A 144,179-nucleotide genomic window follows, 5' to 3' on the forward strand; every position below is an offset into this window, starting at 1 on the left:
TCAGTTGCAATATGACGCAAGCAACTTGCTGTATGGTGACTTGCCAGACAAGTCGGTTTGGAACAAAGCCAGTAAGCGGTGGACTAGAAGACAAAAGGGGAATACCATTGGTCAGATGTACAATATTTCCCCCTCAGCTGGTGAGCTCTACTTCATGCGTATGCTTCTTAATGTGTGCACGGGATGCAAGTCCTTTGATGACCTACGTACTTTTGACAGTCAAGTGTACCCTACTTTCAAGGCAGCATGCATAGCACGTGGATTGTTGGAGAGTGATGATGAATGGTTTGTGTGTATGTAAGAGGCTGTGTTTTATCAAAATAGTGCACAACTGAGACACCTATTTGTCACAATATTGGTTTTTTGTGAGCCAACGTCTCCTCGACTTTTATGGGAAAAATTTTCCCCTGAGCTTTCGGATGATTTTTTTAATATATTGGAATCAATATATATGGGGAATTTAATTGGTCATTGTGAACTAGTGATAAAGAAGGCTGTATTGCACTTGGTGCACATTCTTCAACAACATGGGCGAAGGTTGGCTGAGTTTGACGGAATGCCTGTTGTAGATAGAACATATTTGTCAGAAGCTGGAAATGGCTTATTGCAAGAAGAAAGAATATTTGATTGTGTGAAAGAAGCACCGACTGCCCAGCAAATGGAAATGTCCTTGAATCACTATCAACGTGCTACATTCGATCAGATTTTGGCAAGGGTCTATGGAGATGGTGGTGAGGTCTTTTTTCTCAATGGTATAGGAGGGTCTGGAAAGACCTTTCTCTACAATTGCTTGCTCTCTCGATTGCGTGGGGAGGGGCTCATCGCTTTGGCATGTGCATCTTTTGGGATTGCTGCATTGCTACTAGCCAATGGATCATGGCACACTCACGATTCAAGATACCGTTGGAGCTGGATGGTACTAGCAGTTGCAATATTAAGGTTAATAGTCAACTCGCAGATGTTTTGAAGATGGCTAGGCTGATAATATGGGATGAGGCACCCATGACTCACCGATTTGCTTTCGAGGCACTACAGAACATTGCGAGATATCATGTCCAATGAGCAACTTTTTGGTGGGAAGGTGGTATTGTTGGGTGGGGGATTTTAGGCAAGTCTTGCCAGTTCTTCCAAAGGCAGGATGAGAGGACATTGTCAATGCTGCCTTATGCCACTCAAGGATTTGGGGTCGCACTACAGTATTGAAGTTGATGCAAAATATGCGGGTCCTTCGGAATGGTGATAATTGTGCTGAGCAAGAGTTCATGCAATGGGTTATGGACATTGGCAATGGGATAAATAGATGTACAAAAGAAGATACTGTTGTGATTCCATCGCAGATGCTTTTAGAGACAAAGTTCATGGAAGGCCTCATTGGATGGGTGTATCGAGGGCTTGCAACTGTTTTGGACTGTGCACCATACTTTCAAGAGCGCGCTATTCTTGCACCTTGAGACATCGAGGTTGATGCAATTAATGCTACGGCATTGAAGGCAATGCTCGGTGAGGAATGGGAGTACCTAAGTGCAGACTCAATGGACAACTTAGGGGGAGATTCCTTTTTGTTTGCAGTCGAGTATTTGAACAGTCTTGATCTTGGTGGTGGATATCCCCCGCATCGGTTGGTTTTGAAAGGAATGCTCCTATAATTTTGTTGCACAATTTGAATCCTCACCAAGGTTTGTGCAATGGGACATGGTTGATATGCAAAGAGTTTCACACAAAAGTGTTAGAAGCTGAAATCATTACTGGTAACAATGCTAGTGATAGAACGTTTATTCCAAGGATAACATTCATTCCGACCAACCTTAAACTTCCATTCGACATGAGGAGACGGTAATTTCCTATTCGATTCGCATTTGGCATGACAATCAATAAGTCACAGGGCCAAACATTGTCAGTTTTGGGACTGTACTTGGCGACACCGGTATTCAATCATGGCCAAATATATGTGGCATTTTCACGTATCCGAGCATCAAACACTGTTAAGGTTTTCATTTCGCAGAGTGCGTCTGATACCAGGGGCTAGGAGATGGATAATACTTCTACCACAAATGTTGTGTACAAGGAAGTTTTGCAATTGGCAACAGCAAGAGCCTAGGAGGATGACATTGCTCTTTCAAGCCCTCCTCGGACTTTCTTGGGTGGAAAATCTTCATTTCGTTAATCTCTGTATAGCTTTTTTTAAGTTCTTTCAATATTCCAACTATCATAGGTCTTCGGGAATGTTGGCTATTTATACAAAGATGAAGTGAGACGTAATATTTCATGACTTTGTCCTTGATAATGTTTGGATTTCATTTTTCATTTGAGTTATGGGTTTGCAATACAGTACAGGCTGTTTTCTCTTCAAAGCCTATTGATTTTTTCCAGTATATGTAGATTGACACGTGCATTCTTTTTTTGCAATGTGATAGGATGTCTAGGCAGTTCACGTTTGTCACCGAAACAAGAGCACAGGTGCAAGGTACATAGTTGCTTGACAACCACGTTTTATGTTGACACGTTTAATAGTATAGTCACTCACTTTTAGAAAATTGTAGATCCTATGGGCCGGGGATCTCTGGAGAGCACGCAACTGTTGTTGGATTTGCTTGAGCTGGAGAGCTACCTTGGGTGAGAACTATGTACATTATTTGTTGCTTTATTTTTGTTAAAACAAAAGTTTTTTTGGATTATATTTGAGTGGGAAAACATGCTATTGTTTGTCTTTTAGGACTGTTCCTGATTCAAGGTTTCTAATGAATCTCCATGTCCACAATCCTTTGGATGGATGAGTCCATTTGGGATATTACACTGTCCTGGCTTGCCGGCTTCATAGGGATGATGGACCACAGACCATCATTGTTCACTGGCTGGGATACTATGAATGTGTGCGGACACGAATTTTCTATCGAGGGAAAAATGGGGACTACACGTACACCGTTGTCAGCGTTGTTGACAGCCCTTTGTGTCTGAGTAAGTACTCTAAAGAATGAGTTGGGTTTTACCAACATACATGTATAAAAGTTTTATGGCTCAATAATTATAGTTCCTAAATTATCTTTCTATGTGATGCTGGTCCAGATACGATTGTTGGTACTCTGTTGTATGTTCATAGCCGCGGTGGACGCGGTGGACGTGGTGGACGTGGAGTGAATGGCCGCCGCAGACTTTTCCCTTAGGGATGTTTGTGTTTTGCGGCTGTGTATTTGGATATATCAATCAGTTCTTTGATGTAGCTATTGCATGTTCAGTCATGTGACTGCACTTTTGGATGTGATATTTTTGAAGTACTCTGTCATAGAGAATTTTTTTTTTGGACGTGGCGGATGTGGGGTACCGGCACAGGCTTTTCCCTATAGTACATGGTCGCAAACTTTTCCCTTTAGGGATGTTTGTGTGTCTATTATAGATTTTGTATGTTCAGTTATGACTTTGTTTGCGGATGTGTATTTGGAAAGAGTTTCACATGAAAGTGTTAGAAGCTGAAATCGTTATTGGTACCAATGCTGGTGATAGCACGTTTATTCGAAGGATAACATTCATTCCGACCAACCTTGAACTTCCATTCGACATGAGGAGACGGCAATTTCCTATCCGATTGGCATTTGGCATGACAATCAATAAGTCACAGGGCCAAACATTGTCTGTTTTGGGGCTGTACTTGGTGACACTGGTATTCAGTCATGGCCATCAATGCATGGCATTTTAACGTATCCGAGCATCAAACATTGGGGATCTCTGGAGAGCGCGCAACTGTTGTTGGATTTGCTTGAGCTGGAGAGCTACCTTGGGTAAGAACCGTGTACATTGTTTGTTGCTTTATTTTTGTTAAAACAAAAGTTTTTATTTGAGTGGGAAAACATGCTAGTGTTTGTAATGAATCTCCACAATGGACGAGTCCATTTGGGATATTACACTATCCTAGATTGCCGGCTCAATAATTATAGTTCCCAAATTATCTTTCTGTGTGATGCTGGTCCAGATACGATTGTTGGTACCCCATTGTATTTTCATAGCCGCGGTGGATGTGGCGGACGTCGCAGGCTTTTCCCTACAGTACATGGCCGCAAACTTTTCCCTTAGGGTGTTTGTGTGTCTATTGTAGATTTTGTATGTTCAGTTATGACTTTATTTGCAGCTGTGTATTTGGATATATCAATCAGTTCTTTGATGTAGCTATTGCATGTTCAGACATGTGACTGCACTTTTGGATGGGATATTTTAAAGTACTCTGTCATAGAAAATTTTTTTTTGGACATGGCGGATGTGGAGTACATGGTCGGCATAGGATTTTCCCTATAGTACATGACCAGACTTTTCCCTTTAGGGATGTTTGTGTGTCTATTGTAGATTTTGTACGTTCAGTTATGACTTTGTTTGCGGATGTGTATTTGGAAAGAGTTTCACACGAAAGTGTTAGAAGCTCAAATCATTACTGGTACCAATGTTGGTGATAGAACGTTTATTCGAAGGATAACATTCATTTCGACCAACCTTAAACTTCCATTCAACATGAGGAGATGGCAATTTCCTATCCGATTGGCATTTGGCATGATAATCAATAAGTCACAGGGCCAAACATTGTTTGTTTTGGGGCTGTACTTAGCGACACTGATATCCAATCATGGCCAACTATACGTGGCATTTTCACATATCCGAGCATTAGACACTGTTAAGGTTTTCATTTTGTAGAGTGCCTCTGATGCCAAGGGCTTGGAGATGGATAATACTTCTACCACAAATGTTATGTACAAGGAAGTTTTGCAATTGGCAACAGCAAGAGCCTAGGAGTATGACATTGCTCTTTCAAGCCCTCTTGAGACTTTCTTGGGTGGCAAATCTTCATTTTAGTAATCTTTGTATAGCTTTTTTTAAAGTTCTTTCAATATTCCAACTATCATAGGTCTTCGAGAATGTTGGCTATTTACAGAAATATGAACTGAGACATAATATTTCATGACTTTGTCCTTGATAATGTTTGGATTTCATTTTTCATTTGAGTCATGGGTTTGTAATATACTACAGCCTATTTTCTCTTCAAGCCTATTGTTTTTTTCCAGTATATGTAGATTGACATGTGTGTTCTTTTTTTGCAATGCGATAGGATGTCTAGGCACTTCACGTTTGTCATCGAAACAGGAGCGCAGGTGTAAGGTACATAGTTGCTTAACAACCACATTTTATGTTGACATGTTTAATAGTATAGTCACTCACTTTTAGAAAATTGTAGATCCTGCGGGCTGGGGATCTCTGGAGAGCACGCAACTGTTATTGGATTTGCTTGAGCTGGAGAGCTACCTTGGGTAAGAACCATGTACATTGTTTGTTGCTTTATTTTTTTGTTAAAACAAAAGGTTTTTTTTGGATTATATGTGAGTGGAAAAACATGCTATTATTTGTCTTTTAGGACTATTCCTGATTCAAGGTTTCTAATGAATCTCCACATCCATAATCCTTTGGATGGATGAGTCCATTTGGGATATTACACTATCCTAGCTTGCTGGCTTCATAGGGATGATGGACCACAGACCATCACTATTCGATGGCTGGGATACTATGAATGTGTGGGGACACGAATTTTCTATCGAGGGCAAAATGGGGACTACACATACACCTATGTGAGCATTGTTGATAGCCCTTTGCGTCTGAGTAAGTACTCTAAAGAATGAGTTGGGTTTTACCAACATACATGAATAAAAGTTTTATGGCTCAATAATTATAGTTCCTAAATTATCTTTCTATGTGATGCTGGTCCAGATATGATTGTTGGTACTCCGTTGTATGTTCGTAGCCGTGGTGGATGCGGTAGACATGGTGGATGTGGAGTGAATGGCTATCGCAAGCTTTTTCATGCAGTACATGGCCGCAGACTTTTCCCTTAGGGATGTTTGTGTGTATATTGTAGATTTTGTATGTTCAGTTATGACTTTATTTATGGCTGTGTATTTGGATATATCAATCAGTTCTTTGATGTAGCTATTGCATGTTCAGACATGTGACTGCACTTTTGGATGTGATATTTTGAAGTACTCTGTCATACAGAATTTTTTTTTGGACATGGCAGATGTGGAGTACATGGCTGGCGCAAGCTTTTCCCTATAGTACATGGCCGCAGACTTTTCCCTTTAGGGATGTTTGTGTGTCTATTGTAGATTTTGTATGTTCAGTTATGACTTTGTATGCGGATGTGTATTTGGACATATCAATGAGTTCTCTGGCTTCACTTTCGGATGTAATATTTTGAAGTACTATGTCATAGACTTTTTTTTTGGTTGGAATATGTTACTGGTTTCAGACATTTTAGCATCTTGAGACCCGGCGGAGCGGGCCACTAGCCCATCGTAGACGGGTCAGGTTACTTGTGCTTTTGAAAGAGTGTGTGTCTTTGAGGAACAACTCTCCCCTCTCTTCCCATTCGATTGGAATCTCCATCACCTCTTCCCTTTCATCTTACCCATAGCTTCAAATCATTTGACGCCTTCTTCCAAAACCATTTTTTCTTTGTCAAGATTGCCCGATATGTATCTCACCAACTTCGAGGCACATGTCCCTTGTGACAATTGGCCACTTTCAACTCACGCTTGTCCCCTCCTAGAGAGTATGCGCGAACAAGAAAGGGACATCCACACTTTCCACTTGACTTAGGATGTGTATTGTGATGCGTGGAATCTAACCCTTTGCCTTGCCAGACAAAGCCCCCACGAAACATAGAAGAGAGTGTAAAAGTGTGGGAAAGAGTAGGGCAATGTGCAAAGAATGTAGAAATGCCCAAAAGAATGTGAAAATACGAAAGAGGGGGTAGAGATGTGGAAATATTCCCAACAATAAAAAATAATGTGGAAATGCAAAAAAGAATGTGGAAATGCGGGAAGAGTGTAAAAATGCAGACATGCGAAAAAAATGTGAAAAAGAATGATGAAATACATAAATGTGAAAAAGAATGCAAAAATATAGGAGAGTGCAGAAATACAAAAAGAATGCAAAAATACGGAAAGAATGCAAAAAATGCAAAAAGAGTGTAGAAATGTAGGAAAGGGTGCGAAAGAAGAATGAAGAAGGGAGGAAAAGACAGTAAAAAGTGTGGAAAAGAGTACTAGAAGAAAGAAGAACAGAGAAAGAGAGAGGAAAAGAGAGGAAAAAAGTGCAGGAAAGAGTACTAGAAGAAAGAAGAAGAGAGGAAAAGAGAGAAAAAAGAGAAAGAGAGGAAAAGAGAGGAAAGAGAGGAAAAGAGTATGAGAAAGAGAGAAAAGAGTAGGAGAAAATGAGAAAAGAGTAGGAAGAGTAGGAAAGAGAGGAAGAGAGTAGGAGAAAGAGAGAAAACAGAGGAAGAGAAGAAAAGAGAAGAAAAGAGAGGAGAAAGAGAAAAGAGAGGAAAAGAGTAGAAGAAAAAGAGAGAAGAGATAAAAGAGTAGGGTAAAGAGAGAAAAGAGTAGGAAAAGAGTAGGAGAAAGAGAGGAAGAACTATAGGATAGAAGAAGAAAGGAAGAGAACTAGAAGAAAGAAAAAGAGAGAAAGAGAACTAGAAGAAAGAAGAAGAGAGGGAAAGAGATGAAGAAGGAACTAGAGAAGAGGAGAGGAAAGAGAGAAAGAGAACTAGAGAAGAATAAGAGAACTAGAAGAAAGAAGAAGAAAGGAAGAGAGAAAAGAGAGGAAGAGAGTAGGAGATGCAAAGAGAGGAAGAGAAAGGACAAGAAAAGAGAGGAAGAAAGAAAAGAGAGGACGGGAGTAGAAAAAACAGAGAAAAGAGAGGAAGGGAGTAGGAGAAAGAGAGAAAAGAGAGGAAGAGGAAAGAGAGGAAAAGAGAGGGAGTAGGAGAAAGAGTAGGAGAAGGGAGACTTGGGAAAAGAGAGGAAGAGAGAAAAAGAGAAAACAAGAGAAAAGAGTAGGAGAAAGAGAGAAAGAGAGAAAAGAGAGGAAGGGAGTAGAAGAAGGAGAGAAAATAGAGGAAAGGAGTAGGAGAAAGAGAGAAAAGAGAGGAAGAGAGAAAAGAGAGAAAGGGAGTAGAAGAAAGAGAGAAAAGAGAGGAAAGAGAGTAGGAGAAATAGAGGAAGAGAGAAAGAGAGGAAATGAGTAAGAGAAAAAAAGGAAGAGAGTAGGAGAAAGAGAGGGAGTAGGAGAGAAAGAGAGAAAAGAGAGGAAAGACAGTAGGAGAAAGAGAGGAAGAGAGAAAGAGGGGAAAAGAGAGAAAAGAGAGGAAAAGAGTAGAAGAAAGGGAGGAAGAGGGAGTAGGAAAAAGAGAGAAAAGAGAGGAAAAAGAGTAGGAGAAAGAGAGGAAGAGAGTAGGAGAAATGGAGAAAAGAGAGGAAAGAGGGTAGGAGAAAGAGAGGGTAGGAGAAAGAGAGGAAGAGAGAAAGAGAGGAAAAGAGTGGGAGAAAGAGAGAGAACTTGGGAAAATAGAGGAAGAGGAAAGAGAGAAAAGAGAGGAAGGGAATAGGAGAAAGAGAGAAAAGAGAGGAAGAGGAAAGAGTGGAAGAGAGAAAAGACAGGAAAAGAGAGAAAGGGAGGAAAAAGAGAGAAAAGAGAGGAAAGAGAGAAGAACTAGGTTGCGGTAGGCAGCCTTTTCATCATGGCCCCAACTCCAAATTGAACATGAATCCTCACTATTATCCAATTAGAGTTTCAGTGAGCTTTGTCCAACAATTACTCAAACAACTTATGGCAAGAAACAAAACATGCAATTATCTCCCTTCTTATATAATAGATTTGTAGGAAGAATGAGTACAAAAGTATGCTTTTGGGTCAATTTTGGAAGGAGTGTTTTCCTTTAGATCAATCTAAAATCAAGTTCCTAAAATTGTACATGCAGCTTAAGGAAAGCTCACAAAAGTTTTGCTTTTCTAAAAAACACTTTTCAAACCCTTGGATCTTCATAAAGATCAATGCCTTTAATCATGGCACATGGCTTAACGAGGGCTTAGAAGAGGAAAACTTCCCTCTAGGCTGCCTACCATAAGGAGAGGAAGAGAGAAAGAGACAAAAAGAGAGGAAAATAGAAAGAGAGGAAAGAGAGGAAAGAGAGAGCAAAGAGAGGAAGGGAGTAGGAGAAAAAGAGAAAAGAGATGTGGGATGCTATGCATCCTATGCCTAGGGGGGTGAGACTGTTATACGAGAAATATTTACTAAAGAAAATGGTATAAATACATGAGTGTGTAAATGTGTGTGGAATTAGTAGAATAAAATATAGTGTGCTAAGGACCCAAGGTTGGGGTCATAGGGCAAGTCCCCCTTCCATGTAAGAGGACCCATAAGTGTGTTGTACATAGTCCATGGCAAAAATAATATAGCATGGTGAGTTGGTAGGGTATCCCCATGTGCCACCCCTTCACCTAGGCGGTCCCATGCAAGCATTAAGTGAGATAAGGCCGAAGTCAATGGGATATATAGTATAAAATTGGTGGAGATGGCAAAGAATCTTTGACTTACTCCTCCATATGTTCCCATGTGGGGTGGTTGTGTATAGTCCAAAACATAATATTTCTATAAGAAAAGAGTAGGATGAGGTGGCAAGCATCTTTGTGCCAACCCTCCACTTGTCCTCGTAGGTATTATAAAATTGAGAAGGAGCCATGGGGCATCTTAGACTTAGAATAAGAAGGTTTGGTTTTCGAGCAAAAGAATTATTGCATGCTATTGAGAACGCATACCCCCTTGCTCACATGGAAGATGCCTCCACACACCATCCATGTGGGAGGATGTATTTATTAGGGGAGCTCCCTCCCTTTGGTTTTATAAAAGGAGGGGCTATTCCTTGATGTGACATGTTCATTCTTGTTATAACCACCACTTGTATTTTGATTTCCTATCCTCCCACGCTTTCATTAAAGTATGCCCCTCCATCCTTGATGTCTCCATCTCTTCATTCCCTCTGTTATGTATATTTCCCTCATCTCCCTTTCCCTTGCCCCTTGTGCCATACCTCCCATGTTCATCCCCATCTTACCCCTTCTCATTTCCTCACCCACGCTCTCACTTTCTCTCTCTCCTTCCCTCTTCCCCATGGCTATAGAGCATTGGCATGCTTTGCACTTGATGACATGTGGTGGTTTGTTTTCCTCGTGACAATACACATTGCCAACTACAACAATCTTACAAAGAGACATTGACCACCAAAGATGCCAAGATTTGAGCATATGAGAACAAGAGATAATCAAATGTTTTCTCACGTTTTAGATACCAAGTCCTATTCCTAGATCTCCTTCATGACACCATAAAAACTTGAAAGATATAATGGCAAGGGTTGACACATGGCACCTTCCTTAGTTAATATTCACATGTGATCACTACAGATAAGGTATCAAGCACAAAGTGGTGAGTTATCAACAAAATAGGAATGATTGCAAAACAATTCAATAAAAATGCACATGGAGAGATTGTCCAATTGAATGTGCAGCAATGTTTCATGTCAGACTACAACAATTCTTATCAAGATATATTGTATTTGTTACGAGAAAGTATTTCTCAAAGCCTTTGTTCGAAATGACGTAAAGTATTTATAGGATTGCACCATGGCTGGGGTTCTATTTAATACTTTGGTTTTTAGTCAGGGATGCCTAACTAAACGTGTGCCATTAATATGTATCATGGGTGATGCCATTTAGAAATACTCACATTAATGGATCGTCGTTTGTAAAGACCATTACTTAGCATGATTGGCTAATCATTTGATGTATATCATTGCGCTAAGTATTTGACTAATGGTGGATTGGTTTATTGAGTATAGAAAATGACATGGACGGATGGTAGTAAACAAGCTCTAGGGAATAAAGGCTAAATGCCATGGGCTTATGCTAAGCGCTATGTCATGTATTAAATGGCCAAGGGTCATTACATTTTTTATAAGGGAGAGTGCTTAAAAGCCTTCCACTTTTGACATGTAATTTTGGATGAGTACGCGAAAAAAGGAGTGACAAAGAGAAAAGTAAGGTAAAAGGATGCTCAAGAGAGAAGTATGGAAAAGGAATGTTCAAGAGATGAATACGTGACTTTGTATCAATGGCTCATGCTCTTATTGAAATATTATAAATACTCTTGGTGTGGGATCACGAGCCACACTCCTCGAGGGCAGAGATTTTACCCAGTGATTCATGAGTTTCCATGCATATTCGATTTTTGGTGCTAGTGTATGTGTTAGAATTGTTATTCATGCTTTAGTGGTATTAGAGCAAGGCTATGCTCTAGGATTGAGGACTATGTCAAAAATTGAGAAGGGGACTTACCAAAGGGCTTGCAAAAGGCATTATCTATCAAGTCTTCAGAGAGAGTGGAAAGACTATGGATTTCTTGAAGTCATACTCTTCTCTACTCCCAGCCGCCAGCTATCCTATGAGTGTTGGAATATGGAAAAAGAACTAGAACTAGAAACTGGAAATGGAAATGAGATGACAAGACTGAAAGATAAGAAATACCTTGAGAAGAGTGTAGACAAGACACAAGCTAGACAGATGAATTAGAATGATGTGACCCATTGAATATATGGGCCAAAGTACAAGACATAATGCAAGAGTGTTTATGGGATAATTGTAGAAGTGCCACATGGCACACACTCAAGACATAAAGACTAGACTTAGACTTAGACTAGGAAATAGTACACTTAGTGTGCACTTATCTCCAACACCCTCCTTAAGTGGACACTAGGAGTAAGACAGAAAGACAAGACTAGAGGACAGACATAAAGACTGATAGACTGGATAGAAGACATGACAGACAAAAGATCCTGAGACACCCCTCCTCAAGTGATATCCTCATATGGGTCCACAAGGGTAGGGACAAGATGGATCTAAAACATAATCAGACAAATAGACAGACAGACAAGACTAGATAGACAGAAGACTGACTGTAGACAAATAGAAAGACCAAGACACTAGAACCCCTTGACCTACATCATCGGTGGTCAAGGTGGTAGACAAAACATAGAAGTAATCAGAAAGCCCACTTTTCATCATGTAAGGAAGGAACAGCAGGATCAGCTGATGGAGATGTTGCAGCAACATGGGCTGAGGTAGATGCAGGAGCTGATGTAGAGGTTTTGGAGTAGCAGTCCCTCTCCCGGTGATTATCACGGCCACAAATGGTGCATGGATGAGCCTTGAAACAGTCCTTCTCCACATGATTAGTCTTGCCACAATGGTTGCAAGGCTTTCTTACCTTAGAACTGCCTTTCTTTGCTAAAAATGCAGTGTCAGTTACCTTGCGTTGTTGAGTTCTTTCTTCCTCTTGGAGAGCATTGATTATACCCTCAAGAGAAGGATTATTATGATACTTGAAGGTAGTGACAAGAGTAGTATAGGAGTCAGGTAAGCTTTTGAGAAGCACAGCAATAGCAATATCTTCGGAGATGGGAGACTTGACTGACGCAAGCTGAACCATAAGACTGCGAAGATAATTAACATGAGAGGCTATAGTAGCTCCTTCCTGCATATGTAGATCAAAGAATGAGATCATAAGTGCAATTTTAGAGTTTTTAGATCGGGCTCCAAAAAGAGTATCCAGAGTGATCCATGCTTGAGGAGCAGACTGTATGTCGGAGATGTGATGAATGTAATCATCTCCAAGGCCAAGCAATATGATAGCATAGGCTTTGTCGTTCTTGGCAGTAACAACTTGCTCAGATGGACCTTCGGGGGCATCACGGTGAACAATGTCCCAAAGGCCTTCTTTCATAAGATGGCACTTGATTTTGATCTGCCAAGTATGAAAGTTGGACCCATTGAATTTGTCAATAGACATGAGAGAATGAGAGGAGGATGCCATGTGGGAAGGTCTTACCTCTTGCTAGGATGCAAGGGCAGTGTCTATTCCCTTACAATATTGTAGAAATAAATGAGAGGAAGGGATCCTAGAAGCCAGTTCTCTCACCACTTTGTCAGGGCCATAGCATATGATAGCCCATCGAAGCAGGAGGAACCAGCAGTTTGCAGATATGAGGATTAACAAAGACTGCTCAGCAAACTGAAAGAGACAATGTACAGTACCTTAGCAAGAACTGAATGCAGAACTGAATGCAGGTTGGGCAGAGATAAAAAAAAAACTTCAGCTCCTCCTTTATTTCGAACAGAAAAGGTACGGGCAGCAGCTTCAGAAAGTCGTGGGCAGCTCCTTCAGCTCACGAAATCAGGGCAAAAATGGCAGACAGATCTGCAGCAGTAGAGGCCACCTGAACTGGGACAACGGGTGCAGGTACAGATTCCGTACAGTCGTACGGACTGTACGGACGCTGACGAAGACGGCATACGGTGGCGTACGGCGGTCGTACGGAGAGCAGAGCTGGTAGAGAGTGGAACTGCGCAACAGATCTGGCGCGCAGATCTACAGCGCAATGATGCGCAGATCTGCAGCGCAATGGTGCGCAGATCTGGAAGAGGGATGGCGAGCAGATCTACAGCGGCAGCAGGGTCAGCAGCGTGGAGAAGAGGGGCGGTGCACAGATCTGTCGATGACAGCAGGTTCTGCGCAGATCTGGCGCTCAGATCTGGCAGAAATGATGCGCAGATCTGGAGCGCAGATCTGGCGCAGATCTGGAGCAGAAACACACAGATCTGAGAAAAGGCAGACTGCAGCGGGGGAGAGTTCTGAGAGAAGGCAGACTTGAGGGGAGAGAAGAGGGAGAAGAGGGATCAACCTAGCTCTGATACCATGTTGGAATATGGAAAAAGAACTAGAACTAGAAACTGGAAATGGAAATGAGATGACAAGACTGAAAGATAAGAAATACCTTGAGAAGAGTGTAGACAAGACACAAGCTAGACAGATGAATTAGAATGATGTGACCCATTGAATATATGGGCCAAAGTACAAGACATAATGCAAGAGTGTTTATGGGATAATTGTAGAAGTGCCACATGGCACACACTCAAGACATAAAGACTAGACTTAGACTTAGACTAGGAAATAGTACACTTAGTGTGCACTTATCTCCAACAATGAGGCCCTCTAGATTCGCATACACCATTTGGAGGCCTTCAATCCGTTAATGCTTTGCGCACTGCTGCCCCAACTGCCCATTAAGCACTTGAGTAGTGCTATGTCTATGCAACCTAAGCCTATCCTCCTGATGAGCAGCCCCTTTAATTTTCATCCCAATCACAGTGCTCTCTGCTCGTTGCAATCTTCACTTGTCTTCGCATTTATGACCCTCTTCAGACCCGTTCACTAAAATGGCACACTAAAAGCTAATCAGCTCTACATCTGGAGTCTCCCTCTCTAACTCTGTGTGTCTGTCTACATCCTGGGAGTCTCTCTTTTTGCATGCCCATCTGCAGACTCTGCATAGTGCATACTTCTTTGCACTCTAGTCTAGTGACCAGCCTTCTCTACAGACTATTCGCACATGCACTCTTAGACCCTGGGGCAGCTTTTGCGAATTTGTGACCATCTATAGACTTGGCCACCATGCCTTGCCTCTCGATCCATGCATAGTAGCAGCCATCACGTGCACCGTGTGTAGATGACAGACTCCAGAGTGCCCTTGGGACTTGCCCCATTAAAGTAGCTCCACTGTCCTCAGGCCACGATCGTCGACAATTTCCATGCGTGCGGATTCCAAAACCCAAAACTTCAGAAGGACACTAGGGAGTCGGCTCATTGAAAATTGAGCATCACTGAATCAGCAACCATCAAAGGTCCAGACCCAAGAGTGCCGTCACACCATCTCGCATACACTGTGGATTGTATTTTGAAAGTTCCAAGGCCGTGCCACCACGACACTGTGCCCATAGGAGCTTCCCATTAGCCATCGTGTAGCTAGAAGCCGACCATCTCGCATACACTTTGGATTGTATTTTGAAAGTTCGAAGGTTGTGCCACTGCGACACCGTGCCCATAAGAGCTTCCCATTAGCTGCCGTGTAGTCAAAAGCTGTAAAGCTCTATCACTAAGCATGAAGAAGGTTCTCTCACATATTGATAGCATCATAAAATTGGTATTGCGGATCTTGGGGAAGACGATTGGCAATGCTAGTGGATGCTCTCAACTTAGGTGGCAAGCGCACAAGAGATAGGTACATGATTAAATTTTGTTTTATTGAGTGTGAGAGAGTTTATTTGCTTTCACAAAATGGCACAGCATCTCCCACCATCTCCAACGATTCAAGAGCAAATTAATGCACTTCAGCTTCAACTTTTGCAAGAGAGAGATCAACGAGAGAAGTTAGAGAAAGAGCTTAAGAGATCTAAGAACAAGAAAAGGAAGAGACATGCAAGAGATGAGAGTTCATCAGGATCTAATTCTGAGGGAGTGATTCGTAGAGCTATTAAATCTACATTGAGAGAAAAGAAGGAAAATAAAATTAGTGGAAAATCTTTTACTTTTCAAAAATATGATGGGAAGAAAGATGCAAAAATTATCTTAGCATGGATTAGTTAGCATGATGATTCTTTCTAGGGTGAAAGGTTTCTTGAAAAAGACAAAATTAAATGTGTTGTTAACCATCTTATTGACAATGCAGCACTATGGTGGAATGTGGCCAAAAATAGTAAAAGACGACCAACTACTTGTTTTCTTTCGACACAATTCAAGTCAAAAGTCCGTCAACAATGGATAGTTTTCATCAATTAGAAAAAGAGATTGTTGCTTTGTATGTTAAGAGATTTTGGCAATCTCTCATTCAACTTCAAACCATAGATAGGATTTCTGAGAAAGAAAAAAAGAGGAACTTTGTATCTGGTCTTAGGGCTAAAGTAAAAGCCGAGATCAACATGTTTCATCCTCACTCCTTGAGTTCGGCTATATCACTTGCTACAAATTATGAAAGAAAGAACGAGATACCCAAGGATGAAGAAAAGAATAAACCTTTTGTTCCTTTTCAAAAGAGGGACAAGAAGTTTAAGTTCAAACCATTTTCTCGCTTTACGCCATCGACTACATCTTCGAAGGATAGCAATAAATCGAAAGAAGAAAAGAAGACCGACTTGAAGAAGGGAACTTGTTTCAACTGTCACAAAGAGGGACATTATGTAAATAATTGTCCGAAAAAGAAGATAGTTAAATCCCTACTACTTCAGTTACCAGACTTTTCATAAACTTTCTTTGTTGTCATAACTGATGCAAGTGGAACTGGGATTGGAGCTATGCTTATGCAAGACAATCATCCTATCACATTTGAAAGTAGAAAGCTTAAGCCAGTAGAATTCAATTATAGTACCATGACAAAGAATTGATAGCAGTGGTACATGCCCTAAGGATTTGGAAGTATTATTTAATGGGCTCAGAATTCTTGATCAAGACTGAAAAATCATATCAAACTAGATTGATGCATACATCTCCTACATGAATGCTTTAGGTAGATGTCTTAAGGATTCAATGCAAAAGAGCTTCAATATATGTTCAAAAGAACACAAATCCATACATGTAGGCCATCATGAAATCTATTTGACTCAATCACTCCACAAAAAATTTCCATCTTTAGACCACATCAAGATATCATCCTATATCAACTGGGATATTATTACTCTTATGGCAAGAACATATGAGTATTAAAAAAAGAACCAAAATAGGTCTATCATACTATCTTTTAAAGTACACAAAAACTAATACCTTGGGACACGTGAACTTGACCCTTGGTGATGTAAGGTTTCTTGGATTAGACACTCTAGTAAAATTGAAAATGATATTTGTACACATTGTTTTAAAGCCAACATCACCAACAGAGGCAAAATTGTCATGCTCACAAATCTCCACCATTCAAAGAAGTGAGCCTATGCATTTCATTGAATCCTCTCCATCATCAATGCACCACATATATATTTGTGATCATTGCAGTTCAATGAGATTTCATTAATGCATCCAATATGTACATATTATAGCTGCCCATGTGTTATGAAGAGCTTGATCTTCTACTAATTATGGAAAAAGTACACCATCCAAAAGTCAAGGAGAAAAGACTCACCAAAAAAATGATCATATATTCTTTTAATAATTTTTGTATCCCACAACGATGTCATGCCCTCACTAAAGTACGAGATTGAAAATATTCCACTTGACCAATTCTCTTTGCACACCCATGGATGAATTCAAAATTTAGAACTTAAAAATCATATTCAAAATACAACAAAATTCAAAGTTCAAATCATGGTTAGAGGAGGAGCAGAGGCAGAGGCAGAGGCAGAGGTGAAGCTATCATGGGAGAGTGAAGAGGAGAGAGGCAGGAGCTATTGCTGGAGGCTTGGAAACATCGCTGGGAGAGAAGAATCTGGATGGGTGCATAGCAGGTGTGCTTTGCTAATAAGCTCTTGCTATAAGCTCATGTGAGAGAGAAGATCAAAGGACAACAACGACAAAGATAGAGAAAGAGCATGCAACAAACTGAAGACAAGTACAAACTAGGTGCTTTTTGATTCATTATTGTTGGTAGTGTGTGTTGAAGTGATCGAATGACAAGTTGGAGTTCTTCCCCACTTTCTAATGCCCTTTCTCTATTGTGGCCTGCTGTTTTCTCTTGAAAAATTTTCCCATGGCTCTTCTATTAGATATCAATGCTCCACTCTCATGTAACTACGCAGGAACCAATTAACTCTACTTGTAAGCCCCCCCATATGAGGAGAAGGCATTTGAGTAGCTTGGTTATTTGGTAGGTCCTGGTTTGGACACCAGATGGGGGCCATGTGTGGCCTGATGACTGGACGGCTTCAGATAGAGTTGGCACACTGTCAACTAGGCTACATGCAAGTGCAGGAAGGCATCCCATGATTGACCGCATTGAGGGTAGACGGAGCATTTCCCGGGGCAGCCCACTCTCAAGTTGCGAGGCCTATTTGGAGTCCCAGATGATCCCAGATGGCTCTGGGCTGAATGGATAGGGCTGAATGGATACCATAGGTTAGTTGCTCTATTTTGTGCCACAATTCTATTGTGTGGTCGGTGGCCTATTTCAAGACCGACCTCCAGTCGGCTGGTTTGGGTGGATCACCCAATTGGGTCTAACCGACTACGAGTGGTGGCTATATAAGAGCAAGCTCGTGAAGCTCATTATCATCACTGGCTATAGCAACCCTGATTCCTTAGCATCCAACCTCTGTCCTCTACTGTTTCCAGCATGCCATCGAAGCTTCTCTCACAGGAGCGCATGACTGGGAGGCAGCGCCATCTATTGTATCAGTTCTATAGTAATCAAAATTTTAATTCTCCATACTATATGTTTTCTCTGTTGCATACGAGATCCTGTTATCTATTGAGCACAGATGTTGTATTGTTTTCTTACATCTTCTTGGCCTACATCAACCACCGCTTACTCTACATCATCACTCTCCTTGCAGTTGGCACTGTCTCTCTCTCTCTGTCTCTCTCTCTCTTCACCCTCTTCCAAAACAAAACAAAATAGTATGTTTGTTGAAGCTAGTATTTCCAAATACGAACCTGTACTTAAGACTTTACTCTTGTTTGCTCCCATTCAAAGTTCATGGAGTAGAAGCATATCATTTCCTACTCTGCAACAACAAAGGCAAACTTGTTTGTCTAGGTCTTCGACTAAGCTCTTTGGAGAACGTGGTATGAAGATGTGACTAGAGATCAACAAAATGGAGGTGGGAGTTGTGCGAGAAGAAGCAACATATCAGAGTATTTGACCGAAATGATAGTTAGGTGGAAGCTCCTTCCAAACACACTAGGAATCTACATTTTTGGAGGTTCGGGGTCCTCTTAATGAGATGCTTGATTTTTTGTTGTGTCTTCTGTTATGTCAAAGATGTGTCTCTGATCTTACAAGACGAGTTTTGGGGAAAAGTATTGTGTCATCTGGGGAACTCTGTTTTCTTCATCAATGTTGCAATTTTTCAAAATTCAAAATGGCAAATGTTCTCTCTCTCTCTCTCTCTCTCTCTCTCTCTCTCTCACACACACACACACTTTTTTTTAGTGAAAGTTCTCTCTCTCTCTCTCTCTCTCTCTCTCTCTCTCTCTCTCTCTCTCTCTCTCTCTCTCTCACACACACACACACACACACATACATCTTTAATCGATTCTATAATGCCTTGAAATCTCTCTCTCTCTCTCTCTCCTTGTAGAACTCTCATAATTAATAACTTCTCTAAATTTCAAAGGAAGCAATAAATTAACTTATTGAAAGTAGAAGTTTTCATCATTTAGTTTTATTTTTCAACCCCATGAAATAGATCTAAATTCAAATTTGAAAATTTGGAGACTTGGTAATTTAGTACATGTTAAAATAATATTTTAAATTTAGAACATTGATAATGTTTAATTTGTATTAATAGATTGTTGCCTTCATGCAAACTTAGCTATACAAAAAAGAAAGCTCTAAGGCTTTGCTTTGGTTCACAACTTCTATTCTCATAGACTTCAAATTGATCATGTGATCGCTTTAAAAGGGTTCGAAGCCATGGTAGAGGTGCATGTATCTTCAATTTGACATGAGTACTGCTATAAGCTTTCCATAGAGGTGCAATGTGTCTCAAATTGGTCACGTGATCAATTTCAAACCTTAAGGGCACACATTCTAGTGCATGGTCTCTTTTATCTTCGTTAGCATCAAATCAACCACATGGTTAGTTTGAATGGGAAAGATAAGAACATTGATGGTGTACATATGAGTGCAAGATACCTTTATATGCATAAGCTATGAAAAAAGAATAGAGATGCATGTGTATCAAATTAAGCATGCATTTTTTATCACTTGGTCAAATCCTTCCATGCTATGTTTGGTCTCACATGAGGTATAGCCTATCTAGATTTGGCCAAGCAACCAAATCTCTCAACACATGTCAAGTAAGGTAATGTTCAGTGAATAAGACCAACATAGAGCTATGAGATAATGGATAGTAGGACATTGCCTCTCCAAGGTTTGGCCTAGTTGCCTATGCAGATACGGCCATGTAGCCAAATCCCTCTACACCATGGTTCACAAAGACCTATGAGACCAAGATTTGGCTGCACCGCCAAACCTATTTAGACCTTGGTGCTTTGAAGAAAGTAATAAATCAAGATCTTGCCACATTGCCAAATCTTTTACTACAGTATGCCCCCGTTATAGATTTGGCCACTTGGTCAAACCTTGCATACTTAAGCTTGGCCTCTTATGATGTATGGCCTACGTAGATCTAGCCATGTATGCACCATGGCATTGTGAAAAAAGTTATGAGATTAAGATATGGCCATGCTCTCTAGCCTCTATGCTTTGAAATAAAGCTAAGAGATCAAGATTTGGCCTCATGGCCGAATCTCTCACTATGGTAGGGCCACGTGGTACATTTTGGCCACTTGGCCAAATCCTTGCACTTCTATGTCTAGTGTCTTCTGAGTTATGGCCTACAGGGATCTGGACAATGGTGCTATCACATGAAAAGAGTATGATATCAATATTTGGCCATACGGCCAAATCTCTCTAGAGCTTGGTGCTTTAAAGAAAGCTAAGAGATCAAGATTTGGTCACATGGCCAAGTCTCGTATGGCCAAACCTCTCCAGAGCTTGGTGCTTTAAAGAAAGCTAAGAGATCAAGATTTGGTCGCATGGCTAAGTCTCTCACTATAGTATTCCCAAGTCCTTGCAAACTTGAGGCAAACCTATCTCTTGTGAGGTATGGCCTATGTAGATTTGGTGACTTGGTGAGGGCATTTTGTACCTATGTTATGTCTAATATGAGGTAACTGCATGTCAATGCTTTCACACCTAAGCTAGGGCATGGTGCTCTGACACAAACATACAATGATGTGATAAAAGGTGATCTCTCACTATGGTTTGCCTTCTTTACCGAACCTTGTCTTGCACATGTGGATAGCCATGGGTCCATCCAAATTATTTCTTCATGGTTGGAGTGAGGTTCTTGCACAAATACAATGGCTTGGATTGCAGTGCCTAAGCATGACACTAGTGGGACATTGTAAAAGTTGGCTACTCGGCCAAAACTTCATGGTGACCTTATAAGTCATTTTCATCCTAACTCACACCATCATAGGGCAACATTAAACTACAACAAATGCTTTGTGTGCACGTGTCACATTAGAACTGGGAGTTAAAGTCAATATACTTGTGGGGGAATGTGGCAACAGGTGTTTGCATGGATGAAAGTGAACTTCTAATATTTTCCACAATGGATACATTCTTAGTCTATACGCTTTGGGTAGTGTTGTTTGTTCGACACAATGGTCAATGAGTTGTGTTGGCAATGTCGATGGAGCTATAAAACCAGTGAATGATATAACATTGGATACCATTGAGGTCAAAGTGCTGAGTGAATATGATGAGTTTGTTGAAGAAGTGAAAGGAAAGCATGAAGTTGAACATGAAACAAGAGAATGAATATAGAATGAAGAAGGGTGAGGTCCATATGTAGGCACCTCTACATGAGCCACCAAGCTCCATAATCATCTCCTCAATCAGCTCCTAGAATCTCTCAATCATCCTATGTGGCATCTACCACCACCTAACAGAGCTTATGGGCACCTAACTGTGCCTCTAGCACACACACATAGAACCCAAGGTGTGCCTGGGGCATACACCTTGAGATATCCCATCAGAGTTTACCATTCAAGAAACATGAAAGGACCAAAAAAAATTAAAATGGTATGAGCAAAACACGACTTGCATTGCTTAGGGTATTGTTTTGTATGTGTACCCATATGAACCTATAAATTTTCAAGATAATCTTGGTGTGGGCAAATATTCAAAAGTACCATAGTGACACCTCATTCATTAATGCCATCAACTAAATTAAATGTTCCATTGTACAAATAACATTAATAGATGGAAATACATTAAGAAACAATGACTTTTCCAAGTGGATCTAGGCAAAAACATATCGAACATGAGGACCCAAATCATGAATCGACAAAAAAGAGGTATTATTACATGATCAATATGAAAGCCAAGAAATATGGCATGTCGTTAGCACTAGACTCATAGGGGATGCAATCACGAAAGTATCTAATATCAGTTGTAGTAAATGGAAGTGTTCTCAAATTTTTGACATAAATGCTATCCAACTTGTGCCCAAAGTATTGGGGCCAAATTTTGTAGGCCTATATGATTTATGTATAAGACACTCTTGGGGTTAACACATTCCCAACATGGAGGATCAATTTTATTACTTATATGATAAATAAATAGATAGCTAGGAGGTTGAATAAAAGTGATCCACATGTAGAGCGAGAGGGGAAAAGAAAGGTGGCAATGGATCAAGGGAGGAAGCAAAGGTATCAAGGATATCCTTACATCTATAAAAAGATCAAAAGGGCAAAGAAACAAATGGCATGCACCTTGACCAAGCTCCCCTTCCAACAATTGGCAAGGTCCACGTGCGAACACTACAATTTGGGAATGCAACGGCAAAGGTTTGCTCTTGATAATTAGTGTTGGACAAATAATTGTTCCTAGGTAGCCTATGAAATTCTTCAAGCCTTGACCAATGCCTAACACATGGTTAGAGAGGTGCCAAAGGTACATGGCTAGGCTAGAAGAGCATTGGCACACTGAGCTCAGCCAGAAGAACACTTTGCAATGGGACGGAAGCAATTGACAAAATCCAGCCTTGGAAGCATAACCTCTCAAAGATGGTGTCCTTGAAGGGAATCAACTCAACCAACAAGGTGAAGATATTGACCATTGCATGCAAGCAACTTCATCTAGTTTGTCTGATAGAATGGATTTCAGCTCCACAATTGTTTTACCTTACAAGCCTCTTTAATTAAATGCTTGAAAATATTTTTTAAGGTATGCCATCTTTTTCTCTTTATCTTTTTTGCAAAACATTCCTTTGTGATTGCAAGCTCTACACACTCAGCCAAATATTAAGGATTGGCATTGGTTTATTATTCTTGAATCAAGATGAATATTCCAAATGGAATTGCAACTAAACTATAGAAATCATGTTTCTAAACACCACCTATTTTTGGGAAGGGACAAAAACTTGTTGGTTGAGACCTTAACTTAAACTTGTCTTTTGTGATTGTTGGTCGAGACCTTAACTTATACTTATTTTTTGTGATTGATGGAAAACGCACATTTGTGAGTTTTGGATGCAAAACAAAATTCAAGAAAAAATCAATTGAGTACACTCGATGCACAACATAATTGCGACTCCTAAAAAAATCCCTAATATTAGGGATTGGAGTTGGTTTCTTATTTTTCAAGTTAGATGAATCTTCTAAATGTAGTTGCAACTAAAGTACAAAAATGATGATTCTCAACTCCACCTTTTTGTGATAAAGGATAGGAACATGTTGGTCATAACCAAACATATGATCATTTTTGTTGGATAAATTGATGTTTAGGGGACACACTTATGGACATGGTCATGTGGTGTGTGTGTGTGTGTGCCAGTGTGCTAGTGCTTGTGTAGGACATGGTGTGAGTGCTAGTGAGCACCATGGTAGGTGTGTCAAGTGACTCATCAGTTAGGTGTCACCTATGCTGGTGTGATTGAGATAAGTTAGGGACTTGGTGGCCAGTTTGATGGAGGACTTGGGGGTATTACTGATGGAGACAATCAGGGAGATAATCATGGATTTGGAGCCACCTACTTAGGGCATTCCACTATATGTAACTCTACTCATGAATGAAATCATAACTTGTCATTGCTCTCATTTGCTCACTTGCTCTTGCTCATGCTTCATTTCTAACATGTGGTATCAGAGCACGGGTAATTGCCTTGAGACCTTGTTACATTCATGCTCATGAAGTTCGTCTACTACTCTTGTGGTTGCTGCCTTGCACTCAAAGGAGGGTAACTAGATCTGCATCCTTTTTTTGGCTACCACAACTAATTTTATTATCACACTGCATTCATGGGTTGGCCATCCCATTGACAATACCAGCACTATTTGGCAAAACCATGTGCATCTTTGATCACCATTAGCCATCATAATCTGGCCTTAAAAATGTTATTTGTCATAATCTCTTATGAAAAGTGACCACCGGATACACCTAGATGGGCCACTGTCAAGACAGCCCTCTGTTCATGATCTAGTACACATCGTTGAACAACTTGATCAATACCAAGTCGGTATAGCATCCCTGCAATTTTGAGAAACGGCTCACTCCTCAATACAATCCGCTTTCTCTAATCCAAAGGCATGTCCACCATGAAGAATGCTAGGATCTTTAGAGATGACTTGATTGATTCTTGCCTTTGTCACCTTTGATACATTTGAAAGGAACATGACTCACATGTGTCCACTTATCGACGTGAGATTTGTTGCTGCAGTATCTCTAATGTTCTTGCATGCATGCACAGCAATAACTTGATAACCATCTTGTTGCATGATCATGCTCCCCTTTCCCATGACCTAAGCTAAATAAATTCCAAGTCATTTTTAGGCTTGTAAGGCCATAGTATAGAGAAACAAAGTAGAAGGGCCTCATTGCCTTGGAGTGAGATGCAACAACATTTGACTAAACATAGTTCTTTTGAGATTTACATCTTGATCCCTTAACCAATGATTGTGCAATGTAAAGCAATGTTGTACAAAAAGTGTATCATGGTTGTTGTCATCATAGACATAGAAGTGGGTCTCTTTATTGTTGACATTAGTACATCAAGATGTCTAGAGGGGTCTAATTCATCTTCATGTTGAATGGTGGAAGTTGATACTGGATGGGATTTGGATAGGGACCTGGATGTCCCACACTACCTTGTGAGAGGACAGAGGGTTTCGGCTACACTAGCAAATTTTCGTATGAATTGCCTATACAAACTAAGGAACCCCACAAATGACTACACATGCTTGATATTATTTGGCCCTTTCACATTTTATATGGCATTGATTTTTTATTTATGTGTCACAATGCTTTCACCTAACATCATGTGTCCTTGAAAGCATCTTGAAAACACAGCAAACACACATTTTTGCTTTGTACTATAGATAGATAAATTATTCCAGAATAATTCTAGAAATTTCTCAATGTAATAGGCACCATAAATTGTTGGAACATGGCTTAAGAATTCAACTCGAAAGGCATGACCTTGCTTGAGTATGCTCCCCATTTGATGATGGTTATTTTCTCTTGGTCTTCTTTGGCCATCATGATTTCATTGTACTCATCATAGACAGCGAGAATAGGTCTTTGATCATCTATTCATTGAGCTGCCAAATAGTTTCTAGCACAATTATGATTGGGAACAAAAAATAATTACTTTGATCCTTGTTTGGACTTCCTCAAATATGATGTTTACTTTGGAATTTCCATCAATGAGCACTCCCCTCACTGTATGGTTCCCAATTTTAACATCAATCATGGGAACTTCTTCATCCTGAATTATTGTTTTAGCCATTCTCCCCTTATGGAAAATGGTCTGCAAGTAGGTAGTTCACTGATTCCAAGAGCAAGTTCCAATAGTTGGCTGATGGAAATCGTCACATTCAATTCGCTCTTGCATCCGTTGTTTTCATCATTCACTACAAGTTCATTTCCCATCACTGGCTCCTACAATGCAAACCACACTCCATTCCTTTGCAATATCGTCAAGATATTATGCACGAATCATGGTGTGACATTCAAGTGCTTTGTGTCATCCCTATATTGAGCCTTTGCATTCATTCTGAGTGTGCGAGGCCGAGAGCCTTTTTTGGATGACCAGACGATAGTTGTTTATAGTGTAACAAAATGTCCAAGCAAGGGGTAATGCTTTACTTAGAAACAAAAGGAAAGCATGGAAAGCAATAATGCACAACAAATTGGAAGTTGTATTACTTTATCCTCTCGGTTAGGAAGGAAATATACAAATGGCTCTTCAGCCACTCTATTATGCACAAGAGTTGCTCTCACACTAAGGCGGCCCAAGTTTATGAATTCTATGACCTTTTATACAAGGCCACTAACCCTATGGGGTGATACTACACACCTTCATTTGCAAACATTCGCACTTAGCCATTACAAGGTGCCATTCCTCTAGTGTCAAAGCATCCCTGACACTCTTGGCATGGCCACCAAATCTAAGATGATAGTTGTGGTCCCACCATTTCCCTTTTCATTTTCCAACAATGGCTATCAAGGGTTGTCAGCTCTATGAAGATAATGTTGACTTGCATGAAGAGGTAAACCTCCCACTTCAGCTTGCCTTTTGCTGTGTACTTCAACCAAATTATTCCTTTTCTCTTTGACCCTCTATTCATCCTTTTTGCCTTTGGACTTTAGAGAGAGAGAGAGAGAGAGAGATCTATCCTCTCCCACATTCTCCACTCTCTTAATATTGACAAGTGGCATCAAAATACGAGGAAGCCCTTGGGGTCTCCCTCCTTGTTATGGTTTGGTAGATCCAACTTTTCAAAGTCATGTGATAGTTATGCTCTCTTCGCATGTATTGGGGTTGCATAGTAGGTATGACAGGTCTTCATGACATTGATCTTGTAAATTCGTCAGCAAGTCCTGCTCTACGCTTTAGACCTCATCACCTCAGTATTAGTCTCTTGGATCAATAGTTACTTGGAGTCCTTGAACTTCTTCATTCGTAATCTCTTTGGCTAGTTCCTTTACTGGAGGATATGGGTCTTCATGGAAATGCTCTTGTTGATCATAGAGTCATACAATTAACTAAGGCAATTGGTTTTTTCGCTACTTAGGTCTAGATCTGCAAATGTCAAGTCTTAGTATACCAATAAAGCTCATGCATAAAGGTCTTATAAATGGTACAAAGAGTAGTCTCCAAAGAGTGCAAATGATGCATATAATAGCTTCTTTGGATGAATGGTTTACAAAGTATGCAAATAGTGAATCTTGTATTAGTCTCTCTAGACTTGGATTGGAATCTTATATTAGTCTATCTTTACAAAGTATGCAAAGAGTGAAATATTAGACTAGCCTATTTAGAAGTCTTTATTTTTATTTTTGGTGATTTTGTAGCCGTAGAATGCTTCAAGCTAGTTCATTGCATCAGTACCAAATTCAGGTACAAATCAAGAGTTCAAATGATGGCATGAAAATCAAAAATCAATGGTAATGGTAACGATAACAGTATTGGTAATGGTAATGTGATATTATAGAGCATAAGTGCCAATAGTTTCACATTCTAGTGTATGCATAAAATGGAGTGTGCATATGTGATTGATGATGAGCCTTAACATTCATTCTTGTATTACACTAAGCATGGGAGGGGTCCAATTGCCTAATATGTTGTAAACAAGTTGTTTATGACAAAGTATGAGAATAGGACAAGTGGGTGCTTGATTACCTTTTTACGTAAAAATATTCGCAAGAGAATGAGAAAGGCCTATTCACACATATCTCCATCTAATTATTATGCCCTTGTTGTTCTCTTTGCTTTCATTTAGCTAGAGTTAGTTGTATTTTCCAAAAGCATCACTTACACCAGGGCACCATTCCCACAACTCTCTTAACATCACCACATCATCACTTTCACCAATGGCACAACCCCACTACTCTTATAATGGCACCACTAAGGTAGTGTAACCAATAAGTAAAAGAGGGTCAGCAAGCTCTTAGTCAGCTCTTGATTTGTCCTACACACCTTTCTAACCCACTCTTAACGTGCCCTACCCCATGAACATGAGAAAGAGAGGATTAGCCTCTAGGATTTAGCCTTGCACTTTTCTTAAATGCTAATGGCACCACCCTACTACTCTCATAATGGCACCAATCAAGTAGTGCAACCAATAATTGTAAAGGAAGTAAGAGAGGGTCAACAAGTTCTCAGTCAGCTCTTGATTTGTCCTACAAAAGAGTGATGGATTGGGGACTCAATACTCATTGTAAGCAATCTTCTTTCTTTAAAGCCTAATATATTCCTTTCACATATAATGCTGGGTGAGGCACTATTACAACAACTTTGTTTCCATCCTTATAAAGTCATAGGTGGAATTTCTTCCATGTTGTCATCCCTACGCCACTTTGAGAAAATCACATCAACAAATGTTTACATGAAAACACCAATTTCAAATATATGCACAAACATCAACTTCATGATAGATAAAGATAGATTAACACCCTAGCCTAAAACACGTTGTGGCATCAGGCGTAAGTATTGAAAAATGTATAGATGTCCAATCTTACTCATGTAATGAATTAAGAGGACATGATGACTTGAATTTTTTCTCCCCCGTTCATATGTGCCTTAACAATACCCAAGTTCTACCAAAAACAAAAGAAAATTTTACACAAGCATGTTTTTAACTATCAAGTGTATATATAGAGTGAGTAGGTTTACACTAAGTAGAGTGGCTAGGAATTCCCTCCTTAGAATGATCAAGAAAAAGTAATACAATTGCTTGCATGTAAGATATGGTTTTACAGTACTCAAAATTTGGACAATTGTTGCAAGAATTTCTCTCCATTATCACTTCATATCGTGAAATCATTTCTCTAGGCTTCCCGTTGTTTGTAAAAAGAAATTATTCCTTCTTCCACTTCCAGTGCCTTTGTAATGACAACATGCAATGAAAGAGCCTTGGTAATCTTTATGTGTACCGCCTTTGCCACTATATGGCTATCATGAAAGCACATATCCAAGATATCATCACGTTGGCTGCAACTACAAATGTGTAGCACCTCCTGCGAGCTTCCCCTCCCCCCCTCGCCGTTAGCCCCTACCTCCCCTTCGCTCCCCCCCCCTCGCCGCGTCCACCTCCACCCCTCCTGTCCGCCCTCGACCCCCGTCCCCTCTCCTCCCCCCCCCGCCGGCACCCCGCTACCCCTTCGCCTCACCTCCGCTCCAGCCGCCCCTCGCTCCATCCCGCCCCCTCGCTCCATCCCGCCCCTTCCTCCGCTCCATCCCGCTTCCTCGCTCCAACCCGCCCCTCGCCCCCGCTCCAACCCCCCCCCCTCGCCGCCGCTCCAGCCGCCCCCTCCGCTCCATCCCGCCTCGCCTCGCCTCGTCCCCCCCCCCCCTCTTTCTCTCCAGCCCGCCTCGCCCTCGCCCCGCCTCCGCTCCACTCCGCCCCTCGCTGCTCCCTCGCCATCCCCCCGCTCCAACCCGCCCCCTCGCTGCTCCTTCACCCCCTCGCTTCACCCGCCCCGCCTCATTCCGCTCCCCCCGCCCCCCCGCTTCACCCCTCCACCCCCGCCATTCCAACTGCACCCCCCCCCCCCCCCCGTCCTCCCCGCCCCTTCCGTACTCCCCGCATCCCGCAGCCTCCGCCCCGCCCTCCGCTTCGACCCCTCCGACCCTTCATTTCGCCTCGCCCGCCTCACCCCCAGGCTCCACCGCCGCTTCATCTCTTCTTGGGTGGCAGCCTGTTTTTCTTCATCGGAAGCTTGCAGTTAGTCTTGGCGGTATGGCGGCCCCCAGCCCGGATCCGGAGGCCCAGTCGGACCCTCCCTCTCTAGATGCCTACCGCGTTATCCTGACAGAGCAACAATCATCTCGTGTTCAGGAGGTAGCCAGTGACTTTGCTCGTACCTCTGTTTACGGTAGAGTCATTGGACACTCCCCCTCCAGGTCTACCATCAGGGACTGGCTCCAGTCCACTCTCTTGCTAGAGGATGGCCATATCGAGGAGGTGGCCCTTATGGGAAGGGGCATCTTCTGGCTCAAACTCTCCAGTGAGAAAGCTGCGAGCAATCTGATTGCCGGTTCCCCCACATCGGTGGATGGGAAGATCATCATGATAGTCCCGTGGTACCGAGGTTTCAGCGCAGCGGATTTCGATACTCGGTTCCGTATACCTCGCCACCCAGTGACACTAGTTTTTCCAGGGCTTGCTACTGAGCTGCGGCCGATTGTCAGGGACTTGGGCTCCCATTTTGGCTGGGTTATGCACGACACCTTTGCCGACGCGGTGACCACGGCAGGAGCTCCCCGAGTCCGTGTGGCTGTGGCGGATCCTGCGACTCTCCCTGCAGTGATCGAGATCGTTACAGGTGCCGGCAGTATCACCCAGAGCATGATAGTCACCGGACAGCCAGGTCAGTGCCTGCGGTGCCATGGCTTTGGGCACTTGGCGGCTGCTTGTCCACGCTTTGCCAGCTCGTCTCGACCCTCCCCGCCCCCGCCCCCTCCGCCCCCACCTCCCCCCCCCGGACAGCCACGTCAGGAGGAGCCGAGGCAGTCGGAGCCTGGGCCAGAGGTAGTGGGCGGTTGGACCGAGGTTCGAAGGAAAAGAGGAAAGTATAAGAAGATTTCGGATAAAGGCAAGGAGGCAGAGGTCACCATTCCTGCAGCAGCACTCCACAGACCTGACAGGCAGATGCCCCAGGGACCTGGGAGAGCCTCTTCTTCGACGGCAGCCCGCCCTCCACAGCCTCAGATCCTCCTCTCTCCCACCCCCCCGCCTTCTCCCCAGTTTCCCCAGTTTCCCCCCCCTTCGCCCGCCCCGCAGTTTCAGCCCCCGCCTCCTTTTCCTCAGTCCCCTCCCCCTCCCCCTCCCTCTCAGCCCCAGTTCCAGATGCATCCCCATCCCCCTCCCCCCCCTGCTCCCCTCGCCCCTCCTACAGAGTTAGCTGCACCGTCGCCTTCCCAGCCGAGTGCAGCCTCCGCTCCACCTCCTCCACCTTCTCCGCCAGTCGCCTCCGTGGAGCCCGAGTCGCCTATCCCGCAGCCTCCTCCCCCTCCTCCCCCGCTTGCAGGACACCCGGTGTCTGTACCACCAGTGGAGCAGGTTTCCCTTCCCGCTAGCCCCTCAGTGGCAGACTCAGCTGGGTCTCAGCTCCAGGAGAGAGAGCTCCCTCGAGACTTTTACAGATCTGGCCCCTGGGACTACCTGGATGTGGCCGACCTTGGGACCTTCCCGGCTTGTCTCGACATTAGTATCTTCATGCTCCGCAAAGGGGCGGATGGGAGGATTGGTGCCTTGGCTCCCAGGGATGGCCCTAGCTTCGCCTTCACGTTCCTCAGCGATGGCACCGAGACCTGGACAGACGACTCGGTGTGGGAGGCTCTTAGAGAGCAGACACACGCCCAGATTTGCTCCTGGATAGGCCCGTCCGGTGGGCAGCTCCTCGAGACTCAGTGGTCCGAGGGCGATGTGCGCTTGCGGTGGCGTTGCGCTGCCAAACGTTTCCGATTGATCGTGATCCTCAGACCCCCCCTGGCATGGCCTCTTCCCCAGGATGTCAGAGCTTGGTCCCAACAGAAACTCCGAACCTTCTACGGGATGACCGCTTCAGAGATCTCGAGCTGGCTCGAGAAAGCATTTGTTCATGGCACTAGAGGCCTCTCGCCTTTGCTGAAGGTGTTGAAGAACGGGCAGGACGACCCCGTCTCCCCTTCCAAACCTTCTCACAAGCGGCAGCGCCTCCACTCCGATCTGTCTGATTCTTCTTCGACTTCTTCTGCGAGCAGACAGCTGTTCGCAGCCCCCCATCCCTCTCCATGAGCCTACACCTCGTATCCTGGAATGTGAACGGGTTTCACTCTTCGAGTACCCGTGGTCCCAGGAAGCTCATTTTGCGTCAGGAACTTCAGCCTGCAGTGATTGGTCGATTGGATGTACTGCTGCTCCAGGAGCACAAGCTTTCTGCGGCTCATGCCCGTAGCTGCGGGAAGGTTCTCCCTGGACGCTCCTACACTTATTGGGAGCCTTCGATCGGCGCACAGGGGAGGAGCGGGGGGGTCTGTACCTCCGTGTGCGAGCAGTTAGCTCAGTCAGTTTTCGGTCACGGCACGATCCCAGGCCGAGCCCTTTGGGTAGGCCTGAATTTGGAGGGATCCAAGATAGGAATCCTCAACATTTATGCTCCCACAGACCTCAGATGCAGAGCCACCTTCTGGAGGACACTTACAGGGATTCTTCCAGACATGGATTCCTGGATTGTTGGAGGAGACTTCAACAACCTGGAGACCTTGGAGGACCAGCAGGGTAGAGATCCGGAGTTCACAGGTATGGCTCAGGCAGAGCAGTCAGCTTGGGACTCTTTCATCTTCGCGACAGGAGGGAGGGACAGTTGGAGAGACCCGTCCTTCCGGCGTTGGCACGGGAGCCTGGACTTCTCTTGGGGCTTCCGCAGGGAAGGAGGCAGACTCCTGGAGCGGCTTGATAGGTTTTATGTCAGTGATTGGGCCATCAGCAGAGGTGGCCAGGCGGGCATTGTTCCAGGGACGACACTATCCGACCATGCGCCTGTGCTCCTCTCATTAGATTCGGCAGCCCAGACTCTCCCCCCCCGATCATGCAGGATTCCCGATTCCATCTTCTCGAGGGTGGACGTCCGTAGCAGCATTTGCAGTCTTTGGGACAGAGACTGGGGGGAGGGCATGGATCTGGTAGACTCGGTAGCGCAGGCTCTGCAGGAGTCCAGCCAGATCTGCCAGCTCGCAGCCCTACAGGTTCGACAGGATTGGTGGGGCAGAGAGAGAGCTCTTCGGAGGGACCTCGCCTCCATTCAGCGACTTCAGCAGTCTTCCCCGGGCTCGGAGGAGCTTCGGATCCAGGCCCTTCGAGCCAGAGCCCTCTTGGAGGAGACCCTCCAGCGTCGCTCCGAGTTCTCCTATCACGCCTCTCTCTCCTTCTGGGCCCGGAAGGGTGACCGGATGTGCAGGGAGTTCTTCAGGACACACGGCCAGAGAGCTGCAGGTGATCAGCTACGGAGTCTCAGGACAGCGGATGGTCACTTTGTTACGGACCCGGGGGAGGTCCTGGGGTTGGCCACTGACTTCTACAGGACCCTCTTCCAGCAGGAGCCACTTGCCCCTCGTGCTAGTCGTGACCGTGAGGAGGTGTGGAGGCACATTCCATCCCTGGTCCAGCCCAGCATGCAGGCGACGTTGTTGGCGCCGTTCACCGCGGATGAGATGTTGGAGGCCTTGATGGCTATTGATGGGCAGAAATGCCCAGGTGAGGATGGGCTATCCCGAGCTTTCTTCACCTCCTTCTGGGACCAGATCCATCAGCCCCTCCTTGCAGCTCTGCAGGGGATTTTCAGCAGCGGTCAGATGCCAGAGAGCCTTTCCTCGGGACTGATTTGCCTCATCCCGAAGGGAGGAGATAGACAGGAGATCCGCCAGTGGCGTCCGATCACTCTCCTTACCACTGCCTACAAAATCCTCGCCAAGATGATCAGTGCCAGAGTTCGACCTCTACTCCCAGACCTCGTCCATGACACTCAGACAGGCTTTGTCCAGGATCGCAGTATCCTGGATAATGTCTTCACCTTTTCAGAGGCGGCGGAGTGGGCTCAGTACAGCGGTTCACACCTTGCCATTTTACTTCTCGACTTCGAGAAGGCCTACGATCGCGTGGATTGGTCCTTTTTGGAGGGGACTCTGGAGCGGCTAGGTTTCCCGGCAGGCTGGATTCAGGGTATCTCAGCTTTGTACAGGACAGCGTCTAGCAGAGTCATCATTGGAGGCAGGATGGGTGAGCGTTTCAGCTTGGAGAGATCAGTACGTCAGGGCTGTCCCCTGGCTCCTTATCTGTTTCTCTTCTTCGCCGAGGCCATGACTTACTACCTTCGGGCGAGGTCCACAGGGCTCAGGGGTGTTCGCCTTCCACTCCGGGAGGACACGGAGCTTCTGGACTCAGAGTACGCAGATGATACAGCCCTTTATGTCCAGGACGATGAGAGGATGCTAGAGAGGGTGCGGATGGCCCTGGAGGTTTTCTGCTCGGCCGCTGGTGCGAAAATCAACTGGAACAAATCAGTTGGTTTTCTCATAGACCCGGGGGCGTGTTCTCAGTGGGGGCGATTCCTGGGCTTCAGATGGATTCCACGTGGACAGACAGCTAGATACCTTGGCTTCCAGGTTGGCCTAGACATTACGCCAGCTCAGCAGTTTCTCCCGGTGCTAGATTCCATCCGACGGAAGCTGGCTTTCTGGAGCACTGCTAAGCTGTCCCTTGCAGGTCGTGCTTTAGTAGTTAACCAGGTCCTTCTAGCCACGGCTTGGTATGTGGCTTCCTGTTGGTGCTTCTCGAGATCCAGCGTGGCACAGCTCAGGAGGTTGGTTCGGAACTTTCTTTGGTCTGGGGAGGATGGGCAGAGAGATACCAGAGCCAGGGTTGCTTGGCAGACAGTCATTCTTCCGCAGGCGGAGGGGGGTCTGGGGGTCATTGATCCAGAGCTTCAGAGTCAGGCCTTGTTAGGCAAGCTTATCATCCGCGGTTTGACCCCAGGGGGGCAGACGTGGAAGATGTTACTTCAGCAGGGAGTCGGCTCTTGTGTCCCGCGCCGAGGTGGAGAGTGGCTACCGTCCTTCAGGTGGATCTTCACTTCCGCCCCGCTCACTCAGCCCCGCTCCCCACTCGTTCGTAGCCTCCTCATGGTTTGGAGGCGGCTCCGTCTCAGTCTCATTCAGTCCCAGCCCAGCTGTCAGGAGGAGATCGATCGCCAGCCGCTCGTCTGGAATGGGCAGGTCAGAGACGCCGAGGGCCTTCAGTTGGGGGAGAGATCACATATCAGGTGGGACGGCTGGATGAGGGGGCCAGCCCGGTCCCTTCGAGTTTGGAGGGATACGTACAGACATCTGGAGATGGCCGATCTTGCAGACGCAGCGGGAGGTGCACGCGGAGTCCAGGCGAGACGCACGGAGATCGACGGTGCGATCCCAGCCGCTTGGTTGGCCCCACCTGAGCCTCAGGTCCTCATGCCTGGAGACACCCACTGGCTGGGACAGTTCACCCCCCGTGGCATCCCACTGGTGGTCGCAGGACGTTTGGATGACTCCTCTATCGCCTTCTTCGCGGTTTCAGGGGACGGACGACTCAGGAGAGAGGATGCGCTCATCGACCCCCTACTCCCGTGGCAGAGGGTTAGGGTCGTAGGCCTTCTGGGGAAGGTCTGGCATACCGACCCCAGTATCGAGCAGGACCAGTTGCAGCTTTGGCGTCTTTGGCTCTGGGAGGGGCGGGCCTTGTCAGAGCTTGAGTGGGACCCAGGAGAGTGGTGGTGGCCAGAGATTGTGACAGGACAGGGGCCGACTTCCTTCTTCGCTTACAGCACGACTCTGGGCAGGCGAGTTCTCGGGAGGATGCAGAGCCGCCCCCCCACCCAGCGTCCTAGCTGGTACGCACAGGGTATTTCCAGGTTCTTTTTGCAGGCTTTCTGGAAGGCCTTGTGGGAGAGCTGGCGGCCGCGGAAGATCTCATACTTCCTGTGGCTTCTTACCCACAAAGGTCTTCCAGTGGGGAGCTGGTTGAGGCAGATAGGCCAGGACGGTTGCTGTCAGATTTGCCATGCGGATGAGGAGTCACCAAAACACTGCCTGTGGAGCTGCACGCGCGCCCAGGAAGTGTGGAGGTGGACTTTCGGGCTTCTTACTCGTGCAGCACCAGAGCTAGGAGTGATCACTTGGGGCGCGTTCTGTTGGTGCAGCACCGCACCTGGTCTTCATCACTTGTTCGAGGCATGCCAGCAGGACCCCACAGCACCTAGCAGAGGCTGATACAGGAGTTCGGGAGAGGCAGCCAGTCTGGGAGATTATCAGCAGCATTACAGGATGGCACATCTGGACCTCGCGCTGCGCGCAGATCCTCGGTGGCACCTCCTTATCGACTGCCCAGATCATGGCGGAGATTTGGAGTGAGATTATTCATACCCTCAGAGGCCAGTGGGACCAGATTCAGGGAGACTCCCGGGCTGGTCAGGAGAAGCGGAGACGCTTCCTCCAGGCTTGGGATACACAGAGCCTCTTCTTCGAGCAGACTACGCAGGGCCTTCGGTGGCACTACTCACCACCCCGATGGCTGTTCATTCACACTCAGCATATTCCTCCGTGAGAGTATGATTTATTATGCTACCTTTTGGGCTGCGTCCGGTTTGTGAACGCAGCCCGTCAGCTATAAGCTGACCTCTTGTATCTTGTTCTCGAAGTAATATAATTAGAACTGTTTTTTCGGCAAAAAAAAAAAATCACGTTGGCTGCATGTGCTTCCTTCAACAGCTCAATGCCCACCCCGAGGTCAAACCTAGTTTTGTATCTCAACCGCTATAAGATATTCTCCCTCTATGACTCAAGATGGAAAAGTAGTGTCTAAGGCCCTCATCTCAAGATGGATCAAAAATGCATAATAAAACCTTGGCCATCACATCGTAATGGCTTAGTTGTTTAGTTCCACCTGATTTCCCACCTTAAATATAACTATGATGAAATTCTTTGTTTAGAATTAAAGAAAGCTGTAGCAACGTTGATGAATAGAAATTTGCAATGGACGAGACGAAGGCAAGAGACCCATTGAGGTAATCCACTCCATTGAATCCACCTCCATGGGGGATCTTCAAGGTCATGTGACGTAGCCAATTTTCATTGCAGGCCTATCCTCAAAGTGAGACATGAAAGCATGAACATCAATTTTATAAAAAAAACACACGAGTTAAATTTGTGTGAATAAAGAATGAACCATACACTGTCTAGGTGAGTGACACAACCTCTCTCGTTAAAATTATTTGGTAGAGGTCTAGAAAATAAGACAGTCTTAAACTTCTCCAGACTGCCTACCACTTCAGGAATGTCTAGCTTGGAGTTCTCTTTTTAACTCTGGCTACTTATGTGCAACAATTTATAACATGGGTAAAAATAACGCTTCAGCATGCTGAGCCATCGGTCCCATTGCCACATAGGTCTACAAACATATATGAACACAGCCCACAACTTACAATGACAATGGTGTCTGTCATCCATGCAGATGATCGTACTTGCAGTCATCACTCGTAACACTTTCTGGGGAAAAAAACATTTTGTAACACCTGTAGGAGTTGATGTCAAACACATTGGTGTTGCACAGGTATAAGCCTGCCATCTTTGCTTTATGTTTGTGCTTCTACTACATATGTGCATACAGCACATAAATATGTAGATCAAGCCATAGCAGTAAGTGGTTCATGTGCTTATAAGAATGCATATGAAATCCGGCTTGCCATTAGCTTCTTAGTAAAAAGTGACTTTCAAATGCATTATAACCACACATTCCTAGACTAAAAGGAGATCCTCTTTATTCAATGGTATTATAAACAGCAATTCATGCATTGCAGTGCAGAGTAAGATCAAGTCTACACTGGATATTTACATCTGAGCTCAATACAACATAGATGTTGCAAAAGGAAGGTGTCAAATTTCTTGTGAAGACCATATCGGTATTTTGATCACATGCATATTCATGTAATTGATGAATTGTTCATGTGTCCACTTCTTAATGAGAGGTATCAGCAAGAAAATAAACCTGGAGTCTCTCACAGATGCCTCGACGGAAAGGCACCCTTAAAACCCATGATCGTCCTATATGCAACTACCTGGTCATGTGACAAATCATATTCACATCCAGGCAAGCAGATAACGTAACTGGTATTTTACTCTGGGAGCCACAGGAGGACACCTCAAAGCTTTGTAACGATGGCCAAAGTCTGAGAAAATTGTCTGTTTAAAGTACTTAAATAATACAATAATGCCCAACATTAAGTATGAATAACTTCCTTCCGTATGATCAGCAAAAAACATAACATTCTTCCAGATTCTGTAACTCAACATGGCCATTCACGGAGTCACAATGGATCGTTGATAAACACACATTGGACGGAGTTCATCCAAGGAATTAATATCCTTAAAGCCACCGACCTCCCGTAGGCCAAGCCACCCTCTTCGCCATAGGAACTCGTGAAATTCAGCTTCTGTGTAAAATGTCTTCTCCTCAGTGGCATCTGTCAAACGGCCACTTTCATCATGCATACACAACTTGATGGTTAAACCTGCATATACAAACACCATTTCAATACATTTTGATTACTCTGTTACCCCACAAGCTCGCAACATTGATTTCACCCACAAAATTCTAGCTATGGAGGTAAAGATTCTCAAAAATAGGCAGGAAGTTACAGGTCTCTTCACATGTGATTGGTATACGTTTTATAGCCATAATACATGCTATGAAATCAAGAAGGTGGTTGTAGATATTCCTTTGCTAGTGCAGGTGGCACACAAAAGCAGACCATCCAAAGAATCTACTAGTTTCTCAAAGAAAGGGATTGGGACACAACTTCACACAAAAGACCTTATCCTACAGTTCGTTAGCGTTTAATTTTTCACAACGAAATGTGAAGACTTTTTCACCATACAAGCTCTCAATGCTATTCAGACACTAGACTTTATCAATAAGTTTCATCTGCTCTAATAAATAGCTCACGTACCTTCATCTAAATGAAGCATATAAGCTCCTGCAGGCATATCACGATCTAGGCTTCGGACAACTCCGTTTTCATCCTCCAACCAGAATGCCCTTTTTGTACGCAGTCCAAAACCAGACTTGATTGCTTCTTTTATAGCTTCAGCTGTCCCATCAATGCCAATTCTTCGGATTATATCACCACACTTTACAATTATGACCTTCCCCTCGTAAGACATGAGGCGATCACTACCTGCAATAAACTTCTCTGATTATCAATGCCAATTCTTCGCATTCTATCACTACACTTCACAATTATGACCTTCCCCTTATAAGACATAAGGTAATCACTACCTGCACTAAACTTTTCTTAGAGACACCTCTGCACAGAGAGTCATCCTAGAAGTTCTAACCACAACTTGTTGGACGCCATTTGAATGACACAATGTCATTGCTGACGAAATAAACATGGGAAAAAACCTCCAAGCCTCTCAAAATTGTAAGAGCACCTGACATCCATTATTAACTTACAACAATATAGCCTTTGAACTGACCATAAACAACAATTTTAACGTTTGCATGGACCACTGTGACCTAGATTTAGACAACTTGTCTTTTAAATATACTTCAGGCTTTTGATTTTGATCAGGAACACTCAAAACAGAAAAGCAAATTTTCACAAAGGCCATGTTTTAATGATTATCAAACAAAATAATATATAGTCACATTAAATCCTCCTAATAATAAAAAGTATAAAAAGTGAAATATACAGTAAAGTAACTCTTGTAAGTTAAATAAACCATTTAAGTTTAAGGGATAAACCCAAACATCTGAAACTTCGGATTTTACAATGGTATTACCATTAGCCATAGGATCTGTCCAACCTGAACGCTGTAGCCCATTTTCAACAGCAGTACCAGTTGATGGCAGGGCCGGTGGTTGCCTTTCCTGATCCAATCTATGGTCAAGGTTAGGTGCAGACCTAATAGGTCCTGCAAAACACAATCAATCTCAGACCCTCTGCCAGTGTATCAGTCAAGTAGATTGTTCTGGATTAGAATTCAAGGACCAAGAGGTGCATGACTAAAGCAAACAGACAACAAATATGGCACAACACCAATACAATATTGAAAACATGCATGATTCGTGCGGCCTCCCTCCCCCCTCCCCCCCCAAAAAAATGAATTATCCGCTACATTGCTTTATTATTTAAGATGATTGCAACTTTCCATGTCACCATCATAACTGCTGCAGATGCAGGACTCAGCTTCATTCGTGTAGATAATGCACTCGCCTAGAGAGTATCACATTGTACGAAAAAACTGTCCAAAAGAGTTATTGAGGCTGCTCGCCCCTTCCCTCACTTCCATGCTCCTTCCTTGCAGGTTGCTGTCTCAACCCTAAGACTACCCTAACTATACCAAGGGTATCTCATGTCCTAACTTGTCCCATGGTTAGGTGACATGACCCTGGGCTAACTTGACCTCCATCACACTAGCCACATTATGCCCAAACGTGGACATAACATTCTTGCCCCTTATTCAAAGAAGGACTGAGACATAAACTCTAGGAATTGGCTCCAAAGAGAATCATTACTTTCCCAAGTACTATCCTCAGTTAAGCAATCCTTTCATTAACCTTCAGCTCTGGACATCCTATTCCTAAGCTGTCCGTCCCTATAATTGAGAAGATATTTTGGTTCATGAGGCACATAAGTGCATAGACCCTCAAGTCGTACGAGTCCATTCTCTCAGACCAAATTATCCCTTGCACCCAACTTCTCCTTCAATTTACTGACATAAAAGACTTTGATGTACCTAAACACCATCAGGTAAACACAAGTCGTAGGCCACATCATTGATCTTTTTAAGAATCAAGAATCGATCATAAAAGCATGAAGATACGGTATATACCTAGCCAGTTCGCATTACTTGAGAATCTTTACGATTTTCACATAAACTCACTAGCCCTCTAAGAGAACCTGAGGTGAGTGCTTCTACTTAGCATAAAATTGCACTCTATCCTAAGCACTTTTATGATTTCCCTTGCGAGCTGCAACATACCTTGTTGGTGTTGCAACCAATCAACAACATATCGTGTCGTTGTTGCAATCGACAGCAGCCACATCAACCTTAAGATCAGACCAAAAGAAGGTTCTTTTGACTAGATCCAAACTTCTTTGTACCATTGGGTGTCCAACACCGAACTGTCATGCCATTCACACAAGATACAACGTCTTGTATCCCTTTAGATGAATACACACACCTTACCTTTCAAAAAACTAAACCATTCCAAATGGAGTACTCTCTAATTTTGCTACCAAGAGGGGCATTATCAACTTGTACTTCATCCCAAACACCCTTTATCAAATCATCTTCAAGATGATGGACCATTAGAGAGTTGGAGGGAGAGAGAAAGGTAATACACCATACAAGGGGCCAGAAATAAGGGCTGGCCCCTCCCGAAGATCTTTATTGCAATAGAAAATAACTTTGTACAACTGGCTCTAAGAAGAGCACCACCTCGAATGAAACTAGGAGCTCTGAGGCCCCTTCTTTTATTGCTAAAAAAAGGGGCCCACCTCGAATGAATCTAGGAGCTCTAAGGCCCCTTCTTTTATAGCTAAAAGAAGGGGCCCACCTCAAACGAATCTAGGATCTCTGAGGTCCCTTCTTTTATAGACTTGGCCTAGCTAAAAGCTAGACCTGCTTTTCTAAAGCTAAACTAACCCTTCCTGCTTTTGCCCGCTTTGGGGCAGCATTTGGATTCTTTTTAGAAACCCGTGGGGCCTTCTTTAATGGCACCATCTGTCCTGATGCTTTTTGCCTTGTAGGACCCGCTTTTTACCACTTGCTCCATCATTTTTTAGCCTTTTAGCACTCTTCTAAGTCCTACACAAATACCAACACTTTCACCCATTAAAAGTTAGTGAAATGCATGCATTCCTAGTTCTTGGACTAATCCTAGTCCCTTGTGGGCATCCCCACAGTTCTCTTTTACCAATGCAAAGCAAAAGTAAAACATTAAAACGTATCCTTAGTTAATCAAAGTCAACATTTTTTGACCGAAGTCAATTTTAATAAAGATTATACTTTATTTATTGAGAGAAGTACCAAATGTAGCAGCCCCTAGGCTTCTAATCAGTTGCCCTCAACTGAAAAGCTTCTTGACACAACTACAAAACTTGAGGATATTCTGAAAAGAAGTCCTCATCTACCCAGTTGGCATCAAGTGTCAAATAGTTATATATATATATACCTTTGTAACACTAGAATATGTCCAATCATACAAATAGTTCTTAAACTTGACAAGGTATCTACAGATGACATTGCCTTTGGGTCCTTTCTTTTCTTTGTGATATACAATCTGGTCTCATTGGAGGATCTCCTTCATCTCTGGTGGCTCTTTTTCAACTGGTTTTGTGGGCTCTGGTCCTTGGTATTTCTTGAGAAGACTCACATGAAAAGCATTGCGAATCTTCCAAGTCTCGGGTAACTCAATACTCTCCAATGGTCCCTATCGTATAGGCAATGGCAAGAGAAGTCCTAGGGTCTTGTGTTCACGTGAGACATTTCGTCACAAACGTGTGCATATCCTTTCGCATTCTTGGCCAAAAGAAATATCTTTCAATGGATTGTGTAGTAGAAGAAATACCCCGATGAACTGCATAAAGAGGAGCATGACATTCTTCAAAGACTTTTACTCGCATAACTTGAGTCAAACAAAGGTGATCATCCTTCATGAGTAAAGTATCTTTCAATGAATTTTGACTAGATGATTGCCCCTACTGCTGAATATTCCTCATAATCTCTTTGAAATCTGGATCTTGAAAGTAAAGTTCTTTCATGGCCTCTTGGTCCCTGTGATGAGCTATGGTAACATTGTTCACATGGGGCCTTCTCTCCCTCTTGTAGATATTCTCTCATGTAGACTCTTAAGTCCATCTCTCTCTAGTTTATTCTCTCTCTATGAGTAGTCTTGGAGCTTCCGCTCCCTCTTGTATGTATGAAACCTCTTCTTCTCCCTTGTGTTTGTAGTGTTGGAGTGGATTCTCACTCTATTTGTAATGAAGGTCACTGGTTGTCAAAACACAGTACCTGTGACATGGGATATGCCAGTTTCATAGTGACACATGGCAGCTTATTGTTCAGATTAAAGCATCTGCTACCTTGTTCCAGGCTCCTCGAGTATAGAAAATCTAGAAATGAAACATGGACAAGAAGTTTGCCCATTTCATCTACTTTTTGGAGATCTTTGTCTGTGTCAATAAATACCTGAGGCTCTGATAATCGGTCTTGACTATAAGTCAGCTCCAAGAGGATAATGCATCCAGATGGTTAGAGCATGAATAATAGCCAACATTTCTTTTTCGTATCTGTCTTTGGCTCTCGTAAGCTATCACCAAGTTGGTGTCGGTTGTTAACTTTTCTTTGAGAGTGTTGAAACTTGAAAATTGTCCTTTGCCGTTCTCCACATCTGAAGACTATAGCTTTCTTGGTTAAATCATGTAACGAGGATACTATATCAGCAAAGTGTCTAATGAAGCTCTTGGAAAGTAGAGGATAGACTCACTCACTCCTCACACTCCCGATCACAGCTCAAACAACTATCAAAGAGAGAGAGAGAGAGAGATAGCAAAACTCAGATATATTCTTTCACAATGTGTGGGCTGACAAAAGCTCAAAGGTAAGCAGTGAAACCAGCAAAGGGATGCTGTACAAAATGGCTGAGCACTCTCCTCTCTTCCTAGCACGCTTGCCGGGTGCAAGGCGGTCATTGCTGCTGATGAAGAATAAAGTGGGGTGAGGGGGGTTTATATAGGTGGGCAGCAAGCCCACAGACTGGCCGACTTGGCCAGTCGGTATCAGCAAGCTGCACCAACCCCTAAAGGGGCCAAATGGCCAACCCCCTGGTCGGTTTTTGGGCCAGCCTCTTGGCCTATATACACCTTCGTCGATGAGTTCACGAACAAAGTGGTAGTGGAACTCGATGTGCTTCGTCGGGCGTGAAACACGGGGTTGTTGGCAATTGCTATGCAAGTCTGGTTGTCGCACATAATCATCGTCGCATCTTCTTGGGCCACATTCATGTCCTCCAAGATCCACCTGAGCTACAATGCTTTGTATGCCGCTATACAAGCAGGCATGTACTCTGTCTCTGTAGATGAAAGGGCGATAGTAGGTTGTTTCTTACTCAGCCATGACACAGCTCCTTATGAGAGTAAGAAACATTATCTAGAAGTCGATCTCCAAGTGTCACTATCACCTGCCCAATCACTATCGTAGAAACCTCCCAACTCAATGCCTCTCGTATAAGTGATGCCATCACAGTTAGGGGAAACAGAAACGGGGAAACGAGGAACGGAAACGGAAACTTTTCAGGATTTCTGGGAGGGTTGAAACAGGGAAACTCCACGTCAGCAAGGGGGTTTTGAGATGAGAACACACACATTTAGAATGCTATAGCCTACAGCTTGAAAGAGAGCCAAGGGTTGAAAGAGAGGGCTGAAACTTGAAAGTGGGGCCTAAAAGAGGAGGGAACAGAAGGCTGAAAGAGAGGGCTGAAAGAGGGGGCTGAAGGAGGGGGCTGGAGGGGAGTAGATGATGATGGAGGGCTAAAGCAACTTGCAGGAGAGAAAGGAGAGGAAAGGAGTGAATGGGGCTCAAGGAGGGCTGGAAAACCTTGAGGATGGAGAGAGTATGAGGCTGAAGGAGTGGAAGGAGGCCAAAATCGGTGGATTTCGCGTCATTTTGGAGACCTAGCAGCCTGTGTTGTCTGAAACGGCCCGTTTCAAGGCTCTGAAACGCACTTCAGACTGGCTGGCACACTTCAGACTGGCTGGAACGTTTCAGCCAGCCATTTCAGGGTCCTGAAACGTTTCAAACCTTGAAACACGTTTCAGGAAACAGGGCTTCTCTGAAACGGCATTTCAGGCCTGGCTGGGCTCTGAAACGCGTTTCAACGTAACTGTGGATGCCATAGGTGCAAGTACCTTTCAAGTACCTCAGCACCCTCATACCTACGTCCCAATGGGCCTTCTTGGGTGTGGCCAAGAACTGACAGAGCAATCCAACTGAGAAAGAAATATCCGGTCTGGTATTGGTGAGGTAAAGCAAACTCCCAACCATGTGTCGATACAGTGATGAATCAACCGGCTAAGATGGACCATGCACAGACAGGGTTCCATGGGAGTCACTGCTATTTTGCAATCTTCCATCTGAAAGCGTTTGAGCAGGTCCCTGTAATATTTTTCCTGTGAGATGAAGATACAGGTCTTTCCCTGCTTCACCTCAATCCCAAGAGAGTAATGAAGTATGCCTTAGTCAGTCATCTCGAACTCCTTCATGAGAAGTGTCTTGACCTAAGCAATCTTCTTCGTATGATCTCCTGTAATGATGAGTTCCTCCATATATAGAATCAATACTAGCCGCAAATCCCCCTCTGTGTCAAGATAAAGATTTGCTTCTGATGGACTCCACTGAAGCCCATCTTCTGAAAGAAAACATCTATCCGCTGGTACCAAGCTTTGGAGGCCTGTTTCAATTCGTATAAGGCCTTCTTCAGTTTGCAAGCTTTTGATGGGGATCCTGGAATCTGAAATCCTGGTGGTTGTGCCACATATACCTCCTTCTCCAAGGTTCCATTCAAAAATGCAGACTTGACCTCCATCTGAAAAATAGGCCAACTGTGATGTGCAGCCAAGGCAATGACTGTTCGAATGGTCACCATCCTGGCTGCGGGGACGAAGGTCTCGTCAAAGTCAAGTCCTTCTAACTATGCATAGCCTTTCACCACCAATCTCGCTTTGTACTTGTCCAAGCTCCCATTTGACTTGAACTTAAGCTTGTATACCCATTTAGTCCCAATTACCTTCCGCGTTGGTTTGGGCACTAAATCCCAAGTGTCATTTTTCAAAATGGCATCCATCTCTACCTGCATGGCTTCCTGTCATTCTGGAATATCCTTCGCTTACTCCAAGGAACGGGGCTTCTCAAGCTGAGCCACCATAGCGTAGTTCACGGAGGGAGTCGTCATGTTGCGTTGAGACGGCCGCACTTTGAAACTACTCTCAGCAATGTCCATGACCCATGAGTCTGCTAAAGTCATCAAATACCACTGAGGTAGCTTCTTCCCTGATGGAGGTGCCTTTGCTGGAGTTGCCTTGGAAGCCGGTTCTAGAACAGCATGTACGTCGAGACCATCTCCCGTTCGAAAGCTCCCTAACAATACAGCAGCCCAACTGTCAAGCATCATTTCACACGGCCTTCCTCTCTATCACCCTATGAACTTCTTGCCTTGGAAGCCGGTTCTAGAATAGCATGTACGGTCGAGACCATCTCCCATTCGAAAGCTCCCTAACAATACAGCAGCCCAATTGTCAAGCATCATTCCAGACGGCCTTCCTCTCTATCACCCTGCGAACTTCCATTGCTTCCTTCTTACTCACCAAGCTCCCTTCTAGTCTCAGCTCTTGTGTTCTCTTTTGGGATCTCCACCCTCCCAACTCCTCGACCTCTGCTCCTCCCTTGCGCAACCCCTATTTACTTCTTCTCCCCAACAAGCCCCTTCCCCTTAGCTTCCATCAACCTTCCCTATATCACGTAACACCTCCAAGAGCATGCTTCCCACCAGCCGCAATCAACCTTCCTTTTTCTCTGCCAAGGCCTCCCTCATTCACGTATGTTTTCGGCCTCCCTTACGATCCCCTTCGAGCCACCCAAGCTCGCACAGTCGTCTCCTCGCTGAGCGTAGACTTTCTGCCTTCACACATTAATCGCAGCCTTGCAGCTTCTCTTCTGCATTATAGAACTCTCGCTTCTGTCCCTCAACCTCTTCTCAGCCTGCACCATCAACTACACAGCCACGACTCCTAGCCTATGTGCTTGCACGCGCCATCAGCTCGCCACTGATAGTTGGCTCCTCCCTCAGCTCGCAGTTCTCCTCAAGCTCTTCGACCTCTGTCCTCTCCCGGAGCCCTCCTCGTGCAGCGTAGCCCTTCAGCCAGCTCGCAGTTGCGCTCCTTCAGCTGCCCTCTCCTTTTTATTTAAAGTCCTGTGGCTCCTGTAGTAGCAATGTCTCCCCGTGCACATTGACTCACGAAAATATAAAAAAACCCTTCATGACTTGTCTTTACATGACCCCAAAAACATTTCACTTGACCACACATTGGACACCCTTGCTCCGGTATTCTGGTACCACCACATTGCTTTTCATCATCTCCCAGAAGCCCATGTAGAAGTTTCTGCCATCTATACATCAGTGTAGAGTCTTTTATGGGAGTGTCCAGAACTCAAAGCTACCTCCAACTAGCTATATACATAGCTATGCACGTACCCATCAGCATGCAAGTAAAAAACATATTTACATTTTTGTCCACACATCTCTAGCAACCCGTTTCTTCTGTTGTGACATTCATGTCCAACAGTGGGTTAAAAAGAGATGAAAGATCCAAATTTTCTTCTTCACTTTGCACCGACTTCCATCGGTTATGCCATAGCTCAACATCTTCATGATCCTCCTCTTTCAGTGCTACCATCAGCCGTGCAAAGTATTTCTTCAACCGGACACCATTGACCCTCTTCTTATGTTTCTTACCATCTAAATCAATCAATTGATAAGTTCCATTTTCAAATTTCTTCTCCACTCTGTATGGACCTTCCCACTTGGTCTGAAAAGCAGTATGAAAAGTGCTATCCAGTTTGCTATTATATCTGCGAACTGAGTCTCCATCTTCGATTTCTTTTTTCTTGATTTTTGCATTTTTCAATTCTTGCCTCCGCATTTGCACTCTGGCATAATGTTCAAAAGCTAAATCCCTATCTAATTGCATCATGTGCAGTGCCAGTAATCTCTCCCTATACTGTCTACAGGCTCATATCCTTCTTCAACCAAAAATTTCAAAGCTAGAATCTCTACATCCAATGGCATAATTGCTTCTTTCCCATATACCAAATGAAATGGAGAGAATTGAGTGATGTGCTTCACCGCTACCCTGTATGCCCACAAAACTTGATTCAACTCCAAATCCCAGTTTTTGGTGTGGCTTCCCGTCATCTTAGTCATCATCAATTTAAAATTTCCATTAAAATTCTCATTCAACCCATTGCACTGAGGATAGTATGGGGTGATGTACTTATGATTTTGTCATGTGCATGGTGTACCTAGGGTTGGATAGCAGGTTAACGTGGGTTATGGGATAGCATAGGGATGGATGGCTATTTTTAGCCAGGATTGCTATATATAGAGATTGATTCATATATAGTACTCGCTTTATATGGAGGGAGCTATTCATAGCATTGTGCTATCTATAGCGGGCTTCCTTCTCTATAGAGAGAGGGCCAGTGCTATTGTGTAGATCAGTTGTGTCATGTGCACGGATTGGTATCCAACGTGTACTGGGTACACAAGACTAGCTCAGGTAGCCTGGGGAGACTTAGAGCTAGGCAGGCTCGATGCTCGGATTGAGTGGCAAGGGTATGAATCAATTAGAGGTCTTCGCTATTTTTGGCACTTTGGGCCCGAGTTTATATAAGGGACACAGAGGTTCAGTTCTCAGAGAGCCGATGGGAGCAAGTTTCGTTCCCAGGTGCTAGGTCTGATCCTGGATTGAGTCGCGGACGTGCGCCTGCATCATAGCGTAGCCCAAGGCCTAGCAGCAGATCCCAGGCTTCACAGCGCCACCTGGTGATATGGGACACTTGGCTGGTTGATCTGGTTGGGAGTTCGTGCCAGTAGCTCAGCTCGTGGCTCGGAGAGGACATCTCCTAATTCAGGATCACATCTCATAGATGTCATGGTTCGATGGTGAGCAGCCTGCTCAGTTTTCTCACATTGGTGTGTTCTTGTGTTTGCTTGCAGATCAGAGGTTTCAGGAGTGCTGGGATTGTGTCACTTGGTATCAGAGCCAACTCCTGAGGTAGGAACTTCTGTTGCGAAAACTTTGGATGATTCTTTCTCCAAGTATGCCCTAATTTCGAAATTCGTGCTTAAACCCTGCAAGTGTTTGCTGGTTCATCGCTTGAGGGAAGTGGTTTTAGTTTGGGATAGAAGGAAGAAGAGAGAGAGAGAGTGCAAGGTGATTTTGTTGCAAGAAGTGATAGGTTGAGAGAGAGGTGTAGTTAGGAGGAAGTAGTGGGGACCGGGTAGAGGCGTTAGAAGGGAGTCACGAGAGAGCGTAAAGTTGGGGCGAACCCAAGGGGATCCCGCATGTTCGGCTGGCTGCTCAAGGGTTGTGATGGTAGGTAGAAGGGGAGCGTAGGAAGGTGCGCAACAGGATAGGGATAGATCGCAATCTAGGCCAGTTGCTTTTCGGGGGGGCCTGGGGGATTAAAAAAGCGCTACCCCTCCATTTTTGGAGGGTGAGCTTTTGGAAAGCAGGGCTTTACAAAAAGCCTGCTCTCCCGCTATAAGTTCGGCCAAATTGCCTTCTCCCATAGCCTGTAGATTGCGCAGAATTCCAGCCCCTCTACACCCTCACGCCCGGGAGCCAAAACACTTGTACGGCCTGCTACAGTCCTTCGTACGGACAGCCAGGAGCGGAGTCCCAGGTTCCAAAATCTGAGGTGCATCGTCAGCTCAGCTCAGCCAGCTTACCTTCTTCATCGACCAGCTTTCCCTTCTTCCATCCGCCTCCTTCTTGGCCAGCTTTCACTTCGTTTTGATGGAAAGTTTGAGCAGGTTAACACGAATCAAACGGGGTTGACACAACTCCAAGGGATTCAAACTACACTCACACTTTTGACTAGCACTGTTCAGGCGCTCACGCATGTGGATGCCATGGCTTCAGTGTTAGGTCCGAACATCACTCCAAATCCTTTTCCCGGAGATCAGAAGTCTCGTACCAAGGAGGTTGTTGACACTTGGTTGCACAAGTGGCAAGTACACTTCCAGTTTCACCCTTATCCAGATGACAAGAGAATACAGCTTATAGCCGGGTTTATGTCAGGAAAGGGTTTATTGTGGTGGAAGGAACTCCAACCCAAGCCTGCAACATGGAACAAATTCGAAGGGCTCTTCAGGAAAGAGTTTCTAAAGAAGAAGGAAGATTACTATATCGTAGGCAAGCTCAAAGCCCTCGATATGTCCAAGCTGAATTTGACTTTTGAGGTTTATCTTCAGAGGTTTCAGGATTTGCGGACCAGAGCTACAAAGATGGATCCAGTGACCTTGTTAGGTTTCTTTGTGGATGGTTTGCCTGATTCCTACAAGTTACAGATCAAGAACAAGTGTACCACGTTGCAAGAGGCCATGAATTACGCGTGTATTTATGATGATACCAAGGCCAGTGCAAAGGGAACCACAGTTGCCGACACGGGTGGAAAGAACAAGCAGAAGTTCTTCCAGTCTACCACTGGTACCAGGGAGTCGAAGTCTATAGACAACGCCCCCAAGAAACATTTGACTCAGGCGGAGAATGGTCGTGTCCGTTTCCTTCGTACCTTGAAGCTAAAGAAGGAAGGACGTTGCTTCTTCTGCGAGGAGCGGGGCCACACTAAGAATGATTGTCCTAAGCGCAAGAACCAGAAGCAAGCACTGGGACCGAAGCTCCAGGCGGGTCCGGGTACCAAAGCTAAGGGAGCTAATCAGGTTTCGATACAGGTATTCCTATAAATGTCATTACCTACCCACTTTCTTGTAATTGCACTTTTAATACTTCGTTATTTGGTTCCCATGATCTTTTCCGAGCTTATGGAGAAGTTAGGGACCAAAGAGTTCACATTCTCTTTGACCCGGGCAGCTCTCACAACTTTGTTAATTACAAACTTGTGCAGAAGATGGGGCTGTCCACGATACCTAGCGATCACACCTATGAGGTCCAGCTGGGAAGCAATTTTGGGATCGCAAGATTGAAGCACTTTCTATCCGGATTCAAGAATACACAGCGGCTCTTACGTGCTATGTCATGCACTTGGAGCATGTGGACTTGTTAATCAGAATAGAGTGGCTTAAAACCCATGATATTCGGATTGGATGGAAGGAACATACTCTTTCTTTTTTGGATAAGGACACCCAATTTTGTATTCAGTGTAATAATATTCCCTCTTCTCAAGGACCTATTGTATCTGCGATGCAGCTTCGGAATATATTAAACACTTCTCATTATGATGTCTATCAGTGTGTTTTGATTCCGCTTTCTTCATTTGTTGTCTCTGTTAATAACAAGAATGATTTAAGTGTGTTTGAACACCGTGAATTGAGAACGTTGTTAGATGATTTCATGGATGTATTCCCTGCTCAACTGCTAGAAGGTTTACCTCCAGAACGGGCAGTAGATCATCGCATAGACTTAGTACCTGGGGCTCAACATATTAGTGTTCCACCTTATAGGATGAGCCAGCTTGAGGAGGATGAGTTAGCTTCACAGCTACAGGATTATTTGAATATTGGCTATATTCGCCCAAGTAAATCACCTTGGGGAGCACCTGTCCTCTTAAGAAAGAAAAAAGATTCTACATGGAGAAGGTGTATAGATTATAAACGATTGAATAAAGTGACAATTCAGAATCGATACCCTCTACCTCGTTCCGATGATCTAATAGACCGTTTGGCCAGAGTGAAGTATTTCACTAAGATTGATTTGCAAACGGGTTATCACCAAATCTGTATCTATGCTAAACACATAGATAGAACCGCATTCCGAACTAGGTATGGCCACTACGAGTTTCTTGTATTACCTTTTGGTCTGACCAATGCTCCTACCACCTTCCAGCAAATGATGAACGATTTGTTCCGAGATTTTCTAGGCAAATTCGTTGTAGTGTTCTTGGATGACATCTTGGTATATAGCCGAACGCTAGAAGATCACATAGGACACCTCCAGATTGTCTTAGTTATTCTAAGACAGCATATGCTCTATGCCAAGATGAGTAAATGTGACTTCTTTATGAAGGAGATCATTTATTTAGAACACAAGATTTCTTCTGAAGGTATTAGCATTGATCTGGATCGTATCCAGAAGGTTTTAGAATGGCCTATCCCTCAGACTATGAAACAACTTCGTTCTTTCCTAGGATTTACAGTATTTCTACGAAAGTCTGTGCGTGATTATTCACACGTCACGGCACCCTTGACAAACATATTGAAAGGTCGTGGACGCAGGTCTACTCAACCGATCTCTTGGAATGACGAATTGAACAAGGCTTTTGAAACCTTGAAGTTAACTATCAAGGAAGCACCCGTTCTTGCATTACCCGATCCTACCCGGCCTTATGTTTTAGAGGCCGATGCGAGTGATTTTCCAATTGGGGCAGCTTTATTCCAAGAGGGCCGACCTGTAGCTTTTGAGACTAAGAAGCTAGACGACACCCAATATCGTTGGCCCACACTAGAAAAAGAACTCTATGCAGTCGTGTATGCACTGAAGGTTTGGAGACACTACTTGTATGGTTCGAAGTTTCTTGTATTAACCGATCATCAGTCAATCAAGTATGTGTGTGATGGGTTTGAATTGGGACCGAAAGCTAGATGGGCAGAATTAATGCAAGATTTTGATTTTGAAATACATTATCGCAAGGGTTCGTTGAATAGTGTGGCAGATGCCTTAAGTCGAGTCAAGTTTGTAAATGCTATGTCATTTACGAAAATATCCTCGACCTATTTTAATCCTTGAGAGGGCTTTGCGCAACTGATAGTCATTTCAGTTCTTATTGGCAGAAGTCCAAGATGGGCACTCCATGGTTGACCAGGACTCAAGGATTGTGCCTCCTACGGTACACGCGGCGAGAGGTCAGTGGATGATTAGGAACGGCTTGCTGTTCCAGAATGGAAAGATTTGTGTGCCAGATGTTCTGGAACTTCGATCCAAGATTCTCTGGGAGTGTCATGATGCTCCTAGTACTGGACATCCAGGTATACATCGGACTCTGTCTCTTGTGAAGCATACCTTTTATTGACCTAAGATGCGTGCATTTATTGAAAACTATGTGGTAGGTTGCCGGGTTTGTCAGGTTACTAAGGCAGAACGCCTTAGAGGCGCGGGTTTATTACAGCGATTGCAGATTCCAAGTAATAAATGGGAAAGTATTTCCATGGATTTTATTACTGGTTTGCCACGAACGCGCAAGGGTCATGACTCCATTTGGGTCATAGTCGACCATCTGACAAAAATGGCTAGATTCTTACCTACTAGAACAACTATTTCAGCTGTTCAGCTGGCTCACGAGTTTGTGGACCACTTGTTTAAGCTGTATGGTTTGCCCTCTAACATAGTCAGTGACAGGGACTCAAAGTTTACAAGTAACTTTTGGACAGTTGTTTTTGAGAAGTTAGAAACTACTCTAGTATGAGTTCCTCAAATCATGCACAATCCGATGGCAGTACAGAGAAGGTCAACCAATTGGTTGAAGATATGCTTCGGGCATATGTTTCTAAGAGACAGTCTTCATGGGAAGATTATCTACCTATGATAGAATTTGCTTATAACAGTGCAAAGCATTCGAGTACTGGTTACAGTCCTTTTATGCTTATGTACGGGTTTCAACCTAAGTCACCAATTATGATTGGGTTAAAAGGAATCCAAAATGATGCTGCAAAGACCTTTTTGCTAGACATGTAGGAAATGTTGCAATTCACCAAGGAGTCTATTAGAAGTGCCCAAGATCGGGACAGATTTTATGCTAATAGACATCGTTCACCTAGAGAGTTCTCTGAAGGAACCATGGTATATTTGGGAATTCCCAAGGAATCCAAGAGCCTAAGTACTAGTTTGGTTCCGAGTTATCCCCCAGATACTGTGGTCCGATCAAGGTTATTAAAAGAATTGGACCAGTTGCATATCAACTAGAATTGCCTCCTGATCCATACATCCCAAAAAATCAATTCAAGACTTCAAACTCGATGCTCCTATTTGAAGTCTTTTTTCAGTGGACTTGGGTGTGGGACCATATTGAGAATAAGCCTTTTTGCAACTAATGTACTTCTAATATCTAATATGCAACAAAATGTGTACGAGTAAACAACTTTATTGTACAATTATTGCTTGACTTGGAGAACTTATCATTAACGCAACCCTAGCATCTCAATAACAAAAACGTTTCGTTGCAAGGGCCTACAGTGCCCTTTGGTGGCTAGTTTCATTGCACTTTGGCTAAAATTGCATTCCTTATGAGGAGGATGCAACATGGGAGACATTACACAACCTCCAGAGGACATTCCCGAGTTTTTTAGCGAACTCAGGAGTGAGTTCTTAGAGGAGGGGAAGTATGTCATGTGCACGGATTGGTATCCGACGTGTACTGGATACACAAGACTAGCTCAGGTAGCCTGGGGAGGCTTAGAGCTAGGCACGAACCAATTAGAGGTCTTCGTTGTTTTGGCGCTTTGGGCCCGAGTCTATATAAGGGGCCCAGAGGTTCAGTTCTCAGAGAGCCGATGGGAGCAAGTTTCGTTCCCAGGTGCTAGGTCTGATCCTGGATTGAGTCGCGGATGCGCGCCTGCATCATAGCGTAGCCCAAGGCCCAGCAGTAGATCCCAGGCTTCACAGTGCCACCTGGTGGTATGGGACACCAGGCTGGTTAAGATCTAGTTGGCAGTTCGTGCCAGTAGCTCAGCTCGTGGCTCAGAGGGGGCATCTCCTGATTCGAGATCACATCTCATAGATGTCATGGTTGGGTGGTGAGCAGCCTGGTCAGTTTCCTCATGTTGGTGTGTTCATGTGTTTGCTTGCAGATCAGAGGTTTCAGGAGTGCTGGAATTGTGTCAAGTTGAGTGCTCCTCAACTGATGGATGGGACTCGGACCCACGCCGGGACTCTGGCCATCTACATGGCGGATCATAGGTGGTGTATCGAAGGTCCTCTGGACGCGGGCTCAGGTGGTATGGGACGCCTGGGTTAGATACGGGCCTATGGATGAGTCGAGTTGTAGCCCACGTGCTCGGGGGTGGTCAGGAGGATCGAGGCACCTGCGCTATGATTCTGGTTGTATTGAGGACGAGATTCTAGGTCAATGATAGGATCAAATCCTGCGGGGTCATATCATCTGGTATCAGAGCCGTCCTATCACGATTGAATTCAACGTGAGGTATGCAGAAAAGATGTCTTTCAGATACGTTTTTTGAGATTGCTCTTGCAAATCTGAATTTCCACTCATGTATGGGCTGAATCGTTGGCTGATGATGTGCGCTCATGATTGGGAGAGTTATGGAAGAAATAGAAGTCCATAGGCTGTGTGCTCTCTCTCGGTTGCTACGTGTTTGGAAATCGTGATTCCCTGAGAAGGGTAGGCGATGAGAAGACTTGATGCTTTCAGCAAGAGATATGAGGATGGATCGTTTCTGACCTATAACTTCCCATGCTTGGGTTGTTGATGTGATTGGCTGTGTGGGGACGCGTGAGAGTGGGCTAAAAAGGGAAAGAATTCGCTCTAGGTTCTCAAGGATGAGATTCCTACCCTAGAGACCTAGATTTGCTGCACTTGAGAAGTAGGAGGAAAGAGGGGGCGTTCATAAGCCTAGAAAGCGGCTTGTCTAGGAGATTCGGGCATCAGAGACACGGGCGATATGATTGGGGCAGGCGCTTGGCTTTGGGAAGGAGCGTATGGCCTGATTTTAGCACGTTTTGGCTATTTTTGGCTGGCTGGAGAAAAGCGGGACAGGATCTATTAAAAGCGAGACTGTTTTTTTGGTTAAAAAGCAGGTTGCTTTTTTGTTTTTCTCTAGCAAGGAAAGCACTTTCTCTAAATCAAGCACCCACCCTAAATTCGCTTAGCTTTTGATGGCCCTTCCTGGCTATTTATATACCCGGGATTTCTCTCTCTTTCTCACTTCAGCACTTCAGCGCATGAAGGCGAATTCCCCACCCTCTTTCTGTCTGAGATCAGCCTCTCAGATTCCGCCATCTTTCTTGCTGTCCTCTACCCGCCTTCTTCCTTGATTCCACGCAGCACCAGATTCTCTTTGCTAGTGTGAAGAGCACGTGTTTGGACGCAGCTGTTTTTCTTCTAGTCCCTCCCCCGTGCGAGATATTTTCCAGCCATGGAACGCGTGCGAGATATTTTCCAGCCATGGAACGACATCAAAGTAATGAGACACCTACGTTGGATTACTGTTTTATTGAGATGGAGGACGAGGCTACATCCGAGGTTATTCCTCGTAGACCTCATGACCTGTTATGAGAGATGGATTCCTTGATGGATGAACTCTGGGCAGCTCTTCACTACTATAAAACCCCTCAGTACCAAAAATATATTGAAGAAAGCTCATGCTGTTCTAAATGTAGACAGCTTTTTTTAGAGTCTTTGTACCACTTCCGAGTTATTGAGAAGCGATGAAGAAGTTGAAATCCTCAGTTTTGACCGACACCTAATTATTTTTTGCTCGACTGGATCTTTTGAACCACTCTTGGTTCAAGAATCTCCCCAATTTTGTATGAATTATGTTCTAAATTGTCTTGTTATCAAATTGACCAGCTTTTGGTTAATTTGGTTTTGATTTGTAACTAGGTGGCATTTATAATTTGATTGGTTTTTACAAATTATATAATGTGTACTTTTGTTCCATATATCTTGAAGTTTTTTTTAGGTATATGGTACATTGAGGATGCCTCAGACTTTGTTACATCTTAAACTGGACTTAACTAAGACGATTGGATTTCCCTTTCTCGAATCTTGGTGCGTAAATTCTTGTTTGGTTTCTATTTGAAGATTTGATCTCGGTGTGATTGTGAGTTATGACATTTCTTCGAGTTACAGTTTGGACATATGAAGGTTCTTATTGATTAGACCAGGATGAGTCTTGTTGGATACCTTCTTTGAATCATGTCCAAAGGCGGGGTCATTCTGATTCTCACTCTTTTAGCTCGAGGTCATGGATAGTCAGGATTCAAGAGTTGTTAGGGATACTACCTACTGGGTTTTATTCTTTGACCTATTGGTTGGGGTATTGTAACACAAGGGGGTGATATAATCACATTAAGAAAAGGATTGAAAATGGATTTGCCTCCCTGAATCAATCTGGGATCATCTGAGTTGAAGAGGGATTGGCTACCTGATGTACTCATATTGTCCACTGAGTTTTTTATTTGCAGTATACTTTGGTGGTATGGGACACTAAGGTATGTTACATGTGGTGGTATAATCCAGCGTGAAATAATACCCAAGGACCTCTGGGGTGAAGTACAAGTAGGCTGAATTGAATTGGGGGCAACCTGATTAGATTTTTTTTTTTTATGAGGGCTGACTAAGATTCTTTACTCTGAGAGAAGCCATGTATTTTTTGGGTTCAACCCTGGAGCTCCATAGTCTAGACTCAATCTCAGGGACGGTTACCGCATATCTTATGATGATGGTATGTCAGTGCCTTGTTTGAAACTTGATGTTCCTAGATAAGAGATCCTAAGAACTGGATGATCCTGTGATAGGAGCGGTTTATTGTGCACAAGTTTATAGAGGATATCCGATAGTGGATCTTATTTTAGAGATTTCGGATTGTATATTTCCGTAGTCTTTGGATCACATAGGATGCTATTCCTATGATGGTTGACTATATACATGTCTAGAACAGTACCATTGACTGGATATAGCCAACTGAATTTTTACTGATTATCCTCATGTAGGGGCATTTCGAGGATAGATGAAGGGGACCATATCTTTGGTCAGGATTTCGCCCATTGATACTTCCATGAAGATTCTTCCATCATGAGTTATGAACGGACACCTAATTGTTCTGCGATGGAAAGTCTGTCATGTATTTCAACCCAAGAATTTGAATTACAAGGGTATTCCGTTGAGGGATTTTCTAAATACTAAGTAATTCAAGAATCAGGGTTGATAGAAATTGCAACCCAAAAATTGGCCTTGAGGGGTTCAATTGATGGGGTTGTTCGAAGTTCGAACAATGATTCCTCGACCTCAACCTAAGATTTTGAGTTCAAGGATACTCAAAAGATAAGGTTGATAGAATCATTTACCTTCAGGTACGGATTTTACCATGCTTGGGTACGGATATGTCAACGGAATTAACTCTGTGGATTCAAGCGTTATTGGATTTCTCGAGGAGAATACTCGACGATACGTAACCTTGTTTAGATTGAGAGATTTACTTTCCTTGGGTTAGTTATCAAAGATTGTGGCTTTGGCCTTAGATTTACTTTGATTTGAATCTCATGGAAAGTATAGCACACTCAAACTGATAGTCAGAGTATAGTTATTGGCATTGACTCATCTTCACAGAGAGTTTTTGGGCTTTCTAGTGAACTCAGGAGTGAGTTCTTAAAGGAAGGGGAGCATGTCATGTGCATGGTGTACCTAGGGTTGGATAGCAGGTTAACATGGGTTACGGGATAGCATAGGGCTGGATGGCTATTTTTAGCCGAGATTGCTATATATAGAGATTGATTCATATATAGTGCTCGCTTTATATGGAGGGAGCTATGCATAGCATTGTGCTATCTATAGCAGGCTTCCTTCTATATAGAGGGAGGGCCAGTGCTATTGTGTAGATCAGTTGAGCGCTCCTCAACTAATGGATGGGACTTGGACCCAGGCCGTGACTCTGACCATCTACATGGCGGATCATAGGTGGTGTATCGAAGGTCCTCTGGACGGGCTCAATTGGTATGGGACGCCTGGGTTAGCTGAGTCGAGCTGTAGCCCACGTGCTCAAGGGTGGTTGGGAGGATCAAGGCACTTGCGCTATGATTCTGGTTGTATTGAGGACAAGATTCTAGGTCAGTGATAGGATCAGATCCTGCGGGGTCGCGTCAGATTTATATTCAGCTTATTGCACAAGTAATCCGTCACTTCTCCTCTGAATCCAGGACCACTATCTGAAAGTAACTCCAGGGGAATTCCAAATCTGCAGCATATGTGTTCATATATGAAATCAGTAACCCCTTTGCTGTCTACTCTTTTTACTACCTTCACCTCTGCCCATTTTGATAAGTACTCCATTGCAGTCAACATATAACATTTCCCTCTCGCAGTTCTGGGTAAAGGACCAACTGCATCTATCCCCCATCTCTCAAAAATATCATAAACTAGCATAATATTTCTCGGCTCCATTTTAAGAATTCTTTTTCCCATCCTCTGACATTCATGGCAGGATCTGCACCAGTGCTGCACATCTTTTTGTATTGAAGGCCACACATAACCCTCCAGAAGTATTTTCTGCAGTGTAATCTTGAAAGCATAGTGTCCTCCACAAGCTCCTTCATGACTGGATGACAGTATCTAATATATCTCTTCTCTCTAAGGCACTCTCCTCAAAATCTGATCAGCCCCTCTCATGTAAAGCTCATCATCAATCATCATATACTGTCTGCTCTTCCGTATGAAGTGATATTTCTGACTGTTTTTAAGTTCCTGAGGTAGATGTCTAGTAAGAGAAATCCACTATCTGAGCCAGGAATTCTCTCCCTCTGTACAGTGGATCTTCAAGCCTTGCTATCACTGGATCTTGATCACTCATCCCCTGTGCCAATTCATGTGCCATTTGATTATCCTCCCTTCGCACATGCTGGATATTCCATGCTGTAAATTGTTGAAGTAGCCTTTTTACTTTGGCTAGATGCCCTCTCAACCTCGGGTTTCTTGCTTGCCAACTTCCCAAGACCTACTTTACAACAAGTAGAGAATCTCCCTTGATCATTATCTTCTGAATCTTCAGCTTAAGTGCAGTCAGTAACCCCTCATATGATGCTGCATACTCTGCCTCATTATTGCTTCCGGCTTCCAGATGAACTCCCTCCTTCTGAATCAGCTTGCTCTCTGAATCAGTAATCACATAGCCTCCATTAGCTTGATGTAAACTCTTCCTGTATGAACCATTAAAATGTAAGATAGATGCTCCTGGAATGATAGCATGCTCCTCTTTATCTATCTTCTCCTCCACTTCCTTCACCAAAATGGGACCCTCTTTGTATGTTAACAGATTTGCCAGTGTGGCTCTGAAAGTGCTCTCCACCAGAAATGAGAAAGTATATTCTTGTAGCTCAACCAACCACTTCATCATGCTTCGACAAAGTGTTGAAGTATTGACAAGCTGAGGCAATAAAGAGTAGCAAGTCAAAACCACAAATGGTTTTGAGATAAGATATGCCCTGAACTTCCTACAAGCATATACCAAACTTGACAGAATCAGCTCTGCCTCTGTATATCTCCTCTTTGCTTCTGTCTTGACTCTGCTAGCATAATACACAGGCCTCATATAACGGGACTCCTCCCCTTTCTGTAATAAGATAGCTCCCACAGCATCTGGTCCAAATGAAACCACAAATGGTTTTGAGATAAGATATGCCCTGAACTTCCTACAAGCATACACCAAACTTGACAGAATCAGCTCTGCCTTTGTATATCTCCTCTCTGCTTCTGTCTTGACTCTACTAGCATAATACACACGCCTCATATAACACGACTCCTCCCCTTTCTGTAATAAGATAGCTCACAACGCATCTGGTCCAAATGAAGGGTTCACATAAAAGGTCTGAGAGAAATGGAGCTTTCACACAAGCAATCCTCCCAACACTTCCTTCACTCTATTAAACACTGCTTCACAATCCTCACTCCATTGCAGAGGTTCTTCCTTCATAGCTTGTTGCAAAGGATACAACAGCTGAGAGACTAAATGTATAAATCTTGTCATATAATTCACTTTCTGCACATAAGTCTGCAACTGTTTAGATGTAGAGGGCGCTGGAAGTAAAATAAGGGCTTTCACCTTCTCTGAATCAAGCTCAATGCCATTTTGAGATACGATATCACGATCCAGAATTGGGTACCTTGCAGCCTGTTGCGCCATAGACAACCTGCCCCTTTGTGGCGCTACATTTTCCTGCCAGATCAGCAGCAGTTTCAGCCTCCTATCGCGATGAAGACAGCCTGTTAAATGCCAGGCCTAGATCTGCTCCTCGCCACCCATTGCAACATGGACCTCCGGACAGAAATCTGCAGGCCTCTTCTACGCAACAATTTGGCAGATTAAATCATTGCCAGGTGGAGTCTTTCCATTCTACTTCTAAGGATTCTCTTGTCATTATCAAATTACAGCAAATAAAAGACGCTTCCTTAAAGCATGGAAACCCCTGGTAATTCACCGGGCATTTCAAGGACACCTCAGGCATCATCTACTACACAATATCGTGTTCAGATTGCACAACCAGCCCATTTCGAAGCTTTTGCATCGTGGGTTTTCTGTGTCACGCGCCCTCCTAGTGATTTGGACCACATCCTATACCTTCTGCGTGAGGCACCTCAGTTACATTACTTCCTCAGCACAGTATAGGTTGTGTTCCACGAGACACGAAGATACCCAAAACCCGATATTCCTCAAGAGTTTGCTGTCCATCTTTGGAGAGGATTTTACCCCTCACCTTCGGCATCTCCAGGGTACTCTCCACCTCCTTCAGCTCCCAGATATCCTCCTATACAGGTTGTACCTTCCCCAAGACACTATTTACACTCTGAAGGCACTCCTTCTCCTGGATATCCTCCATTTTCGACAGCAGCTCCTTATCCCTTCTCAGATCCGTGGACTCTGCAACCTACTCCTGTCCTCTCACGAGCAGTAACAACACTTTTGGCATCACCAGTGTTACCTCAGACACGACCTCCTTTACCAGACTTCCACGGGTGGTTCCATCCTGCCTCGCCTGCCCCCTCCAACATGAGCAACCTCAAGGAGCAGCCTGAATCCTCTTCCAGGAATGGTACAAACTAGAGCGCAAGTTCGTGCTTTTCTCACAGGGATCTCCGATATGTCGCAACGCTCGCGTGAAGCCTCTCCAGAGATTAAAGACTCAAGTCCAAAAAAGACCCCTAAAGTCAACGTACAAGGCGAAACACTACTGCAACTTCAAATTTCCCAACTTCAGGACAGCATCTCCGACTTGGTCCAGAAAGTTCAACAACTTCAAGATTCTCGCAGTACCACACATACAGAGGATGACGTGACGCAACCAGACGACTATGTGGATTCATTCCCACCTAAGGTAGAAAACACTGAACTACATGTCCTTTACCGTTTACTTCAAGCTTCCAAAACTAAAAGACTTGACATCAAAATTCCGGAAGCCTACACTGGTCAACGCAATCGCCGAACAGTTGACCAATGGCTTGCAAAAATGCGCATGTATTTTGATACTGTTGACCTCACTGAACACAAAATTCAAAGACAGGTCACCGAACTACTCGACAAAGGTCACATTCGGCTCAGTCGCAGCTCTTTCGGATCTCCTGTACTACTTGTGGAAAAAAAGAATAAGTCAATGCGCCTCTGCATCGACTACCGAGCCCTCAACAAGCTCACTATCAAAAACAAGTATCCATTGCCTCGCATCGATGACCTCTTCGATCAACTTCTACACGCAACACAATTCTCAAAGATTGATCTTCGTTCAGGTTATCATCAAATTCGCATACGAGAAGGCGATGAGTACAAGACAGCTTTTCGAACAAAGTATGGACACTATGAATGTTTGGTCATGCCCTTTGGGTTAAACAATGCCCCGGCCACATTCATGACACTAATGAACGACATCTCCAAGCCGTTCCTCGATAAGTTCGTCATCGTTTACCTCGATGACATCCTCGTTTTCAGCAGATCCCTACATGAGCACAAACAACATCTTCACCAAGTTTTTGAAGTTCTCCGTGCAAATTCTCTCTACATCGACATTGAGAAGAGTGAGTTCTTCAAGACCCAACTCGAATATTTGGGACATGTTATTTCCACTCAAGGCATCTCTGTGGATCCCAAGAAGGTCGAGGTAATCCAAAACTGGCCTACTCCTAAGAATATTCATGATGTCTGCTCTTTTCTCGGATTGGCAAACTTCTACCATACAAAGGTCTATCAGTTTTCCGAAATCGCAGCTCCTATGTCCGAATTATTGAAAAGCATAGCAGTTTTTCAGTGGCTTCCCGAAACCGAGTATAGTTTCCAACAACTCAAGCAAGCACTCACTACCACACCAGTTATGGCTATTGCTGACCCAAACCTTCCATTTGAGGTCATGACCGACGCTTCCGACATCGCTACAGGAGCAGTCTTGATGCAAGAAGGCAGAGTTATTGCTTTTGACAACCATAAACATTTTGATATCCAAACCCGATACCCGGTTTATGATAAGGAGTTTCTTGCCGTTGTACATGCTTATCGCTCTTGGAAACATTATCTCATGGGAGCCGACTCGGTAGTCAAGACAGACCATCACTCTCTAAAGTATATCTTTACTCAGCCAGTCATAAACGCTCGACAAGCACGCTGGGTTGAGTTTTCGGCCAACTTTCACATGACCATTGAGTACATTCCGGGACTACGCAATGTAGTTGCATATGCTCTCAGCACGTTAACTCTAGCATCAGCTATGGTAATCTCTACGTTATCTGTGGATGTTTCGAATTCATTCAAAGGGAAGTATTTCAATGATAAAGACTTCGGCACAGTAGTACAAGTTCTTTCAAAAGATCAACCTTCGACTTCCGAACAGAAGATTTTCTCATCCTATTCTTATACGGACAACCTTCTGTACTATCAAGATCGCGTCTGTGTACCACATGACAAGGATGTTCGATGTCTTTTGTTAAAAGAGCATCATGTAGTTCCTTATGCTACCCATCCAGGCATCAACAAGACTTATCGGTTACTCAGTGCAACATACTACTAGCCTCAGATGAAAAGCGACGTCATCAAAATGGTTACATCTTGCTTATCTTGTCAACAAATGAAAGCAAGCCGACGACTTCCAACAGGACTTCTTCAGCCTCTTCCAATTCCAACTGAAAGGTGGGAAAGTATTTCCATGGATTTCATTACAACACTACCACGATCCTCCTGAGGTGACACTCAGATTATGGTAATTGTTGATCGATTGTCCAAAATGGCACACTTTGTTGCTTGCAAAAGCAGTGCACAGGCTCCGGACATCGCCAAACTCTTCATACAACACATCTTCCGACACCATGGATTGCCCAAGAATATCATATCCGACAGAGATCCTAAGTTTACCAGTCACTTTTGGATTTCATTGTTCGAATCTTTGGGTACAACTCTACTGTTCAGTTCAGCCTACCACCCAGAATTAGATGGCCAGACTAAAAGAGTCAACCAAGTTCTGGAAGAAATGCTTCGACATTATATTCAGTCACGCCTAGCAGCTTGGGAAGAGTATCTACCACTCCTTGAGTTTGCTTATAATAACTCTTTCCATAGTGCCATCAGCATGACTCCATTCCAAGCAGCTTATGGACACACTCCGATTGTACCAACGAATTTTGTACTTCAACATCGAGTGGCCCTAGCTGATCAACTTGTTCAAGAAATGCAAGACATTCTACTCCAAGTCAGGGATCATATGAGAAAAGCGTAAGAGCAGTATCAACGGTCTGCCAACAAACATAAACGTCACCTGGAATTTAACACTGGTGACATGGTGCTATTATTTGTAGCCCCACATCGCTATAAGACGGTTAAGTCTATGTTTCCTAAGTTGCGACCAAGATACTATGGACCTTTCCGGATCGTCAAGAAAAATTCACCTTTAAGTTACAAATTGGAATTACCACCATCATGGGGTAAAATCCATCCGACATTTCATATTTCTTGGCTAAAGACGTACATTCCAGGCGATGAAGCAGTTCCTCCTGCAAGTGATTATGTTCCAGAAATCAAAGACGATTATGTTCTCCTTATTCCTGAGCATATTCTGGACCATCGACAACGAGAGACTCGACATCGACTTATCACGAAATTCCTTGTTCTTTGGCGAAATCTAGACGACTCCGACGCTACTTGGCAATCTGATGAAGACTTACAGCAGAAACCTGACATTTTACAGCAGTATTTTCAGAATTTACCTTGATATTTTCTACATCAGTTCATTATCTCCACCAGGGTCTTCTTTTGAGTGGGAGGGGATGTCACGATCTGTGACGTATTCCTTTCTCTATTTCTAGACTTATGGATGGTTTGATGAATGGACACTTGTGGAAGGGTATGCCCTTTCAACGGGACACTTTCTATGAGGCACAACCCTTCACAAGAGACATTCTATTGAAGAGACATTCCTATTGTAATGTACCCTCTCATCAAGGGTCACACCCTTCACAAGGGGTACACACCTCTTCATGCACATACACTTTGGAGTACACACCTTTTCATGTGTGACTCTTCACTCTCTATATAAGAGAGGCCCAATTGTATGGATGACACACTACAGCTACACTACAGACATTCAAGCAATACAATTATTCCTTGTTCTCTGCTATTTCAGTCTCCTTTCTGTTCCTTAGCACATTTCTAAATATAGTAAATCTAGGATTTCCTACAGTGAGGTAATAAACAACTTTGGATACTGATGAATGACTTTCATATACTCCTCCCTCTCCGCTTCTTCCAAACTTGAATTCAGCATGGACAGCAATATCTCTTCTCTCTTTGTTTGGGAAGGTGGGGGTTGCATCAAGTTATCCACATCTTCAAGCTTACTCTCCTCCTTAGCTTCTTGTATTTCTGCTGCCTGCAATTCATATGCATCAAATTCTTTTAACAGAAATGATACCTGTCCCTCCTCCTCCGATGTGGTACTTTCTTCTTCCGTCTCACTGTCTGACTCCTCTTCCATGCTTGTTTCTTCTGGTTCTTCTTCTATTTCCCGTCTGCTGCTCATATCAAATTTATTGGCCTTTCCCTTCTTATTACGTACTATAATTGTACCCATCTTCCAGTTTTGTATTGCTCCTACCTGTCTAAGCCAAGGTCTGCCAAAATTAGTGGGTATGCTCCCAAACCAACATGCATAATGTGGTAATTAATGCAACAGGATACTCCAAAAGCATCCACTACTACTTTCGTGCATATACCCAGACACTTCACCTTCACATGGTTTGCCAATCGGAGCCTAAAATCTGAATCATTCAATTTTAGCCCCAACCTCCCCATACATGCCTGAGTCATGACACTTATCTGTGCACCGCCATCAACATATGCCTCTCCAACACTCATACCTCCACACCATGCATCCACTGCAGGGCATAAATCTGGAAGATCTTCTACAAACATCATCTCCATCTCTCCTCTTGTAGGTTCCGTTCATTACTTTTCATGGGATTGGCCAACTTCTTCCATTCTCTCTTGAGCTTCGGGCACAAACCAAGCAACTGTGCAAAAGTTATATTGGCTGTTCTTCCTTTCAAATCATTCATCAGTGTGTATTCCTCCTGTCCTTGACCAATATGCAAATATGAAGTTTTGTAATGTTTCCTGGGCCTCCGACTCTTCTTTTTAGGAGATTGAGGGCTAAGATCAAACTCCACATGCTTCCCTTTTTTTGTAGAAGGTCCATTTTCTCCTATTGCACTCCTTGTTCTCTTTGCCACTGGCATGATCTCCAGAATAGTCTCCACCCTAATCAGGCTGACTGCCTTCCCTTTCCCTTTTTCTTCCCATTTGACTCCACTGGTAGAGGGCTGATTTAAATCTTTCACTTCCACATTGAAGTCTCCTCACCTGTCATTTGTCTTCTGCATTACAGGATAAACTTCTCCACCTACTCTTGCTGGTTTATCACAGTGAGGGCTGATATGTCCCCACTCTCCATAGTTCCAGCACTCCACATTACTCATGTATCCTCGTCCTCTACCTATTCCAGTTGTATTTCCTTCACTCCCAGCTTGTACATCTCTCCTGTTATTCTGCACACCTCGGCCTCTTCCTCTTCTTGCAGTCTCCATCCAATTCAGGCTGAGTGACTTCATAAGCTCTACAGCATCATGCAAGTCCTTCTTCAGGGAGTCATCTTGCATAGAAACAGACACCGGCTCTCTCTCTACATAAGCCTTTGTTACTTCTGAACTTCCAATCAGATTCTTAGGCTCTTCTTGCATGCCAAACTGCCTCAGTCTCTAGACTTTCTATTCCTTCTCCCTGGCCACTCTAACAGCATCTTCAAAACTATCCAGATTCTTCAGCTCCACTTTCAATCTGAGTGTAGGTTTCAGGCCACCTATGAAACGATCACGCTTGATCATTTGAGGTGGTACTTCTGGAACAAGAGCTTTACACCATAAACTCCATAATCTCCCAAACTCGATTAGATACTGATTCGCATCTTGCTCTTCCTCCTGCCTCACTTTGCACAGCTCTTTCCAAACTTCATTAGGGCTCGTCGCTTGTGCAAACCATGCAAGGAAAGCTGCTCTCACCACTGTATACTCCGGATTTTGCTGCTGAGGATGAGCAGTCCTATAAGTAGCAACTTGAGTCTGCAGCCATGCTTTTGCATCTCCCTACAAGCAATAATTCAGGATTTGAAACAAAATCTCAGGGGTTGCCCTATCTTTCATAAGTGCTGTAAATTCCATCTTTTCCAGGAATCTCACTGCATTCTCATATGGCATCTCCCAGTATCTGGGAAGTCCTGTGCCATCCTCAGAATCTTTCAACTGCCGCACCTTGGTCTATCTCAACCACAACAAAACTGGAAAGCAACAAAGCAAACACACTACTGAAGAAGCTCACTCTACATACGAAGACCATTCTTTTTCCTGCGGGCAAGCACTTTCAGAACTCTCTGCACTCTGACACGGAGTCGGATCACACGTAGCTGGACTTCAATGCATCTGTCCTTTCTGTGACCACACTCTTCACACCACTCACACTGTATCACTCTCATGTGTGGATTTCTCCCCATTGCTTGCAACACAGCTCAAAACATCTGCTCTTTCAGTCTTGTAAGCTGAAGTGAACTTCCTCCGTGGAGGCACCAAAAAGATGATTGCAAAAAAGATATAACTACTACAACCTCTTCCATAAACTCACCCCTTCCCCAAACACCAGAAACCATAGACCCCTTCAAACCTGTAAGTCTTCATCCCAGACAACTTCAAGCAAAACACATCACCCAAAAGTGATCTTGCTGATGGCAATGGTAAATTAGACTATAAAATTTCTACATGTACTTCATTACCAAACTCAATGTTCTGCACAGATAGACCTAGTTCCAAGATCAAGTACATGAATATACAGTTTCCTATTTTTAGTTTTTATATCCACTCATCAAACTCGACATCTATACAAATACTCATCTAGAGAATTTCTTCTGGGAGGTCTTCCATTGCTGGTAACACAACACCTGCCACTCTTCATCATTTACATATAACTGTAGATGCCACACACCTTGTGCTTCAAAATTGAGGATTTCTTCAAACTAAAAGTTCCAGCTGAACCACACTATATCATACTGTGATTCTACCTCTAAACAAAAATACATTGTTTTGTTTTTTTCACTTCCTCCACTATCTCCCCTACTGGTATCACTCTAGCTCCCTCCACAAAAGTATCTACAGAATCAGACCCACACTCAAATGACACTGATATGATATCTACACTCTCGTCTCAGAAAAATACATATTCTCGTATCATATCTATCTCGTAAAAAAGATCTCTCGGCCACTAGCTCCTAGGAAACTCCAATCCTGCTACTATCTCATCTGTTATCTGAAGAATAAGAGTCCACCGCTCCTCTGTGACTTCATTGTATATTACTTCATATTGCGCATGTCGAGATACCATAATAGCCTCCACCTGGGGGTTCATCTCAAACACTAAAACCATTTCTCCAATTACACCAATATTATAAATCTTCTAGCTCTTCTCTGGCCTAGAAGACTCTCTGGTTGGAAAATAATTGTGACCACCAACTCCTGCTGCCCCTGACTTCTTAGTCATCAAATAACCCCACTACTTCATATGCTCGACGACACCATCCTTCTTTGTGTTATCAAACTCTTACCAAGATTTGTTTGATTCACACCCGACCCCTCATAGGGACTCATACATCTTCTTTTAGTGATCTTTGCCTTCATAATTATCTCCAGCTCAGTGCAAGAGCGAGACACCATATACTTGTCGCCCACAAGCTCCCATTGAGCCAAGCTTTTCTTCTGTAGCCTTCATGTTCCCTGACCAAGCTTCCCCTACAAAACACACAAGCTCTCGGCCCTCCTTGGTATCCAAGTATTGATCCATGCCTCTACGGTCGAGACCATCTCCCGTTCCAAAGCTCCCTAATAATACAGCAGCCCAACTGTCAAGCATCATTCTAGATGGCCTTCCTCTCTATCACCTTGCGAACTTCTTCCATTGCTTCCTTCTTGCTCACCAAGCTCCCTTCTAGTCTCAGCTCTTGTGTTCTCTTTTGGGATCTCCACCCTCCAACTCCTCGACCTCTGCTCCTCCCTTGCGCAACCCCTATTTACTTCTTCTCCCACACAAGCCCCTTCCCCTTAGCTTCCATCAACCTTCCCTATATCATGTAACACCTCCAAGAGCATGCTTCCCACTGGCCGCAGTCAACCTCCCTTTTTCTGTGCCAAGGCCTCCCTCGTTCACGTATGTTTTCGGCCTCCCTTACGATCCCCTAGCTCGCACAGTCGTCTCCTCGCGGTGCGTAGACTTTCTTTCTTCACACATTAATCGCAGCCTTGCAGCTTCTCTTCTGCATTACAGAACTCTCGCTTCCGTCGCCCAACCTCTTCTCAGCCCGCACCATCAACTACACAGCCACGACTCCTAGCCTATGTGCTTGCATACGCCATTAGCTCGCCACAGATAGTTGGCTCCTCCCTCAGCTCGCAGTTCTCCTCTAGCTCTTCGACCTCTCTCCTCTCCTGGAGCCCTCCTCGTGCAACGTAGCCCTTCAGCCAGCTCACAGTTGCGCTCCTTCAGCTGCCCTCTCCTTCTTTTTATCCAAAGTCCTCTGGCTCCTATAGTAGTAATGCCTCCCCGTTCCGGAACTTCCAGACCACTGCCACACAGCTTTCCTTTTCTCTTCCGACGCCCGATCCTCCCTCGAGCTCACGATCACCTCCTCCCTCGTCCACCAGAAGCCTCTAGCTCGTTTTCACGTAGACACCTTGCATGCCCATGCTCACTTTCCAATTTTTCCAGCCACGTCGTCATGTGGAATTTACCACTCCATTAAAAAAACAAATACCCCCCAAGGCACATTTTGGACCTTTTGGTCACACATTTCTCACACACATTAGCATGCACATTAAGACTTGCATGCACCCCCGTACACACACATGAAAAGCCCCTTAACATGGACACCAGAACATATCAAATTCTTGTAACATGCAAGTGCACATTGACTCAGGAAAATATAAAAAAACACTTCATGACTTGTCTTTACATGACCCCAAAAACATTTCACTTGACCACACACTGGACACCCTTGCTCTGGAAGTCTGGTACCACCACATTGCTTTTCATCATCTCCCAGAAGCCCCTGTAGAAGTTTCTGCCATCTATACATCAGTGTAGAGTCTTTTATGGGAGTGTCCAGAACTCAAAGCCACCTCCAACTAGCTATATACATAGCTATGCACCTACCCATCAGCATGCAATAAGTAAAAAACATATTTACATTTTTGTCCACACACCGTTCAATGCATATTGGTGTTGTAACTTCTTCTATTGGCAATTCAAGAGTTGCATATAGGCCTAGTATAGACATACACATCATTGGGTTGCAACCTCCCCATACGCATGATGTCTCAATTGACAACTAAGGTTGTTCAGCAAAACTACCTGAAACTGAGCAGGTCTCCTAAGCAATGAGCCAAGTTGTTTGATCTAGAGCACATCTTTAGCACATTCAAGAACCTTGGCACACCAACCAACGCTCATGGTTCAATCAGACCAGACAGGCAACTTCTCAATCGATTTTGGACCTTGCAATTGGCAAATCCAAGCTCGTCAAAATGACAAAAGAACAAAGAATTCACTTAGGAGACTTAAGCTACGTAGCTCAATTCAAAGCTCAGCAAAAGGGGCACATCCCCTACAGGACCACGTCGCATGACTAGCAACACTAGGGCTACCATGGGGCAGCCACATCAAAGAAGACACAAAGGAGGTTTTGAGAAAGCAACAATGGTTGTCCAAACGGAAAACAGCCAATCAACAGCAAGAGCGTCCATCCTTCATCTTATACTTGAGAGTCTAAAAAGCCTTTTCAAGTTTATCATTCCAAAAGATAGGACTATTGGACCGAAGTCCACCTCCTTTAAGGTTCGTCAAAGGAATGGTTAACTACTAATAATCCTTCACAGACTTCTTAAGAAAGACTGTGAATCCTAGGAACACACGAAGTTGCCTTAGTATGAGGAAAAGGCCAATCCAACACCTTTTGAATCCTCTCATGGTCAATGCTTATGCCCTCTACGGAAATCCTGCGTCCAAGATGCAAGATTTCTTTCTGAAAGAACTCACTCTTAGACTCCTTCGCATATATCTTCTCACACCTTAGTGTCGCTAAATCACTAACACCATGCGGAGATGCTTGACATGCTCGTCGAGAGAATGGCTCTTTACCATTATATCATCGAAGAATACCCCTACAAATTTCCTAGATATATTTTGATCATCTGCTGGAAGGTCGCAAGAGCATTCGTGAGTCCAAAAGGGAGTACTAAAACTCATAATGGCCATACCTAGTTCGGAATCCCGTCTTATATACGGTTTCCTCAGCTATACGTGCCTAGTGGTAGCTAGTACGAAGGTCAATCTTCATAAACTAGCAGATCCCTACACCCTTTCAATCATGTCACCCGCCCTAGGAAGGGGATACCTATTCTTGATTGTAACTTTGTGCAACTTCTTGTAGTTTACGCACATCCTCCAACTTCCATACTTTTTTGTGCTTCAAAAGCACAAGAGCACCCAAGGGAGATTTAGTTTTCCTAATCTGTCCCAAGTGTAAATACTACAACAACTGTCAAGATATCTCATTCTCTTTCCAAGATATCTCATTCTCTTCCATATGACTCATCCTATACGGCAACATGCTTACAGGCGGGGCCCCTGGAACTAACTCTATCCAATGATCTACCGTCCTAACCGGTGGTAAACCAAGCGGTAACTCAAAAGGAGTACATCAGCAAATTCTGATTTAATTTCAGTAAGTGCACATGTTGTCCATGCATCTAATTTAGAAGATTCATTTGCATGCAAAAACACAGAAAACAAAACAGTAAACTTCATAATCAGATTTTGCCATTAGATTTATTACTTCCAAAGAGTTTACAAGAGAGTAGAGTGGGACATCAAAATCACCTGCAATACATATGGTTTTCCCCCTTTGACAAAAGTTAATGTATGACTCTTCCAATCCGCCTGGACATTGAGTTTGTGCAACCATTCTTTTCCAAGCATTATATCCACCATATCTAGATTCATAAGTATGAAATTAAGATTCTTGAAGTTAATTGAATAGTATCTGCAAGACACGTGATTTAAGGGTACCAAGGTTATGATCTTCGACACATCTAGGGCAATCATGCATAGAGAGCAGTTCACCTTTGATGGGTTACCAGAGGAGCTCATTGCATCCTACACATATCTGGGAGTGCTTTTCTCTGGTCTGATTTTCACAATGAGACCAACAATGCAAGCCTGATTGAGCAAGGGGTAAGCCATGCTTGCTAGGTCCAGCGATAGTGCTTTCAGCCTCACTTGCAAAATCCCTGGACCAAGTCTCTTCTCTTTGATTCTTCGGTCAGCCCAACAAGTATGTGCGGCAGCCCATGCTAGGGCCATGATCTATCAAAGGTGGACTAGGCTCGGGTGGGAGGCTCCAAGTTCACTTATTGGCAAGGATGGTCAGTAGTAAGCCTAAGTCCCACACCAGATCATTTTGGCTGAGTTCGGGGTCCCTACACTCCATCTTGTCGCAACATTTGAGATGATCATATATCTCCACCGAGTCAAGGATTTTGGTTCCTCGGCCTCAAGTTAATACAAGTTGCCAATGGCTGGCCTTATCCGTATCCATGACATTAGCAATTGAGGATGATCAAAGTGTTGGTATGCCCGTATATGCACGTAGTTTGCGAGCCTTGGACTCCACATGGACAGATTGTTTCTTTTTCAGTATAGCCATGAGGCCCCTTCTATTACAGTCACTAATCATGAGGCTAACCAGGTCATTTGAGAGAATCTCATATAGCTACACATATAGGACCTAGTTTGGACTCCACATGGACAGATTGTTTCTTTTTCAGTATAGCCATGAGGCCCCTTCTATTCCAGTCACTAATCATGAGGCTAACCAGGTCATTTAAGAGAATCTCATACAGCTACACATATAGGACCTAGTTATCCCCTAGCAAGCTTCCTATGAAGCTCAGCTTCTATAGAAATCATCTGCCTACAAATATCAAAGGACTTCATTGACCCGCAACACTACAGATGGATCCACCTCCCCCCCTCCTTGAGGAGCTCAATCGAGTAGTTCCATGTTACTTCACACTGATTACAAATTGAGATTGAGCCGGATGAGGACATACCTAGAGAGAGGGACAAGAGATTGAGTCACACACACACTTTGCCTTCAAATGTCATATGTACTATGAGGTCCGAGTCCATCTATTTTCTTTTCAAAGATAGATATGGACCCCTCTCCAACCCCTTGGTTCATCAAGATCAGAGAGACATTTAGCGACCTTCATTCATGAGGTTGTACGAGACAGAGACTATCTGCTTAGGACATAGAGACGAGATTGAGAGGCTTTGGTGTAGCAAAAAGCGTAGAGGGAAGCCTTATGAAGTGAACGAGTGATCAAAGCGGCGCAGTCCTCTAGTCGTGCTATGTGATCAATGTATGTGAGCAGTATGTACAAGCGTGCGGAATATTTGGGTGGGTGAAAGTACACCAAAAAGGAAAATCTCATACAAGCCTCAAGCGAAGGGCGCTAGGGCCCTTGCTGAGTGCTAAACTAATCTACGGAGCTCAATAGCTCAAGCAAAATCGGATATAAATATATGAAAATATATGAATCAAAGTCAAAGACTAGATGAAGAAGGCTGAGAGCTGGGACTCACAAGCCGAAGCCCGGCACCATGGTGGCTCATCTGTGAACAGCGAAAATGTCTCTGGTCCGCGTCTGCCGGGTTGTCACATGTTGTAGTGGCAGGGGAGGGCGTGGTCTCCTCGATCTTTAAACCCGTTGGGCTATGTTCAAAGTGACCCCCTGTCTCGAGCGGTCTCCTCTGAGGAAAGCTAAGATATGTCGGACCTCAATAGAGTGAACTCTAGTCGCTCTCGGTATTGCAAGTGGTCTCTCCGTCCCTCTCTCAGTGATCCGGGCTGCTTGCATGTCAGCTATCTCCTCCTCCTCTACCCCGTTGTGTCCTGGAGCTGACTCAAATGCATAGAAGTATGTGGCGTGTCGTGTGCTTTATCAGCCTCTGTATCCTGTGGTATGGTCGCCTCTTACTACTCTCTAATCTGTCATAGCAAAGTCTCCTTGTGTTGGCGCATATCGAGTAGGTATAGGCCAATGCAGACCTGGTCATGGAAGTGGATCAGTCGTGAGAATGGGCGAAAGCCACTCCCCTCCTGGAAGAGGCAATGGTATTGCCCCCTAATCGCATAATAGGCTAGGCAGGTACATAGAAAGTGCTCCTCTGTCTCAACCACTCCTAGTGTGCATAGCATACAAATCCGCTGCTCTCTGAGTATGCCTGCGATGAAACACGCATCAGTCCAATGGCGATCATCAGTGCATGCAAGACTCCTCTATCCTCAAGATACTGGGGTTTGATGATGAATCCCTCCTCTGATACTCTCAGAAGGTGGTCACGATAGAGCTACGACTTAGTGGGAAGGTCTTGGCCCCCCCCCCAAGTCCAAGATGTATGGAACTGAAGGAGATCTAGCCGTATGATACGGTTCAGCTCATCTCGCAAGATCGACTCAGGGGGTGCGTGCATGCTGTACTAAAAGGAGGGGGGGGGGGCGCTGTCCATCTGAATATCGTGCCTGGCAAACCATGTGGATATCCGTGCATACCATGTGTCTACTCCACTGTCTACTAGTCATCTGGATGACTCCAGGGCCAGTCTCAGTAGTCTCCATCGAGTCAAGTCCTAGACATGTGGATGAATGTCACTATTTGAAAGATGGCATGAACCTGTAGAGGAGTCATGATGAACTCTGCCTACACCATCTCATGTGGGACTGAGGATTTACTCCGAATCATCCTGGACCCCATAATCACCTGAAGTCGCTCAAATTTCCTCCAATCAGTCTTCGGTAGATCACATCCCCAGAAGGGTGCTCCATATATGGCAGTCGGTCGCACGAGTGCATCGAAGAGCCAGACCTTCGTCGGTGGTCTTGGAAGTGTGCTGGGAAGCACTGTCTCTCTAGCCGGGTCAAAGCACTCTGCCCTCACGTGAGTCGTGCCTAGGCTGCATGGGTCATCGTGAAGCGAGGTCCGATGAAGACTGCTCCGAAATATGTGTAGGACTATAGTATCTCCATTGGCTCACCACGGTAAGTGAAGCTGAGTCGACGGGCCACTGCATGTGAGGTGCCGAAGACCATAACCTTGGGCTTCCCAAGGTTGACTGACAAGTCTCTCTCTACAAAACACCTCTAGAGCCTCCAAATGTCTCTGCCATAGTTACCAAGCAATAGGAACGTTTTGGAAATTTGGGTGTCGAAACGAGAACGTTCCGAGAAGGGGGAACGGGGAACCAAAACGCCATGTGATACACGACACGTCATCATATGACATAAAACTATGTTAGAAAATGAAAGAAACTAACATTTTACAACTTAAAACTTCATATACAAGCTCTAAAATACCCATTTGAAACTTTCAAAGAGCACCCCCAAAAAAAAATGATGTTTTGGGGCCGTTCTGGTTCCGGCCTGCTACTTGGAACGGCATTCTAGACGTTTCGGATGTCGGACCACCGTTCCCTGGTAACTATGGTCTCTGCAGCCCTTCCACTGAAAATGATATAAGGACTATGTCATCAGCATATAGTAGTATCTGTATCATGAGATCAGCCAGTAGTGATCCCTCGCCGCCTAGGGCGGTCTATGAAGGATGTGATCTCATTAATGTAAAGCTCGAAGAGGCTCAGTGAGAGTGGACAGCCCTGCTTCACCCCGATCATGCTCTCGACCTAGTCCGATAAACCACCTAGGACACGAACTCTACCTCTAACTGACTCATATAGGCTCACCACATCCCAAATCAACATCTCTAAAAATATGTGGCTTCTATAGTCTCTTAATCATGCGGGATCATGGGACCATGTCGAAAGCCTTCTGAAAGTCTGTAAAGCATGTGTAGACTTTATGGTGTCAGAACCTCGCCTCCTCAATGATAGCTCTTAGAGTGAAAATGTGATCTAGAGTAGAGTGTTGTCTTTGGAATCCTGCCTGCCCTAGTGCCCGCTGCCCCTGAGCCTCTGTATAACTGCTAAGCTCCCTCTCTAGAACCAATCCATAAATCTTAGCCAGAGTATGACCAATCATGAGGGTGCGGTGGTTCCCAGTCTCCATAAGTCCCCTACTTTGTGTATCGATACAATAGTGGTGGTGCTCCAAGCAAGTGGGAAGCCATGACAAACAGCCTAGTTGAACATCTGTGCTAGGATGCGGAACTAAAGCTTCTTGCCCATGCGCAAAGTGCTCAGTCCATAGGCCCTCATGATCTTGTGCTTTTCGATTGTGTAATCAGCGGAGTGCAGCCTGTACATTCTGTGTGGTAAACATAGACAAGTGGCGGGCATAAGCATAGAGGAAATGTCCGGTGGTGTCTGCATCTGGGCATCATAGAGGGAACATGCATAGATGTGCCACACATCTGGGTCAGTGATGGGGATAGGTGGTTTCCCCTCCAATAGAAGTCCCCATCCAGTGCTGGGGTCCCCTCCACAAAAGGATCCGATCATCTCATTCATCCAATATATGAAAAAGTCCTGCTTCTTACGTCGTATCACTCGACGCGAGATCCACTGCACCTCAAGTGGAGTGAGGTGTCCAAAGGCTCACTCACGTGTGAGGTAAGCTCTCATCTCTCTGCACTAGTTGTCAAACCAAGAGTTTTGGAGCATCTTCCCATCTAGAACATGTGCAGATCAAGTCGTGGGAAAAAATCTATGGTAGCATCATGTACTACCAAGCCAAGGACCTCTGAAGCGCGCGTGAGGTTCATCTCGCCACCAAGTAGAGCTGGAAGCTTTGAAGCTAGGTGGCTCTCGTATACGAGGTCAAAGTGGAAGTGAAAGCGAGCGGGTGTGGGAGGGCCCTCCTCATGACTAGCAAGGCAACCGAGATACAGAAGGCTAAATATGAGTGGTCGGCACCGAGCGGGGGGGAAGGCACAACAAAAACATGTATCCGAGAGGTAAAGGCTAGTCGGCCTAACAGGTAGTCCACTATGCTTGAGCTCGCCAGATGAGGACCATCTCTAGAGACCATTGTATATAATCAAGTCGTGGACAGCCCCCAGCTTAATAGTTGTCGTGCATATCTTGCCACATGTGGTACATCTACTGAGTGTCTCACTATCCCACAACTCTGCTGCATCTATTTTTGATACTATCAGTGAATTGGTATCAAAATCCAACAGGCCAACCTATCTGTCCCCTGTGCATGCATTGAAGCCACCAAGGAGGGTATCTCCCTATCTAGAGGACTCCATGATATCATCGTGTATGGTCTCATATGGGTTGTGTCCATCTGTGGTGACCTCATGTGCGTAGCATGATGTGTCTAGGGGGAAGTACCACACCGCAATGAAGATCGGTCGTGTATCTGGTAGTTGGACTCGTACCCACATATGTCGTGAATGTTCCTCCCTCTGTACCATGGATATGAGTGGTCTCAGCTGTGATCTAAAGAGGACAGCCACACCTCTGCCCCGTATCCCACTGTCCCCTCTCATCTCTTTCCTATGGGCTGATTCCCAAATGTATCCCGTCACTATGGGCAGCCCTCTCTCTGGGCTTTCATGTGTCTCAATGTAGAAGATCATGTCTCGGACAGAGTATGTCTCCGCCGAAAACCCGCCGGGGTCGGACCAAAGGGTACCATTGCAATTCCACACTACTATTTTTAGATCCCTTTGTGTGCCCTGCCCATTGGTCCGACACCATTACAATTCACATTCCTCTCTCTCCTCTCCTCTTTCTGCTCCTACTGCTATCTCATAGATAATCACTTTCCCATCTCTGTATGCTGCTGATTTTCCTTCTTGTCTTACTGCCATCACTTTCACCATTCCCTCCCTTCGATGTTCCTGTTGTAGAAGGGTGAGATCATCATCCAAAAAGGTCCCGGTACCTTTCAATGATGCCCTCATGCTCATAAGAGTGGATCTTTCCTCTTTTGTTCGAAATCTTACCACACTGCTGCCTCAGCTTTACCCACCCTCCAAGCTGTCTCACACGTGAGATTAACACCCATCTTGGTGAAGAGGATTTTGGCGTTAGCCATGGCAAGCCTCTAGCAAGTACATTCAGAGATTTGATGTCCCGTCTCTAGAGAGAGAGAGAGAGAGAGAGAGAGTTTTTATTAAAAGCCTTTGAAAGACCGAAGTGTGAAAGAACCCGATACAATAAGCTGAAAGGGTGGACCAATGACGAATACAAAAGAACCATAATTATAACAATAGTGATACATAGAGAGAAATCTCTGAGCTCATGGGGAGGATGGGGGGCTGGCAGCATTGCGATGATCATCTAGAAGCTTGCAGAAACCATAGTTAGGGGAAACGGAAACGGGGAAACGGGGAACGGAAACGTTTCGGGATTTCTGGGAGGGCTGAAACGGGGAAACGCCACGTCAGCAAGGGAGGGGAGTAGATGATGATGGAGGGCTGAAGCAGGCTGCAGGAGAGAAAGGAGAGGAAAGGAGTGAATGGGGCTGAAGGAGGGTTGGAAAACCTTGAGGATGGAGAGAGTATGAGGCTGAAGGAGTGGAAGGAGCCTGCAGACCAAAATCAAAAGCAAAAAGACAAAAAATGTGATTTTGGAGACCGAGCAGCCTGTGTTGTCTGAAACGGCACGTTTCAGGGCTCTGAAACGCGTTTCAGACTGGCTGAAATGTTTCAGCCAGCCGTTTTAGGGTCCTGAAATGTTTCAGACCCTGAAACGCGTTTCAGGAAACGGCGCTTCTCTGAAACGGCGCTTCTCTGAAACGGCGTTTCAGGCCTGGCTGGGCTTTGAAACGCGTTTCAGCATAACTGTGGCAGAAACGTCAAGCCTAAAGGGAGGCCGGCAGTGTATGAGGTTTTGGTGGCATTAAACTTGTGATAGAGTGCTGGCGGCTATCGGTGTGTATAGTCCGCTGTGGTCTCCTAGCTATGGCCCTACGACAGACAATTGTACTCTTGTCCGTTGTGCCCCTGATCTGGTAAGCATGAAGGAAGGTCTACTAGAATTATATGTCCCTCAAATTGCTAGCGAGTCTGCCATGTTCTGGCTCTAGTCCTCAGATCCGTCGTCGCTGAGCCGTGCTAGTCAGTGTTGTCTGGCTAGAAAAATGCAGTGATCGTGCTCTAAGTGGAGTCTAGCTGTACATCGTGATCTCGCTTGTGTGTCCTGAGCAAATGTTCCTTGTGTTGACGGCCTCATGGATGAGAGTTACAAGGCATTTTTGATCTGGGTAGGATAAGAAACTAGAAAGCGGCCCGAAACCATCCCTAAAGAGACAATGATAGCGAGCTCGTATCTCATAGTATACAGGACATCTGAAAGCAAAATGCTCATCCGACTCGATCTCCTGCTGATCACATAACGTGCAAATGCGACCCTCTCTAGGTATGCCCTCAGCACATTCACTCTCAATGCAAAGTTGGTGTGATGAAACGCGGAACTCTTGATCGATATCCTCGAGTGAGGGAGATAGATCCGTGTGTATCCTTTTGGAACAATGAAGCTCTCTGCTGATATCTTCAAGCAGTGGTCTCTATAGTAGCTGAGCTTCATAGGAAGCTCGTGGGGTGCCAAATGTGTGTAGCTATAAGAGATCCTCTTGGATCACTTGGTTCACCTTGTGATATGTGAGTGGGATGGAGGAGGCCTCAATGCTATCCTGGAAGGGGGGTAATCTGTCTATGTGGAGCCCCAAGCTCTCAAACCATCTGTGCATACTAGCACCTCTAGTCACCCTCAGCTGCCAAAGCCATGGATGGAAATAGGGCCAACCACAGTAGCCTACATGGCCCTATAGTACAAGAGCCATACTCTGTGACGTAGTAGAAGTACGTGATAACCTGAAACACTACATCAAGCTATAGTGGGGATGCTCTAAACTCAGACAGGACTATCTGATGCGAGACTGAAGGCTTATTGCGGATCATCAGTGAGAGCAAGAGAACCTGAAGCCTCTCCATTTGAGCCCAATCTGTCTCTCATATGTCTGACCCCCAAGCAAGGCTACCATATATACCCACTGGGCCGCGGACCAAGGAATCAAAGAAGAGTCTTAGTCAGGGATCCTGGAAATGAGTGCATTTCGATTGAGTGTAGCGAGTGCGGCGTATCTTGGGCTCAATCAGGCATGCAATGTTGGTCACAAAGTGAAGACCGGGCCATACAAAAAGTCCCCAAGTATTTATTTGGCGGGCCGGGGGGGGATCCATGCTTCTAGCATGTCTACTAACTTCTCCTCCACCTCTCTATGGCTCGAAGCCGACTCGAATGCACAGAAGTCCATGACATGTCGTTGTGAACGGTATGCCTCGACATCCTGTGCGTTGTTAATGCTTGCTACAATATGATCTATAATAGTAGCATCTCTCTGTGTTGTTGCACCTTGATCAGATGGAGCCCAATGTAGACCTAATTATGGAAGTGGATCAGTCAGGAGAGTGGACCAAAGCCATGCCCCTCCTGAAAGAGGTAGTGATAGCGTCCCCCGATCTCATAATAGGCTGGGCAGACACATAAGAAATGATCCTCTGTCTCAACCATCTCTAATGTGCATAACCTGCAGATCCATTGCTCTCTAGGTATGCCTGCAACTCTCCCTACCTCGATTGCCAGCTGATGTGACGAGACCCGCATCTATCCAATGGCAATTCTCATGGCGAACTCTGCCTATACTATTTGATGTGGGACTGAGGGCTTACTCCAAATCATCCTGGAACCCATAATCACCTGTAGCCGCTCAAATCTCTTCCACTCTGACGCCAAAAGGTCGCTCCCCCAAAAAGGTGCTGCGTACATGGCAGTCAGCCTCACTAGGGAGGCACACACACACCCACACATGGATGATATGATTGTATTAAAGTTTTATTAAAACCCTCAAGATCTAACGGATTGGTGGTGACCACTATTAAATGAATAGTGATCAATTACAACCGTTTTGAAATAAAACAAAATCTTTCTAAATTGTGAATATTTGCTGGGCTATTTTTTGTGCTAGTCTGAGAAATTTGCCTCGGTGTTCCAGGATTTCTTTTAGGTAGCTTCCAAACTTGTGGGTTGCCTATTCCGATAGATTCCGCAAATTACTTGTACTGATCCCACTCCTGATGTGTTATGTATGCTACACATTTTAAGAGCACGTGTCAAAGGAGTACTTCGTCTTCAGGTGCCCTGTATACTATGAGATCCGAGGCTGCATCATTTTCTCTTTAGAGACGGTTTCAAACTCCTCTTCCAATTCCTCGCCTATCCAGATTAGGAATGCTTAGCTGCCTTCATCTATTAGGCAGTTAGGCATAGAGAGCACTTACTCTATTTGCAGAGACAGGGGCATGGCACATAGATAGGCACATCTCATAGCATTTAGCATGGGTGATGATGCTCATTTAGTAGCTTTCAGCTTATTGTATCAGGTTTCTCTCAGTCTCATAGACCCAGCAGTCTTCATAGACCCAGCAGTCTCATAGACCCAGCAGTCTTCCAAAGACTTTAATGAACTTTCTCTCTCTCTCTCTCTCCAGCTTCTCACTCCCCACTCAGCCCAACCCCCTGCTCTCAGCTCAGCCCAGCTCCCTGCACCAATTTTTCCGCCACTCCAAATTGTCCGCTCAAGTCTTCGCTCCTGTCAACGTTTCAACCAACAGCCGTTCCAATTCACCGCACAGCACCAATTCATCATCGCCGCGCAGATCCATCTTTGTTTTGTCATCGCACAAGGCTAGTACGCCATACATCTCACCTTCCAGTTCCATCCATTTTACCCAACAGCCGCAGGTTTTTGTTGCCCTTCATTAGGCTCCCCCTCTCCCTCACTCTCACCCTGAGTTTGGGCTGACCCCCCACCCTACCTCAGGCATTAAACAGCCAGGGGGATTTCACATTACAGCTCGGGCCACTACCAGCCGTCGCTCCTGCCAGTTTGACACCAAAAAGTGAACTATCCAATATTGCCATCACCTCTACCCCACCCTATGCTTTGACGTATCATAGACAATGGAGCAAGCTCACAACTAACTTAGACCCACACGAACAGATCTATTTTTTACATCAAGCACGGAGAGAGTTCAAGATTCAATTTGCCTCTTTGGAGAGGAAAGTTTTTTGACATGGAAAATAATGGGAAACCGAGTAATACAACAACAGATTTATTTTTTATAGCAAGAACTCAGGGAGTTCAAGCTTCGCCTTGCCTCTCTTGAGAGGAAAGTCTTGAAATGGAAAATAATGGGAAACACGACACAATACAAGAGGTAATGCACAACCGCAATACAGCAGCACCTGCACCACAACTAGTAACCAAGGTCCAGGAGATAATTCAAGTCCATGAGACAAGAAATCACAGCAGAAATGGAGAATAAAATCAATAAATAGGACGTGTACAGGGAGGTAAAAGAACAACAAACCAGGGCTGCCAATACCTGGGTTCTATGCATAGGAGGACTGCCCAAGGGCTGGCATTATGAAAGCATGAAAGAAATGATTGGTCACATCAAGGAAAAAATCCCCAGATTGAGAGGGACTCCAAAGATATAGATTGTGTCATCCAAAAAGGGGCACAAGTACAAGTAATTTTCACTGACAATATGGCAACGAGCAAGGCTAACAAGCTGAGAGGTACAAGCATATGGATCTCCAAGGATCTCACCCCGACTCAGCTCAAGGCAAAAACTGCAGAATTGGCTAAAGTGCAGGATGCTCAGAAAGGAAGGAAAATGGCCTGTTTACAAAGATGGAAGGCGTTAATCAGGGACTTCAAGTCTAGACCCAAAGATTCTGTCTTAAACTAATGTAAATGACAGTCACTTATTTCAAATAAGATCATAGCTAGCGTATAATAATATCCGAGATTCTATATGCACTCCCAGGAGATGTGCTATGCATTCCCTCGACTCTCTAGTACTCAGATATAGCAGCCACTCTTTGTTATTGTATTTTGTCACATAGGCCCGCGATAACTCCTAAAGACATTAATCTCTCTCTCTCTCTCTCTCTCTCTCTCTCTCTCTCTCACACACACACACACATGTCATGTCTATGCATCAATGCTCGACACACAATTTAGCCAGTTGCGGAGCTCCAAGGACTCAAAGTTGATGGACAAGCACACGTTTGGGCTGCTCATTCGACTCTAGATCACATCCTCACACTCATAGCTGTCATTGTGGAGGCCATGGCATGGAGACAAAGGGTTTATTGTTGCTTTGTGGATTTTCGCAAGGCTTTTGACACAACGCCAAGAGCTCGCCTCATCAGCACTTGCAGGGTTTGGGTTATAGTCAAGAGATCATTGGGCAATCATGGCACTCAATGAGAGGGTCTCATGCAGAATTCCGAGATAGCTACGAGATAGACAGGGGAGATCACGTGCACTATTCTGGTGAAACAGGGTTGTCCACTTCCACCAACCCTGTTTGGTCTATACATCAATCAGCTTGAGACCTTCATCAGGACCATAGGAGGGGCAGGCTCATCTCTTGTCGGCTCCCTGATCCAGATTCTTCTTTATGCAGACGATGTGATCTTGCTCTCCTCTTGAGCTAACGGCCTCCAGCAATACTTGGATCCACTCCATACCTTCTACGAGACGCATGATCTACACGTCAATCTTGGTAAAACCAAGGTTAGATCTTCAACACATCCCGGAAGCCATGCACAGAGAGCAGTTTACACTAGATAGATTGCCAATGGAGGTTGTTGCATCCTATTTGGGAGTTTTCATGATGCAACAAGCAATGCAGACCCAATTGAAAAGGGATATGCCGCACTTGCTAGACTTAAGCTACAGGCTCTCACTCTCATTTCCAGAATCCCACAACCAAGTCTCTTCTCTTTGACTCCTTGGTCTGCCCAACGGCGGGCATGCATGGCAATCCTTGTTGAGGACCTGATCTATCAAAGGTAGATTGAGCTCCGGTGGACAGGCTCCTAGTTCATGGAAGATCCACAATAAGCTGTCAGTCCCACACCAAACCAATTTGGCTAAATTTGGGGTACCCTCACTACAACTTCTCACAACATTCCAGGTAATAACTGTTAGAGGTCAACATCTCCTGATGTCACCTAGAGAGAAGGCCTTGCTTGTGGGTGTGCCTGCCCAGTGAGTGAGGATAGCGTAGAGAGTAAGGGCCTGTGTTGTGGGTGCGCCTGCCCCTCGTGAGAGTAGGCTAGAGTGGTTGTTCAGTGCCATGGAGGTTCCCAGGCGGGGTACGGAGGTGTATGGGCTGGTATGCCCTATAGGGCTGCCCTTTAGGTGCCTCTTAGAGCCCCATTTATGGGCTGTGAAGCAGAGGGTGGGCCGACCTGCAGGTCAGCCACCTTGGTGGCTTCAGCCCTCCTTGGGGTTGAGCCCTATGTATAGGGCTGTGTGCAGTCCTGCTGGTGGGTCAGCCCCCCTGGCCAGGTTGGCCTGTTTGCAGCAGGGACTCAGCCCTGATATAGGGCCCTGAGGAGCCCTTTTGTAGGGCTGTAGAGTCGGCCATGTAGGCCTGTTGGGTCGGCCACCAGGCAGGCTGGTCAGCCCTGCCCTATGCCAGCTGACTAGGAGGGGCTGGGGGGCTATATATAGGCCCCCCCCTCAGCCCTCTTTTCATCATCGCGTGCAGCAGCATTGCTAGCTCAGTTGAGCAGTTCTGGAGCAGCTTTGCCTGCCTTGTAGAGGATTGCTAGAGGAAAGTTTCCCCCAGTTGTAGTGGGTTTTCTCCAGAGATCACTTGCAGTTCTCCTGTGCCTTTCCTTGTCCTTTCTCTCCTTCTCAGTGTAGTGTGTGTGTGAGGCGTGCTATCTCTCTCTCTCTCCCATTCATTTCTGCTGCACTTCTCACAATAACATACCTCCACCAAGTTGGGGATTACAGTTCCTCAACCTCAAGCCAATGCAAGTTGTGCATTGTATGCATGTACTCATAACGCAAATTGTAAAGGTACCTTGTGGCTGCATGCACCCTGCATGTAGGAGTTTTGATGTGCATGTGTGCATGCAAGCTTGCCTGTAGTTGCCTGCATGCTAGAGAACATCCTTTCTTAAAGGTACCTTGTGGCTGCATGCACCCTGCATGTAGGAGTTTTGATGTGCATGTGTGCATGCAAGCTTGCCTGTAGTTGCCTGCACGCTTTACTTTTTAAATAGCAAACTTTAGAAGTACCTTTTGAAGTACTTATTGTGTGGAGTTTATAACATGTGGAGTGCCCCTAAAGAAGGGAAAACACGTGGCTTGCATGTGAACCATGCATGCATGCACTATAGTCTGAAGTAGAATGTATTCATTGGTTGAACAATGAAAAGTGTTAGAAGGTTGATCAAGTCCCTCGAGAGATGACTGGGTTGTTCTTGAGCATTAGCCAGCCTGATATTATTAATATGGGATTGTGGTGGGAGAAAAGTTGTAATTATTTTGTCCACATAAATTATATCTATTTTGTCCACATATATCCATCGACATATTATATGTTATCCATCTGTTTCTGTCAAAAAACATCCTGAATTCCATTCCTTGCTTAGTAAGTCTGGTACTCTATGTGTGATAAATTTATTGAGATTAAGAAGTAGTGTGCCATCTATGAGATTGCAAATTAAAAGTTTAGTTTGCAGCAACTTTGGTTTTCCCACTTGTAAATATTTCAGCCATGGATTTTGGCTGTCTGCGTCACTATGTTGATGACAGTTAACAATATGTGGTTTGGATAACAGGGAACAGTGAGTCGATTGGATTACACACTATACAATATATCCTTTCAAAATAATCCACTTAATTGAACTTGATATTATTTGATAGAAAACCGTTATGATTCTGAAATGAATCAGAATCAAGATAAATATTGCCTACTCAACCCTCAGATGAGAATTGAGTATAGCAAGCCATAAGTTTACTCTAAGGATCCAAGTTCTCCACAGATACCACAATACGGATACTGTTGGAATAGGGTTGGTTACCTCCCCACCTGCAAGCCCCCGTATGAGAAGTGCATCAGGGGGGTGGGCCATAGAAAAGGAATAGGCATGGGGCTGCCATGTGGGTAGCACAAGGGAGAGAGAGAGGAGATCCATGACCACCATGGTGGGCAGACGTGGCGCAGGAGTGCCACAGGGCTGTTCATGGATGGAGAGGACAAGCATGTGCAGGGAAACCTCTGTATGGGCTGGTTGGAAGCTTTCCAGAGCCTACAACAAAGAGCATCTGAAATTATCTCCTTTTTAGGGGTCAATATGGTTTTCTTAACCACATCATCTTGGCCTCTCCCATGATTATTTGATGTTTGAGTTCAGCGTGCTTCCCTTGCATTGTGGCCTGTATAGCTGCAATATCTTTCTTGAGGCTGGCATTTTCTACTTTGAGCTCTTCCATTGCCTTGCATGTCTCCTCTTTTGGGTTTTTTCTTTCTCCCATTCCTCAGGCTTTCTCTTTCCTCCACTCTTCCTGCATCTTCCCAACCTAGTTCTTCATTTCAGCTGGGTCTAAAAGTGCTTTCTCAGCTCGCAAGGCCACATTAGTGGCTTCCAGATTATCTATCTTCTCGATGAGGGCTGTGCACATCTTATTGAGGCTAGTAAGAGCAATTTTTGCAGCCTTATTGGGTGTCCCTACTGAGTAAGTTGCGTCTAGAGCCTGTTTACCCCATTTGTCTTCAACACCACCACGTGTCAGCATTTTGTAAGCTCACTCTTGTCCCTGTTTGTTTTGCAGAAATATGACAAAGCAGAGATGACGGCATTTCTCACATATTTACTGCCCTGGGAGAACTTCAAGCATGCTGGTCCCTCTTCCTTGTCTTTTCCTTGTATTTTCAGTATTGCATTATGTTGATGTATTGCTGTGACCCCTTCCTCTGTATTTTCTTGATTTTCTTGATTCGGTTCTTGGGTTTGCTGGTTTTACAGGTCCCTGGCTGGCCGAGATCTAGAGGTGCCAGGCATATAGTAGGAGAACATTTTGGTATTGTATGGTTATATAAGTGTTGCTTCTATATTTGCCTTAATGCACAGTCTATTTGCTGGCTTGCACACACATGAATGGTTGTGAAGTACACACACATTTATGAAGCTTGATTCCATATTGAAACACTTCCGCGTGTAATTCTTGGGCTCATCTATCAGTCTTCTGCTGCGGGATACCCTCCTAACAGATACTACTATTGGAATCTGATTTTAGATGAGAAGTATAGTTGAGAATGATTAATTAGTTTTCCTACCTTGATTTACGCAAGCATAAATCTATTTTAAAAAGGAGGGCCTAATCAACACTGGACCATCTAGGGTCAAGGCCGAGCTAACCTAAGATTTTGAATTGGAACCAAGATTTGGGCCTAGTCTCACCTAGGGTTTGGATTAACCTAGGGTTGAGACTAGAGGTAGCGTGGATGAGGTTTAGAACCCATGAATTGGGCTAGTCTAAGAAAGGCATGGCTATTCTAGGATTAGCAAAGCTAATTAGGACAAAGTGTGGCTTTAAGCAAAGTAAAGCTACTTTATGCTATTGGTAATTCTGTAAATTGTCTTGTAATCATGACAGGCAACATATCAAAATTTAAGTCTTCTCAGTAGTCTCCCACGTTTTTTAACTGCACAAGGTTTAGCTTTTGCAAATAACATCATAGGCATATAAGAGCACAATGCAGATTTTGCATTTCTTGGAATATTTGATTTGTTGAAGCACAAAAGTGGAAGATTACGATCATAGAGAGCCTGAAATGGAGTCATTTACATGTGCACTATGGAAAGAATAATATGCAAATTAGATATTCCCCCAATCAGGGTTTTGTTAACACTCTGTTCTGGACAGTAGGCAGAACTAAAGGCATATAGTCATCAAGGATTGAACAAAGGAGGACTAAATTGACTAGTGGAATTCGGATTTAGATCTGTTTTCAAAGCCTTTGATGTGTCACACATACTCAACACTCTCAATTGCATCAACAATCACATGAATGAAGATTGACGACTTCATGTTGAGTAAAAGGGACAGCGCCCCCATACAAGGAGAGCTAAGGGGCTTGCCACCTGTATAGCCACAGAAGTTTGACTTGAGCAGTGCAGCTAGCAAGGAGAGAAGAGGCAGTTCTGGAGCAGTGATAGGCAGCCCCCTGAATTATTTCTACAGCAGGAAGAGCTGGAGAAGTAAGCCTACAATTTGGGTACAGAATTTTGTATGAGGTTGGCCTATTTTGGTGCCTCCTGGAGTATTTTTGCTGTTCATTGAGTTTTCCATCCCTCTTCAGATTTGAATGGTTGCTTGATCTATTCCGCTAAGGCAGCTAGCCACACTTTATTCCAACCCTTCCGACATCATATAGGGCACGAAACATTCAGCACCAGCTATAGGTGCTTTACCAACCACAAGCACTGTTACTTCATCTTAGAAAGTATTCCTAGTTTCACCAACTTCTGGTGATTGGTCATCAATGTCAACCATGGCCGCTATCAAATCCCAGAGTATCAGTGATCATGCTCACACTTACCATTTGAGGACTTGAGGAGATCCTTATGAAACCACTGGCTCATCTGCAATGGGCATCTGGCTAAACTCGATATCAAACCCTTGCAACAATTCAGCCCACCTAGCCTTTCGACCTTCAGTTCATACTGATTGCACAAGCACTTGATATATATACCTCCACAAGACTAGAATAGATCCAATCTTACAAACTGATTTTTTTTTTTTAACAATCTGATAAGGTAACTGCCGGGCATATGTACCTTTAAAGATAAATCAATGAATTGTGGCAGCCGGCCACCACTTAGACGAAAATTCTTATTAAACTTGCATGTCCGCTAAGGTGACAAAAAATATGCCTTGACATCCAATATTTCTTATTTTTATTTATTTTCATATACCACTCTGAAAAAATAGCTTCTAGGGCATACCCACCCTCAACAGCTGGCCATCACTTGGGCGAAAGTTCTTACAGAACTTCCAGCTAGTAGAAAAATATACTTTCATAATATCATACTTACCAGGGAACGGGAACATTCCGGAAATTTGGGTGCCATAATGGGAACAATCTGGGAAGGGGGAACGCGAAACCGGAACGCCACATCATATACGACACGTCATCATATGAGATAAAACAATGCTAAAAAATGAAGGAACTAACATTTTACAGCTTTAAACTTTCTATATCAGCTCTAAAATATCCATTTGAAACTTCCGAACAGCACCAAAAAAAAAACGTTCCGGGGTTGTTCCGGTTCCACCTTGCTTCCCAGAATCGCATTCCAAACGTTCCAGATGTCGAAACACTGTTCCGTGGTAAGTATGCATGCAGCATATTATATCCAATCTTACAAATTGATTTTTTTTGTAAAATAATAAGATGAGGTAATTGCTGTGGCGTATGCACCCTCTAAAGATGAATCAATAAAGCACAAGAACTGGCCACCACTTGAAATAAAGTTCTTATAAAACTTGCATTTTTGCTAAGGTGAAATAAGCATATACCTTCATAGGACTAAAATATAACAATCTTATTTTTGTAAAAAAAATTAAGCGATATGATAAGGTAGATGCCAGCCCTGAAAAGATAAATCAATGAAGCACAACTTCTGCCCACCACTTGAACAAAAAATCTGGTGGAGCTTGCATGTCTATTAAGGTAAAATTATATTATATATTCATAAGACTACAATATATCCGAATTTGCCCCAAAAAAAATGTAAAACCATGTGATAAGGTAGCTACTAGGACATACACCCTCTCAACAGCTGGCCACTTGGCATGTCCGCTAAGGTGACATGAAAATATACCTTCATAAGACTAGAATATATCCAATCTTACAAATTAGAGTTTTTTGTAAAACGATCTGATACGGTAATTGCTAGGGTATATGCACCCTCAAAAGATAAATCAATGAACTTACATGTTCTCTAAGGTGACAGAATATATATATTCATAAGTCTAAAATACATCACATCGTCTTAAGGGAAAAGGAAGCACCTTTACTTGGATTGGGAAATCTAAAGAAGTTTTCAGATTATGAGACAGTTGATAGGAATTGCCCCAATGCTAAAAGTAGATGGTCCTCATGAGCTTCTCTAGTTGAAATTGATGTGAGTAATAGATCTATGTCATTGTGTTGATCCAAATTGGATGTCCGGTAGCTTTTAAAAGTAAAAAGGTGGATTCCGCACAACAAAGTTATTCCGCATATAAGAATGGACTCTATGCTATAGTCCATGCTTTGATAACATGAAGGCACTATTTGTTTGGTGCTAAGTTTAAAATTCTCTTTGACAAAGACAGTCATCTATCTTCTTGGTCCAACAGCTATCTTTTAGATCATTAAATTTTACAAGAAAAAAATGTTTGTAAGATTGGAGACGTTCTAGTCTTATGGCTGAGGAGATAAAACAAGTGTGTGCCTCATCCCCATGGGAGACTTTTACTTTTCTTATATTTTGAACTCTAAGAAATCGGCAATACTTGCATACTTCATAGCTGGTTACCCTTTGCCAAAGAGCTATTACCCTTAGACTGATTAGGGAATCCATGTGTATATGATCTTTACTAGAATATTTTTAGTATAGCCGGTTCTTGATAGCCTTTCGATACTGGCCAGAAGGTGACAAAAATCTTAGAAATAGTGTCTTGTACTTGTTGAGTTTATGGGTTTAAATCTTCTAATTACACCCCCCCATGGCCACCTTGGACTAAGTGTAAATAATGGAAAATAGATGTTAAGGAGCTAGGTGCCCTCGCGCCTTAACAGCATGGGAGTAATCCCATAACCAATGGTACACCTAAGTGAACCAAAGATATAAGGGCTAAGGTGTGAAACCCTTCCTCACATCCCTCCCAAGACCTTTTGGGAAGGTGAGGAGGCCATGTGTGCAATTATGGGGCAGGGGAATGGTACCCCCGCACCTAGCACATCTCCAACGATGACATGTGGCACACACTGCCACTTTCAACATGGTATCAAAGCAGGGTTCGACCCGTGACACTTGGTGGTGATGACACGTGGCAACTACGTGATACCTCTCTATGACTTGATTTGTAATTCAAAGCAGCACAGCCTACTAGCTGGCTTTGTGCTGTGTGCTGCAGCATGCCATTAATGCAGGCAACTACCTATCCCAGGATGTAGTGGCCCGCGCACGCATGGATGCTAAGTGGCGGCTAGGTGACGACCAGCTTCATAACATGTCGCAAGCATGCATAGGAAGTGGCAGCCTGTATGTGGGTCGTCAAACCTTGACTTGACGACTCTGATTGGCGGCGCTACGTGATTGGTCACACTATTCTGACCTGCAGCTGTGTGCGCTTGGTCACAATTCTGTGGTGTTTGACCTTGGTCACATCAAAGGTCTTAGGACCAAGGAGGGGTGTTGAACTGCAGGGCCTCATATTGTCCTAGCACTCCCCCTTGGGCACCTTGGACTAAGTGGAAATAATGGAAAATATAGGCTAAGGGGCTTGGTGCCCTCGCTCCTTGACACATGGCACACATTGCAGCAAATCATCCCATCATCTTATGGAATTCAAACTGGTCTTCTATATTAAAAATGGCCTCACGATACTTTCCGATGTACTAATTCGATAGAAACTTTCTTATGCTCAAAGAATCCCACATCTCCCACGACTTTTCTTGCTCATTCTCTCAGAGGAGTTCTTTTAGAAAAGCCTTCTGAAAGTCCAACCAGGTAGTAGAAACTTGACCACCATCATGCAAGTTCATTCACCATTCACTCTTTGAGTCATACTGACATAAGAGTGAACTGCTACAGCTGCTCTTTGGGTCATACTGACGTAAGAGCAAGGTTGACCTTTATCAGCTAAGAGTCTTCACACTGCCAAGACATAACTGCAAAATCTCTCTTATGTGGTCTGTTTGGAATGAGCTCATGTCACACTTACTTAATTTTGCATAATGAAATCAGCATCCAATCCATAGCATCTCTTCAAGAACCGGAAGGCAAGCCTGTCTCTCTCTCTGCTGGCCTCTGTTGAGCAATAGGCTCCATATGATGGAATATGCATGGATTCCACCAAATAATGGAATTGAATGTGAGTGTCTAAATAATGAGCTGATGCTACTGAACCATGTTGAGGAAGCATGCACTAGAAACTTTTCAGCCTCCCTCTCATATTGAGGGATCTACTATGTGATCCCATTCACTATGGCTGACCTAACTCTGTACTCTAGTAGACGATGGTGACTACATCGATAATGTGGTTCCATGTCCAATCTGCTCTGTGCTCGGGAACAACTGTGAGGCTACACCAAGGACGGCAATTGCTCATAACGAGGCCTCTGTGCTGGCTTGACTAGAAGCAACTACCCGCAGCAGGTTAAGATTCCACCAATCTGTGGAACATATTCAACAACACCAAATGGGGATCAATGCTACTGATGACTGCTCAATCAATCCTTGAAATTGGGAAGAAAATATATTATCCTTAGGGCTGATAGCTGACACTCAACTCCCATCGCTTCACTCTATCGCAAATCTCTCCAAATCAGAGCTCCTACAATGAGCATCCTCAATCAGCTATCTTGCTAGAGCAAACATGAATCTAGAGCAAATACACACCATGAAGTGGATCGTATAGAACGAAACTCCTTTGGACTCTGACAACTGACCTGAGAAATCTTATCAACAGTCAACACTGTATGGAAACATTCCTAAAACTGAAGCAAAATGCCTTTGCAAATTGTGTCCAAGAATACACGTGTTAGTCGCCTCAGGAGGAAAAAGCTGGTCATCTGGCCCACCTGCTAGCGGGCGGATGCTCCAACTCCACCTTAGTCCTCCCTCCCAAACTAGATCATCAAAACCCAGCTAACTGACACATAACGGCAGATCAAAGCACGAAAGTAAAGGTAGACAACACCTACATTGGTAAAGGTAGACAACACCTACATTGGGTTTCAACAACCTCCCCCCCCCTCCCAAACAGGTCGCCTCTGTAAAGCATGTGAAGATAGTGAGAGAGAGGGAAGGAGTTTCACTTGCAGCTTTCTCACATACACAATGAGGGAATACACACAAAGGTGGAGGCTGAAAACAGTTTTCCTCTTCTTAGTTGTGAAAGCCAAAAGAACTCTAGTACAAAGAAATAGAAGAACCCTATATGTGGGTCTCAAACCAAACTCAACTAACTAAGGTGGCATACTAACTGAGCCACAAACTAGAGTAGATAAGGATAGCTGTCATCCAACTATTATTCGTGGGCGGTGTACCAACCGCATCTCCAGCTAACAAGTAGGTGACATAAATGCACAACGGTCACCCTGGCATATCGCGAGTGGAGCTCGATATCTCAACACTCCCCCTCGAGCTCAATCCCAATTCTTGCACACCAAACAAGTCTCAGAACTTGCGCAGCTTCTCTGCACCCAATGCCTTCGTGAATATGTCAGCTACCTGATCCTCTGTGCTGTCATAAGCTAGATCAATAAGACCTAGTAAAACCTTCTCCTGCACATAGTGATAATGCACCTCAATGTGCTTTGTTCTAGCATGAAAGACTGGGTTATTTGCCAAGTGTATACTGCTCATGTTGTCACAATAAATGACAACTGGCCCATCTGTAGACTGATGCATATCATAGAGTAGCTTATGCAACCAAGCTACCTCACATGCAGCCATTGCTGCACCCCTGTACTCAACCTCTGTGCTCGACAAGGCAACTGTAGGCTGTTTCTTACTGCTCCAGGTGACTGCAGCACTCCCAAAAGAAAACACATATCCACTGGTAGATCGTCTATCAGAAATACTATCAGCCCAATCAGCATCAGTGTATCCATGCAACTGTATCTGAACCCCAGCCTCATAAAATAGTCCATACTGCAATGTGGACTTCACATACCTGAGTATGCGTCTAGCCGCATCCAAATGCGGTTTCCTTGGAGCCTGCATAAACTGACTTACCAATCCAACAGCATAGCTTAAATCTGGCCTGCTAATAGTCATATAAATCAAACTTCTGTACATAGTAGGGTCTTCCAGAAGCTCACCTACATCTGTGCTCAGCTTCACATTCTGCTCCAAAGGAACTGAAATAGGCTTACAGCCTATCATCCCATATTTGGACAGCATGTCCAATCCATACTGCCTCTACAAGAGCTGTATCCCACTTGGTGATCTAATCACCTCAATGCCCAAGAAATAACGCAGCTCTCCCAAATCCTTCATCTCAAACTTCTGCTTCAATAGCATTTTCACATATAGGATATCTTCATCACTATCACCTGTGATGATCAAATCATCAACATAAATGACAAGCAGCATAATCCCTTTCTCTGTTTTTCTCACATAGAGTGAGAATCTGCCTTGGAAATCTGAAAGCCAATAGTGACAAGATACTGTCCTATCTTGTCAGACCATGCTCTAGGTGCTTACTTCAAGCCATACAAGGCTTTCTTCAACCTGCAAACAAACTCAGGATGAAGAGCATGAACATAACCTGGTGGCTGCTCCATAAAGACCTCTTCTTGCAAATCACCATGCAAGAAGGCATTCTTTACATCCATCTGATGTAAAGACTATCCCTTTGATGCAGCCATAGCAATGGCTACTCTTACGGTTGCCATCCTTGCAACCGGACTGAAAGTTTCTTCATAATCAATGCCATATGTCTGTGCATACCCCTTGACAACTAATCTTGCCTTGTATCTATTCACAGAACCATCTGCATTGTGCTTGATCTTATAAACCCACTTACAGCCAATTGCATTCTTGTCTTTAGACAAAGGCACCAATTCCCATGTAGCATTTGCTTCCAAGGCATCCATTTCTTCATCCATGGCTTTCTCCCATTTTTCATTTCCCATGGCTTGCTCAAAAGAAGTGGGTTCTGGTTCCTGTATCACTTTGACATATAGGCATAGTGAATGGCTGTAAATCCATCATATTTCAGCCTATCCACAGGATACCTAACCTGGTAGACCTGTGCAAAATAGGCTCACTTCCAGGTGCTCTTAAAACATCCCTAGTCTTCCTTACTCCAGATGTAACAATAGAAGGAATACCCAACTCATCATCAATGCTCTGTTCTGAGCCACTGGATTCACCATCCACATAAGAGTGACCTGCATTCACATCAAACATGGGCTGATCTACCTTCTCTTTTCCTTTTCGTGATACCTGCGTACCACTATCTGCATTGCTTTGAGGAGATTCTCCTGATCTCAATCTGCCTGTCCATGGCGAAGTATGTGAACCACTACTAGAGGACACTGCAGGTCCACTGATATTTTGTGATTGCTACTGTGAATTCTGTGCAGCATTACCATTTTGTGCATCTACATCAATCATCACATTTACTGGTTTATACCAGCTGCTCATCTCATCAAAAACATCTCTGCTTACTGTAAACTTACGAGTAGAAGGGTTATAGCATCTATACCCTTTCTGTTGCAGAGAATAACCAATAAAGACGCACTTCTCAGCTTTTGGATCCAACTTGGACCTCAACTCATCTGGCACATGGACATAGGCAATGCAACCAAAAATTTTCAAATGAGAAATGTCTGGTTTTCTACCAGTATACATCTCCTCTGGCGTCATGCCATGTATTGCTGCAGTGGGAGTCCTGTTCATTATGTAAACTGCTGTAGCAACTGCTTCAGCCCAATAATAATCTGGTAGATCTTTTTCATTTAGCATGGCCCGAGATACCTCTCCAATATGCCTGTTTTTCCTTTCTGCAAGTCCATTTTGCTGTGGGGTATGACTGCACGAATATTGCTGCTTTATGCCATGCTCCTGCAAGAACCTTGCAAACTCATTTGAGAGATACTCTCCCCCTCCATCTGACCTTAGGCATTTTATTTGCAGGCCTGTTTCTTTTTCAACCATAGCTTTAAAAGCTTTGAAGTGCCCAAACACTTCACTTTTGTTTTTCATAAAATACACCCAAAGTTTTCTGCTGAAGTCATCAATAAATGTGACAAAATAGTGACAGCCTCCAATAGATGCAGCTTTAGTAGTCCACACATCAGAGTGGATTAATTCCAATGGCTTTTTACTCTCTTGAACATGCCTAGGAAATGGTTTCCTTGCCTGTTTTTCGAATTGACAGGCTTCATAAACCTTATGCATTTCTACAACCTTGAATTTAGGCAATCCTGCAACAATATTTTGGACTTGCATTGATTTAAATCGCTGTATATTAACATGACCAATGCGTTTATGCCAGATATCAATATCTGCAACTACACCAGTCCCATGTGCAAACATTGCTGCACTCAATTCACGCATGTCCGCATCCAACGTAAACATCCTGCCTTTCTTCTTTCCTTTTGTTATCAAGCGACCGTTATTTTTCATATCCTCAACAAAGCATCCATGAGGATTAAATCTAACCTGCAAGCCCTGCTCAACCATTTGACCAACAGAAACCAGGTTCTTGGTGATGTTCGGGACATGAAATACATCGGACAGGTATTTCTTTTTCCCATCCTGCATAGACAAAGGAATTTTACCAATCTGCACAATAGGATGTGCAGTATCATCACCAGTCTCCACAAATCCTGGTTTTTCCATTTTTCTTGCATCCTGCATCCATTCTGCATGACCTGTCATGTGGTTTGAAGCACCTGAGTCAACATACCACACATCATTTCGTTCTTCTGCACTTGTCACAGAATTCGTCATATGCTGCACCATAAATAGATGCTCATTTCTGTCATCACCCTGTATACTGGAAGATGCATAATTGCCTTGCTGCAATTTTCCATTCATAATGTCATTCTGCTTTTTGTAGCAGTCCTTAGCCATATGACCCATTTTACCACAGTAGTAGCATTCAACATTGCTGTTTGCATTTTGGCCTCTCTGCCATCCACCACGGCCTCTTTGGCTCCCCCTGCCTCTAGAGTTACCACGTCCTCCTCCATAGGACTGGTTTTCTTGAGTTTGATGCATATTTTGATTTCTACCACGCCCTGCAGATTGGCCTCCTCTACCTCTACCTCTACCTCTACCTCTACCTCTACCTCTACCTCTACCTCTTTCAGCATTTGAGTAGAAGACAGTTTCTTTTGAAGTTCCTCCTAAAGAAGATGCACCCCCATTTCTCTGCTCTTTAGAAATTAGAAGAGCAAACAACTCTTCAAAATCACGAAATTTTTCACGGACGGCAATGGACGTCCGAAACTGTGCATAATCCTTTCCTAGACCATTCAAGGTCACAGAAACTAGATCATCATTTTCCACTGGCGACCCAATGGAAGCAAGTGCATCTGCAATTTTCTTCACCTTCATGTGGTAGTCATTTATGCTCAAATTTTCTCTCTGCACAACATTGTGCAACTCCTGTTTGAGCTGCATTTTCTTGGCTTGCGTATTTGTGCTGTACATTTTTGCCAAAGTATCCCATGCCTCCTTTGGCGTACTTGCATCCTGAATATGCACAATCATAGAGTCCGAAATACTAATAGACAGCCAGTACATAACTTTTCTAGCTCTCTCATGCCATCCTTTAAATACCTGCATTTCCTGTTGATTGGGAACATTAGGAAGAACAGGTTCCTCTTCATTTCATGTAATGAACTCCCGATAGCCTTTTCCCATAAGGAAATTCGTCATTCTAAACTTCCATGCCTGGAAGTTGTTCTTGTCAAGCTTTTCAGTGACAATCTGTGAAAGAGAATCAGATGCCATTACAGAACACTGCAAAATATTCTGTCACTGCAAAAAACACAACTTTTGCCTCACACGAGCAGATCTGCAAAACTGACGAAAGTGGTATTTGACCACACAGTCACTTCCTAGTGACGATTTTGCGTCAACAGGCAACAAGCATGATTCTGCAACTCCCAATATCTATGCACACAGGCATATGATGCAATTTCTGCGACAACTTTTCACCGACTAGCCGAGCAGTGGTCGCACAGCAAAAACAGGGCCTTTTTCTGAGTGCCTGCGAAGAGCTTCCGCCTTCAAAACGGGCCCCGAAATGGCCTCGAATCAGAAAAAAAAAGTCACCGAGGGCTTTGCCTTTACCCGCAGCATATACTGCGCTCTGGCCACACCGCGAAGGGCGTCTCAATCTGAGACAATGCACTCTTGCACTTCTGGCTGTGCTACCTGCAGAGATTTGCTCCCAAACTCGAAATAGGAAAGCAACACTGATCCTCTTACCAGGACACCACGAACTTGGTTTGCTTTCTTGAGCTCCTTACCACAAACAAGGCTCTGATACCATGTGAAGATAGTGGGAGAGAAGGAAGGAGTCTCACTTGCGGCTTTCTCACATACACAATGGGGGAATACACACAAAGGTGGAGGCTGAAAACAGTTTTCCTCTTCTTAGTTGTGAAAGCCAAAAGAACTCTAGTACAAAGAAATAGAAGAACCCTATATGTGGGTCTCAAACCAAACTCAACTAACTAAGGTGGCATACTAACTGAGCCACAAACTAGAGTAGATAAGGATAGCTGTCATCCAGCTATTATTCGTGGGCGGTGTACCAACCGCATCTCCAGCTAACAAGTAGGTGACATAAATGCACAACGGTCACCCTGGCATATCGCGAGTGGAGCTCGATATCTCAACAGAGCACATCTAACTATGGCTCCAATGTCAAGGAATGAGATACAAGCTAATCCATGCCCCAAGATTATTAAGTGATACCCAAGAACTGCATGTGGCTGCACCTCTAACTGCTCCAAGAACAATTAATGATGACTGACCATGCTTGCTTGCTTTTGGCTAGCAATGGGCACTAGGCTGCTCTGAAAGGATGGTTTGGCTCTGCTCCAAGCTTGGCGAATGGACTGCTCCAGGCTGGCTCCATTTTAGGGCTGTGAGGAGCTTCAACCATCTTAATGTATCACTGTTGCTGAGAGCACCCTTCTTCAAGTATGGGACTATGGCTGTAACTGACCTACCCCCAGGTCTACAGAGGAAGTTGCCTCAAGTTAGCATGAGCAGTTAGGGATTGTTGGGTTCTTATTCAGTGATCCAGTTTGAGAGACCCTGGAGGATAACCATAGACCATCAAACACAGCTGACCAGAAGCAGCCAGTCAACTGCAGCCAGCTGGCAAGTAAGCGAATATATTCAGTAAGGACAGCTCCTTCTGTCTCAACTGACTTTTGCAGGGCCTATATAAGGTCAAGAATTCGGCAGTGTGCAGCATCAGGTGGGCAGTGTGCGCATGCGCACACACATGACTTCATGTGTGTGTGTGCGTGTGTGTGCATAAGCAGTAGCCACTCCAAACAAGCAAGCAGTCAGGAAAGCTGCTTAGCTTTTGGCCACCAGTACAGCAGTTCCATACAACCTTCTGGACTCCACCACAGAAGCCAGAGGGCACAACAGGATCAGTAGGCCAGTTCATGGATGGGTCATAGTGGTCTTTCAGAACAAGATATCCCAAGATCTTGGAGCAGCCTTGCCACCAACGAGTAATATATACCTTTGTACAACTAGAATATATCCAATCGTACCTAAATGCACAGAAGTACAGCACCTAGTGCAGCTCATGCAGCAGCCTGAAAAACCTCAGACGGTACTATATCGGATAAAGCCATAATTTTGATCATTCCACTCCTCATCTTACTCCCCATAATTTTGATCATTCCACTCCTCATCTTACTCCCCAATAAGAGGAGAGCTTCAGATCAGGAGGGGTGGAAACAGATAGCAGGCGCGGCATGTGGGAGAGACACTTCTGAACGCTAACACCATATGTGCTTTTGTTTCAAGCCTATAGTGCCTGTGGATTTTCAATAACATACAGCTCCATAATGTCCCCTGCAACTCAGTCCAGCTAGCAATACCAAGGTCGTAAGCCCACCTCAAGCTGGAAAATAACATTTTGTTGCTTTTAATATAGCTATGGAGGGCCTCCTATTTTTGTTTCTCAGTTTAAAGAATGAGTCAAATAACAACAAGATCACATATTAGGTGTTTAGAGAGTTGCCCAAGCATTGCTTTGCTGAGACAAATATGTGTATCTAATGATGTTTTGATGAGGCAAACATGTTTACATGTTGATTGACATACCTATTACGACAGTGTGTGACTATAATGTGATCAATTGAGATCTATGAAATAATTTGTTGCCTGATAAGCATTGCTAACTCAAAACAACTCAAAACACAATGGCTGGCTTTGTCTTCCCAGTTTATTTCCTTACAAATCTTCACCGCCCATGGTGTGACCTACACTAGGGCAAGGCACATGCACAAATATGTGCATAATGCTGAACTCTTCATCGCTTTAAGGAAACAAACAGCAGACTCAGCCATAACAAAGCCTAGCAGTAGATACTATATATATATATATATATATACCTTTGTAAGACTAGGGATCTGATATACTAAGGCAGACAGATGAAAGGCCATGTTGTAAAATTTCTAGACTAGTCGAATTTTCAGAAGGCTAATCCGATGGTGCTAATTCAACCAAATTGAACCACATTTTGACCGAGATCATTGATCTAACGACATGCCTCTTTATCAGCCAAATCAGTTGTTTAACTTGACGGCCTGTAGTTTCTACCATAAATAAAAGTAGCCCTTCAAGGCTATGGCACGTTTGTGTTATGAATCACACCAGATTACATACTGTGCACCAAGTAAAACCAAGAAATGGTCTGCACGCCAGAAATGTCTCTGCTAGTTTGCCTATGGTAATCTCAAAGGAGGTACCTTTCTGAGAAAACTGGATATATGACTCCAACTTTACAGGACATCTGTAAGGGGTTGCCTTGGACCTTTGCCGCAGAAGTTCCTCCAGGTCCTTGTAGCAGGACATCTTGGCCGACCCTGCCTTATCATGATGCTTTGCTTTCTTGTACTCTTTGAGCAGATTTCTCCACTTGTCTGTACACATTGTTGGTGACCTGTCAAAACCTCTTTCCCGCATTTTCAAAGATATTTGCTCCCAAAGATGCTTATTGGATTTGGAAGTGTTGAAGAGACTGTCAATCTCTCCCCGGAATGTAATAAGGGCTCTTATTTCATCCTGAACCCATGTCTCAGCCCTCTTTTTAGGAGCCTTAACTTCAAGCTCTTCTCCACTACTTTCGTTAAGAACACGCGGTTGAGGAACTAGATGCAATGACGGAGGGGCCACACCATCAGTGACAACTTCCATGTCTAGTGCGTCGAGCTCAATGTCGAGTGTGCAGGCGGATACTGATGGTCTCTAATAGCACCGCTTGCTGCATTATTCGGAACTCAAGTACTTAAACACACGTCGTAATTTTTCAGAGGGCCTTCGAATTGTTGTTCCAACTCCAGTGCGGCCAGCTCAAATTTGATCCCACATTTGAAAGCATCAAGCACAAATCGTCGAGCGTCCACCTATTTGGAGACCCAATTCGAGCGTAGGAAACTAATCAGATTGCACTTTTTGGAAATCCTAAAAAGAATTCACAACCTGTTCATCCATAGTGAGTGCGATCAATTGATGCGTTTCCAAAACGCAAAAAAGCTGATAGAGTGAGAGATTGTAATTAAGCAAGAACCCAAATGAAGAAATCAGGAATTGAAGGTGGCTTACTGAGGCGAGCGGGCATGCGGAGGAAGCGTTGATGGTGCCCGCAAACTCGCAAAAACAGAGCTGTGAGAGAGACGAGGTTCGGCCAACCTACCCTTAGTTAAACCCTAACCGTGGTCTTCACCCCCCAAAACTACATGCACGGACCTACTTTTTACCCCTTATTTTATTAACCTAACCACTCCTCACAGCTAACACACAAAGGTGGACGACATTCAGGTTACACGGGATGCATTTGCCTTTGTGCAAGATGGGGTACTAGGATTTCAAGAACATACAAAAAGCATTGCTAAACAGAACAGATTTCATGCAATCTATAAGAGTTTGTCCGAACTATATGATATTAATTACAAAATGCACCATCTCCAAGTTATTAGATCAGGAACACTAATTGTGAACTCTAAAATCTTACTTAGTATTCAGAACATAACCTTTCAAAAAATCGACTCATGAGATCTAAATCCAAGATACGATCCAAAAGATGTATGAAGACTAGAAGGTACACTCGACAATATAGAATGTACTTTATTGATTATTATTATCCGAAGATTAGATACGTATTTTAGCCTATGTATCACTGGCACACCCAATGGCTAGGAATTTGGAAAATCTTCATGACCTAAACCCTCTAATGTTTCTAGTATCATTCTAGTGGAAATCAAAAAACCCTCTTCATGATGCAACATCTCACCAATACAAGACTATGTTGGATGATAAAATGAAGAGCTTGGCGCAATAACAAGGTTCAAGCTTTACCAATCTGCACAAATCCTTCTTCCTATACAATATGTAACATCCCTTGTCTCTGGTTGGCTAACTACAAGAGCACTTCTGCAATAGTTAGATCATCGATCTTACATCATGAATATTAACATCTATCTTAGTTAATAAAGTAGTCAACTTATTAATTTGCTTGGCTTTATGGAATAACACTTGTGCTTATAGTGGCAAGTCTTGTACTTTTGAGGATACTACCCACGTCCTAATCACACTTCATTGATAACATAAGCTTCAAGATGCACTTCATTACCTTGTTACTACTTTCTGTCTACCCGTTTCCTTGTGGATGGTATGTGGTTGACATTTTGTGTGAGATGATATGCACATTGGTTAGCTTTGCAATTGTCTTATTCAAGAAGTGGCCTCCTTGATCCAAAATCAACTCAATGTGACAACCAAAATGCATCATGATTTTATGGCAAATGGACTTTGCTCTATTGTTTTCCATATTGGTCCTTGAGTGCTTATACCTCCATGCATTTCATGTAATAGTCTGTGGCCACCAAGACGTTCTTGTTTCCTATGTGTCTAGCCGCCAGTTTGAATGGTGTGGTGATATCTAGGCCCCAATTCTAGAATGGGTCCACAATAATATCGGGTACCTCAAGATCCAATCGTGTCATTTCATCTGGCCTACAAATCACATCATATCCTTCACATTACAAGGTACCTTTGCATTTTGGATAGCCTCTACCTTCATTGGATCAATTGCCATGCCATCAGTTAATATGATATGATAGGATGTTAGGGGTTAACTAGGCACCTATACGTAACTCTATTACTAAATAATACCTAGAGGGGTTGATTGTCATGCTCAGCACCCTAAAGTAGTTATTCAGTTATATGCATGTAACTACTGGACTCGTGCTAGAGAGTGTTGTGAATAGAACAGAACTCCAAGATGAATCAGATTGCAATGATGTTGTGTCTATCAGTTCTACTGTAATCTTTTGTTGTAATCCAATAATGATATATGAATGGAGATCATTTTATACTTTATATCTGCTATCTACAATGCATTTCTTAGTTGCAATTAGTTTCAACTTGTATCAGATTGTATTCCAACTCTGTGTTAGAGTTCTTCATGGAAGTATTTACTTAAGGCCTAATGTAGAAGTGCTTTGGGTAAAACCACCTTGAACACATTTGGTGATCCTGCACTTGGTTCGAATTCAAAAGAGCTTATTAGATGAAAGGAATCAAGGAAGATTAATGCCGTGTCGAAAGGCGCGAGCGACATGGAGGAAAGCAACATCAATTTGATAAAGCAAGAGAGCAAGACGAAGCAAATGAAGGCTTGCATCTCACAAGGGAATGGGTAAGCAGAAAGTGCGAATCAAGTGTTGGTGAAAATCTTGATTCAATTTTTAAAGGAGAATGATGATGTAAGAAAGACAGCTGGGCGCGATTGAAGAAGAAAGAAGTTGTTCCTATTCTAGAAGAAGACAATCGAAAGCAAGAAGCCTACAGTGGTAAAGCGCAGAACAATCTACAAGCAAGCAATGTGAAAGATAACATGTAAAGAAGACCAAAGTTTCGACTGAAGTCCATTACCTTGTTGGGGGATCGGGTGCCGAATGTCGAACATAGGAGAATAGGAGACTCCTACCCAAAGAGATCACACTTATTTTACCAGGGCGAGGATCATGTTCGAAGCCTTAAGTCAAACCGATACCCAACAACAATAAGATGGTGAAAGCAGTGAGGACGTCGACTATGTTCCAAGAATAGAAGGATCCTCTATGGATTCTACTCGGAGTTTAGAGTATTTAGAAGCGGAGGAAGAAAATCCAAGCTTGACCTCGGAGTCACCATCGGAAGTCTTCATAAAAAACGACCTATGGATCATACATAGCAGCACGAGTTTGTGTTGCAGCTTGAAGAAATTTGTTCAATCCATTGCCACCTCAACCAAGAAGGAGACGAACTATTCAATTACTTGTCATCATAGCAAATCCAAATCCATTCATAAAAGCTGCAAAGTTCAAAGGGAACAAGGGACAAGACCCTGACAGTCATGTAGGGTAGTTTGAAACCCGATGGATTGCAAGCAGTTTTCAAGGATTAGCAAATGTAGTAAAGAAGGAGCAGTTTATAGCCGCAGTGGAGGGGAAAGCAATGAGTTGGTTCATGCAATATGGGCTACCACACTTTGCTACATATGAGGAATTGAAGGTATCTTTTTTGGGAAGATTTTGCAAGGAAAAAACACCGGAGGTAGTGCTTAAAAGACTTCGCAACATGAAACATAAAGATTTGCTAGTGGAAGATTATGAACATAAATCTAGAAATTTGTATCAAAGGCTAGCAACACCACAAAGGCCTTTTGAAGTTGGGAGACTATTTTTGCAAAGGGCTCAATAGGGAGTTGCGGACCGCATTGGCAGGCCGTGACAACTTGCTGGAGCAAATGATTTCAATAACTTGGTGGAAGCTGCTCAAAGGGTAAAAGAAGATCTGGAGCATCAAAGAACAAATAAAAGAAGGTAAAGAAGAAAAAGCACAATGACTCTGATTCTAAGTCAAAAGAAGAGGACGACTCTGACTCTGATAGTGAAGAGGATGACTCTGACTTCGATAGTGAAGAGAGTGATAGTTCAGAAGATGACGGTTCCGACGAAGATTCAGATGAGGAAGGAGAAGGAAAGAAGAGGAAGAAGAAAGGAAAAGACAAGAAGCCCAAAACAAAGGGAAAAACCAAGAAAAAAGAGCCAAGGAGTCCTACAGGAGACTCTAAACTTGAGAAGATAATTAAGGAACAACTGAAAAGTATGGGAGTAGAATCAAAGAAAGAAAAGGTACCACGTGAATACTGTGGGAAAGATAATCATGATATGTAAAGTGTTGGTATAATCCAAGTTATAGGGGGATTTACCTCCTCATCTGCAGCGAGCAGCACAAGCTACCCAATCAGCAGTGGTTAATCAAGTGGGAGCCCAAGCTAACCCAAGATATAACAATGCAGCACCTAGAAACAAAACCAGAACGAGAAGACAAAACAGTCAAGCATGCACGTATTGTGTGCTTGAGGATGGCCATCATCAAGGTCTTCAGTGTGAATTGTGGTGTAAACATAGAAATGAAAGAGGCATACCCATTGTGAATTTCACCCCTAGACTTAATGCAATTTCACCACCACAACCACCAGTAGGGGTAAATGTAGTCATTTTGGAGACAATTATGGAGGCAAAGAGATCTTCCAGGAGGAGACTACAAGAATAGTCACAAAGATCCATGGTCAGCATGATATTCAATATATGTGAGTGTGATTGCTCAAAATGTCAGAAGAAAGCTGAGGTGTCCATGGTTCAGCCGAATGTTGAGGCGTTAGTAATTACAAGAGCGGGGGCTAAGGCTCAAGCTCAAGCAAAACATCAACTGGCATTTGATCCGAAACAGTTGGTGGATTGGGAGGAACAGCAAGAAGTCAGGGATGTAGCCTTAAGGGCTATATACAAAAAAAATGAAGCAAAGAAAAACAGAGGAGAGGAGTCCAGCAAAGGAAACAAGGATCTAACACAGTTTTGACAATCATGGGATAATAGTCAGAATACAGTCTGACAGTAGTCAAAGTAGATCAGATGAAGGAAGATAATGGCACTGATAAGGGTAATGCTAGAATGCAAAAACCAATCAAATAAAGCAAAAACAAGTTCACTTTCAAGAAGAGGTTGCCCAAAGTGACACAACAGAGAAGTAAAATTTGACACCTAGCATGACTCGTTAGGATAGTGATCGGAACACAATCGGAAGTAGTTTACATTTTGGATAGCCTCTACCTTCCTTGGATCAATTTCCATGCCATTGGCTGATATGATATTTCCCACCAACACTCGTCAGCATAGTATAAATGTGCATTTGGTCAGATTGAGATTGAGTTTGGCTAATCTACACTTATTAAAACACAATCTGAGGTGATCTATATGATATGTTCTTTTCCCAAATACGTTGAAATCATTTAGGAAGTCTCAAGAATGTATTTAGAAATGGAGCAAAGACTTGCTAAATCCAACTCTGAAAAGTCAAAGCTGCATTTATAAGGCCAAACCCCATAAGATGACTTGCCAAAAGACCCCACTCTATCATACATGTTGTTTTGTCCTTGTCTTCTTCAGCCATTTATATTTGATTCTAGCCACTAAAATGATCAAGGAAAATTCTAAACTAGTAGGAAAAATGGAATTTTAAGATCCATGTTTGAAAAAGAAAATTTGAATTTGTTATGAAAGAAGAATTATACCCTTGACTTGAACAAGTTATTTACATTAAATTCATTATGGCAAAATGGTTTTTGGATCAACATTTAAAGAAGAAAATATTATAATTTATTTTAGAAAATAGTAAGCTTGGACTAACAAAGTTATTAATGTTAACCTAATTATGCCAAAAACGTTTTTAGGTCCACATTTGGAAAAATAAATACTATATTTTGTTTTAAAAATATAAACCCTAGACTTGGCAAAGTTGATAATGTTGATATGATTACCATAGTCTACAAAAAACAAAACATAAAGCTAATCCCACATTGTTTACTATAAACTAAAACTAACATCCTCCTCTGAACTCTGACGTGCTCCATATTTCACCTTTATGGACAAGATGGTAGGCAACCCCCAAAAGTGAGTGGAATTTTTGGATTTTACTTTAATACTTCTCAATCTCATAAAAAATAACTAAAAAATATTTTTTGAAGCACAAAAAGATTTCAAACTTTTCTTAAATATCAGAATTTGTTACATTTGAGGTTTCCAAGGGTGCCAACTTTCCAGTGAAGTAGATCTCAATTATTGAGGTCATTGTGACTTTCACAAGATCGAGCCCTCTCCTTTAAAAAGAGAAGTAGAGACCATAATGACCAAAGCAAGCCTGCTCCCCAAATCGGTCCCAAGTCAATTTCTAATATTTTCTCAAAGGGTGTTTCAATGGAATCTAACAACAAGAAGGCCTCAAACTCAGAAGGAAAAAAAAGAACCAAGACATAACTCATTTGCAGGGGATATTGCAGGTAGCCAAGGGGGTCACATAAGAAGCAGAAGCCCAAACCCTGGCAAGGAGAGGTTGGATCCTCTCTAGCTTAGAAGAACTAGAAGAATTTGATTTAGAGGTTCTTGGCATGCTTTAGGTGTCAAAAAAATACATACATTTATGGAACACAGTCCATAGGCCATTTGTGGACCCTAGCACTGGAAGGAGGCCACTAGAGGTCAAAAAGCAACATCATTTACATATGTTTAATTTGAGGTCGTGGATGAAAAATGAATCCTTTGCCAATGTAGTTCCCTTCTTGATTATGGAGGTTTCTGCTCAACCTCTTGACAAGGGCAATTTTGATCTTTAAAATAGAAATTCATATTAACGGAGGAGGTTGGAACTGAGAGGAGCCTTCATCCTTGTTATTCTGGGCCTTCTATTGCTCCTGCTCACTATGCTTCTCAAACATCTATTTGATGCCCTTCCCTTTAGATATCTCCTCGCTACCTCTCTCTTTGGCATTGTCGGATGGTCCTACATTGCTAGTTTTGCAGGGAGGGTGTTTGGCCACTATACTTTACCTGAAGTGAGTCTATGGTGTAGCATGCACAAGTATGGCCCAAGCTTGCAGTGTGCCTGGCCCCTACTAATAGCCTTGAGTTGTGTTCCAAAAGTTCTATCTAAGGTAGACATCCAATCTACCTCTTGGTCTTCCTCCAAGACCATAATTATCCACACAATGTGTTGTTGGGGCACATAACCAACACTTTTCTTTAGACCTATGAATTTTAAAAGAAAACGACAGACTACTCAAAGACCTTCATCTGTGATCAAGTATCCTTGGGAGGATTAGTAGCTGTCTGCCTCAAAATATTTTATTTTTTGTCAATGGACCTAGTGCTACCGGAGTCTTCAAGTGGAAGACTTCCCCTAACAACACTATGGACAATCGAACGTGAACATCTTGGTAGAGACATTTTGGTCTTCTTTTGTCATACGATCCAAGATTTTCTCCATAAGGGCCTTGTTCTAGACTTCCGCCCATGGAAGCTTTGCAAACTTCAGCAATCTATTGCACTTTAGGATCCCCCTGACGATGTCATTGTAAATTTTGTAATAGGATGAGGGGGCACAACTTGTGAAGGAGACTTTTGGCTCTTCTAATGTATGGTATGTCTTTTCACTCCTCCATGATCAAAAGGATTGCACAGACTATAATGGACGGCAGTGGAGATAGGAGTGAGGGCAAGAAAACTGAGGGGGATATAGAAATAACCACGAAAATGTTGCAAAGGTCAAGAGAGTAGGAGACAAATGCAAGTGTAAGTGACAAGAACGATGAATGACCAAAGTTGAGTGTAGACAACGAACGGCTAAAGATGGATGTCTTGACACTTGAGTGGTTGCATGACTCTGTAAAACACCTCATTATAGTGCAAGGTTAAGAGTCATTTATGCCCCTTGTGGTTGCCATAGTGTAGAGGTCAGGAGGCAGTTATGCACAAAGTATTCTGACTCTGTGCATTTTAAATACTAGAATGTAAGATATATGTTGGCTTAACAAAGGCTTGGGTTCACAATAATGATAATGACCGCCATTAAGGTATGTCATTTATTCAAAGGATACATTTCTTTCATACCTAGTAACTTGACTTCATGAAGAATGATGACAAGGTTACTTCACAGTTTAGGATTCAGTGTTACAGAGAAACTAGATTAGTATTTGATGAAGCCAAATGCTCAAATGCCATGAGGCGTTATGACCAAGCCTTTCAATTAGCTTTCAGATTTGGGCCAATGTGGGATTTGCATGATGAAATATTTTTTATGTGGGGACGTGGAAAGGTTAAGGATCAAAAGCAATTAAAAGCAACAGATGACCCTAACATCCTTTTGAAGGGCAAGAGTAAAGAAGTGACGTCTCTTTAAAGACTTTATTAGAAGAGATGAAAATCATTGTTTAGAGATCAATGCAGGGAATTGAAGATGAGAAATTCATTCTCCCTGTATTGCTCAATAAAGCACATGATCTCAACCTTGATAAAATGTCATAGTTTTTGGAAGAGTAAGTTCTTATACTATTTCTTATAAATAATTTTGTTAGTATGTATACTTTCATCATTCTATAAGATGTATATGTGATTAAATCTATGTTTCTCTTTTGTATGTAGTCATAAACCATATATGAGGATGCAAGAACAAATGATGTCCATTTTAAATGTACAATATTGGGACTAGATAGTCGTTGATTATCCATTTTCTAGCTCATTTGAGCCTTTGAGGCCAATCTTCATTCCTTTTTAAAAAAGTGTAAGTATATCATCAAGTATCTTATTTGAAAATATTGTTTGATTGAATATAAGCATTGTCTAACATTTCTTTTATTTGTAATATAGAAAACAAGAGCAAATCCAACATCTTGGACTTCTTTTGTCTAAGTACGTTTTTGGCTCATGTCAAAGATTTAAGACTTGAGAAAGAGAGGTACAAATTATAGAAAGCAATGAGAATATGAAAAGCTTTGGCCCTCTCTTTGACCCCTATGGTGGTTGATAGGGTAAATACTAATTTAAAGCATGTACCAGGAAACAAGATGATACATGATTTGAGATGATAACCATAGGCTAATTATCTAAAAGATAGAAGTGCAAAATCCTTATCCATTGTGCTCGCAAAAATGTCAATAAAATTTTCCATTTTCCTGTTGTGACCCAAAAGTTGTGGTATGTTGATAGTAATAAGACTATCATTAACCCATACTAGAAGCTGCAATGCTTAAATGAGCTTACATATATTTTTATAGTACAAGATGACTAGATATGTAATTTTTTTGCTAGAACGGGAATGACCTCTGTGTGTGCACTACAGAAGCATAAGAACTACGTGGCAATTGAGAAGGTTCCTTTGTAGGTAGCATTCACAATGAAAAGGATATGTACCATAAATGATCTTCCTGGTGCACGAAGTTGGTGCAAAATATAGTCATGAGAGTGTTGGTGTCTAATTGTCTTTTGAAGAGTCCCTCACTCCTCCAGAGAGGGATAAGAACTAATGATAAATCAATGAGGACGATCAAATTTTAGATTTATGGTATTTGTAAAACACTATTTGATGTAATGACTATATTTCTTTTATCTATATGAGTTATGTTCCCTTCTTTCATGTGTCAATGCAATTACACTTTTATCCAATTTTTGATCCAATTAACACTTTTTACTTTATTTGTAATAATTTTCAAATAATGAAATAGATGTTTCATTTATCAATATTTTAAGTGAGTAAGCTATTATTTATTAAAGTAAGTTTTATTCTCTTTCGTTCATGTGTCATTATAAATTGATTTTTATATAGTTATTATTCGATTATATTTTTATTTTCTTTCTTAACCATTTCCAACCATTAACTATTGAGTGGGGGAGCTTAAATATATTGTATTATATACTTTTTAAAATTATGAGTAATAATATAAATTTGTTATCTTTTGTGCATTTATCTCATCTTTGTTTTATCATTTCTGATAGATGAACAGTGGAAGGTTTCCTATTTTAAATGTGTAACATGATTTTATACTTTTTGGTCTATTGAAGGGTTAAATGTAGACTACACCCCCTTTATTTTTATCATTGTTTCAACTTGAAATTGTCATTGGCTATCCTACATACAACATTTCTTTTTTGTCCATATGTGCATATATAACTTTGGCTCTTCTTTTGATGCTCATAAGGGGACCAAAGAGATGGTAGTGTCATCAATGCAAGTGTATGAGAGAAACACCTATGAAAGCTTATGTTTGATATATTTGATGTAAAACATGCATTTTTAAAAGCCAAAATAAAGTAAATTACTCCCATCTACCTCTTAGTATAGTTCAATTTTTAGGAGGAAAAATGGATTAAACACGTCGACTATAAATCCAATGAAGGTCAACTTGGAAGTATTCAGTGCTTCTCATCTCAAGAGAGTCTTCTGTTGAGAGTACTTTTATATTATCTTATTATGTAGTCACTAACATTCTATATTCATTGAAGTGTTCTTCCAAGCTTGTGTAGTAGTCATAAATTCCATGCAAATAAGTAAGGGGAAGCAAAGAGTCTTACCATCTATTCAAAGTCATTAACATTAATCTATACTAAATGCATATGCATCACAAAGTGCATCTTATCAAAATTCATGTACATCTTGCTATTTTCTTAAAATTAGAAAAAGTTTCAGGATCATCTCTGTAATGTTTTTAGATCCAATATTTAAAAGTAATAGTTTTTTAAACATTAGGATGTTTAAAATTACATGATAAGAGTATTCTATATCAAATTATCATTAGTTTTAATAGATAGGTTTAAATTTCATCTCAATTTTAAATTTTTATTAAAATCTAGTACCATTTTGAAGGAATCTTAAAGGTGGGTAACACATAATAGTTTTCATTTCATAAGTAGCCAAGGTAGCCAAAAAACTGAAAAGGAAGGCATCCACACTGGACTTGCCATTAGCACCACCTTTGGTTTTACAATCAACCAAGCCAGGTGTAGTTTCAACAAGTAAGTCCTAGCTCGAGCTGAGTACCTGAGCCTAAGTGACCAAAGCACGGGAAACCTTCCATGATATGAAGGCTAGTCTTACAATATATGAATTCCTTTAGATTGACACATAATGAAGAGAATTCTTTCTACAACATCTCAAAGCCAAAGAGAAGATGCCTCGGATTATGGATTCACTTGTCACAATTCCAATCATTAAGATGCTAATGGTGGATGAGGAAGTTCTCATCATCAGTGTTAAAATCAAGGATCAAAGTGTGCTTGGTGTGATCGTGGATGGTGGTTCAAGGGTTAATATCATTTTGTAGAATGTGGCCACCTGGTTGAAGCTAAGGAAATAAAAACCTTTAACTTTTCAAGTACAAATGGCTAATCAATGACCACTTGAGCCCAAAGGGATGCTTCAAGATTTCATCATTACCATAGGTAGGATTTACTATATACTAATTTGATTGTCATTTCTCTAGATTCGAACACATATTCAATATTGTTGGGTTTATGGTGGATCACTTTAATCAAAGACGCACGCGCTTGGTGTGTGGAATGCAAAGTTTAGCAATCAATAGGGATATTTCTTCCATGGGATCACATGCCATTAAAACCAAGCTAGCCACCGGAAGCATTTTAAAGATTGGCTTTGAATTACATGGGTCCTTTCAAAAACACAACACAATACACACAAATTAAGTATATCCTTGTGGCCACAGATTATGCTACCAAGTGGGAAAAATCCAAGGGCTTACAGGATAACTTGGCTTGCAGTGTAGCCAAGTTCCTTTTTGAGAACATTATATGTAGGCATGGCTGCCCCATTGAGTTGTTATTAGTGACCAAGATATCCCTTTCATGAATGAGGTCTTTCAAACTCTGGCCAAATAATTCGTGGTCATGAAGCGAGTTGCCATGAGACGTTATCCTCCATGTAATGGGTAATTTGAGCCCACCAATAAGATAGTGAGCACACATCACAAAGATTGGGATACCAAGCTATATGTTGCACTTTGGGCATATCAGGCAGCATTTAAGGTGACTATTGATCTGACCCCTTTCAAAATGGCTTTGGTTTGGAAGCAATGGTGCCCCTAGGATTTTTTTTAAAAGGTCTTCGAGTAGTTGTCGAGCATTAACTTAGGAAACTCGAAGCAATTAGGAGATGGCTGCACCAGCTAGCTAAGTTGGATGAGTTGTGCATCTGAGCAGCCTAGTCACAAGTAATCATTCAACAAAGAAGGAAAGCTTGGCATGGTTGGCACATTATGCAAAAGAATATTAAGAAAGACATGCTCATTTTGTTGCATGATGCCAAGCTAGGCCATTAAATGGAATAAGCCTTATAGGGCACATTGAGGTCTTAGTAATGATACAGTACAATTGGCAAATCTACAAGGTCAGGAGATACCCGAGCTCTTCAATGGAAGCCAGTTGAAACCATACCAAGCATTGTCTTGTTTGGTCTAGTGCGTAGACAAAGTATACATAATAAAATGCCATGTGGTAACAAAGGTCTTAATCTAGGCTTGATTGAAAGTCATCATTGGGTGGATATGAAGACCTCTCCATGTGAGGCTCACATCTCGTATTCCTTTGGAGGTGACTTGTTGATGCATGCGGCCTAACAGGGTGTCGAAATAGCAAGCTTACCACATGATTACCCAGCTAGGTAGTGGGCTCGATGGCCATTAGCATGATAGATTAGGTGATTCTAGCATGATTGCCAGTGGCCCTACATACGAAACACTCTAGGTAGTTGTTTAGTTAGTCATTCGACATTATTTGGTGTGTAGAGGAGCTGTTGTTTGCAATGGAGCTATGGTTTGTGTAGATGAGATGGTATGAGCAATGAGTAGCCAAAGAGTTGTGCAGCCTCCACCTCTCTTGCGAATGAAGAACTCCTCTCTTGTCTGTATACTTGTGTGATTGTAGATATTAAGCTCCCCTTCTTTCGTTGCATTATTATTATTGCTATTGTTGTTGTTGTTTTCTTTCACGGTATCAAAGCCTACATGGTATAAGAGCCTATACTTCTAGACATGTAGCACAAGCAAATATTGTGCATCTTCTCAAGTACAGAGGTCAACATTTCATCCACAATTGTTGTGGAGATTGTTCGTATTTCATCCACCACTGGTGTGAAGGACAGTATCACATCCAGATTCAGTGTGCGAAGTGTTGAAGCTTAAATCCATATACAGTGTAGAGTGTTGGAACGATTTTTATGCTATAAATATAAATGCATGGTCGTATCCCTTAGAAGAAGTTTGGGTTGCATTGTCAAGGCTAGACGAGGCTCTCTATTGCATTTCAAAGTTTGAAAAAGATGACTCGACATCAAAATAGGCTTGACATCAAAAGGCAAAAGAAAGGTACAACCTCCAAAGACCTACAAGAAGCATGGTAATTTATTTAAATATGCATGCTAAACCTAAGTCAGTTGTAGAGGAGATTGAATGATAACTTTTTGTTTTATATCACCTCGATCCGAAATCGAGAGCAAAAGTTAGAGTCTCCGAAAGAAGTGCTGGAAAACTCACTGTAACGCAGGGAGGGGCTGTTAGATTTGAGTCAAAGGCCGATATCGCATTGTCAGCTTCTTGTACATTTTTACTGCCTCATATGCATTTTTATTGCTAGATATACACTTTGTATCCTCAAAAGAATAAGAACACAAGAAAATCACTACAATGCAAAGAGGGCTATTAGCACCGGGCTAAAGGCCCTAGAGTGCATTGTGTTAATTCAACTCAATTTTGCCAAACTTTCTCAATTTCACCACATGAACATTGTTATGACTTTTTAGAGTAATTTCATGCATATATTGAGGCATTTGCTATGAATAGTGAGATTGTGTTTGATTGTTTTTTGGTGCTTGTTGCCCAAAACTTTTTGGTTAAGGAAATGGGTGACAAAATCGGCATTGAGAAGATGATTAAGACCAACTATTCACCATGGAAGTTCAGAATGTGCAAAAAAGTCTTTGGGGTTATGCAAGCAGAGATATAGAGCAACCCACACTCCTCGAAGAAGACCTATCTGCAAGTCATCTCAAGGCTTGGGAAGAGTAGAATGAAAAGGATAAGAAATGTATGTAGCTAATGTTTGCAAATGTTGCAGATGGCATAATTGGCCATATACATGATTTAGAGACTACACAAGATGCATGGGAAACATTGGAATAGCTAGATAGTAGCAACACAAGGGCCAGGAAGATACAACTGAAGATGAGCTCAATAATGTTAAGAAGGAAAATATGTATGTGAATGACTATGTGCTAAGAATAAAAGAGATTGTTGATGCCTTGGGATCTATTAGGGTAGAACGAGATGATTATGACTTAATATTTGCATCCTTGAATGAATTAAATGAAGATGAGAAGTGGAAGTCATTTGCGCCTACAATTTATGTAAGAGAAAATTTCCCTGATTTTGAAGAATTGACATCTCTCAATTATTAAAGGATGGGTCCAAGGTGAAGGAAGCAGCAATGAGCAAGAACGTGCTAGTTCCTCTACTCAGACTCTTGGTAGAGGTAGGGTGAGATTGTAGTGAGGCCATCATGTTAGAATAGCTAGTAGTGGACACTAGCAAAACCACAAAACTTAGCAATATTCTTAGGAGAGGTCCCAAGGTTGAGGAAGAGAAAACTATAAAGACAAGGGCCAAACGTGGATGGCAAAACAATAGACAGAGTGGAAAAAGAGTGGATGTTATTATTGTCGAAAACCAAGTCACATTGAAAAGTTTGTTACAAGAAACAAGAAGATGCAAAGAATGGTAGATTGTAGTACGGCAATTATGCATCATCTAGCAGGAAAATTGAAGAGAAAGGAGAAAATACGTTTGTAATGCAGCGTATGTTGAATGCCATTTTGCATAAGGAAAGGGTAAATGATGTATGGTATGTGGACTCAATTGCATCAAACCACATGAGCTATCATGGAGAGTGGTTGAAAACCAAGTCACATTGAAAAGTTTGTTACAAGAAACAAGAAGATGCAAAGAATGGTAGATTGTAGTACGGCAATTATGCATCATCTAGCAGGAAAATTGAAGAGAAAGGAGAAAATACGTTTGTAATGCAGCGTATGTTGAATGCCATTTTGCATAAGGAAAGGGTAAATGATGTATGGTATGTGGACTCAATTGCATCAAACCACATGAGCTATCATGGAGAGTGGTTTGCTGATTTGCAATAGCCTTGTCATACAATTGAGCACATTGGCACAATTCCTTTGTAACGTGCAAAATGGGCAAACAAAGTTTTTGGATGATGCATTACATGTGCCACGTATTATATGAACTTGGTTTCTACTAGTTAAATGGTAGACCAAGGATTGCAAGTCAAGTTTAATGAAGAGGGTTGTTTATCAAGGACTACAAGAAAAGCAATAAAGTTATTGCAAGAGGACGCAAAGTTAGTAGGATGTTCACCTTGAATGTGGAAATTCCAAGTGTGGATGCCATAATGCAATCCACAGGTATAGTTGTAGGCTTGCCCAAGTTAAGTGTTGAAAACATGGACAAGGCATGTGAAGCTTTTCACTTTGGAAAGTAGGCCAAGAAATCCTTTGTGCAGGAAAGACATGTAAGTCCAAAGCCACTAGATTTAATACACTCAATTGTATGGGGTCTTACACATGCATAGTCACACTAAGTGGGAGTTATGGGACCTTTATTGATGATTACAAGGAAGATTTAGGTATACTTTATGAAGCAAAAATCTGACATTTTTTGTCATTCCAAAGCTTTTAAAGCCATGGTTGAAAATGAAGGTGGCATGAAGATAAAATGCTTGAGATTAAATGGTGGGGGTGAATACTTTTCACATGATTTTGACAATTACTTGAAGGAGCATGGCATAGGAAGGCAATTCACATGTAGACACACCCCACAATAGAATCTGATCGGTGAAAGAAGGAATATTAATATTTTGCCAAAAAACCCATCGACATAGGTAAAGAACCTCCCAAGTTTGAAATCTTGGAGGTTTTCTAAATTTCTATATAAAAGGTTTTCCATATATAAAGCTGCCTCAAATTGAAGTTGCCAAGGTGCAAACAAGTGAGACTAAATGAAGTAACCGGTACAAAACACAAAACTTAAAAATTAAGAGCCCAGAAGAATATTGTCTAATTGATCAGTTTCATTTCTATAGGGTGTACCTGTTGTTTGGGTTATACATTGGGGACTAGTGGCATTGCATGGTGGCTAATACAAACTTTCAAATGTTGAGTCAATAAATACCAACACACGGTTGCACACAATTTTGTACATGCTTGCTTTATTACCCATTATTACAAATTGTTGCATTTTGGATTGGCTTTGATTTTTATTCTCATTATTCCATTACATGTTTGAGTAATGAGTTTATGGTGTTTGGGTAACTGGTCTATAGATGTATTATTTGTGTACTAGGCCCAAGGCCTTTGACAAGGCAATTTGGGTACAAGACCGCCGTCTCAAAACCCACGAGAGCTCTTTGTAGCTCTCCACCACGCAAATGCTGAGCATACACTCTCCTTGATCCTTGTAAGTCTTTGGTCCCTGAACAAAGCTCCCTCAAGCCTGTAACAACAGCCAATCAGCCTACAAGCCTCCCACCCGAGAGCTCTTTGTAGCTCTACACCACACAAATGCTGGGCATACACTCTCCTAGATCCTTGTGAGTCTTTGGTCCCTGAACACAGCTCCCTCAAGCCTGCAACACCAGCCAATCAGCCTACAAGCCTCCCAAAGGCACCCTCCAAACTCTAATGAACATGGATCCATGCTCACATAGCAGCTGTGAAGATAAGGTCTCTTCACCCAGGCCACCACAAAAGTGAGCTGTTTTCAAGCTGGTACCGTAGTCCAAATCCTTCCAAAATGAGGTCCACACTCACCTAGCAGCTGTAGGCCATCACAGTTCACACCCTTGGCAGTTTTCTACCCAATCCAAGCTAGAGTGAACTGAGCTCTGATACTACATTCCGTACTCGAAGCAAGGTCAAACATGAAAGCAGAGAGAGAGAGAGAGAGAGAGAGAGAGAGAGAGAGAGAGAGAGAGAAAAGAATCAAGGATACTCTAAATTAGCTCTACCGCACAAATATTATCCATAACATTATGTACAACTCTAATAGATCATCCACTCATTAGACAGATTAATCCATATGCCCATAGGGAATTTTTTATTTTAAAAACCTTGCAGCATAAAAGATAATGTCCAATATAGAACTACTATATTTCGAGCGGTTACTAGCACATCCATTGTCGTCATTCTCTGTAGATGGTCCTCCTGTTGGATATTTATCTATGTGTTTCTCGAAGTTTTTCTTGCAATTGTACCTCAAAAGGATTTTTCACCCTCATGCTAGTGTTTACCTTCTGATGAAAAACTGTGATATCCAGAACAGAAAATGTGATCTGCTTAACAACTATTACATTAGTTCAAGACTATCCCTTTAAAATCTGTATGCAAAATGAAACGTAAGTAGCATGCTGAAACAGACATTGTATCAAATGCCAGCTTCTGCACAGAGTCCCCCATTTTATATAAGAGCACATGAACTCGTGGCAATATGTGCATGCTATATGCACCGTTTGAAAGCATAATAATCTGTGATCATGGAAGCGGGACCTGTGCTACAAGTGAAGGTGAATATGAAAAAACCTATATTCATAAAATATTTACAAACCCCAATTGCAGAAGGGAAAGGGAAATTGAACTCAGGACAAGAAACACTATCAACCTTGGGCATTTCTTGCAGCCTTTAATATGCCATTGCAAGACGTTAAAAGACCTTCTGCTGATCATGTTTGTACATCAACCCAAGAATGTGGATCTGGCTTAAATGAAAGGATCCCCAAGTTGAAGCTGCCACTTTGGACATATCATGATTACTTCTACAATAAAATCATTCATACAAAGATGAAATAAACTACAAAAAGCTCCTGGTTTCCAACTGTTGATTACAGATTTTCTAAAGAAAAATGCTATCTGTAAGAACCATAATTCTTAGGCTCAAGTGTTACTTCAAGGATGATCTGTCGGCTCAAACCTTACAGCCTTGATATTTTCTTAATCTGGGGTGTTTCTTGGAAATGAACTTTTTCATGTCTGGGTTATACAGATGAGACTTGGCTGATCAACCCTTGACAAGCTCACCTCTTCCGCCTTTTTGGTTCTGGCTGCAGCAACAAATAGAATAAGATGCCATTGAAGGAAACAACGTTGCTTCATTATTACATCTGCAGGAATACATTGTGGAACATCATGAAATCTTACAAACAAATGCATTTGCTACAACTCTACCAAATTTAAAAAACAAATGTAAGTAGGAGAACCCTCAACAAACCACTATCTGATCTAATCCAATTTTTAAAGCAACATGGATAAATGGTAGCTTTTTTTTGGTATAGGCCGGAGTCACAGGCTACAATGTTCTAGATAAGTGTTCTCCACATGCATGCACATGGAGTCAGTTGATGTTTGATGTGACTGATCCTGATATCTCTTTCCACTGTCTGGGGATTCTACAGCAGCAAAGCTCTTCTCTGACATGGTATCAGAGCCCGGTTGTCAATCACGGATGGCTGTAATCTCCGAGTCAAGTTCATCAATAAGAGCCCCGCCTAAGAGAGAAGTAGATCATAAAATAGATTTGATTCCTGGATCTACCCCTAGTTGTAAGCCCCCATATAGGCTTAGTCAAACAGAGGAACGTGAGGTCGAAAGACAATTAATGGAAACCTTAGGAAGGTCCAAATTCAACCAAGTAGCTCACCTTGGTCTGCACCAATTTAACTGGTAAAGAAAAAGGATGGTACTATGCGTAGATTACCAAGCATTAAATAAAATCACCATAAAAAATAAGTATCATATGCCTCGCATTGATGAGCTCTTTGATCAATTGCAAATGGCAAAATATTTTACTAAAATTGATTTAAGGTCAGATATCATCAAGTACGAATTAGGAAGAGGATGTCCCTCAGACATCATTTCATACTAGGTATGGGTATTATCAGTTTAAATTAATGAAATTTGGATTAACAAATGCTCCAACAACTTTCATGACACTTCTGAATAGTGTCTTAAGGCCATATTTAGGAAAACTTGCTGTAGTATTTTTAGACGATATCCTTATATATAGTAACACCTGAAAAAAGCATTTGAAACATTTGCGAAAAGTGTTTAAGCTCCTTAGAGATAATTCACACTTTGCTAAAGAATTTCTTTGCAAAAGAGGTAAAATACTAGAGACATATAATATCCTAAGAAGAGGTTTGTATGGACCCTAAAGAGGTAAGGGCCATACTGGAATGGCCACATCTTACAAACCTAGAAAAATTACAGATATTCTTAGGTTTGTCTGGACTCTATAGGAGATTCATCCAAGGTTACGCTTAGATTGTTGTTCCGATGACAGAGCAGCTTAAGGGGAAGGGAAGCACCTTCATATGGGATGAACCTCAAAAGAGGAGTTTTGAAAAACTAAAAGTAGCTATAGCAGCAGCTCCTGACTTAAAGATAGTGGATCCCAATAAACCATTCATGGTTGAGACAGATGCCAATGATTTTGTTGTTGGGAAGGTACTTTTACAAAAAGGTCGACCAGTGGCTTTTGAAAGCAAAAAGTTAGATCGTGCCCAACGGAATTACTCGGCATATGAGAAGGAACTATATGCTATAGCCTATGCTTTAAAGAAGTGGAGGCACTATTTATATGGTGCAAAATTCGAAATCATATTTGATCAAGAGAGCATTGAGTGGATTTACAATCAACCAGAGCTTAAAGGTAGAAAAGTTAGATGGGCTGAATTAATGCAAGAGTTTGATATACAATTGACATATCAGAAAGGGAAGTTCTATGTGATAGCAGACTCTCTTAGCCGAATGCCAATTGTTAATGAATTGAGCTTTAGAATGACTTCCTAGAGTCTTTAAAAGGAAAAAGTGAATTTGATCATCACTTTTTTGAAATATGGAAAGCAATTAGAAATAGGGATCCAACTAATCGAAAGCCTTTCACTGAGGAGTCACATGGAAATGGTGACACACCATAGGTTGGTGATAAAGGACTCAAGTTGAACAAATATACTATTGACGATGGCTCCCTGCTCTACAAGGGTAGAGTATGTGTCCCGGATAATAATGACATTAGGCACCAAATTCTTTTTGAATGTCATGATAGTCCGAATGTTGGACACCCGGGAATTCAGAAGACGTATGCGCTTCTGAAAAGGCAATTCTTTTGGCCCGGAATAGGTAAGCACGTCCGAGATTATGTATTGAAGTGCCAAAAATGCCAGGTCAATAAGGCTGAGCGCCTTAAGGTAGGATGTCTCCTACACCCATTGGTGATTCCATCTAGCAAATGGTTTATTATGGGATTACCTAGGACATAGAGGAGGCACAACTCTGTGTGATAATTGTGGATCGGTTGTCCAAGATGGCTCATTTTATTCCTGTCAATGAAGATGTTAAAACTCTAGAATTAGCTAGGCTATTTGTGGAGCATATTTATAGATTATACGGGCTACCAACCGGTATTGTTAGTGACCGGGATAGCAAATTTAAAAACCATTTTTGGAGGGTTGTGTTTATGAGGTTAGAAACTTCATTAAATATGAGCACCGCGGATCATCCACAGAGTGATGGTCAAACTCAAAGAGTCAATCAGATCATTGAAGATATGCTTCGAGCATATGTAAGTAAACGGCAAACTAATTGGGAATTAGAGCTAGATAGCCCCCTATGAAGCCCCCTCTCAAGTCCAAACTTATAGATTGTCGCTACATCGATGAAGTTCAGTGCTCTAGTGACAACGGGCATATAACAGCTCACAAGGATCAATCAACTGTGTCTGGGTCCCCGCACTGGCAATCTACTGACCCATCCGGATCTCCAACAGCATCGGACAATAGCTGCAGCATAACACTGGGAGACCCCCTCTGGATCTGCCAGGTCATAACGTCCAAATAAAATAGAAAACTGGTAACAAACTGCCACCTGAGTCAGCGGGAACTACTCCTCGTGGCTCAAGGTCTGCCTAAAAGCCTTACCTTGATAAATGACTCCCTGCTCGGTACACCTTATCGGCAGGTCCAGCTGCCACAAACAAGCAAGCAATCCTCCATCTGGATCCAGAAAGCCTGCTGGCAGCTCCTACTAAAAGGCTGGAGTAATCATGGTTGCAGCAGTCACACTATTGGCTACCTGGTTACTGGACCCCTCTGCGTTCCTTTGGGGACACTGATGCCAATAATGACCTTTCTGGCCACAGCAGTTACACATATGGGATGCCTTGTGAGCTTCTCGTTCCTCAGCTGTCAACTGGTTTCTTCCTCTTTGATCAGCTGTCAAGGCCTCAGGCTGACTGTCATAGGTACGATCGACGAAGTGCTCCTCCTGGTCAAGCACCATGGGGACCAATTCCTCCCAGGTCAACTCATTCACCCTACCACTGGTGATCAGGGATGAATAGAAGGCCCCATGCTGAGAGGATAACTGGGACGGGAGAGTTATGGCCATGTCCGCTGATGAAATTTGCTTCCCTACCTGGAGGATCTCCTACTGAAGTTCCCATAACTTGTTGATGGGTTCCCACATCGATGAAGATTTCTTGGGATCCAACCACCTCATCTGGACCTCCAATGAGACCCTCTTCATGGGAGAGGTTCGGTTATATATGGATGCCAAATGCTCCCATATACTTTTGGCCATTCTCATGTGCTTCACTTGATTAATCACGTGAGTAGTACCGTTAAGAAATATAAAGGATCTTACCCTGGCATTAACACGGTCCCACAGCTGGGACAGAGTCTCGGCCTTCTTCCGAGCAAGGATGCCAAGGTCCTCTGCCGGGGATCTGGTCGGGCAACACCTACACACCTCACTTTCCGTCCCTTGGAAACATCTCCTCTCTGATCTGAAAACACCCTTCAAAGTCACCCCTTTGCTGGTCACCTGAACAGTCCACTTCTCAAACAAACACATCCCCAAAACAGGGGCTATAGCTAGCAAAGGTGGCCGACCTGCAGGTCGGCCCACCTACTGCTCTACAGCCCACAAATAGGGGTTCATAGAAGGCACCTAAGGGCAGCAGGGTGAGACACACCTGATCACACAACCCTGCACCCTCCCAGGGTACCTCCATGACCTGCATGGCATCACATGAGGCACTGGAAGGCCAGACTAAGCTACTCTCACATGGGCGGGCACACCCACAACAGAAACCCTCACTCTCTACCCTAGCCTCACTCATTGGGCGGGCACACCCACAATCAAGGCCCTCTCTCTCTAAGGTGACATCAGGAGATGTTGACCTCCAACAGACTTGTACTTAGATTCCTGCTACAATGTAACTAATTCTTTCGGCTGTATATATGTGTTATCTTCCAGATCTTAACTGTTTCTCTATATACATGCACATGGAGTGAGTTGGTATTTCATGTGACGATGAGTGAACTCAATCTCTTAAGAGTATGCTACAGCAAGCAACTCTCTCCTTGACACTGCTTGATTCTAACAATCACCCCCCAAGTATTAGGATCTGTCCTAAGACATGTATCGTGTATTTAAAGTTTCCACAGAATGACTACGAGGACAGTGCACTATATAAATCCTACCTTTGGTGAAGAAGCCCTTGAAGTCAGAGTAGTCTTCTCTCCATCCTCTGAACAGCAATCAGGACAGTCAAAGTGCTCCATCTTTTTTACTTGTTCTGGGCTCATGTTCATGCACGAGGGATGGAACCTGAAAAGAAATCACAGAAGAAAGGCATTAACACAGAATACAAAATCTTCTTCAGAAGAAAACAGCTCATAACGTCCAAGGTGTGCATTGAACATGCTACATAATGTATAACTGTACAAACCCAATTCTTTCCGTGACAAATCAAGGAGAGCTACGCACTGAAATGGGCTAAACGTATCTTAAAAGGTACTGTAAACAAATCCAACGAAGCATGCTTGTCATTTGGGCCAGCTCTCCATTCCCTACCACTAACACGCTCTTCTGCAACCTTGTCATAACCTCCAACAAGTGGCTAGTCCATTGTTCCTGTCCCCTTCAGCCACCTTTTTTCAACTAAAGAAACACACACACTCTCTCTCTCTCTCTCTCTCTCTCACACACACACACACACACATTCTCATCTTACATCGTCCATCCGTTCTTTCCTTTGTTTTTATTATATTTCTTGTCTATCATACATTTTTCGGGTCTATCATACATTATTTCTACCCCATTAAAACAAATCTCTCTCTCTCTCTCTCTCTCTCTCTCTAAATAAATATATATATATATCACTCACACACACACACACACGCGAGATTGAGTTTATGGTAATGTGATACATCTTTTTTCTCGATGCTATTTTACTACATTGTGTAGAGTCGTTTATTACTCAAAATGCTTTCATTGACTTAGTGCCTATGTTGACTTGACATAATCAAAATAGAACGCACCAGTCCTTGCAACTTTCGCATTGTACCATCAATTCGTCGGGGTTATAGGGCATCTCGCATTTGCAATACCTGCACATAAGATTGATAAAACGCTTAGAAGGGCTCCTCTACGTTCTCGGTTCTTGAAGAAGTAATCCTGAGGATGTGTCACCGTAAGTCGAGATGGCAATCGCTGGCGCATCATGTCTCAATAGCTTGGGAAAATAAGATCCTTACACAGCGACTCTGTCGGGGGTAAAGCCCCCTGTTGCGGCCTTGTATTCAAAACGACAGAAGTAATCCTCACTCGCTACACTTTCGAGCTTTGTGTAATTCTTGAACGTGTGAACAGTACAATTGCCCTCAATCGTGTCAGCACTCTGAATATCGTAATGATCCGATAGAAAAAGCTCTTTGGCTCCATGAAACTGCCTCCTGCCACCCACGGATTCTTCAGGCCTGTAATACCAACGCACACGAACCTTAATGTTATTTCGGCTATCAGCCTCAATTTTCTCCACCTTGGCAACGTATGGAGGCTTTCCAGGATCTTGGGCGCGCATTAGCACACAATCTCCAACTGCATAAGCAAGCAATAGTGTGATCATGAGTCCAGGACCGACAATGTGGATCGCAAAGAGCACCTTTCTACTACATACCTCTGACGACCTTGTGGGTTCCAGCAATCACGTAGGAATCAAGAACTTTCTTCGCAGATGGTTTTGATTTGGACATCATTTCTCTAAGACGAAGGAATGAGTTAAACCCAAGTAAAAATCCAGCAGGGCTAGCTCCGATGTTTAGGGTCGGAAGATGGGCGTCGTCAACGGATAAAAAGTCGAGAATTTCCGAAGTCCAACATGTGTTCTGTGGGAAGTATTTCGAGCTGAAGCACGAATGAGGGAGGGAGGGCAGGCAAGGGGAACCTGGGAGACGGGGGACGGGTGTATCAGCCGATCATGGCGATGGGAAAGGAGAAGGGAGGAGAGGCAGAGAGGAAGGGGAAGGGCTATGAGGACAAGAATACATAGTGTAAGGCAGAAGGGGTCCAAAGAGAGACATCAACACGAGGAGGGAGAAAAACAGGGACGTGACAGAGACCGATGATACAGAGCCACAGAGACCAATCACTAACGGTAAACAGAAATTTATCCACAAATGAGAGCAACAGGCCTCAAAGATCGATTGATTTCCAAGCATCAACCACTTGGGAGATGGAAGACCCATCTGTTTTTTTCTGCGGACTGAGATTCTGATGCTCATCAACTGCTTAGTGTTCTTGTTTTTTCTTCTTCTTCTTCTACTTCTTCCTCTTCTCCTCCTCCTCCTTTTATCTGCTGATTTGATTAATTTGGCTGCATTGTCCAAGCTTCCATTCCTTTCATTTTGCTCTCTTTTCATTTCTTTTCTTCCTCCTCCTCTCTTCTGCTGGGAGATTCCTTTATCTCTTGCTTCTGATTTCATGTGGTGAAAACGAGATTATAATACACAGTGGAAAGCATCGTATTCGTTCATGGGTTTTCGAGAATCCTCTCTGTTTGATGTATCACTTAAATCCTTTAAGAGAGGCACGGAATGATCCGAGTTATTAGTGAGCATCCAATGGCCATGAGTCAGTCCCATAGATCTGAGTGCAACCAAATCCATTCCCATTCTAAGACATGTATGCCATCAAATTTACATGATGAGGGATGCTCAATCACATCCCAAAGAAAAGTGGTGGCCTATCTTGAAGCATTTGACTTTCTCTCGAAGAAGAGTTTAAAATAGGACTCGGCACTCCACTCACCATGAAACAATCCATAAATATGATAGTGGCATTGGTTGAATTGAAATCTTTGCACTTCCCTAATGATTTTTGAAGGATAACTTTGATATTCTTGCTTATTGCTATTCTTCAAGAATTGCTTTGATACTCTTCCTTTCTTCTAAGGCCTTTCTTTGGGTTAATAAGTGAAAAGACACTCGTGATTTCACAAATACAACTATCGAAGCAACAATGTCACCCAAAACTCACTAACAAAACCATTTCTTATAAATGATTATCACTTCCAAATTCGAGAAATATAGACATCTCTAGAGTCACGCAATTGTCAACCTTACAACCTTGCCCAAAAATCCTAGCAAAGCCATTCTAAATTTATGATTATCACTTCTAGATCTACAAAATATGCATCTTGAGAGTCATGCAAGAAAAGCTAGAATAGGTAACTCCGTAGTTTTGTGAATCTCTTTAACTTGGCTTGTGGATGTGATTCTTAGGAGTATATATGGCAAGCTGACGATAATATGGAGTATATCATGGAAATCCCTCATCGTTTTGTTGTCACATGCACATTTGCACTTGTTGATATCTCAAGTCACTAATTGAGGTTCTATGTTCCTATTTCTAATTGTAGTTGAATCCTAAGAGAGCACTCTGTAAAACCCATATAGCACTTTTGAGCAAGCATGCATTTAAAATACCCCTAAACTTAGAAGTTTACATAATCGTTTACTCTCTCCAATACATATGCATGTTTTGATGCTTTCCTCTGTGTATTATCTACATCGAATAAGTATTTTGAAAATCCCCCCATCTATGTAAATGATATGTAAACATCCCAATTTAAAAACTCTTCCCTCATTCACTAAGGTGCTATGTTACATGTTTATAAGCTGACCCCTCAGGAGCTGCATTCTCAATTTAACTTAGATACACTTTTCTTATGAGGGAGGCTAGATGCACTCAAACCTTTAGGATATCTTAGAGATGACTACCTCCTTATAGCATAGCTCTTTCAAGCAATGGAGGAGACCCTAGAGTGCTGGTTGCATGGGCAGAGGTCTTTGGCTCCAAAACCCCTTGGTGATCATTTCTCTGAAATTTTTGGTTTTAGACTGCTCTCCCATTAACAAGCCCAAGGCTAGATATCCTTGATCCCAAAAGGCAGAATCGAACAAACATCCACTAATGTTGCTCGATCACCCTTTTACACATGGCATACAAGATCTTATCCAAATTCGTCACCTTGAGGCTTTGTCCACACCTCCTTGACATAACCCATGACACCCAAATAGGTCTTATTGAAGAGAGGAGCATCTTGGACATCTTCACGTTTTGGGAGGTAGTAGATTGTGCACAAGAGAAGCCCTAGCCAATCGCTATTCTCTTGCTAGATTTTGAGAAGGCTTATGATCTTGGAAGGGCACCATGTGGATGCTGGGCTTCTCTGGACTAATGGGTGCATTGAATTTCAGCCCTTGATGCTAGCGACCCTCACCAAGTTCTCATAAGTAGGAGGACACATAGGGAAGGCTTTGTCACTCTCATACTTAGTGCAATAGAGTTAATCCCTAGCCTGCTTCTTCTTTCCTTTCTGGTAGAGGAACTAGGGCACTTCCTCCGCTCTCAAGTGACTGGCCTGGTGGGTATATGCCTTTGAATTTAGTACGAGGAGGAGTTGCTAGACTCAAATTTCACATATGATACAACCCTACTTGTAGAGAGCTCATTTGAGAGCCTAGAGAGGACTTGACTCTCCCTAGAGGTGTTCAGTTTGGATTTAGGAGCGAAGATCAATTAGAGTAAGTCATAGATATTAGCACAAGCTTCGAAGAGCTCCACAATCATGGGTGACTCACCTAAGCTTTGTTCAATTCTCCAAGTGTAAACAATAAGATACCTAAGCTATGCAGTCGAATTGGATATTTTAGCATAGAAGCGTTTCCCAATGCTAGAGAGTGTTCAATGCAAGCTCGTCTATCTTTGGAGCTTGACTAGGTTCTCATTAGATTGAGCTTTCACTAGTCAATTAGGTCCTTTTGACGATAGCGTAGCTCATCGCCTCATGCCTAGTGATTGTTGGGTGCAGGAAGCAATGGAATGGGAGTGGAGCGCAAGGGAGAAAACAACAAGCTGAAGCAAACATTAATACTTGCAAATGGATCATGAGAAAGCACAAAGGGGTGGCGTATACAGCCCTAAAGTCTTGACCAATGAAGTCAACCTAAGGGTTGATTGAGTCATAAGACTAGCCTACAAGGCCATACCAAGGCTAAGTGCTAACAAACCCCCCTCCATGGTATGGTTGAATTCTTGGATACATCTTAGGTAGACCTGGAAACTATATCATGGTTGCACATATTCGTTCAAGATGGATATAGCAACCTATGATAGTACAGGGAGATCAACATCATGTAACAAAATGGTGCCAAGTGTAAGGCATGTCAAAAAGCCTCAAACTTGGGCTGTGGTAGAGCCTTCATGAAGAGATCTACTATGTTGCCCTCCGTGGGAACATAGGACAGCTATATGTCTCCAACTGACAGTCGCTCTCAAACATAATGATAATGAACCTCAATGCACGCATGAAACATTGGGTTTCTCACAATAGCCAAAGCACTCTGGCTATCAATGTAGATGGTAGTAGAAGCTAGCTAGCTACTGTCAAGATCTGGGAGTAGCTTACAGAGCTATACACACTCTACTATAGTTGTGAAGGTTCCCTATATTCAACTTCACAACTGGAAGTAGCAATTGTAGGCTACTTCTTAATGAACCATGAAATGCATGAAGATCCAAGCATGAAACAGTTGGCCACTATGGGACACTCTCGTGTCATAACAACTTGCATAGTCACTGTCCATGAAAGAATGCAAGACTAGTGGAGACTTGTCACCATAGTAAAGTCCCAAATTCTGTGTGGACTTCACTGCTTGCCAATGTTGTGTACTAGGCATGTGCATGTACCTACTCAACTGGGAGACGACGTACTTAAGATCAAGCCGGGTATGACATAAGTAAATAAGGCAGCCAATAGCTTGATGTTAAAGGGTGGCATCAAATGGTGCACTCCCATCCTTAGAAGAGAAACAAAAGCCAAGCTCCAGTGGTGTAGAAACTAGCTTGTAATCTTCAAACTGGAAGCGGTCCAATGTACTTGGATTGACTCATCATTATACCCCCCTCAACATATGCAAACTAGATGTGCAAGTAATAATGCAACCGGCCTATGTCTGTCATTGCAAACGATTTCTGCAACTCAGCTTTGAAATCTGCAATTTTGTCCATACACGTCCCAGTGACAAGCATTTCATCCACATAAGAAATGAGATATAAAAATTATACAACAGCCTTTTGAACATAAAGAGTTGCTTCTGTATGGTTGTTCTCTTTACATACCATGCTTGCGTGCCTACTTCCATCCATAAAGGACCTTTTTGAGCCGGCAAACCTCATTTTCAGAACCTTTTTTCTCAAAGCCAAGAGGCTGAGTGCCATAGACCTCTTCCTGTAAGTCACCATAAAGGAAGGCAGTCTTAATGTCTGATTGATGCACCTCCCAATGTCAGTGGGATGCAAGAGAAATGATGCACCATATGGTCATGATGCGTGAGGTGGGAGCAAAGGTCTGTTCAAAATCAATGCCATGTTGTTGTGCATAACCCTTTGCAACAAGACGAGAGCTTTGAAGAGGTCAACGCTACCATCAACATTCCATTTGACCTTGTAAACTATTTTGTGCCTATAGCACGCTTGCCTGCAGGCAAGTCACATAAATCCCAAGTGCCATTTGCATGAATGGACTCAAGTGGCATTCATAGCATCCATCCGAGTCTTTGTTATGAAAAGATCCGTATGACATAGTGTCTCTTCATTACAAGAAGTGGAAATCAAAGCTACAGTGTGGACTTGTTGTCCCTGAGGGTATCCAAAAGCAACAAGGGATTGATTTTTTATGTCTCAAATAGCCCTATCCTGTTGAACTACTTGCTTGATAGCATAGCCATCTGGTGGTGTAAAATCAGGCTAAGCAAGAGCAACGGGAGTAGGATCGGAGCTACTAGAAGCATGTGGCATGGCGCTCTGTAGTGTCATATGTATCTGTGAAAGGCAGAATATAATCAAACACATCAGAGGCTTCCATTGAAGGTTGCGTTTTAAAATCCAACCAAGGTAAACCCATGGCCACTAAACTAAGTGTTGTAGCAAATTCCTGATATGAGTCAGGGAGTCCATCAAATGTGGTGGACACAACCTGTGAGTCTAGTACAATCTTATTAACATTGATGAGCTGCTCTTTGAAGTCCTTGACTTGTGTCCCATGCTTCCCCCTTCATTCATCTTAACATTGTCAAGCTGCCTGCGCAAGTAAGCAACTCTGGCCTCATTCCATATCCGATCACAACTGGCCAAAGTGCCCCATGTAGCCTTGGCTATTTTGCAAGATCGAATGTGAGGTATAACAACTCTCTTGCAATCCATGGCAATCACTGCATGTGCATGTGCATCTTGTTGATCCCAACGAATTTGTGTTTGAGGGTTAGCGTGTAGGCAATGAGGGAATAGTGATAGATGAACCAGAAGTGGCAAAAGTGGTTGTCGTGGTGGGAGCAGGTGCCTGTGATGAAGAAATAGGTCTAATCTCCAATCCAAATACAGTTCTCCAAAAGTTTCGGACACCAACAAGTGGCACACCAAGTATGACCACATGGGATAATGGGTGCCATCAAGCTTGTACTCAGCAGCAAGCATCCCAAAAGATTCATGGTTTGCCATTGTAAATGAAAATCCCCAAAATAGTTAAGAAGAAAAGTTCCGTGCAAATGTCACAGCCTTAAGGCTACAATGCAAAGAGCTGCCTGCCCAAGTATCTAACTGCTAGCTGCAAATGTCAGATAAAAAATGACAGCAAATGTCTGCAAGTGTCAATGCCAATATTGTTGCTCAAACACTAAGCGAAATGCACCAAAAATGACCTACAAAGAAAATCTATGTCTAATCAAAGGAACCCCCCTTCAAATAGTTGTTTTACAAATGATTAGCGCAAATCAAAGGGCAAATGTCTGCAAATATGTCCAAGCCGAATCTGTCCCAAATGGTGTGGCTGAATGCGACAAATGTTAAAGGATGAGGCTGTCAATAGAGCGAGCAGGAAAAGTGAGCGAGGTCAAAAAAGCGAGCAAGAATTTATTGAAGTGCTAAGAAAATCAAGCAAGCAAAGACATAATTTGTCCCCCATAAAATAATTTCTTGAAGTAGCAAGTATTCGAAGGGGGGTTATGTATCACACATTTCTTGAAATTGAGTAGTCTAAAGTTAAGGGCTATTTTAATGCGGCCCCATTTGGGTTTGGCGATTACCCAGAGGGGGTAACTCATAAACATGTAGACTAGCACTTTAGTGCAATGAGGGGTATTTTTTTAATGGGGGGCTTACATGCTGTTGTGTGCATGAGGGAGTTTATAAAATAGCAACTTAAATAATTTATATATTTAGATTTATGAAGGGGTGTCGCAATTTTAAGATTGAAGATGTAAACACAAGGGTTTAACCAATTACATGAAAAAAATGTAAAAATGAAAGAATAGGGGCAATGAAAAAAAAAGAAAGAATAGGGGTAATGAGAAAAAATGAAAGAGTAGGGGTAATTTTAAACACATGCTTGCTCGCACATGCTTTATGGGTTTATGAAGAGTGAACCCCCAAGCACAATTAAAAAGTAGAGGATGCTAAAATTTTAGTCTTTTTTTGCCAAAATAGAGAGTGTCTTCTCGCTCCCTACTATGGAAAACCTTGCTTTAAATTTGGACAAACTTCATAAATTTCATATTTAGATACACAAAATTTTTGTAAATGGTACAAAAAGGCATGATATGCATCTAAATCATGCCTTATGATTTGATTTCTCTGTAACATTATGCCATTTGGATTTGACAATCAAGATGTCAAAAACACATTTTTTGAGCCAAACAACCAAATTTTGACAACTTGCAAAGATACAGGGCTGTGAAAATGTCATCTTTTTGGCCAAAATAGGGAGTGCATATCTTTTGATTTACAAGTCCAATGGGGTCATGTTACATATCAATCAAATGGCAAGGCATGATTTAGATGATTATCATGCTTTTTTGGACAATCTAGTAAAATTTCATGCATCAAAATATGAATTTGTGGTGTTTACTTTGTTGCACTGGTTGGATTAGTGGGATGTAAGAGTGAATCATTGGGAGGGATGTTTTTGCAGTAACAAAGAAACATGGGTTTTGTTCCATGAGTGAGTAGAGTTTAAAAAGCTAAGCATTTACATATACATGGAGTGTAGACTAATCCATTCAAGGAGCCCTTGGAAATGCCCCACTTGTGTGGAAGGTTGCATCGATGATCTTAATTACTATTGTGAAAAGAGAGAACTTGAGTGGACTAGGGTTTGTCTTTAATACTAATGATGACTTGGCAATGAAACCTACCAACTCTCTTATGGATGATTGTGAAATTAGTGTTAGTGGCTTTAAAGTTATATGCATATTTAACCTTCTAGTATTGAGGAAACATATGGACTTTTGAATAATTATACTTTTTTGCTACTCAAATAGGGAATCTATAAACGCCTAGCATGTGGGAGACTTTTCCACACACACCATGCATGTGGGAGGATGCATTTATTGGGAGAGACCCCCTCTCTTGGCTATAAAAGGAGGGGGCTATTCCTTGATGGGACACCTCATTCTTGTAAAGCCACCTAGCTAGTACTTTGATTTCCCCCTTTCCTTCCTTTCAAAATAAAGCATGGTCCTCTTCCCTTGATGTCTCCATCTTTACATTCCTCCTCCCATCATGTACATGCTTCTCTTCCCCCTCTCCCTTTCCCCTTGTGCCATAGTCTCCCTCTTCATTTCCTCCCCTTCTAATCCCTTCCCCCCCCCCATGATAATGTTTCGCCCTCACGTTCTCCTTTCCTCTATGGCCCTCGAGCTTCGCCATGCTTAGCCTCTAGCCTCTGGTCCTGATTTCTTTTTCGGCTAATAGAAATGGTGTGGCTGCTGGGATCGAAATCTCCATGGCTAGTGGTGTAAAACCTGTTACTCCTACGACTAGGTGCAGCTCTGCAGCCTCTTCCGTGCATAGTTCTCTACTTTTGCACCTCCAAACTGTGTACCTTCCCTGTCCCTATGGCTGTAAAACCTCCCTGCTTCTGCACTTTCAGTCTGCCTGCTTTCTGCTCACAGTTCCTACGTGTATTCTGGCCGGCAAATCTTCTGCTCGTACCGGTCGCATCTGTAGAACTATAACATCTGTGCTCCTTCTGAGTTCTTGCACGTGCATTCGATTTGCGCGTCTATTGTGGTCACCCACGCGATAGTTTTTTGGGCTCCTGCGTCTTCTGGTCGCTGACAGTTTTTCTGAGTTTCTGCAAAACTGTAATATCAGATCCCGTGCCCCCCCTCTCTCCTCTTCTTCTTCTTCTCTTTCTCTTCTCCTTCTGAGTAGTATTTGAATCCAAGACCTCCCCCTTCACAAAAGGGAGACTTATCATTGGGCCAACAAGTTGGAAGTGATGACAATGTAATGATTTTTGTTTATATATTGAAATCTTGGGAACTGTAACTCTCTAACTGTGGGGAGTTTACTCTTGCTGTAAAAAGCAAAAGTACTTCATTTCATGTGCTCTATTCACATCTCCTACTAGATCGCTGATTCGGAACTTTTCCAAGTCCACTTCACGGATGCACGCCACACGAGGAGGGTGGATATTTATGTCACTTTTCGACGAGTTTAAGGATTTGGTGCCTGGTTCTTCGCTCATTACGGCTACCAATTGGCGACATCTCTTTCTTGATCTTCATGTCGACCTTCAACGGTTGATTGTCCAGTGCATTGTTCAAGGAGACGACGGGTGGGATGATACACCATGGTTGGTTCAAGGTGAAGAACTATTGATACGCTGGGAGAACTTTGATTTTAATTCTACTCATTGTGTGGTGATCGAGCTACTTGCTGCTTTGGAGGTAATTAAAAGGGTGTCCTTCATCGAAGGGTGGGATGCTCCCCAAGCTTGGGGGGAGATTTGGCACATCTGCTTGTTAATTCCTGTGGATAAGCTCGTCTTGAATGGTTTATTCTCAATCTCACTACAAAGATTTCTAGGCCTCGGCTATGGTTGGTAATGTTTCGACCAAGGAATCCATTTGTACCCAATCAACCTTTTGTGCCTCATTTCGAGTTTCAAAATGTAATTCTTTTTAGTCTAAAGATAAACTATCAACAAAGGATTGCAAGTTTATTTGGTGTTGAACGTTTGGCTCAAGTGTTGAATTCTCCCCACCCTCTCCTTCTACCTATCTTGGACTACCGAGAAACTTGGGATGTCTGAATTTTAGTCTTGGTGTGATGACATCTTGGATCCTTTAATTTAATGGAGCTTACAAACCTTCGACCAAGGCTGCTGGCATGGGTGTGAAGCTCACTTCACCGGGTGGTGAGGAGTATTGTTATAGAAGTCTACACCTACAAGTACTTGCAATCAAGCTGAGTACTCGGCGCTCATTTTTGGGCTACAAAAGGCACAAGAACATCACGTCAAGCAACTTGAAGTGCAAGGAGATTCTCAACTAGTGTGTGAACAAGTTAGTGGAAGGTGCGGAGCAAAGGCTTGGTTCCACAACACAACAAGCATTTGAACTTTGCAACCGAGGTAAAAATTTAGCATATCCCTCGAGCTCGAAATCTAGTTGCTGATTTCTTGGCACATGAAGCTTGTACTTCAATCACACATGACGCGAGTGGAAGCACTACCCCAACAAAGCCATAAGCCATGAAGGAGGGTGATCATTTGTAAGGAATGCAAAGGTTGTGACCATCATGAAACTAATTGTTGGGCATATTTGATACGAGTTTACTGACTTCGGAAGATCGTCAGAAAGGTCCTCAAGGACATTGCTCAAAAAAAGGATGCTAGACCGCACACCCCTTGAAGAAATAGCATGGCGACTACAAGAACTGGAAGAAGCTAAAGGTGATGTGCAAGCTCTCTAACTGTTGACATTTGTCATGGCATTCTTATTTGCCTCGATGAACAACCTCATGTAGCGCCGTGTCTCTAACCCTTGCTTGTAAAGATGGATGTGATATCATGAGGGTTGGTCCTTTTAAGATTGTCTATGTGCTATTCTATGCTGAAGATTCTTCCTGTGTAGTATTTCACAATACACCAGTCACACCCTACCCTGCCTATGTGTGCTTTGTGGATGTATCTTCACCCGATTTTCAGTTCAAGCTTCCTCTTTCTATTGTTTGTCCATAGATAAGCCTCGTCTTGCCTCTCTCTTTTCCATCTTCTAAGCATGGCTGACATTCCCATTTTTTGTGGATGGGTGGAAGAAAATCCAAATGAGTATCTTGTGGCCTTTAAGTGCCGTTGTGTTTCTCTCAACTTTCTTAATGAAGACAGATGGCTGTTGGTTCTTCCCACATTTCTAGAGGGTTTGGCTCAAGTGTGGTATGAGAAGCAGGCCGAAGACGTTCGTGAAAGCTGGCCAAGGTTGACAACAGGGATGATTGAGTATTTCGGCAAAGAAGAGGAGTCAGAGAATGTGTACCTACAGGTGGCAAACTTGAAGCAGTCAGAAGGTGAGACGGCGCGTCGATATGTGGATCGAGCGGCCGTGCTCCTGGACCGTTTAATTGCCACGCAAGAGGACAATGCCGGATTTCGAGCTGGAATGACTTAGCATGTGTTGGGCTACCTTGTAGCAGGAGCAAGTGACAAATTCCGCCTCAAGCTTAAATGGGAGAATCCAGAAACTATGGTGCTAGCACATGAGATTGCTCAAAAGTTTGATAAAGGTCAGTCTAACCCCGCTTCAAAGAAGACGATTGTCCCTCGGCAACCCCCTCAATTCCTACAACAACAACCTGGGGAGTCTAACTCAGGGGCATACCCCATCCCTCATCAAGGATGTATCCACCGCCTCCACCTCAAATGTATGGTCCTCCCTTAGATGCTTACCCTCAACAAGGTGTATATTGTCACCCTCCGCCTCGAAGATTTCCCCAGCCTCGCCCACGAGCCCCCCTCCTTTCTACTCCCTCGGCCCCTCCAGCTAAAGAGGCCCCTCCTGCAAAAGAACCCGGAGTCAATGACCTAGCCAAGGCCCTGAATGATCTTTGGCTTGAGATGGTGGGCATCAGAAATCAAGCCAACCGCCCTCCAAGAGATCGAGCTAATGTTGTATGCTACGAGTGCCACCAAAAAGGTCATTATCGCACGGAATGTCCCAATATTCCAAGGGTGAATCTTCTAAGTGAATCTGGCACTGACGATTCTGATGTAGAGATCCTTAACCTTGGGAAAAGAAGTCGTACCGCCTCGGACCCCTCTCCAAACCGTGGACCAGGCTGCCCCAAGAAGAAGGTGTCCTTCTTAGAGCCCTCAGATGCTGAGATGGCAGACCCACCAACAAAGAAGACTAAAAGATCTTGCAGGAGTAAGTGGTCGCCCTCAGATTTTCCCATCGGCTCAGGGCCAGAAGACTATTTGGTCGTTTAGGACCTTGCTCATCGTTCTTTGAGCATCACGCTCCCTCAACTAATAGCATTAAGCCCTAAGGTGAGACGTGAGCTACAGCAAGGGATCTCAACAAGGAGGAGCAAGAAAAAGGGAAAGGTATGAGAGGTATCTTCTCTCTCTGAAGAAATTGATCGGCACCCACATACAGTCGATGTCATCATAGATAATTACCGTGTCAAAAATGTGTGTGTTGATGGGGGAGCTGCATGTAATATCATGGTGCCCCGAATCATGAAGAAATTGAATTTGGAATGTACAAGGCGTTCCTCCACTCGAATCAAGGTAGCAGATGGTCGACGACTCACCACCCTGGGAGTCATTGAGGATTTGCCCATCATTGTCAATGGGTTGACCACCACCGTCAATTTCTATGTAGTGGACATGGAAGATATAGGTAGGAGTTACCCAGCCATACTCGGGAGACCATGGTTGAGAAAGAGTGATGCAGCCAGTTATTGGAAGACAGGACACATGTCTTTTGGTGCTTCTAAGGAGAAGATCTCAGTGCAACCAGGTGCCACGGAACCAGAAGAAGAAGAGGAGCAAGACAGTGATACTCTCTCATCCTCGGTGTCTGAATCAATGGAAGAATCAGACGGGGGGGAGGAGTTCGTAGAGGAGGAAGTTTACATGATGGGGGTGTCTCCGACCCCGCCACCTGCAGAAAAGGTAACAGCTAGTCCTCAATAGCTTGAATCTATGCTTTGCCCAGACCTCACTCCAAGTGAGAAAGACGAGTTCCTAAAAATGTTCAAAGATTTCCTTGACCTCTTTGCAACTAGCTACCACCACCTTCGCCCTGTGACTGCCATAGAGCACAAGATAGAGTTGAAGCCTGATGTGAAGCTTGTGGCTCAAAAGTATCGGAGATTAGGGCCCCTACAGACCGATGCTTTGCACTTGGAGTTGCAGAAGCTTGTAGAAGCTGGGTTTATTGTTCCGGTTCACAATACTGAATGGGTTTCACCAGTGGTAGTCACCCCAAAGAAAAACAACAAGTGGCGGGTCTGCATTGACTATAAGAAACTCAATGCAGCCACCAAGAGGGACCATCATCCTCTTCCCTTTCAAGACCTCATTCTTGACAAGGTAAGTGGTTATGAGATGTATACTTTTTGTGATGGTTACTCTGGGTTTTATCAAATCAGAATTGCCGAAGAAGATGTGCTTAAAACCACATTTGCCACACCCTGGGGGACATTTGCATTCAAAGTAATGCCATTTGGCCTCACCAATGCTCTTGATACCTTTCAAAGATTTATGCAGATGGTGTTTGCTCCTTATTTGGGGGATTTCTTGGAGGTGTTTTTAGATGATTTTTGCATATTCTCGTCAAGGTTAGGTTGGCCTTCTAAAGGGTCAATGATGCAAATGGCAATCTCAACCCAGAGAAATGCACCATTGGAGCCACTCAAGGGAGGTTACTGGGACATATTGTCTCATCCGAGGGTGTCAAGCCTGACCCCGAGAAGGTAGAAGCCATCCTCAAGCTCTCCCCGCCAACAACCAAACGTCAAGTACGCTCATTTGTCAATATAGCAGGATACTATCGCCACTTCATTGATCAATATGCTGCTTTGACACGACCCATGACTATGCTATTAAAATATGGGGCTGATTTCTCTTGGGATGAGGATTGTGATCATGGGTTTGCACAAATCAAGAATGCTCTGGCTTCAGAACCCATTCTACGCAATCCAGATTGGTCAAAGACTTTCTATATCAATCCTGGGTTTGGTGAGCACACTCTCGCATGTACTCTTCTCCAACAAGGGGAGGATTGGTTCATGTATCCTGTTCGATTTGCTTCTCAACAATTGCTCGACACCAAACGATGCTACTCAGAGGCTGACAAGCATGCCTTGCCTTTGGTGTTTTGCATTGAGAAATTTAGGCATTATGTGGCTGGAAAGTCCTTCATTATACTCACTAGCACTGGTCTTGCAAAGCAAATTCTTCAATCACCAAACCCCATGGGCCGGTTGGCCAAATGGTTGGCAGTTTTACAAGAATATGATTTTTCTTTCAAAATTGTAAAAGGGGGTTGTTTCAACTTGAAGAATGCTTTGATTGATTTAGAGGAGTGCCTTGATGTAACCCTTGTAGCAACCATAGAAGTTGGGGATCCATGGTATGGTGGTATCTACAGGTTTCTGACTGCTTTCTCCTTTCCCCCAGAAAGTACTAGCTATGAGAGAAAGAAGATCCGCAGAGATAGTAGGTGCCACACCCTCCTTGATGGGGTGTTGTACCGTCAAGGCAGGGATGGGGTACTAAGACGGGCCATTGATGCAGATGAAGTGCGTAAGGTATTGAAGCATTATCATGATGGATTTTGTGGAGGCCACTATGCCAATGACTATACAGCTAAGAAGATTTTACATGTTGGATACTATTGGCCGACCTTGTTCAAGGATGTCACTTTGTATTGCAAAACCTATGAACCATGCCAATTCTTTGGTAGGAAGGATTTGTGTCCTAGGCAACATCACCTAGTGATGTCCATCCATCCGTTTCAGAAGTGGGGAATAGATTTTGTCGGGCCCTTGCCCATGACTGCCCGCAAAAAGAAGTATCTTTTGGTAGCCACTCAGTATGTCACTAAGTGGGCTGAAGCTATCACCCTCCCCGAAGCAAATGGTAAGGCAGTTTCAAATTTCATATTTGAACGTATTTGCACAAGGTTTGGGACACCCATGGAAATAGTCTCTAACCATGGGAGTCCATTCTTAAATGAAGTAGTGGAGTTACTCATGGATCGCATGGGTATTGATCATGGCACTTATATCATCTATTATCCAGCATCCATGGGTCAAACGGAGTGGACCAATGGCCTCCTTTGTAAAACCATGGGAAAAATGGCCACAAGGAACAGGAGCCAGTGGGATCAGAAGGTCACAGAAGCCGTATGGGCTTACAACATCACTCATAAAACATCTACAGGTCACACTCCTTTTGAGTTGGTATATGGTACTGAGGCCGTTTACCACTAGAGATAGAGATTCCAGCTTTGAGATTGGCACAAGAACAGAGGATGACAGAAGATGAACATGTAGAGGCCCGGTTGGTGCAACTTGAGAAGCTAGATGAAACCTGACGCCTTGCCCTACATCAAACAAAGATTCAAAAGAATCGACAAAAGGCCTGCTTGGATGCTAAGATTGGCAAGGGATGGGAAAGAACTTTGCTGAGGGGGATGTTGTGCTATGCTTTGATAACAGATTGGACCACCAAATGGATAAGAATTTTCTGCCACTATGGACCAGTCCATACAAAGTCATCAAGGAACATAGCAATGGGTCTGTACAAGTTCAGGAGCTGCATGAGCCATATGGCAAGAAGGTGATTAACAAGCATTACCTCAAGCCCTTCTCTATGCGTGATGGACCCAAGCATGGAAACGCTATGCATTCCCTGCCTGGGGGGGGGGGATTGTTATGGATAAATTTGTCTAAGGAAAAAGGCATAAATATGTGTGTGTTTGTATGTGTCGCAATAGTATAATAAAATATGGTGTGCATAGGGCCCAGGGTTGAGGTGGCAGGGCATGACCATGTGCCACCCTTCCACGTAAGAGGACCCATAAGGTGTAATCCATGGTAGTAATATTATAAAATGTAAGGTGGCATGGCTCCTCCATGTGCCACCCCTCCACCTAGGCTACATTTAGTGAGATATGGCTCAAAGTCCATGGGAGAAGTAATATAAAATAGGTGGAGATGGATATTATATTGGGTTATTCCCTCCATATAGGATAGGCCCATGTGGGGGAGGTATAGATAGTCCAAGGATGCAAGTTAAATAATGGGGAAAGTAGGATAAGGTGGCAAGATTCCTTGTGCCAACCCTCCACTTGTCCTCCTAGATGTTTGAACGTATTATAAAATTGGGAAGAGACTAAGGGAGTATCATAGACTTGAGATATGGGGCTTGATTTATGTGGAAAAATAAGGCAAAGGGTTGTTGCACACAATTGAGAGTGCGTAATCGCCTAGCCCACATGGGAGATTTTTCCACACACACCATGCATGTGGGAGGATGCATTTATTGGGAGAGACCCCCTCTGTTGGCTATAAAAGGAGGGGGCTATTCCTTGATGGGACACGCTCATTCTTGTAAAGCCACCTAGCTAGTACTTTGATTTCTCCCTTCCCTTCCTTTCAAAATAAAGCATGGTCCTCTTCCCTTGATGTCTCCATCTTTACATTCCTCCTCCCATCATGTACATGCTTCTCTTCCCCCTCTCCCTTTCCCCTTGTGCCATAGTCTCCCTCTTCATTCCCTCCCCTTCTAATCCCTTTTCCCCCCACATGATAACGTTTCGCCCTCACGTTCTCCTTTCCTCTATGGCCCTCGAGCGTTGCCATGCTTAGCCTCTAGCCTTTGGTCGTGATTTCTTTTTCGGCTAATAGTGTATGATCGTGGTCCTTTATGTGGACGACCTTGTCATAACAGGGGACCGTGAAGAGAAGATCTCGCAGACAAAGCAATTGCTAGGAAGAGAGTTTGAAATGATAGACCTCAGACTGATGCATTTCTGTTTGGGGATTGAGGTTTGGCAAGAGCCAAAACAGATCTTCATTTCATAGCTGAAGTATGCTGGAGAGATACTGAAGGCATTTGGTATGGCTGAGTGCAAGACAGTTGGCACCCCTATGGAGGTTGACATGAAGATCTCAAACGAGGATTCATCACCACTGGTGGATGAAGCGGAGTACAGAAGGCTTGTGGGCAGTTTGATTTTACTTGTGCAACATGTGGTCGGACATCAGCTTTGCGACTGGTATACTAAGCAGGTTTTCCAATAAGCCTGGGAGAACCATTGGAGGGCAGGGATGCGGGTGATGAAATACATCAAAGGCACTTTTGATTATGGAATCACCTATACCAAGGGCAACATCTTGACCGGATTCTGTGACTCGGATTGGGCAGGAGATGTGGACAGCAGGAGATCAGTGATATGTTACTGTTTCTCACTTGGATTTGGAGCTACGTCATGGGTCAGCAAGAAGCAACCCACAGTTGCTCTTTCTTCTACGGAGGTTGAGTACAAATCAGCATGTTTTGCTTCTTGTGAGGCATGTGGTTGAGGAGGATTTTAGGGGACATGGGTGCAGTGCAGAACAAGCTATGCAGTTATCATGTGACAATCACAGTTGCATGGCAATTGCAAAGAACCCTATGTTTCACGCTCGCACAAAACACATTGACATTCAATATCACTTTGTACATGAGCTCATCATGGATAGAGAGGTCGACTTGGTGTACTGTCCGACTACAGAGAATGCTACGGACATCTTCGTAAAGGCTCTTGGAAGAGACTTGCTAGAGAGGCATCTTCATCGACTTGGCATTGGGCCGAAAAAGTAAGTTCACTTGCGGGTGGACATTGAGGGGGGGTGTTAGATATCAATGCTCCACTCTTGTGTAACTACATGGGAACTAGCTAACTCTACTTGTAAGCCCCCCATATGAGGAGAAGGCATTTGAGTAGCTCGGTTATCTGGTAGGTCTTGGTTTGGACGCCAGATGCGGGCCATGTGTGGCCTGATGGCTGGACAACTTCAGATAGAGTTGGCACACTGCCAACTAGGCTACATGCAAGTGCGGGAAGGCATCCCATAACTGACCGCACTGAGGGTAGACAGAGCATTTCCCGGGGCAACCCACTCTCGGGTTGCGGGGCCCATTTGGAGTCCCAAATGATCCCTGATGGCTCTGGGCCGAATGGCAACCATAGGTTAGTTGCTCTATTCTGTGCCACGGTTCTAACGTGTGGTTGGTGGCCTATTTCAGGACCGACCTCCAGTCAGCCATTTTGGGCAGACTGGGTTGGTCTCCCAATTGGGTCTAACTGACTACAACTGGTGGCTATATAAAAGCAAGCTTGTGAAGCCCATATTCATCATTGGCTACATCCAGCCTCCATCCTCTACTGTTTCTAGCACGCCATTGAAGCTTCTCACATAGGAGCACACAACTGGGAGGCAGCACCATCTATTGTATCAGTTTTACAGTAATCAAATTTTTGATTCTCCATACTATCTGCTTTCTCTCTTGCATATGAGATCCTGTTATCTGTTGAGCACAAACGTATCATTATTTTTTTACAAACATCACTACAAATATCAGCAAATCTGACAAAAGCCCCAAATTTGGAGAGGGCAATTATGCCAATAGGGCTTCAGCTCTAGGTTCTGAACATTAGAGGATCACGCTTTGGATGGGCTCCTAAGGAACATGCCCTACACAAGAGAATGAGGGCAATAGTCTCAACGATGGATCTTCGTGGTCCCTCTCACAAGGAAGGGGTTGCCATTGATGTGGAGCTTGATGAACATGTGTGACCTCTCTCAGGGAGCCTCATCTGAGCCATCCCAAAAGGCAAAGACGAGTTCAAGGACATTGAAATGCCGGCGTCTAGGAGGATTGTTTGCTAGAATAGTGCACACACATTGGGTGGGCAAAATGTGATAGTGGGCCTACAAGATCTCTAGGGGGGGTATGGATTTGGATGCCCTAGTAACATGAGGAGAGACTGAGTGCTCTTGCCCACCCCTAAGAGGGGCCATAGTAGGATGTAAGAGATCAAGTAGGTTATCTCGGAGGCATGGCTGAAGGGGTATGACTAGAGCCCAGATGTCATAGATCCTCTATGTTAGTTATGGAAGTTATCTAGAATAGGAGTTGTCTTCTACCTCGAACAAGCCATATCGGATCTCTTAATATGGACTTGAGTGGATTACTCTAGATGGTGTCAAAGTGAGTGGAGAGAGATCCAATTGAAGCTAGATAATGCACCACCTTCCAATTGGGGTTGGTGCATATAGATCCATCGCCCTTTGGTTTGTTCAAAGTTCAAATCATTATTTCTATACTAGGTGGCACTAGTACACTATCATCTACATCTGTTATCTTGTTTGTCTCAAATTGCTCCTATTCTTACCTTATTTCCTCAAACGGTGATACCTGACTTTTTCAAATTTGGCATTGTGGTAGACTTCTTTTACTTCTCAAGTGGCACTTGGGTAGATCTTCTTGGCATTGCTTCACTTTGTTTTGGGACAGGCAAGGATTGTTAAGCTCTCAGAATCTTTGCTTTTTGAGATAAATTTTGCCAAGTTGCTTCTTTTTGTCTCATTATTATCACAAGCATCGACTGGGATACAACACTTTGTGTTACCACACTTTGACTTTTAGTAGTAGCAATGATTCCAAGGGCTACATCTAGTTTTACTTAATTGGTTATCTAGTTCATACGGTCCTAGTTGTTGAATTGGCATGACTACTGGAGTGGGATTGGGATGTCAAGGGTATAGGGAGGATTCGGGTCTCTCAACAGTTAAGGCAACTGTGTTCACAAAGGGAGAGGTTGAGCCTCAACATCGGAATATTGGTGCAAATATCGGTTAATAATACACAAGGATAGGTTCTTGTTGATATTGCTGGGGCCTCTTGGGGCCTACGTTGTCCAACACTCATGTTGTAAAGGTAAGTATTTATGTCATGCCCTATGCATTGGACATTAGACATCATAATATTGTTGGTTGGGCCCCTTCTGGTGGACTGACTTTATTCGTCAAGATTGGGCATATAGTTGGCAATACAATGTGTACACCACATATTTTCTATGTTGGCATAGGGTTGATATACTGGTAGCTTTTGTTGTATGGCCTGAATCATTTCTTCTTTCACTCTTGTGGCCATGGCTTCCAAGTTCCAACTCAATCCTCAGTCCTCAGTGGCATGATCCTTGGCTACAGTGTGGAAGACTCATTGTCATGATGATTAGATGAATAGTCATCGTTGTCAAAGTTTGTGTCAATCTTGCCATTCTCAATGTTAATTGTGGCTTCATGAGCATCATTATATCGCTCATAGTTGCTAACTTTTTCCATTTCTCTTGGGATAGGCTTGTTTAGCCCAGAAAGGAAGCATCTAATTAAATATTTATCATTAGGATGAGGATCACTTTGGCTTTGTCTTTTTTGCCCTGCTTCATATTCCCTAGTTGTAGGGTAGGGTCATCTTGTAACCTTTTTGTTTGAAAACTCATTTTGAATTGATAGGAAAGGAGGTCCCATGTCACTTTTTCCTTGACAAGAGGCTGCATCGATCACTGCTTTAGGAAAGCATGCTACTTTTGTGTCATCTGATTTGGTCCCCACTTGCACAACATGATGTGTCAAAGAGTTAGAGGAAACTTTTGAGATCTCCTTGTCCATTGTATTTTGGCATTTCTAGTTTGCCAAAATGTCTTCTCCCTTTAGTGTTGGTATTGTCAGTCAAAGAGGATGTCAACATTTGCACATTCACGTACCTCTCTTCATCACGTGGTCATTCTACTATATTGCTAGTGGAGGCTGAAAGGTTAAATGATTGGAGGGCATTGAGAGTATAAGAAAGTTCCAAAAAATAGGTGGGTTTTAGCCTTCTTCCTACCCTTAAGTGCACAAATGGTGCCATGTTGTGGTAAAGACTATTGTGAAGTTAGGTCTTGATTTTGATCTCTATAACCAAAAATGGAAAAACATGTGGGAGCAATTGGTCAAAATCAATCCATTATTCTAGATGCTTAATGACATCTTAGAGACTAGACTTTTGCTTGTGC

General features: G+C 43.2%; 2 protein-coding genes across 8 annotated transcripts; both read right to left on the minus strand.

The window, feature by feature from the left end:
* Positions 1 to 36,744: 36,744 nt before the first annotated feature.
* On the minus strand, positions 36,745 to 100,641 carry LOC147880988 (trihelix transcription factor GT-1-like). 5 transcript variants are annotated; one of them, XM_087370054.1, is made up of 6 exons: positions 100,528 to 100,641; positions 99,672 to 100,404; positions 88,024 to 88,071; positions 38,793 to 38,900; positions 37,934 to 38,161; positions 36,745 to 37,495 (listed from the first exon to the last, which is right to left on the minus strand). In XM_087370054.1, the coding sequence occupies exons 2-6, from the start codon at positions 100,117 to 100,119 to the stop codon at positions 37,284 to 37,286; spliced, it is 1,044 nt and encodes a 347-aa protein (XP_087226180.1). In that variant the 5' UTR covers positions 100,120 to 100,404; positions 100,528 to 100,641; the 3' UTR covers positions 36,745 to 37,283. The 5 variants fall into 5 exon arrangements, with proteins under 5 accessions (XP_087226180.1, XP_087226182.1, XP_087226183.1 ...); XM_087370056.1 differs by having other exon boundaries at positions 36,745 to 37,447; positions 38,769 to 38,900; XM_087370053.1 differs by having other exon boundaries at positions 36,748 to 37,495; positions 38,769 to 38,900.
* Positions 100,642 to 117,337: 16,696 nt separating this feature from the next.
* Positions 117,338 to 124,701, minus strand: LOC147880989 (chromatin remodeling protein EBS-like). 3 transcript variants are annotated; one of them, XM_087402261.1, is made up of 5 exons: positions 123,896 to 124,701; positions 123,474 to 123,816; positions 123,258 to 123,326; positions 122,418 to 122,544; positions 117,338 to 118,037 (listed from the first exon to the last, which is right to left on the minus strand). In XM_087402261.1, exons 1-5 carry the CDS (start codon positions 123,972 to 123,974, stop codon positions 118,032 to 118,034), a joined length of 624 nt encoding a protein of 207 aa, XP_087258387.1. In that variant the 5' UTR covers positions 123,975 to 124,701; the 3' UTR covers positions 117,338 to 118,031. The 3 variants fall into 3 exon arrangements, with proteins under 3 accessions (XP_087258387.1, XP_087258386.1, XP_087258385.1); XM_087402260.1 differs by having other exon boundaries at positions 117,338 to 117,977; positions 123,896 to 124,696; XM_087402259.1 differs by having other exon boundaries at positions 117,338 to 117,973; positions 123,896 to 124,679.
* Positions 124,702 to 144,179: the final 19,478 nt, after the last annotated feature.

This window comes from Dipteris shenzhenensis, chromosome 31, assembly GCF_047967505.1.
Source record: "Dipteris shenzhenensis isolate YYH24624 ecotype China chromosome 31, Dip_SZ_1.0, whole genome shotgun sequence".
NCBI lineage: Eukaryota > Viridiplantae > Streptophyta > Polypodiopsida > Gleicheniales > Dipteridaceae > Dipteris > Dipteris shenzhenensis.

Bases quoted from the DNA above. Each gene is read 5' to 3' on its own strand.
- LOC147880988 (XM_087370053.1), bottom strand. From the start codon at position 100,119: ATGGAAGTTGTCACTGATGGTGTGGCCCCTCCGTCATTGCATCTAGTT. The intron at 38,162-38,768 runs GTAATACCATTG...AGTTTATTGCAG, and splicing joins GACAGATCCTATGGCTAATG to GTAGTGATCGCCTCATGTCT. The intron at 37,496-37,933 runs GTACGTGAGCTA...TTGTATATGCAG, and splicing joins TATGCTTCATTTAGATGAAG to GTTTAACCATCAAGTTGTGT.
- LOC147880989 (XM_087402259.1), bottom strand. From the start codon at position 123,974: ATGATGTCCAAATCAAAACCATCTGCGAAGAAAGTTCTTGATTCCTAC. The intron at 123,327-123,473 runs GTAAGGATCTTA...TCTTATGTGCAG, and splicing joins ACCCCCGACAGAGTCGCTGT to GTATTGCAAATGCGAGATGC. The intron at 122,545-123,257 runs GTGCGTTCTATT...ATTTCTTTTCAG, and splicing joins TGCGAAAGTTGCAAGGACTG to GTTCCATCCCTCGTGCATGA.